Source organism: Somniosus microcephalus, chromosome 1, assembly GCF_052327205.1.
Source record: "Somniosus microcephalus isolate GS21.2 chromosome 1, FLI_Smic_1.0, whole genome shotgun sequence".
Lineage (NCBI taxonomy): Eukaryota > Metazoa > Chordata > Chondrichthyes > Squaliformes > Somniosidae > Somniosus > Somniosus microcephalus.
In genome coordinates, this window is record NC_140987.1 from 265,300,373 (window position 1) to 265,444,551 (window position 144,179).

Below are 144,179 nucleotides of genomic sequence, written 5' to 3' on the forward strand. Positions count from 1 at the left end.
ACAGTTTGTACAAAAATAATAACTTGCAGAAGTATTACAGTTTAACTCTTTATTGAAGCATTAGGTCTGAAATTACTCATAACAGTACAGTGGGGAAAAGATGGCGTTAGGACCCCTAGCCTGGATCTTCAAAACAATAGCAGTCCTTATAGATGCCTGCAGGCCAATGACAACTCAGCAAGTGATCACATGTGAATATAATAGATATTCCTTACAGATGCCTGCGGGCCAATGATAATTCAATATGCAAATGTTACAAGGGGGGCGGGGGGTGCTTCCTGACAGGGGAAGAAAGTATTAGAAAGGTGGAGGGTATTGTTCTCAATAAGGATTTGGGATATGTGACCTTCAGACTGTTTGCCACAAGGTCCTAAGGTAGAGAGGCTCTGCTGGAAATTACATCCCAAAATGAGCACAGAAGCTCAAATTCAAGTAACAAACCCAGCACAAGATGTCAGAAAGACCCACACCCAAAATGAAGAGCTTCACTTGATTATCTACCCGAGACCATCAGCCCTCAAAACCCTTGCCCATAATTAGAGGCAAAATCTCAACTTCAATGTTACAAACACAAACTTTAGCAAGTCTGTTTTATGGAGGGAGCACTTAAAATATGAAGCCGATAGAACTTGAGAGAGAGAGAGAGAGGGGGAAGAGAGAGGGCAGAGAGAGGGAGAGAGAGACAGGGTAACAAAAAGAATTCGACCCAACACAATCGCCGCTAAGCAAAAGGAAAAATATCTGACATATTGGACAGAAACAACAAAAACCCAAAGCAAACTCAATTGCTACTTGGCCCTAAACAGACAATACAACATAGCTGATTACCTGACCATGGTAAAGGATAACAAACTGAGAAGAACCTTGACAAGGTACAGACTTAGCGAACATAGCCTAGCGATCGAAAAAGGCAGACACAGGCAGACCAGGCTGCCAAGAGAGGACAGGATATGCTCTCACTGCAGTCAGGGAGTAGTGGAGACAGAGATGCGCTTCCTCACAGCCTGTGAAAAATATCAGGGCATCAGGGAGAATTTCTACCAAAAATTCTCACAAATATGCCCTGAATTCAGAAATCTGAATGACAACCAAAAACTCCCATACCTACTGGGAGAGGAGAGAAGCTGTGTAACACTGGCGGCACACTATGTTACAGCTTGCCATGAACAGAGGGACAACCAGTAAACTAAGAAAAGAGTATATATAAAAAATGCGAATGTATATTTATACACTCAGGGATATACCTGTTTATACAATGTATGAATAGAACTGCGTTTATGTGTTCAACCATAAATGTATTTTGATGCTTTGGCAACATAAGATGTACCTTATCATGCCAATAAAGCGATTTGAATTTGAATTTGAATTGAGAGAGAGAGTGAGAGAGAGAGGGCAGAGAGAGGGAGAGAGAGAGAGTGAGAGAGAGAGGGCAGAGAGAGGGAGAGAGAGAGGGCAGAGAGAGGGAGAGAGAGAGAGAGCGAGAGGGCAGAGAGAGGGAGAGAGAGGGAAAAGAGAAAGGTAGAGGGAAGAGAGAGACGGGGAAGGGAGAGAGGGGGAGAGAGAGAGATAGGAGAGAGAGATAGGGAAGAGAGAGGGCAGAGAGAGAGAGAGAGGGAAAGAGAGAGAGAGAGGGGAGAGAGAGAGAGAGAGGGGAGAGAGAGAGAGAGGGGAGAGAGCAAGAGACAAGGGAGAGAGAGAGAGATAGGGAGAGAGAGAGTGAGAGGGAACGAGAGATAGAGAGAAAGAGGGGGAGAAAGGTGAGAGAGAGAGAGAAAGGGAGAGGGAGAAGGAAGTGAGAGAGAGAGAGAGCAAGAGAAGTGAGAGGGAGGGCGAGAGAGAGAGAGAGAGACAGGTGTCAACAGAGATCACCACGCTGCCTGTTCATCTCTTCCAATCCACACACAGCATTCCTACCCTGCCATTGACTCAGGCACTGCTCACCTCCTCCAATGCACACACACTGACTCCTACCCAGCGATTGGCACAGAGCCTGCTCACCTCCTCCAATCCAAACATAATGACTCCTGCTTGGCCATTGGCCCATATCCTGCTCTACTACTCCAATCCACTCACACTGACTCCTAGCCTGCCATTGGCCCAGAGCCTACTTACCTCCTCCAATCCACACTCAGCACTCCTACACTGCCATTGGCCCAGAGCCTGCTAACCTCCTCCAATCCACACACACTGGCTCCTACACTGCCATTGGCCCAGAGCCTGCTCACCTCCTCCAATCCACAAACACTAACTACTACCCGGCCATTGGCCCAGAGCCAGCTCACCTCCTCCAATCCACACACACTGACTCCTACCCGGCCATTGGCCCAGAGCCTGCTCTCCTCCTCCAATCTACACTCAGCACTCCTAAACTGCCATTGTCCCAGAGCCTGCTCACCTCCTCCAATCCACACACATCAATCCTACCCTGCTATTGGTACAGGGCCTGCTCACTTCCTCCATTCACACATATTGATTCCTACACTGCCATTGGCCCAGAGCCTGCTCACCATCTCCAATCCACACACACTGACTCCTACCCGACCACTGGAACAGAGCTTGCTCCCCTCCACCAAACCACACACTGACTCCTATCCTGCTATTGGTACAGCGCTTGCTCACTTCTGTAAGATTATAAAACTGCAATAAAACCACTGCTACCTTGTGGAGATTGAAGTTCAGAATGAATTGTGAAATGGTTCAAAATGTAGGAGGTCAGCATGTGTTCTTTGTTTGTGAAGACACAAAATGGCAGAAGTCAGCAGAGCGTCCTTTGCCTGGTGGTCAGCATGGTCCTTTGTTTGTAAGACCGCATGGACAGGAAGGAGACGCTGAGTGAAAAGGAAGTCCCGCCCCCACACACCTCACAGGAACGTGAACGTGTCATGCGGAAGAAACTCCAATCAGGGAAGATTTGGAGTGAAACTGACCTATCAGAAGGAGGCAGACAGTGATATGAGTGGGGCCTGCAGAAAGGCCCTAAAAATGTAGTGACCCAAAGGGGGGAAATTCAGAACACAAAAAGAAAGAAGACAGAACGGAAGAACAGATGAACAACGAAAGCTGGCCAATCTATGTTTCGACTTACGACTTTTCCCGGACCGATCACCAAGAGATAAACGAGTATGTATAAAAGTCGGACATAGTGCTTAGATATTGATAAAGGGTACTTTTATATATGGTTGACTTGGGATATAAATCGCCTGGAGGTAGCATTTAAGTTGCTGGGGAGTACATAGAAACATAGAAACATAGAAGAGAGGAGCAAGAGTAGCCCATTCGGCCCCTCGAGACTGTTTCACCATTTAATAAGATCATGGCTGATCATCCAAATTCAGTACCCTGTCCCTGCTTTCTCCCCATATCCCTTGATCCCTTTAGCCTTAAGAAATATATCTAACTCTTTCTTGAATATATTTAATGAATTGGCCTCAACTGCCTTCTGTGGTAGAAAATTCCACAGGTTCACCAGTCTCTGGGTGAATAAATTCCTCCTCATCTCAGTCCTAAATGGCTTACCCCTTATCTTTAGACTGTGATCCCTGGTTCTGGACTCCCCCGCCATCGGGAACATCCTTCCTGCATCTAGTCTGTCTAGTCCTGTTAGAATTTTATAAGTTTCAATGAGATCCCCTCTCATTCTTCTAAAATCTAGTGAATACAAGCCCAATCAACCCAATCTCTCTTCATACGTCATTCCTGCCATCCCAGGTATCAGTCTGGTGAATCTTCGCTGCACTCCCTCCATGGCAAGAACATCCTTCCTCAGATAAGGCGACCAAAACTGCACACAATACTCAAGGTGTGGTCTCACCAAGGCCCTGTACAACAGCAGCAAGACATCCTTGCTCCTGTACTCGAATCCTCTTACTATGAAGGCCAACATACCATTTGCCTTCTTAACTGCCTGCTGCACCTGCATGCTTACCTTCAGCGACTGGTGCGCAAGTACACCCAGGTCTCGTTGCACTTCCCCTTTTCCCAATCTATTGCTGTTCAGATAATAATCTGCCTTCCTGTTTTTGCCACCAAAGTGGAAAACCTCGCAGTTATCCACATTATACTGCATCTGCCATGCTTCTGCCCAATCAGTCAACCTGTCCAAATCATACTGGAGTTTCTCTGCATCCTCCTCACAGCACACACACCCACCAAGCTTTGTCTTGTCTGCAAACTTGGAGATATTACATCTAGTTCCCTCGTGTAGGTCATTAATATATATTGTGAATAACTGGGGTCCAAGCACTGATCCCTGTGGTACCCTACTAGTCACTGCCTGCCACTCGGAAAAAGACCCATTTATTCCAACTCTTTGCTTCCTGTCTGCCAACCAGTTCTCTATCCAAGTCAGTACCTTACCTCCAATCCCATGTGCTTTGACTTTGCACGCCAGTCTCTTATGCGGGACCTTATCGAAAGCCTTCTGAAAGTCCAAATACACCACATCCACTAGTTCTCCCTTATCTATTCTACCAGTTACATCCTCAAAAAATTCCAGTAGATTAGTGAAGCATGATTTACCTTTTGTAAATCCATGTTGACTTTGTCCGATCCTGTCACTGTTTTCCAAGTGCTCTGCTATTACATCTTTTATAATGGACTCTAGCATTTTCCCCACGACCGATGTCAGGCTTACCGGTCTATATTTTCCTGTTTTCTCTCTACCACCTTTTTTGAATAGTGGGGTAACATTAGCTACCCTCCAATCCATGGCAATTGTTCCAGAGTCTATAGAATTTTGGAAGATGACCAGCAATGCATCTAATATTTCTAGGGCCACTTCCTTAAGTACTCTGGGATGTAGATTATCAGGCCCTGGGGATTTATCGGCCTTCAATCCCATCAATTTCTCTAACACTATTTCCCTACAAATACTGATTTCATTCAGTTCCTCCCTCTCAATAGACCCTATGTTCCCCAACATCTCTGGGAGGTTATTTGTGTTCTCCTTTGTGAAGACAGAACCAAAGTATGCATTTAATTGGTTGGCCATTTCTTTGTTCCCCATTATATATACCCCTGATTCTGACTGCAAGGGGCCTACGCTTGACTTCACCAATCTTTTTCTCTTCACATATCTATGGAAGCTTTTACAGTCAGTTTTTATGTTCCCTGAAAGCTTACTCTCATACTCTATTTTCCCCCTCTTAGTTAATCCCTTTGTCCTCCTTTGCTGAATCCTAAACTGCTCTCAATCCTCAGGTTTGCTGCTTTTTCTGGCCAATTTATATGTCCTCTCCTTAGATCTTATGCTATCCCTAATTTCCCTTGTTAGCCACGGTTGAGTCACCTTTTTTGTTTTATTTTTATGCCAAACAGGGATGAAGAAATTCTGTAGTTCATCCATGCGATCTTTAAATGTTTGCCATTGCCTATCCACCGTCAACCCTTTAAGTAACATTCCCCAATCCATCCTAGCCAACTCGTGCCTCATACCACCGTAGTTTCCTTTATTTAAATTCAGGACCTAGTCTCTGAGTCAAATACTTCACTCTCCATCTTAATGAAGAATTCTTATATGTACGGGTAAATTGGGTGCATATGGATTGCAATGTACTCTTGAATTTTTGAACTGTAGTGTGAATAAAGACCAATTTTATTGATCGCATACTTGTCTGCCATTTTTATGTTTATTCGTAATTCTCAAGGTCCAAACAGTAGTAAGAGAAAGGCTTACATAATTGGTGACCACGAAGGGCCTTTGAGGGGAAAAAGTTTTTTTTAATAACAATGCCAGATAAGAAAGTGAAAAATATAATACAGGAAACTTTCGATTAACCGGCCACTAAATAACCGGAAATGTCGGTTAACCGGCAAAATTCAGGAGTCGGTTCAGATAACTTTTTTTACCTTTAGTTACTTTTTTTACTCATTTCTGGCTGTGCAAGCGTCTAACTGAAGCTGTTGCTAAGCTACAGAGATGCTTGCAAGCTGTGCTGATTGTTTTGAAGCTGTTGCTAAGCAACAGGGTTTGTTGCCAGATACGGAGCTCAGAAGCTCTGTATGTTTTAACTATAGCTCTCGATTCTCCGGCAATGTTGATAGACCGGCACCAGCTCGGTCCCGTCAATGCTGGATACCAGAAAGTTTCCTGTAATGGAATATTCAATAGAGATAAACCATGAGTTAGAGATTTTGTGCAGAATGATGACACTACAATAAGCAAAGGAATGGACGGAAGGCCCATTAGCAAAGAGGCCATGGTATATAGTGATATGGCTGTTAGCCTATCAAAGACAATTAGTTCAAAATAAGAAAGTGATAGATGAACAATCCAGAGAGATTGAGCAACTGAAACGAAGGGCAAGCGAAATGGGAAGTGATCGTGGACCACAAGTCAAGAGAGTTAGAGGAACTAAAAGAACAGCGACAAGCTGAGAAAGTGAAAGGGGAATACTTGCAGTCTCAGGTGACGGAGTGTTCACGAAGAGCTGATAAATGGCAGAAAGAAAGCCATGGTGTGGAGATGCCGGAGTTGGACTGGGGTGGACAAATGTAAGAAATCACACAACACCAGGTTATAGTCCAACAGCTTTATTTGAAATCACAAGCTTTCGGAGCGCTGCTCCTTCTTCAGGTGAAGTGGAGAAATGCATAAAGACACAGCTTATATAGTCAGAGAATCATGTCAGATGTTTACAGGTAACCTTTCCAACTGCCATTTATCGCACCTCGGCAGAGAGATAATCACAGCAGTCAAAGGTGTGAATGGTGTCCAAACAGGTCAGTCAGGGAAACATTACATCAAAGAACAATGAGGTGGGGTCACAAGGGGTCAAATATTGCAGATGCTGGGGTCTGTATGAAAAACATTGCAGATGCTGGGGTCTGTTTTTCATACAGACCCCAGCATCTGCAATATTTGACCCCTTGTGACCCCACCTCATTGTTCTTTGATGTAATGTTTCCCTGACTGACCTATTTGGACACCATTCACACCTTTGACTGCTGTGATTATCTCTCTGCCGAGGTGCGATAAATGGCAGTTGGAAAGGTTACCTGTAAACATCTGACATGATTCTCTGACTATATAAGCTGTGTCTTTATGCATTTCTCCACTTCACCTGAAGAAGGAGCAGCGCTCCGAAAGCTTGTGATTTCAAATAAAGCTGTTGGACTATAACCTGGTGTTGTGTGATTTCTTACAGAAAGAAAGCCATAAGCAACAGCGGCAGGCAGCCTCGGTTGAGGAAGAGTTAAGCAATGGAAAAACAGTATTTAAGGTGTTGCGGCAACAAAAAGAGGGAAAAGCTGATCACACTAAATGCTGAAAGGAAATTGAGTGATTGAAAGCTCAGCTATCAGTAGAGAAGGGGATAATATGCTTAACGACCCCAGAGGAAGAGGATATAGAGGGGGAAGTAGAGGGGGAAGGAAAGTGGTCTGATGAAGGACCACAATACGGGGAATTGAGAATTCTGCCGGAAGTACCGGAACCCCCGGTCCCACCGCCGATGAATCCTATGAGGCAGAAGAAATTTGGTTTCCCTGTCGGAGGACAGAACAGAGGGGTGTTAGAAAGTGATAATACCATACCGTATAACATGACACCATTGAAATAAATGGTGGATGATTTAGGGAAACTAGAAATGGGAAGTGAACCCCAAGGACATTTCATTGCAGTCGAACAAAGGGCAGCTGTAAGTGAAATGGATGAAGATGGAAAAATGAAGTTAACCCCACAAGAAAAGGGACTGAGACAGAATAAGGTGCTGAGGCAATTTAAGAGAAGGAAAAAAAGGGGACAATTAAAGTTTTACCAACACGAAGCTACTAGTTTCTGTCCAAAACAAGTAAAACACAGGCTTTGTTGAGTGAAAAGAACCTTAAAAGAATGCTGGAATCTCAGTTTGTGTAAAAGTGTGGAAGTTTTCTGTTTCTTGAAAGAAAGTGTCTGGTGTGTTTGTTTTAGCTCCACCCACTTTTCTGTACTGAGCGCTAGAAGCTGTTTAACTCTTTGTAGTCTTGTCTTGAATGATGACCAAGCATGTGCTGTTTTAAGTTTGTTAATTGATTTCAATTCAAGTTTGTTAATTCGATAGCAAAATACTGCGGATGCTGAAATCCGAAATAACAACAGAAGACGCTGGAAAAACTCAGCAGGCCAGGCAACATCCGTGGAGAGAGAAACAGAGTCAACGTTTCAGGTCAAAACCCTTCTTCAGAACTGAGAAAAAAAGGCAGGAAATGAAACAGATTAAAAGGCAGTTTGGGGGCTGGGAAATGGGGGAGGGGCTGAAAGAAGAGACATTAAGAGATATTCAAGGTGAGACAAGATGGTAATAGGACAGGTAAAGAAACAAACAATGGCTCTAAATGGAGCTGGCAGAGTGAAAGACAGCTTCCATGTGTGAGAGAGAAAAAAAAGGAAAAGGCACAAAACAAAAGTGTGGATAAAAAATGTGAAAATATAATAGGGGCCGAGGTTATGATCTGAAATTGTTGAACTCGATATTGAGTCCAGAAGGCTGTAAAGTGCCTAATCGGAAGATGAGGTGCTGTTCCTCGAGCTTACACTGAGCTTCCGTGGAACAATGCAAGAGGCCGCAGACGGTGAGGTCTGAGTAGGAATGGAATGGTGAATTGAAATGACAGGCGACCAGAAGCTCGGGGTCACCCTTACGGACGGAACGGAGGTGTTCTGCAAAGCGGTCACCCAATCTACGTTTGGTCTCCCCAGTGTAGAGGAGACCACATCGTGAGCAGTGAATACAGTATACTAGATTGCAAGAAGTACAAGGAAATCGCTGTTTCACCTGGAAGGTGTGTTTGGGGCCCTGGACAGTGGGAAGGGGGGAGGTATATGGGCAGGTGTTCCATCTCCTGCGCTTGCACGGGAAGGTGCCGGGCGAAGGGGAAGGGGTGCTGGGGGCGATAGAGGAGTGGACTTGAGTGTCTCAGAGGGAGCAGACCCTACGGAATGCTGAAAGGGGAGGGGAGGGGAAGATGGGTTTGGTGGTGGGATCACATTGGAGGTGGCGGAAATGGCGGAAATGGCGGAGGATGATCTGTTGAATGTGGAGACTGGTGGGGTGAAAGGTGAGGACAAGGGGAACCCTATCGTGGGGCAGGGGTGAGGGCAGAAGTGCGGGAGATAGAACGGACCCGGTCGAGGGCCGTGTCAACCACGGTAGAGGGGAATCCTTGGTTGAGGAAAAAGGAAGACATGTCGGAAGCACTGGTGTGGAAGGTGGCATCGTCGGAGCAGATGCGGCGGAGACAGAGAATTTGGGAGAGTGGAATAGAATCCTTACAGGAGGCGGGGTGGGAGGAAGTGTAGTCCAGGTAGCTGTGGGAATCAGTGGGCTTGTAGTGAATGTTGGTCAATAACCTATCCCTAGAGATGGAGATGGAGAAGTCGAGGAAGGGAAGGGAAGAGTCGGAGATGGACCATGTGAAGGTGAGGGAAGGGTGGAAATTGGAGGCAAAATGAATGAAATTGTCTAGTTCAGGGCGAGAGCAGGAAACGGCACCGATGCAGTCATCAATGTACCAGAAAAAGAGGTGAGGGAGGGGACCCGAGTAGGACTGGAACAAAGAGTGTTCCACTTATCCCACGAAAAGGCAGGCATAGCTAGGACCCATAGCAACACCTTTAATTTGGAGGAAATGAGTGGAGTCAAAGGAGAAGTTGTTCAATGTGAGAACAAGTTCAGCCAGGCGGAGGAGGGTGGTGGTGGATGGGGACTGGTTGGGCCTCTGTTCAAGGAAGAAGCGGAGCGCCCTCAGGCCATCCTGGTGGCAGATGGAGGTGTAGAGGGATTGTACGTCCATGGTGAAAAGGAGGCGGTTGGGGCCAGGAAACTGGAAACTGTTAAAGTGGCGGAGGGCGGCAGAAGAGTCGCGGATGTAGGTGGGAAGAGACTGGACAAGGGGAGAAAAGATAGAGTCGAGATAGGAAGAGATAAGTTCCGTGGGGCAAGAACAGTTTGTTAATTGTTTTACAAAAGATAAGCTTCAGCATTGAAGTTAATGTGCCTGGAAGAAAATGAATTCGAACGTTTACAAAGCATGTGTGAATGTTTCTTTGTTAGTGTGACTTCTTCCTTTGTTTTTCAAGTGATACTGCTTAGCTTTAAAATATTGGTTTGAATTGAATTGGAGTTATTGAGGTTAATTAACCTGTTAAAACCAGACTTTTATTGTGGCCATGGTGAAATTCTGGTTGGTGTAAATTTGTGTGAAATCCTCTAGTTCCGGATATGAGGCAAACACATCAACAATTTTTGAAATTTTTGACCAATTACAAGTATGGGTGACCAGGAAAAAAAAAGGAAATGCTATTGTGTGGAGTTGCTTCACAGAATGTTTAGGATGTCTGATGTTTTTACGTGCTGAAGTGAATTGGTCAGGATCTTAACAAAGATTTTAAAGGTACAAAGACTTTGCAAAAAGTAAAGATTTACTTGAAAGCTGTGAGAAGTTGTGTGACCAAACCTGACAGTGATTGATGTCTGTGTTTGTCTTCTTTTGAAATGCAAAAGAATGATGTTAACTCTGTTCACAAGCAGCTGTGAACTGTTTTAACTCCACAACCAGCTGTGGGTTTTGTAAACATTTTGGGCATTGTTAAATTTTTAAGTTTTTTAATTTGAGTAGATGTTTCCTCACGTTGAGAGTCGGAAATTGATGAATTAACCCATTTGGCTGTTAGAAAAGCAGCAATGGATTGTCTGTTTTTTCTTTTAAGCAGGGGGCCAGATGAGTGTTAATGGTGCAAGATTACCAGGTGGGTAGAAGTCATCCCGTGCAATTCAGCCACAGCCTCATGGACAGCCAAGACCCTAGTTCGGGGGGTATTCTCCAGATGGGGATGTCCTCCGGCATAGGGCCAGTCTAGGGAAGTCATTCTACAGGTCAGGTAATGCAAGCCACTCTGAAATTGCTAGGAATTGAAGGGAAATGGCATGTGACCCACAACCCACAATCATTGGGGATGGTGGAAAGAATGAACCGTACGTTGAAGTCGGCCCTGCGAAAGGAATTAAACGAACAGCACAGTAAGTGGAATAAGGTACTTTCTCTAATCCTTATGGAGATACGTAGTAACAGATCCAAAGGAGCAGGTCACTCCCCTCATGAATTGATAATGGGGAGACCCATGCGAACCCCCACACACCTGTTGGTCCCCACTCTGACTGATAAACAAATTAAGGAGGTAACTCAGGACAAATTGCTGAGTGACCTGTGGTGAACTTTAAAGGAATTGAACTTGGGGGCCGCCCACAACACTGGGAACAACATCGGCAACCTCAGGGGGAGGTGGGAGCAAACCAAAAAGGAAATGATGTTGAGTATGTGCATATTAACTGTGTTATGTGTTACAGAAGCTCCAGGATGGGAAACTCCTATATGTATTGAGTGCTTTGATGCTTGCAGTGGATGGGATTGAACTATATCAGGAATCACAGCAGCTCGGAAACAGCACCAATGGAACCATAACCATAACTGGATACAGGGTTTTCTGTTGTAAATTAGATGAATGTAAATAATTAAAAATCAAACTATAACATGTTATAATTGGACAGTGAGAGTAACAGAGCAGAGGATGCATGAGGGGCAAAGGATTTGTTTAAAATGCTCAAATAAGACAACTCCAAACGGGATGATCCTAGAACTCCGGTTTGCACCGGGTGAGACCACAAATAACCTGAGATTGAGAAAGGCAAGAGGAATCGTAGCTACCTTGTTAATTGATGGGACAAGTTATTGTTGGACAAATTTCTGGTCAAGTAATCACACAGGAGTATATTTGTGTGTTAGCAGAAATTTCTCGCATGACGATCCTTAAATTGAAAGTCATTATGATGATATTCAATGTTCAGTCCAAAGAAGCCATTCAATTAAAGGCAAAAGAAAAACCAGTGCCAACCGATGAAGGGAGTGAAAAGTGCCCCACCCCATTCCCTGCTCCGATTAATGGATTGCTGTTGGTTCTGAGTGAGTTGTCAATGTTACATGATGTTGTATTAGATCCGAGGGAGGTTATTATCAATGTGTCTAGTCTTGCCTTGCCGACATGGTGCAGTGAACCCACTAGAAACTGGTTAAGAGGTAGAAAAGTGCAGTTAATAAAAAAAATTTGGAAGGAAAATGCGATCAAGTGACCATAGGGGAGGAGCCTCAGGCCCTGAAATCACCAGCACAGAGGAGAAAGTGCAGTGTGCTCAATAATGTAGCAATAATGTGGAATACTGCGTTAGGATGGGTAAATACAGGGGATATTATGAGCTTGAACTATCAATTGGGAAAATTGAGAGAAAAGGTACAGCAGGCATTAAGAAACCAGAATAACATAGGTAAAGTACAATTAGAAGCACAATTGACCTTGACAATTCACATGCAAGGGTTGGTCAAATTGTTGGAAAATCAGGCACAGGCCATAAACAATTTGAAAAGGGAGGATAGAAACGCCTCTGATCAGGCAGCACAAAATGATGCATGCGCGATGATGAGTTCTTAGATTCTACAGGACATAGGAAGGAATTTAAATAGAATAGCTGAGGGAAGGGTTCTGTAACATTTGCATACTGAATTATCATTGGCCCGCAGACATCTGTAAGGAATACCTATTATATTCACATGTGATCACATGCTGAGTTGTCATTGGCCTGCAGGCATGTGTAAGGACTGCTATTGTTTGGAAGACCCAGAGGGTCCTGAATCCATCTTGTCCACACAGTGCTGTACTCTTGATTGAGTTCACAGACCTGATGCTTCATTAAAATAGTTTAAACTGTAATACTCCGTTGTCCTGCAATTTATTATTTTTGTACAAAGTGTGCAAAACAAGACCGGTTCCAATAAGGCAGCAGAAAGTTATCAGTCAAATTTGACAGTGTGTCTGTTGCGAAGTCTTACTGTGGAACATGTCGCGCCACATGAATGTAATCAGATTAGCAATGATAGCTTGATAGGAATCATATTAAAAATGCCCGTAATATCCAAACCTTGGGCACCACTGAGGGTGTATAAGGTAGCCAATATGGGTTTCCTGAAAGACAGTGTTTTATATAAATATACATAATCACCTGAATATGTTGTTAAATATAACCAATCTTTCTATGAGGTAAAATTACATCTATGTAAGTCCCAAGGAAGAACCACCATGTGTATGTATCATGTCTTGGATGATGAAGAGCCGTTAATGCAGATTTAATTTGACAAGAATATCTAACTATCCATGTCAGGTCACTGCCGTAATGTCGAAAGAATATACAACCGTTGTTTGGCGTCTATTGTTGGACCACCACAGAAACAAAGTATAAATATGGGCAAAAGAATGCTACATTTGGGCAGTAATTCCTCCCCAAACGCGTGAGTACAGAAGGGGTACTCACGCGTCTGGCCAGAGGAAATGCCGGTTTTCAGCATGCACAGCGCATGCGCTGAAAACCGGCATTTCCTCTCCTCTCACCCAAGAGGTGAAGAGGCTAGCGCGTGCGCTGTAGGGGGCAGCGCGTGCGTCTTGGATTTCCTCTGTTTTGGGGGATTTGCGCATGTGTAAAGGCCTCCGGTCTTTACGCTTGTAAAAAGCACACGTAAGTATTTATTTTTACAGGTAAGTGGTGTTTTAGTGCAATTTAGAATTTTTTTCCCCACAGGTTTATTATTTTAAAGAATCTACAATAAGGTAAGTTTAGTTTTAGACCCTTTTTATTAAAAATTATTTTTTTCAAAAAAAAAATTATTGTTTAAATTTTTTTTAAAAACTTATTTATACTTAATTTAATGATTGGGATGTTTTTTAAATTTTTATTTAAAGTTTAAATAGTGTTTTGGGCCCCTGTAGTTTTCATGAGTTTGACAGTTCTTACTCTCAAACTCATGAATGACCCTTCCCCTCCCCTGATTGGCTGCACAGTGCTCACCTGATCCCAGCCGGCACTAACTATGCCGCTGGATCAGGTAAGCACTGCGCGCTGACATCTGAACCGGGCCTGTGACAGGAAATGCAAGCAGGCCCGGGCTTCAGATGTCAGTGCGCAGGGTGAGTGCAGATTGGGGGCTTGCACGTGTGGCAAGCCCCCGACACCAAGTTCTGGGCCATTATGTCTGGTATCTAACAGTACTATGTGTATTAAACCTAAAAGGGTGGTAAAAATCGGGAACAGGACTATTCTGCCTTTAATGGATCAGAATCCAATGCATGTTAAGGCATCAACTGGGGTAGAAGATTTGAAGAGATTTTGTCCATTTTAGGATATGGGTTACCTTGGATAAATGAAAATCTTACTGAGTTTGTGAAACGAATTGAAGAAGTGGGAAGAACATTCTCAGTATTGAGAGGGAGGAATGATGCTAATGCCAGAATAATAACTTCATTAATGAATGACTCCCGCTCCCCCACAATCACTCACCTGCCAACAATCTGTACCAAACACGAGGCACACCTACCATTCCTAGCTTCACCTCACCCCTGTGGAGGAGACGGTGCAGGTCATTCTTGGCAGGGGCATGGCTGAGCCCTTGGCCAGAGGTGGAGCTGAAAGAATACAAGATGCTGGAATCCTTATACGTTATCCACCTTCTCGCATGCATCTCTTTCTTTCCCGCCCTCCCCTCACCACAACTCCACCCTTGTGCCTTCCTCATTTCACACATCCAAAAAATGCAGCCTGCAGTGGGTGACCAAGAAAAGGAGAGAGAAAGAAGAGTGAAGAAGAAGATGAAGGAAAAGAAGAAGAAGACGAAGAAGAAGAAACACTATCCCTTAATTTGACACTCCCAGCCACCAGTTCCTCAAGGTAAACCAGCAAGGCCATTTGCAGTGTCCCCCACTGAAAATCAGCAGCCTTCCACCAGCCATGCTGCAACCACTGGGGTATCAGTGACATCAGTAGGATAGGCAAAAGGCACACACAAGACATTCACTAAGGGAATGCATAAGGGTGATGAGTTGATTTCTTGATGTCATATTGGATGGATAGATGTATAAAGTTGGATTGGAAAGTTTGCTTTGTGGTGGCTTTTATTTCAGCATTGTGGCCAAGAGGATGCTGTGATGGTCAGTAACAGAGGGAAGGTGTAAGAATACTGTATTCATTTGCTGTAGCTTTTGCTGTAACTTGACCAAACTTAAAAAGTTGACCACATTTTATGTACTAGCATGCTTCGCGAGGCCAAGAGACTGGTTGCTGAGAGAACTTTTGCAAAAATAAAAATGTTGCGGTTGCAAGCTGTGAAGGCTACCAACTGTCCTTCACAGATAAGTAAAACATACCTTGAGAATTCTGCAGAAACAAGCTATTGAACTGTGGAGCCATTGCAAAAACAGGAACATCCTTAGACAATGAAGTAACCAGCCTTGAGGCCCACTGACTAACTGACAAAACAGATAAGGAAGAGAGAGAGTGAAAACAGCTGCTGACCATTATTCACACAGTTTGGGACATGAATGCTGTGGGCGGGTTGCCAAGTTTTGGGGTATAAAAAGTGCTGCTAAAAGACACTTGGGGCTGCTGCAGTAAGTCAGGCCACTTGGTCAGTTGCCAGTTACAGAGGTACTAGTCACCGCCAAACCGACCACTCGTGTGTGTTAGTACATATGTGTTTTACTTATAATCGCTTGAGTTTAAAGTAATTAAGAAGAATCGTGCATGCTTACCTGTAATAGGTGAATGAACAAATTTATGTGTGCGAAATTGCTTGTAACCTCCTGTTGATTTTTAAGTAAAAGAATAGTTTTCCCTGGAATCCTTGTGTTTTGTGTTGTCTGTTTCACGGGTCTGAACTTTGAAAACTGTTGGACGGGTTAAAGGACCGGGGGAATTAAAACATCTTACAATGGTAAGGATGTGGGATAAATGCTGAAAGGGGAATTGGGGTTGTGGTCACTGGTACTGCAGGTGGATGATTCCATCCCAGATATCCCGGCCAGAAAGGGGCTGTCTGGGTTGCATCCTTCCTTCTGCTTCCTCCTCTTCTGCTCCCTCCTTTTCTGTGTCTTCCTCTTTTGCGCCTTCCTCTTCTGCATCTTCCTCTTCCCTCCGCGAGCAGGTGGTGTAAATCTGAAATTAAAGCAGAAAATGCTGGAAATAATCGACAGGTCAGGCAGCATCTTGACCTCTCTCTACGGATGTTGCCTGACCTGCTGAGTGTTTCCAGCATTTTCTGTCTTCTCAGAGGCCTTCCTTTACCATCCTCGGCCTTGCAAATGTCCAGCAGCTCTCCCTGTACTCCCTGCACACTTATAAAACTTTTAACATGTATTGCAGCAAGTCACTACTTGAATAAAATAAAAAAATCCAGCCCAACAGCTTAAATGTAAACTTACCTGAAAGACATGTGTGTCCCTTTAAGAGGTGCTGACAGCATCTCTGTCAGTTTGCTGAATGCTCTGTTTTCAGAGCGAGCTTAGGACCCAGCACTAAACTCAGCGCTAAGGTCGAAGTTCGCTGAGGTGACGTTAAGTCGCCGACTGACGTCACCCTCTCTTCATTTACAAGTCCAGGGCCAGCGTTGCTATCAGCAGCGATAAGGCCCTCTCTAAAATGGCAGCCGCTGAGTCCCACGCCAGTGAAGGGCACTAGAGTGACGACCGCCATTTTTCGCCAGGACAGCGGTGCAAATGGGTGATGGTAAGTGGACAATTTCTAGGCCATCGAAAAAATTCCTAGACCAATTTAGGTGAAAAAAATCTGGGAAGTTCCTTTCCGACCTCTGAAGTGATCCGGAGTCACATCCCCTAATACTCCACCTAGGGGAGATTGGATAAAGGTGTTCAAAGTTATGAGAGGTTTTGATAGAGTGGATAGGGAGAAACTGTTTCCAGTGTCAGGAAGGTCGGTTACCAGGGGACACAGATTTAAGGTAATTGGTGAAAGAACCAGAGGGGAGACGAGGAGAATTATTTTTAAGCAGAGATTTGTTATGATCTAGAATGCACTGCCTGAAAAGGGTGGTGGAAGCAGATTCAATCGTAACTTTCAAAGGGGAATTGGATAAATACTTGAAAATAAGAAATTTGCAGGGCTATGGGGAAAGAGCAGGGTGGGTGGGACTAATTGGTAGCTCTTTCAAATAGCTGGCACAAGCACGATGGGCCGAATAGCCACCTTCTGTGCTGTATGATTCTATATTTCAATGATTCTACCTTTTGTATGCTGTGGTGCCAAACTCCCTATTGAATATTTGCATTGAACCTGTACCTTGAAAGGTGGTAACTTGTTCCGAAGGTCGACAATTCTCTGTGAAAACAAAGGTTTCCTGACTCCAACCCGATTCAGTGCTTATGTATGTTACGCTCATGTACCCCAGTCCTCCCTAACCTAGCTAATTCAAATAGGTTGTCTACATGGATCGACTCTAATCCTTTCATTAATTTAATAGCCTCAATCAAATCTTCTTGAAGTCTATGAGCCAAGTCTTGCTGGAGTGGGGCGTCTCACAGCATATCCCCTTAGATAGACTTTTTCTCCACCCTTCAGCTCGAAATATTTTTGAGCCATAACTTGCTGGAAGTATGAGCTGATGATGACGCGGGGAGGTCAATGGGGCATTAGTGAATGACGGGACCAATAGTCTATCTCCTTGACCAATGAGATTAAAGGATTGCAAAATAAACAGAAGAATGATGGAAAAGGAAATGGGGTGAATTAGAGTCAAATCAGGTACAGAAACAGAAATAAAGTGCTGAATTTTTACTTTGAAGAGTGTGAGGTTTTGCGAGCGGGCGGGCAGTTAAAAGCTCTGAAATTAACAACGTGTCAGGAAGCCGGCTTCAACCCGCTGGCTTCCGCCTTTAACTTGGGCATGTTAGTCAGCGTGCGAGAGACCCTCTCGGGCGAGGCGGGTGACCTAATTAAAGCAGTTTAGAGATTGTTAAGAGGCTATTAACAGCCTTTTTTACCTGATGTTGCAGCTTTTACTGGCTGTCCATGGAATTCCCGGGCTTGCTGAACCTCTCCAGTGATAGTAAGGCGAGAGAGAGAACAAGGGCAATTGTGGGAGCTGAACAAATGACAGTTAAAAAAATCTCATAAATACTCAGACCTCAAACCTGCTTCCTTGCCTAAGTGGAAATGCTCTTGCTGACACCATTAGTGCTGAGTTTGCTTTCAGGAGTTTGCAGGCGATTTCTACAACTTCGGAAGTCACTCTCACTACATTGGAGGATTGTGCCTCTGATCTCCACTATACTTCTGTCATGTATCAGATCAACATGGGTGCCACTTATGTTGTTTCACCTTGTTGGACCTCAGATGAAGACCAAGGTGAACACCAGCAGCAACACCATCAGCAGGACCAGCAGCAGCCTTCTCACCGACCTGCTGCTCCACAGGTGAAAGGGGATGAGCCAGGGGTGTAGCTCGCAGGAGGCGATGCCCCCAACACAGGGTGTACAGGTAGAGGATCATCTTCCTGGACATGACTGAACGCCAGTGCCTCAGGAGGCTCAGGCTATCGCATCAGGTCGTGGCAGACATTTGTAGACTGCTGGAAGACGACCTGCTGCCAAGTGGACCTGGTGGACATGCGTTACCAGTGGCTGTCAAAGTCACCAGCGCCCTCAACTTCTTTGCCTCAGGCTCCTTCCACCAATCTGCAGCAGATATTGCAGTTGACTGCCCACAGATGCATCACCCAGGAGACCGATGCCATGTTTCACAATTCAGGCACTTATGTGCAATTTGCCACAGATGAAGCCAATGTTACAGAGTGTACGCTCGGCTTTGTGGCTCTGGCTAGCTTTCCACAGATGCAGGACTTCATCGACTGCACACATATGGCCAGCTAATTGTTTTTCAAGATGGCTCCTGTGCTGGCAGCTCCCTAGGGAGCTCCTTTACCATCCTTGGCCATCCGTTGCCATCCTTTGCTCTTTTTCCCCCCAGCCTCCTCTCTTCTGCTGTTTAAGTTCCCCTGGCTCAAATAGTGGGTGCATTTTATACCTAACTGCAAGTTCAAGCTGCAAGGTTAAAGTTACCTGAGCCCACTGCCCATCCCCCGATCATATCTGCTCTTTGTTCTCAGTGAGCTCTGGCTCTTCACTTAAACATAGCTCCCAAATTCCCAGATCTCTCTGCCGTCAAGACTACGCTTCTCCACTAGACTAATGATCTAGTGACTAGTGAATCACGAGTGGAGCTCGGGGCCAGGGATCGCAAGAATATCAGTGCTAATTTGATCCTGAGAGACACAACATCATTCATATCCGAGGCCGGGACCCAGGAACGAGGACGAGCCCAGCAGTGAGGTCAAGGCCCAGGAGTGGCGCAGTGTGGGCCAGCAGCGGGGTTGGGGCCCAGGGAAGGTGTGGCACGGGCCAACAGCGAGGTCGGGAGGACCACAATGCATCCTACGAAACTCAGGCAGAGAGGACCTGCAGGAAGGAGGGAGGAGGGCAGTAGAAGTATGTTTGTGTGTGTGTGCTAGGCCATTGTAGCAGAGCCTGGTCTCCAATCGTCTTGGATCCCCTTGCCATTGGACCAGGACCTTGCTCTGTCAAGCCCGTGTGGTAGCCGGTGTGCAACAGCCACCCCACATTAAAAGAATTCACGCACAGGCATCTTCCACCCTTTAAAATGAAGTTCGGGACCTGGAATATCAGGACCCTCATGAACAACCCCAACAGTGACAGAACGGAATGCCATACTGCTATCGTTGCCCGGGAGCTCCGAAGTTTTGACATTGATATCGCCGCCCTAAGTGAGACCCGCTGGGCAGGGGAAGGCCAGCTCAAGGAACAAGGCGGTGGTTACACCTTCTTCTGGAAAGGCAAACCTGAAGAAGAACACAGCCTCCATGGGGTAGGCTTCGCCATAAAAAATGATCTGGTTGGGCATCTTACAGACTCCCCTCAAACGAGCGCCTCATGACTCTTCGGCTCACCCGAGCCCGGAACCAGTGCGCTACAGTCATCAGTGCGTACACCCCAACATTGGAAGCCACAGACGAGACCAAAGAGGAATTCTACTCCAGCCTCGAACAATCCCTGTCCCGAGTCCCAACTGGCGACAAGCTGATCCTCCTTGGCGACTTTAACGCCAGAGGTGGAAAGGACACAGACCTCTGGGGAGGTGTGATCGGCAGAGAGGGGGTAGGGAAAGCCAACTCCAACGGTACCCTCCTCCTGTCGAAGTGCTTAGAACATGGCATTGTCATAACCAACACCTTGTTCCGTCAGAGAGACAAGTACAAGGCTTCATGGCAGCACCCTCGCTCCAAGAACTGGCATCTGCTGAACTACATCAATTCCGAGTGAGGGACTGCAAGGATGTCCACATCACCCGCGCCATGACAGGAGCTGATGACTGCTGGACAGACCACTGCCTAATCCGCTCTGTCATCTCCATCAATGTAGCCCCAAAACAGCGGCTGCAACAGAAGCAATGCCGCAGGAAAATTAACACTGCAGCACTCAAAGACCACGCTAAGAAAGCCCTATTCAGCCTGCACCTTACAAACAACCTGATGACTTCCAGTGATGCAGAGACACAGAGTGCCCCAACCGCCTGGTCTGCACTCAAGGCCTCCATAATCAGCACCTGTGAAGAGACGCTCGGTCACTCGACCAGTCATCGCAAGAATCCTCCTCAATCGCCTCTCCCAGTGGCCGAAGAGCTCCTCCCAGAGTCGCAATGCGGATTCCGCCCACTAAGGGGCACAATGGACATGATCTTCACCGCACGTCAATTACAAGAGAAATGCAGGGAACAGTACCAGCCGCTGTACATGTCCTTCTTTGATCTCACAAAGGCCTTCGACACTGTCAAACGTGAGGGATTATGGAGTGTCCTCCTCAAATTCGGTTGCCCTCAAAAGTTTGTCACCATCGTCCGCCTGCTTCACCATGACATGCAAGCTGTGATCCTGACCAACGGTTCCACCACAGGCCCAGTTCACGTACGAACCGGGGTCAAGCAAGGCTGTGTCATCGCAACAACGCTCTTCTCGATCTTCCTTGCTACAATGTTCCATCTCACCCTCAGTAAGCTCCCCGCTGGAGTGGAGCTAATTTACAGAACAAACGGGAAACTGTTCAACCTCCGTCACCTCCAAGGTCGTCCCATCCTCTGTCGTCGAATTACAGTACGCAGACGATGCTTGCGTCTGCGCTCACTCGGAGGTCGAACTCCAAACCATCGTCAACACCTTCACCGAATTGTATGAGAGCATGGGTCTTACACTAAACATCCGTAAGACAAAGGTCGTCTACCAACCTGCCCCCGCCACACAGTACTGCCCCCAATTATCAAAATCCACGACAAGGCCTTGGACAACGTGGACCACTTTCCATACCTCGGGAGCCTACTGTCAACAAGGGCAGACATCGACGACAAAGTCCAACACCGCCTTCAGTGTGCCAGTGCAGCCTTCGGTCGCCTGAGGAAGAGAGTGTTTGAAGACCAGGACCTCAAACCCAGCACTAAGCTCATGGTCTGCAGAGCAGCAGTGATACCCGCCCTGCTGTATGCCTCAGAGACATGGACCATATACAGCAGGCACCTCAAAGCACTGGAGAGGTACCACCAACGCTGCCTCCGCAAGATCCTGCAAATCCATTGGCAGGATAGGCGCACCAACGTCAGTGTTCTTGCTCAGGCCAACATCCCCAGCATCGAAGCTTTGACCACGCTCAATCAGCTCCGATGGATGGGTCACATTGTCTGCATGCCCGATACGAGACTCCCAAAACTAGCGCTCTACTTGGAACTCCGACACAGCAAGAGAGCCCCAGGTGGGCAGAGGAAACGCTTCAAGGACACCCTCAAATCCTCCTTGAAAAAGTGTAACATCCCCACCGACACCTGGGAACCTGTAGTGTATGTACCCGTCTACCTTTAAGGGAACGATTGAGTGTAACTGTTCACCTTTAAGAGAACTACTTTAGGTGTGGCACTATTTGATTGGCTTCTGTATACGGTAATACCGACAGTGACCACACCAGTATATAAGTGATGTTACAGGATAACTAGGGCAGATTCGCCCTGACCTCTGAATAGTAAAGACCTGTTTGTTTGTACTTCAAAAGTCTGTGTATTTATTTACTGCACAACCCACAGACTTTACAGTGGCGACGAGTCCGATCGTACCCTGCGGCAAGAATAGCAAAGTAACAAAGAGCGTCGAAGAGAGGCAACCGCCCTCGTCGTGCTACCAAAAGAAAACACGAGGCTACAACAACAGAAAGTGTGGTACTTTACAGAAGCTGGAAGACTAGCAACAAAAGCTTCATCAGCAACAGGCACTGATTACCCTGCTACCACGGTGTGGAGTGAGCCGACCAGCAAGAAACAAGGCGGCCGAAGAGACTGTGAGTAGGGGAAGGGGTAGAAGTATCCGGAGGAGAAGGGCAGAGCACTCGACCTCGGTCGAGGGGGAGCTGTACCGGCCAAAAGTCGGGTCCAACGGCGTCGGGTGACAGCCGGACCGCGATCGGCGGGAAAAATCCGGGCAGCGACCGCAGCCACGAAGCGCTGAACCTGCGAGTAGGCGCGGGAGGAGAAACCCAGCCGCAGCCGGGGAGGGAAACACCGGTCTGCGAGAGGGCTGGGGAGGCGAACGGGAACCGTGCGGGTGAGAGCCGGGTGCGGAGTGAGAGACTGCGAGGAGCCAGTCCAGCGGCTGAGCTGTTCTCCACCAACGGGGTACTCAGAGCCGGCAAAACCGAACGTGCGGGAGTGGGAGAGCGAACAGGAGCCGAGAACGGGGAGAGAGACTGCACGAGAGCCAGTCCAGCGGCTGAACTGTTCTCCACCTACGGATTACCCAGAGCCGGTAGAACCGAACGTGCGGGAGAGGGAGAGACAGAGCCGAGCACGGGGAGAGAGAGACTGCGCGAGAGCCAGTCCAGCGGCTGAACTATCCTCCGTTAACGGGGTGTACCCAGCGCCGGTAGAGCCGTGCGGGCGGGAGGAAAAGACAGAGCCGAGTAAGGGGAGCTGTGCGAGAGCCAGCCCAGCGGCTGAACCTGCCCGCTGTGGGGAAAGCGTACCCCTTACACCAGGGAGAAACGCGGGAAGCCGCCATTAGGCGGAGAAGACGACAGAGGCGGGAAACCGCCATTGAAGTGGGCGGGGAGAGAAAGGAAGAGCGGGAAACCGCCATTTTTGCGGGAAAAGAACCGCCATCTTAACTGCCATTGAAGTGGGCAGAGAGAGAGAGAGAGAGAGAGAAGGGAAGAGCGGGAAACCGCCATTTTCGCAGGAAAACCGCCATTTTAGAAAAAAAAAGATAATAAATAATACTTAAAGAAATACTGTGCTGCTTCAAAGAAAGAAAGATGCCTAAGCGAGGGAATATTAACGATTTTAATTCTGAAATAGAAGACTGGGCCACGTACGTGGAACGCATAGTGATCTATTGCGAAGCCAACAAAATAGAGGAAGATGACAAGGCGATAACATTGCTAAACTCGATGGGGGCAAAAACATATGGGCTCTTGAAGCATCTAATAGCACCAGCTAAACCAGCGGATCAGACCTTCGAAGAAATTGTGGCTGTGCTGAAGGACCACTTGAACCCCACACCGTTGATGCTGGCTGAGCGATTCAAATTCTACGCAAGAACGCAGAGGAAAGACGAAAGCAATGCGGAATACTTGGTTGAACTGCGTAGGCTAGCGAAATACTGCCAGTTCGGAGGGAATCTGGCAGAGGCACTGCGGGACAAGTTCGTATGCGGATTGTCCAAAGAAGGAACGCAGAAGCGACTACTGGAAGAAAACGACCTCACACTGGACAGGGCTGTCCTCATAGCTGCATCACACGAAGCCGCAGCGAAAGGAACGGCCGAAATGCAGCTAAAGGCGGCGGCACTCGGGGTGGACCAAATTACTTCGAGCACAACAAAATGCTACCGTTGTGGGAAGACCACGCACGACCAGAATCACTGCTGGTTTAAGAACCAAGAGTGTCGGAAATGTGGCAAACTGGGTCACATCGTGAAGGTATGCCGGTCCGGGAAAAAGACCAACAATCAACGGAAGCCACCACAAGAAAAGTACAACAAGGTACACAAGGTGGCTGAAAAGAGTTCAGACGAACAGAATTCAGACTCAGACCCAAACAACCAGGAGCTGGGTAGTCTGAAGATCCACAATGTGGGGAAAGAATCTGATCTACAAACGATTTGGGTCGTACTAAAAATAGCTGGAGTCCAAGTACGAATGGAACTGGACACTGGATCAGCTCTATCAGTCATCAACCGAAGGGACTACCATCGGCTGTTCTCTCACATACCTTTGAGAAATACCAAGTTCGTATTACAGACATACACGGGGCATAATGTATACCCCATGGGGAAAATAAGAGTCAAGGTGAGAGATAGAGGGAAAGAACACCCAAGAATGAATTTGTACGTATTACCTGAGGGAGGACCACCACTTCTAGGACGGGAGTGGATTAAGAAAATAGACATGGAATGGCACTACCTAAAAGCCATAATGAAGGAGGATTCGGTGCAAGCTATCAGCTCAGATTCTGAGATGGATGACGATAAGACCAATTCAAATATGCATGACAAGGCTAAAGGGGACTTGCCGACGATGGGGAAGGAAACAAAGACATGCAGAAAGACTTATGTCACCAAGAAGAATAAAGTTACAGAGCAGAACTCCAGGTTGACAGAGAATTCTGAGCCTGTTCAAGCTAAGGATTCATCCACGACGGAAGAACACCGAGCTCGGACTCAAACTTATGTCAAAGTACGACAACAATTAGAACAGTGGAGTGACCGTCTCGTACAAGAGATGAAAAATATGGAAAAGTTCTGGGACACTGAATGGGAGAACCTGGAAAGACAACAGAGACAGCTAGCTCGAGAAAAGAGCGACCATAGAGCCATCGTGGCCAAGTACCGATCACATCTCCCTGAAACTGTTCAGGAACTAGACTATTTACAGAACAACCTAAAGGAAGAGGAATCTTCAGGAAGCCAGGATTTTATCCCAGTTCATCTCTACGACTCGTTGCAAGCAGAGTGTAACAAGTTGAAGGAACAGTATGAATCCCCGATGGAAGGGAAGGTATTGAACTCACAAATGAGGCCAGGCGTGAAGGAATGGCAGACATCCCAGGAAGAGCGGGATGAATATGAATGCTTGAAGAAGTATTTTCAAGAAAGATGGTCAGAGAAGGAACCACCGTCGGCTAACGTCCAGTTGGATAAGAAGGAAGTAGAAGGGCCCCTCACTGGCCTAACTCAGGACGACCCCGAATACTATCATGACCTATTGAGTGACACTGAATATTACGAGGATCTGGTCTGCCCAGTTTGTGATGAAAACTCCCAAAGTACAGAAATCCGCATGAAGCACTTAAGGTCTAATGAACATAGAGAGTTGGTGGCGCTACAGATGGCCGCAGAGAAAGGAGCTCCGAGAGTTTCAAAAAGGCAGAAAAGAAAAAGAAGAAGCAGGAGATAATAACTGTCTAAAATACTATCATCTCAGGCGGGACACCATGAAAGGAGCTAAATTAGTTGAAAACCCGAAAATTATCAAGACAGCCAGTTGGTTGTAAAAGTCCGCACTGCTGGTTCAACAGGACGGAAGGTCAAGCTGTTACGTTAAGAAAAAGGCTATGGAGGAGTCACGCTAGCCATGTGAACCGGCTACACCAAAGAGATGCTGTTCGGAATGAGTCAAGATCAGAGACTGAATCTATGAACTGTTTCCGCAGAGACTGAACCTGTGAACTGTTCCCACCGAAAGTATATCTGTAAACTGTTTTATATGACGTTGACTCCACCGGAATTATCTCTGTAAATTGTTTGTTCTCCACCGAGAGTATATCTGTAAATTGTTATGTGAAGTTGAAGATATGTATGTTTAACGGGGACCCTGTAAGTAATAAGCTAAAAAGGGAGGATTGTAGTGTATGTACCCGTCTACCTTTAAGGGAACGATTGAGTGTAACCGTTCACCTTTAAGAGAACTACTTTAGGTGTGGCACTATTTGATTGGCTTCTGTATACGGTAATACCGACAGTGACCACACCAGTATATAAGTGATGTTACAGGGTAACTAGGGCAGATTCACCCTGACCTCTGAATAGTAAAGACCTGTTTGTTTGTACTTCAAAAGTCTGTGTATTTATTTACTGCACAACCCACAGACTTTACAGAACCCCTGGCCCGAGACCGCACAAAGTGGAGTAGAAGCATCTGGGAAGGCACCGAACACCTCGAGTCTCTTCGCCGGGAGCAAGCGGAAGCCAAACGCAGGCAGCACAAGGAGCGCACGTCAACCTAAGCACCCCACCCACCCGCCCCTTCAACCTCCGTCTGCCCCACCTGTGACAGAGACTGTAGGTCCTGCATTGGACTCATCAGTCATCTGAGAACTCATTTTTAATGTGGAAGCAAGTCACCCTTGGTTCTGAGGGAGTGCCTAAGAAGACATGTGGCCATCAAGGTACCCCCCATATCATTCAGGAGTGTTTGTGAACCATAGGGCTTCCACTCCATTAATGTGCTGCTCCTTTGCAACCAGAAAAAGATCATCATGCATGTATGTGCCAGATTCCCTGGCAGCTGTCATGATTCATTCATCCTGTGCCATTCCACCCTCTGTCAGCTCTTCACACCTCTGACCAGACTTACCGACTGGCTGCTTGGAGACAAAAAGTATTCACTGAAGACATGGCTGATGACAGCCTTCAGGAGGCCAAGCAATGAGGCTCAAGAGCACTACAATCAATACCAAATGACGTTGAGATATGTCATAGAGCAAGCATTCGGGATGCTGAAGATGCGCTTCAGATGCCTGGACAGATCTGGAGGAGCCCTTCAATATGCACCAGCCAGGGTCTCCAGAATGGTATGCATTGTTCTGCACAACATAGCACAGCAGCGTGGATTGGAGCTGCAGGAGGAGTAAGGCGCAGAGTGCACAGCCTCTTCGGAGGAGGAGGAGAATGAGGATGAGGAGGAAGAGCAGGAGGAACAGGAGGAGGAGGAGGAGGAAGAACCTTACATGGACATGGCACCAGCAGCAACACACATTGCTGCCCGGGAGGCCTGGGTTGGTCTCATAATGGCATGATTTAGTTAGGTTGTACCAGTGCACTCATTTGGCACCCAGATGCTGAACCAACTCCACCACCACCCCCACCACCACCACCACAAAGCAGTCCTAAAATGACCAAACCATTCATATCACACACACCCATTGCTTGAGGTTAAGTAATGCTTTGCCATTCACTCAAACTGATAAGGCCACTAGCCAGGCAGCAGGCAAAAATGGACAAGGCGGGAAAGTGGTGCAAAGAAGTAATTTTATGTGGCTCAAAATTTCAACAGAAACTTAACAATCTAGCATTTTATAACACACCCATGTGCATACCCTTGTGCATCTACAATTGTGTCATCTTTCTCTTCCTACAACTACTATGCTATGCAACCCCTGTGGCTTCAGCAGAGGTAGAGGCAGGCTGCTCACTTCCCTGCTCTGACTGTTTAGATATTTTTGGCAGACATCCTCAGGGTTTTGGAGCCTGTGAGGGCCCCACCAAAGATTGCTCCTCTTGCACCTGTGCAGGGGCAAGCTCAGCCCTTGGGACATGAGGCAGTATGTGGGGCTCTGTCTGAGGGGGAGGGGCATCAGGAAAGAAGTGGGAGCACTTTGAGAAGAGCCCCTACTTCCATGTCCCCTCTCACCATCATCCCTCTCATGGGCCACCCACACTTCCCTGCTAGCAAGGAGCTGGAGAGCTCTTTGCTGCACATCAGTGGGGTGATGAATGGACAAGCCGAGGTTTCTATCTGTATTGATTTCTTTGTGGGTTCAATGATGAGACATTTATGAAAGAGAATGAGTTTTAATCTAAAGTCTGTTCAACTCTTTATACAGCATTTTCAGGAGACATTATGCTAGTGATGCATCTAGAACGAAACTGAAACTAAAACTAAACTGCCTTGCTTGTCTAGGTCACATGCCCTCTGCTGGTCAGGCACAAGCAATCAATACATGCAATTATGCTGGTAAGGCATGATAATCAAACAGGCAAATAACATCACTATTTACTGATATCATTACACTATCCATCCTAGCTATGGCTGCAATCAGAGTCTGCAAGCTGTTGTTCACAACAAGCATCCACTCGTTTGACTTGCGCATTTGATGCTCCATGCAGGTGGCCACCCTTTCCATAGACGAAAACATCATAGCCATGGCCTGCAACATCATGCCTGTCATGCTGGAGGTGGACTCCTCCATTCTCCCTACAATCGAGCACATCGCGGCTGGAAAAGCTGCCAGAGCCTCCTGCATTTTCTGTTGCTCCTCAAGAATCATCCTCTTTGTCGACAGCCCCTGAGGTTCAGCATCTGCGTCCAGCTCAGCAGAGCTTGGAGCATCCTGCGCCCTCTGATGATGGCTCTCCACTGCTGTCCCTGTCTCTGCCATCTGCTCTTGCTCTCATGTGATGTGTGAGACATCAGGTGACAACTCTTTTTCACTTACTGAACCCACTGATGTGTGTGTATCTGTGCTGTGCTGGGCCTGCATGGGTCTGGTGACGGTGCACCCTCAGAGTCCGCGACCTCCTCTGAGGAGTTGTCTTCCTCCTCTGGCTGGACAGTGGTGGTGGGCCTGTGGGAGAGTAAAGACATGAATTGGAACTGTTATAATAAGAATGTTTTAAGTTACATGATCATATTTAACTGGCTGCTGACATCAAGTCAACATGAGTGACTGTTGTATGCCAGAGGGCTGTATGATATTTAATTCTGTAACTGGAAGATCCCCCTCTCTCCATCTCCCACCACCAGCAGCTCCGCAACACGGCTCAGCTCTAGCGCCTCCTCCTCTGATGAAGTGAGCAGTGTCACGACTGGAGGGCCACCACCGGTTCTCTGTCTCTCCCGGGTGCTCTGTGCTCTCTTCTCCTGCAAGGAAGGAAACAAGAGACTTTTGAGTGAGAGTCATGGAATGAGTGGAAGGGATGGACGGGCAACATCTGTTGAGAGCGACTATGAGGGAGAGCTGTAACATTGCATTAAGGTGAGGGTGATTGTCAGTGGTGGATGGTCAGAAGGGGAAGTGAGTAAGTGGATAGACAGTGAGGAATGTGTGCACCTGCAAGATAGGTTGGTGTGAGGAGTGGTGTGCAGGATTAAGCTTGGGAAGGCAGAGTGAGGGGGTTGGGGTGACACGCACATCAGGATGAGGGTGGGTGTGGCATTGCACTCACCATTCCTGACGTCATGAGTTTGTTAAAGCGTTTCCAACACTGGATCCAAGTCCTGCGATCAATGCTCCTGCTGCTCACTTCTTCAGCAATCTCCAGCCATGCGTTTCTAGTCTTGTCAGCTGGCCTCTTCCTCCCATCAGCAGGGTAGAAAATGTCCCTGCCTCCTTGGAGTAATATCCCAAAGGAGGCATCACTGAATCTTGGGGCTGCTTTCTGTCTTTGAGCCTGCCTATTTAAGGTTAGAGCTTTATCAAATTTTTACAACACAACCAATTCACTTCTCTCACAACCCGTCTTCCACCTCCACCAGCCTTCAAGTGACATCTGTCCATTGTTCCTTTAAGTAGCTCAGCTGAAGTAGAGTCATCTGTGATGTCATCGGACCTGCTCCAGTTAATTGGTCGGGAAACCTGAATGTCTGATTCAATTGCAGTGGTTTTGATATAAAGCCACTGCAGGACGTGCCTTTCCAACTTCCGGGTTCCCAACGTGATCCGCGACCTCCTTGCTGCCATCCACACTCAAAGGTAAAAATTCAGCCAAAAGAGAGGCAAAGAGAGTTTGGATTAAGAGAGAGAGTAAAAGAGAGCCAGAAAGGAAAAGTAAGAAAAATGTGAAAAATTTAATTAAAAAAAATCTCTACAAAGAATTTACTACATGCAGGAATGAGACTGAACAGTTTAAATTGTTCCCTGTCTGTGCCAGAGGGGTTGATTAGCATTGAATTAAGAATTATCACATCATTATAAGGGTACTTGCGCTCATAATTATCAGCCATAACTTTGTGCAGCAAGTTTAATGGACAATTAATGTACAAATCCAGCAAGTTCTTAAAAATTACTGGGAGACTAAAGGCAAGATGCCATTTGTGCGAAGCAAATGTCGGAATAGCATAAATCGACCAGCAAGTTCTGGAGATTCGCAACTCATGACATATGTCTTAATCCCCTGAATGTGCTGGCTGATTTGCACGTTAATAATAGTGTGCGTCATTAACACGCCATTATTTTTCCAGCAAGATTTGGCCCTGTGCTTGTTTAGAGTAAGAAAATCAACTATATAAGCCTACCATGGTAACTAAGGGTCTTTCAATTCAGTATCAATCTAATGGCCCTCCTCTGAAGCTTTTCAAGAGAAAGAAAGAAAGTCTTGCATTTATACAGCGTCGTTCAGTACCTCAGGATGCCCCAAATATATGGAAGTATCTTCATTGCAGTAATGTAAGAAATACAGAAGCCAATTTGTGCACAGCAAGGTCCCACAATCGGCAATGAGATAATGACCAGTTTTAATTGGTGATGCTCATTGAGGGATAAATATTGGCGCAGTGGGAGGACTCCCCATTTTTTCTTTGAAGTAGTGTCATGGGAGCTTTAATGTCCACCTGAGAGGGAAGACGGGGCCTCAGTTTAAGGTCTCATCTGAAAGACGACACTTCCGACAGTGCGGCACTCCCTCAGTACTCAGACTGTCAGCTTAGGTTTTTGTACTCAAGTTTCTGGAGTAGGACTTGAGCCCACAAACTTCTGACTCAGGTGAGAGAGCACTACCCACTAAGTCATAGCTGATACTTACATCACCTTCTATATATAAGCATCTCTATATCATCCACCATATGAGGTAACCAAAACTAGATGCATCTATTGGACACAGCACTCTAGTTGAGGCCTAACCATGGTCTTATACAAGGACAGTATAGTGATTTTTGTTTTGCACTGGACATGCGAGTACTCCATTTGCTTTTTCTCTAACCTATAGGCACAGGTTGTGAAAGTTCAGGCATTCATGTACTATAACACCTAGGGGGAAAAATTGGGTTGGTTTGCGCCTCCCGGGGGCGCTAATGGGGCGCAAATCCCCTAGTGCCCGGGTGCAGCGCCGCTAACGCCTCCCGTGAAATTTCATCACCGTGCGTAGCGACACGGTAGCACCCCAGCCACAAACTTCCCTTGCGCCCCCTGACCAATCGCTGGACGATATGCCCGACAAGGTCAGGAGGTGTTTTTGCAGCGGCGGCGGTGCTACTTAAAGGGCAGGTGTCGAGCGGCCATTTTTATTTTGGCTGACTGCCAGCATCTGCCCCCTTACCCTTTATTTTTCAGGGTGCTGGCCGCAATCGCTCAGCCCGGCATTCCTTTTGAGTGCCGGGCTGTTTTCACAGCACCCCGGTCCCCAGTGGTCCAGCAGGGCTCCGGTGCGCACAGCACTAGGCCCCTCCACTTTAATCAGGGGAGGAAGCTGCAATGACGCGGCGCTACGTGCCGTTGTGAGCAGCGCAGCTGCACGTAGCGCCGTGATATTCAGTAGCGGCGCCCGAAGCAGGAGGGGGAGCGCTTTCCAGTAGCGCCCCACCTCCTGCTTGGGGCGCTACTACTGAATTAACGGTGGAGGGGCGCTAACTTTTTTGCAGCGTTAGAATTAGCACCCCGGCAACGCTAGCGCCCCAAAATGGGCGCCACCCAATTTTTCCCCCTTAGGTTTTTCTCCCACTCGGCAGCCTTATGTTCGAAACTGTCCATAATGTACATACATTAGCCCTAACCATGTGTATGACACAACATTTATCGATATTAAATTACATCTGTTGGATGCAGGCTTATTCCTCAATTGCATCTAGATCTGCTTTTAATCTATTTTTCTCATTTGAGATCCTAACACATGCACAAACCTTTGTTGCAAAGTATTGTTTCAAAAGGCAGGAGTGTGCTGGACCATGCAACGCATAGTTCTATCTCAGTAACTTTCCCAGTTGACTTGGCTGCTTCCTTTTGTATGTGAACTTGTGCGCTGGCCGTTGAGCTGTGGGCCCGCATGGAATTCCGATCCTGGGCCTCCTCAGACTGCCGGCGTGCAGTGCTTGCGTATCCCAGGGGTGCAGTTAGTTCGAAGCGTCCCCTTGGATCACATGGGCCATGGAGAGCCAATGGTAGCAAGGAATGCTTCATTCATAAATTTGACAGGAAGAGCTGTCAAATCTATAAATACTATAAGCCCCAAAACATAACTAAAACTTCAAATAAAAAAATTTTAAAATCACATTTTAAAAATAATTATAAATTACATTTAATAACTATTTTAAACAATAATTTAAATTTTTGAAAAAATTAATTACATTTTCTAATGGGGCTAAAAATAAACATACCTTTCTTTAAAGTATTTAAAAATAATAAACCTGTGGAAAAAAAGTTTTAATTTTAATTAATTCACCACTTACCTTGTTAAAAGCAGGCCTTGCATCTGCTTTTTAAAAGTGTAACTGCTGAAGACTTACCCTCCAAGAGAAACCTGCAAAAAAATCGTAAGTTCGATGCGCATGCGCTGCCTCTCCGGCGCACGCGTTCCACCTGTCAACTCCTTTTTTCAAGGGAATGGAAATCCCGGTTTCCCGCACATGCGCAGTGCATGCATGAAACCGACACTTTCGTTGGGCCTACGCGTGAGTACCCCGTGTGTACTCACCCGTGGGGTTCCGAATTTCTGGGCCCACGTGTATAAAGCTCTCAGAACCCATTATGCTCCTGATGTCTGAGCTTGAAATTAACTGAAATAGATAAAAATAAAGCAGAACACATCAAACAATCTTAGATTGCTTGTGAAGAAATAAAATAAGGCTAATATGCCATGAAATAGCCCTGATTTTGTACTTCCTGAGGCTCGGGAATGTAATCAGGAACATGAAGGGAAAAATACACCAAAGGTGATATATGTGTGAATTTCAAGCAACTTATCCATGCACCGTATGATATCAATTGCTACAAGCAAATGCCAGTAAAGCAATAAGCCGCAATTAAGTGGAGAAGCAGAGAAAAACTTAAAGAAATAGAAAGGAATTAAAGCTGAAGGTGCAAAACCTTCCTGTGAACTGATAAACCTGACATGATAAAGAAAATATAATTGCACATCGTGATGTTTTAGAAAACGATAATATCACAAGTGGGTGCTATTCTTCGGAATTGTTTTTTCTCCAAAGCAGTTCTGCCAATCATATGATTTAGTGGTGAATGTTTACCGAATGCCCCAGCAAATGACTAAGTAAATTGTCTCTTTCGCCCTCCTCTCCTGACTGCTTGCTGGACGATCTGTCAATAGGCACCAACTACCCTGCTTCAAATACAATTCATTATTTTGAAAATCAGCAACTGTTATGTAAGGAGGCAAAGCAACAATCTGTGCACAGGAAGATCCCACATACATGGTGGCAATGAATAACTAATTATTCTATTTTTAGTAGTGTCGGTTGAGGGAATGTTGGACAGGACACAAGGCAATTGACCTGCTAATATATAAATAGAGGCATGCAATTTTTAACATTCAATTGAACCACAGGAACACGTACACGGGACCTTGGTTTAACATCTCTTTTCCAGGACAGTGCCTCCGACAGTGCAGCACTCCCACCTTGTACTAGAATATAGGGCTAAGTCGTGCAGTGGGATGTTGGCTCGCAATGTTTCAGCTTCAGAGGCGACCAATAGACCTGCACTGTCACAACCGCAAAGGTCTCAGGCTCCTCCTTCACTCTGCACTTAGTTACTCTCTGCCAGGTCAGTGGTTGGTAGACAACAGTGGACCTCAGTGACCCAGAGCTCGGAGGAGGGAGGAATCAGCCAGGTGGTCTCTCTTCATTTGTGATCTCAGATAGTGGGTGTCAGTGTAAGACATAGACAGAGATTTTTGATATACACATGTGGAGCTAGTGAGAACACTTATATCAGTTCGAGTGAAGGGCTTGCTGAAATTAAAGAACAAAGCTTTATAGGACATATAAGCCTTCAATGAAGCTTTCAGAGAAAGCTATTGTCAGAGTGCTATTCTCTCCCAGTGATACAAACAATGGGAAAAAAAAGGAATGACAGCAACAACAACTTGCTTTTATATAGCGCCTTTAACGTAATAATACCTCCCAAGGCACTTCACAGGAGCGTTATCAAACAAAATTTTACACCGAGCCACATAAGGACAGGTGACCAAAAGCTTGGTAAAAGAGGTAGTTTTTAAGGAACATCTTAAAGCAGGAGAGAGAGGTAGACAGGCGGAAAGGTTTAGGAAGGAAATTCCAGAGCTTAGGGCCTGGGCAGCTGAAGGCACGGCTGCCAATGGTGGAGTGATTAAAATTGGGGATGCGCAAGAGGCTAGAATTGGAGGAGCACGGAGATCCTGGAGGGTGGTAGCGCTGGAGAAGGTTACAGAGATAGGGAGGGGTGAGACCACGGAGCGATTTGAAATCAAGGATGAGAATTTTAATATCGAGGTGTTTCTAAACCAGGAGCCAATGTAGGTCAGCAAGCACAGCGGTGATAGGTGAATGGCACCTGCTGCGAGTTAGGATACGGGCAGCAGAATTTTGGATAAGCTCAAGTTAATGGAAGGTGGAAGGTGGGAGGACGGCCAGGAGACCATTGGAATAGTCAAGTCTCGAGGTAACAAAGGCATGGATGAGGGTTTCGCCAGCAGATGAGCTGGGGCAGGGGCGGAGACTGGCGATGTTATGGAGGTGGAAGTTGGTGGTCTTGATGATGGAGCGAATATATGGTCGGAAGCTCATCTCGGGGTCAACTACCACACCAAGGTTGCAAACGGTCTGGTTCAGCCTCAGACAGTTGCCAGGGAAAGGGATGGAGTTGATGGCTAGGGAACGGAGTTTGTAGTGAGGGCCGATGACAATCTATATATATAAAAGGATACTTCTGTCTGTCATCCCGTCTGTCTGTCTGTCTTGAATTAACTTGAAAGTTATAGAGTGTACCTACACGTGCGTTACGTCAAAAGAAAGCTGATGATTCCAGAACCGTCCTAAGTATACTTATATTTCGGCCGGACAAAAATTGTTCGCGCGTTATGCAAAAAACCTTCAAAATTAAACTCATTATCTGCTAAGTAGCATTGATTGACTGACGTCAAGGTCGACCAATCCTGTGCCGGCACGATTGCCCAATCCTACAGTTCAGTCGCCTGATGGTTGGCCAATCACTGCGTCTGTGGGTGGGACTAATGCTTTTCAACTCAGGCATCGGGCAGCCATTGCTTCACTACTTCCAGCTCAAACTCTGCTAATCCAGCTTCGAAAAAGTTAGTATCTCTTTTAAAAATTACATAACATTTACCAAAAACGTTTTATAAGTACTTTCACTTTCATCTTTGAAGCTATTAAAAGGTAGAAATGTTGCCCAGCAGCAGATTCACACAGGGACAGACAGACAGGCCCCAAAGCCTGGGACTCGATTTAAACCGCCCGGCCCAAAACAGCCCTGGCAAAGCCGGGCTCCCCCAGCTAGTGGATTAATAAAGGAAGTGTTTTATGTAAAAATAATTATAATTTGGGAATTATAGGGCAGGAAACCTGTGATAATGGCCCAGAAATTCAGGTCCCAACGCGTGAGTACGCACGGGGTACTCACGCGTAGGCCCAATGAAATGGCCGGTTTCGTGCATGTACTGCGCATGCGCGGAAAACCGGCACTTCCGTTCCCCTGAAAGAAGGGGTTCAGTGGTCGAACGCTTGCGCCGGAGAGGCAGCTCGTGCGCATAGAACTTACGTTTTTTTTGAAGGTTTCTCCGGGAGGGTAAGCCTCCAGCAGTTACACTTTTAAAAAGCAGGTGCAAGGCCGGCTTTTAACAAGGTAAGCGGTGAATTAATTAAAATTAAAACATTTTTTCCACAGGTTTATTATTTTTAAATACTTTAAAGAAAGGTAAGTTTATTTTTAGCCCCATTAGAAAATGTAATTAATTTTTTCAAAAATGTAAATTATTGTTTAAAATAGTTATTTCATGTAATTTATAATTATTTTAAAAATGTGATTTAAAAAAAAAAATATTTGAAGTTTTAGTGATGTTTTGGGGCTTACAGTATTTATAGGTTTGAAACTTATGAATGAAGCATTCGCTGCTACCATTGGCTCTCCATGGCCCACGTGATCCCGGGGACGAATCGAACTAACTGCGCCCCTGGGATATGCAGGCACTGCACACCGGCAGTTGGAGGAGGCCCAGGATCGGAATCCCACGCGGGCCCACAGCTCAACGGCCGGCGCGCTAGGCAAGTGCAGGTCGGGGTCTTGCACCCGCGGGAAGCCCCCGACCCGAATTTCTGGGCCATTGATCCATGTGGCTGAATTGAACGGCATTAGTAGTGATCTCACTTGGGGAGATGTTGATAATGTACTTAAGGTCAAAATTTGTTCACAAAACCAAAAGGTTTTGGGAAGTTTTTAAGAACTTTTGAAGAAGGTTAGAGGTCAAAAGGCTAAAAGGCCTTTGAAAGTTGAGAGGAATTATGAAGATAACATTTAAAAGGTTTAAAAAAGGTTAATTTGTTATATCAAAAGTGAAAGGATAGACGGTTATATGCATCACAAGTTAACTCAACAACAACTTGCATTTTATAGCGCCTTTAACGTAGTAAAATATCCCAAGGCGAGAGCAGACATAATTTGCTCCAAGCCATATAAGGAGATATTACAACAAAAGCAAAATACTGCGGATGCTGGAAATCTGAAATAAAAACAGAAAATGCTGGAAATACTCTGCAGGTCAGCCAGCATCTGCGGAGAGAGAAATGGGAACGGTAGTAGAATGGTTGGGCTAGTAATCCAGAAGCCTGGACTAATGACCCAGAGACGTGAATTCAAATCCCACCATGACAGCTGGGGAATTTAAATTCAGTTAATTAAATAAATCTGGAATAAAAAGCTAGTATCAGTAATGGTGAACATGAAACTATCGGATTGTTGTAAAAACCCATCTGGTTCACTAATGTTAGGGAAGGAAATCTGGCGTCCTTACCTGGTCTGGCCTCTATGTGACTCCAGACCCACAGCAATGTGGTTGACTCTAAATGGCCTAGCAAGCCACTCAGTTGTAACAAACCACTCTAAAAACAATGGGGCAGAAATTAGGATCGGGGGCTTGCCGTGCGTGCAAGCCCCCGATGTGCACTTACCCGACGCGCCGGCCGTTGAGCTTCAGGGACGCCTGGAATTCCTGTTTTAAAATGATGACTCCCGGGCAGCGTTTGACGTCACGCCACCCAGGAGTGCAGCCAGCGCGAAGCCTGGAGCGTGCAGTGCAAGTGAGACACGCCCCTTGAGGTCTCAGTTTAATAGGACATGCCCCCAATATTTCTCACAAGCTGCAAAGCATTTTTACATGCAGAGCAGCATTTTAAATAGGTTTTTGGTATTTTTATGAAGCTTTTGGTAACTTTTATAAACTTTTAAAAATGTTTACATTATTTTGAAGAATCTGAAGTAGTTTTAAACAGAATTAAAGCAATTTAAAGACTTTTAAAAGCCCTGAAAGCATTTTTTTCATTCCATTTATTTAATTAGCAACGTCATCGTCGTACGTGTCTTCACACTGTTCCCTTTGGGGAACTGTATGAAGTGGTGGAAGGGTTTCTGGCCGTGATTAACGCTCATTCCGTGACCGTAACCATCTTTGAACCAGCCATTAGGGTGGTTAGTCCTATGGCGGGAGGGTTTTACGGGCTCCCACAACCTATACGAGGGGGGGGGGCCACCCACACCCACGGACGCAAATATCCCACTGGATGTCAACCCAGAATTTAGAGCTGGAGCTCCGACTCCACTTGCCGGGACTGTCTGGAGCGGGGTTTGAAACCCTACCCTGGCTGGCCCAGCGGCGGGGATGCTACCGCTACGCCAAAGGCCCACTCTGATTAGCAACGTGAAATGGCTGGAATGAGCACAATTCACAGCATTAAAAGAACTCACAATTGAACTGATGATGACCTCAGCAATCTCCTCAACGAGGTGGAGGCGCAGCGCCTGCTCATAATTGATAATGAGAAGTCCAAGGCGCCGCAAAAAGGACAGGTGATAGCTTGGTCTTTCAAGTGGCAGCATAGGGCTCCAGTCACGGGGAGGGAAAAGGCACAGGAAACGTATGGGTGTCACCTTTTGCGCGGAGTGGGCCTTTTGCGTAGCGGTAAGCATCCCCGCCGCTGGGCCAGAAGGAGTAGGGTTTTGAACCCCACTCCAGCCAGTCCCGGCAAGTGGAGTCGGAGCTCCAACTATAAATTCTGGGTGGACATCCAGCGGGATACTTGCGTCCGCGGGTGTGGGTGCCCCCCCCCGCTCAGATGGGTTGTGGGAGCCCGTAAAACCCTCGCGCCATAGGACTAACCACCCTAATGGCTGGTATGAAGTTGGTTATGGTCACGGAAGGAGCGTTAACGTGGCCAGAAATCCTTCCACCACTTCATACAGTTCCCGAAAGGGAACAGTGTGAGGATACGTACGACGATGACCTCTTGTGCAATGCACCTCCTTGGACCCTCAGTCGCAGATGCGAGGGGGCAAATCGTGCAATTGTTAAATTTTTCATTTTATTGACATGTAAAATGTTGTGTTTGCTGTTTTCATTGAAATGTTTATTTGTGACTGAAAGGATATGTAACCTTTTTCTTTAAACAGTGCAGCCTGTAGTCAGTTTGAAAAAAATTAGCAACTTTTATTGGAGCCAAAGTATTTTTACAACAACTATTTGAAAATTAGAACATAGCTAGTTTCCACCTTGAATGTTTTTATTGCACTAAGAAAACAGAAAAAGTCACTTTAAAATGTTAACACATTTTTTTCTGAACTATTCATGTTTACAAATGTTTAAAAAGCAGGAAATAGCTAGTTAACATTTTAAAGTTATAAACTATCTACATCAAAACTGACCCTGAAAGCTGTTTTATGATGCAATAAAAGTTCACTGCTTTACTTTAAATTGTGTCTGCTCCTTTCTTTGCCTTGTGGGGGAGGGGGAGGTACAAGGCGCCACTAGCTCGTGAAGGTTTTGGCTACTAGCAGTTCCCGGGCATTTTTCTCGCTCACAGGCCTCCTGCTTACACAGACGTCCTTGCAAGGAAGAAATGGAAAGAGTTGTTAAAGTAATTTTAATGAAGTGACTGGCTAGAAAATCACCCTGGCCTACGGCAGGAGAAACGCGTTATCGTCTTGGTAATACATCATACCCGCCTGATCAATTTCAAAGCCCGAGATGATTTTCCAATGGCCCAGTAATTTCGTTCCAAACGCGTGAGTACGGTTGGGGTACTCACGCGTCTGGCCGGAGGAAATGCCAGTTTTCAGCATGCACAGCGCATGCGGGGAAAACCGGCATTTCCTGTCCTCTGAACGAAGGGGTTCAGAGGCAGAATGCGTGCGACTGCACAGGCAGCGCGTGCGCAGTAAAATTCGCCGGTTTCATTCATACTTTCAGTGAGATTAAGTCCTTACAACTTACATATGAAAAAAGCATGAGTACAGTTGCTCCAGAGGCTGCGGAGGAAAATATATTTTATCGTGGAGCTTCTGAAAGGCAATATTTTTGTTTGGGAAAGGGAGGAAAGTTATTTTAAGAAATGCTGAGGTAAGTTTTAAAGTTTATTTTTGTTTTTTAAAACGGGTTTTCAGTACTGTAGGTAGAAGGAGCAATTGTGGCTATGTGAATTGAATTTGCTGTGTTTATTAAATGTGAAAATGACTCCAACATTTTTAAGAAAGAAACTTTTCATCAGTAATATATTCTTTTAAGTAATTATGTATGTATGTCTGTATATATTCCTTTGCGTATATGTATGTATGTATATATTCCTTTACTTATGTGTATGAATGTATGTATTTAATTATGACTTTCAGAGAAAGTGACTTATTGGAAAATCATAATTAAATACATACATTCATACACATAAGTAAAGGAATATATACATACATACATATACGTAAAGGAATATATACAGACATACATACATAATTACTTAAAAGAATATATGACTGATGAAAAGTTTCTTTCTTAAAAATGTTGGAAATGTTACATTATTCATTTTAGAACAGTCATTTTCACATTTAATAAACACAGCAAATTCAATTCACACAGCCACAATTGCTCCTTCTACCTACAGTACTGAAAACCCATTTAAAAAAAAAAAATTAAACTTTAAAACTTACCTCAGCATTTCTTAAAATAACTTTCCTCCCTTTCCCAAACAAAAATATTGCCTTTCAGAAGCTCCACGATAAAATATATCTCCCTCCGCAGCCTCTGGAGCAACTGTACGCATGCTTTTTCCATGTGTAAGTTGTAAGGACTTAACCTCACTGAAAGCATGAATGAAACCGGCAAATTTTACTGCGCACGCGCTGCCTGTGCAGTCGCACGCGCTGTGCCTCTGAACCCCTTCGTTCAGAGGAGAGGAAATGCCAGTTTTCCCCGCATGCGCTGTGCATGCTGAAAACCGGCATTTCCTCCGGCCAGACACGTGAGTACCCCAACCGTACTCACACGTTTGGAACGGAATTACTGGGCCAAGAAGAATAAAACTGGACGGACCAGCCGGCAATGGCTATGGACACAATAATGGCACACTCAGCCCAGTTGACCCTGCAAAGTCCTCCTCACCAACATCTGGGGACCTGTGTCAAAATTGAGAGAACTGTCCCATAGACTAGTCATACTCAGAACCATATTTTTCAGCCAATGTCCCAGACTTCTCCATCACCATCCCTGGGTATGTCCTGTACCACCGGCAGGACAGACCCACCAGGGATAGTGGCACAGTGGCATACAGTCAGGAAGGAATGGCGCTGGGAGTCCTCAACATTAAGAACATAAGAAAAAGGAGCAGGAGTAGGTCATTCGGCCCTTCGAGCCTGCTCTGCCATTCAATGAGATCATGGCTGATCTTCTGCCTCAACTCCATTCACCAGCCCTATCGCCATATCCCTTGATGCCCTTACTAGTTAGAAATCTATTGACTTCTGTTTTGAATATATCCAATGACAGAGCCTCCACAGCCCTCTGGGGTAGAGAATTCCAAAGATTCACCACCGCCTGTGTGAAGAAATTTCTTCTCATCTCAGTCCTGGATGGTCTACCCTTTATCCTGAGGCTGTGGGCCGTGGTTCTAGACTCCCCAGCCAAAGGAAACATTCTCCCAGCATCCATCCTATCAAACCCTGTAATAATTTTATATGCTTCAATTAGATCCCCTCTCATTCTTCTGAATTCAAGAGAATTGTAGGATTCGCAAAATTGAACTTTACATTATAAAGGGTCAAATGGCAGACAGAGGCCATGATTTTAAAGACTGTTTTAAAAGAAGCCCAGAAAAAGGGGGCACACAAAATGGCCATCATACCACGTGACCGGCTTATTGGGACATTTTAAAATGGTTCCTGCGAAACCTCAGACAGCTTTGTGGATTCAACCCACAGTAAGTTCTGGAAGCCGTTTCTGAGAGAATGAAACCAGACCCACACATATACATATGGATTAGATGCAGATCCAGTCAAGATCGGCCTGGAGACAGAGGCCATCTAAATGTTGACCCAGACAAAAGGGGACAATTTCATATTCATGAGAACAACACCAAGGACTAGATAACGAGATCAGCAGGACATTAAAAACAATGAAGGTCATTCCAGACCAGAGATGGGCCTTTACCGGCCATTTAAAATATTTTAAAATATAATAACTACCCCGCTGTGCTCCCAGCCCACCAAAAGTTAAACAAAGACTAACCTGATTTTGGGCGGGAAGTGGAGGCTCCTGAAGGAAAAGTATAATTGGAGGAGTTGGAGTTGTACAGTCACACACCGAGTTGCAGTGGAACAAGAGTTGAACAGTTGTCGGACAGTTGAGTCGTTGGAGAGGAATTCAGTCAGTTGGTTGGCTTTCCAGCTTTCCAGCTTGCAGGGCTGCCCAGCTTTTGAGCTGGGTGACGAGGAGTCGCTTTGGGAGAAGATCAGCGGGACTCCCCTCCATCGACGGAGAGGAAGGAGAAGAAGACCAAACCGCCATCAAGAAGACTGTTCGAGCCGGCGTCCCACCCCGGGGTCACACATCAGGAGATCATCGACCAACCCTGGGCCGTTGACGAAGATGAGAGGCCTTCTCCCAACTTGGGAGAAGAGACAAAAACGAACTGAAAAATGATGGGAGCCAGCCCAAGGCTCCTCTGACCGGGGTCGAGCCGACGATCCCCGACCCCACCGACAGCCAAAACCAGCCGGTGTCCAGCCGCCCCCCGACCCCCACCTCAGGAGAGAGGTGTGGCGCAGCTCGCTGGGGCTCCATGATCCACGTGGAGACGAAACGCCTGAAAGGATCAAAAACGCAGACTGGTTCAAAACCTTGCACTTCCTAGTTGGATTGGTGAGCATGTTTCTGGCCCTTCACAATCAGATCTAGATAGGTTTAAGGGGGTGGATTTAGGGGTACAATTAACATGAGTTGTTGTCTCTCGATATTTCGTGTGTTTCCTTATTTCATGATGATTTTTGTAGAGTATAAGATGCCAGTATTTGCCTTAGTTAGTATTGTGTTGTTATGATTTGTTTGTGTTTTTTCCTCCCATGTACTTTCCTATTTGCTTGCATTTGATTTATTTTTCCATTTGCAATAAAATTTCATTTTGTTTCATCAAACTTGGTCTACAAGAGTTTTCTCTACATTGTAGTTCCTGCCCCAAATTCCAGAGTATAGAATCTAAGGGGCGAGTGGGTCGAACCACTCAAGGTTTTACTGTGCAAGAGAGAGAGGCCTCTAGAGAGAGAACCTTCTGCGATCTAAAACCCCTTACAGAAAATGGCGACTGCGGCAGGACTCTGGCAGCAGCATTGCAATGTAGTAGATCCGCGTTTGAATGGTCGAAATGCAATGGATGAGAGGATAGCAGATTATGTCTTTGGCTAGGTAAATCTCACTAAGCAGTGGATTTCCGATCCCTTACTGGATGGGCGTCCGGTGGACGCAGCCATCAGGTGGACAGAGAGCAAAGGGCATAAGAAGTCAGTGGAGAAGGCAGTCTGGCTGATGTGTTACAAGAAGCAGGTCCAGATCTTGGACCGGGTCGTTGCAGCACAGGCAGCCAGGATCACAACCCAGGCAGCAGAGATAGAGGAAAAGGCCATGGGTGGGGAAAAACTCATCACAGCACTTCAGGCGCTGAATCAGGAACGCCAAGTGGTAGCTAGTCAACATCAGGCTAGGATAGAATACCTGGAGTGCCAAGTTACTGAGGCAAAGATCAGTGAAACGAGGATACGGGAGAAACCGCCCGCCTCGCACAACAGCTAAGAGCGCAGGAGGAGAGAGTAGTGGAGGTTAAGGCAGCTTACAAGCTAGCCCTCGAGCACGGGTTTGAGAGCACAGACCACGGCCCCTGCCAAAAGACCATAGAGGACCTAAGAACGGCCCTGGTTAAGGCAAAAGGCATGGTGTGACTCGTCAGCCCGAAAGCCAGTCACATGGACTTCTTAAAGGAATCGAAACAGCCGATTCTAGCTGAGGTAGTTGTGGTACCAGCCACCGAGCCCTCAGCACCACCGAGCTATAGTGAGACTTGGCCGGAAAAACAGGGGGTGGTAAAAGAGGATGTAGCCGAGGTGGAATGTGAGAAAGAACAACCACTGGTAGCAAAGCCGGGACCGGCACCGATATGTCCTGCTCGGCACCAGAGGTTCGGTCCCAACGCCGCAAATGGCGATGCCGGACCCCACCAGAACCAGCTCGTGGTGCCCTATGCTGCCCCGCAATTAATGTCCATGGTGAGCCACCTCACACGACTCACAGTAAAGGGAGATCCCTCGATTCATTTCAGGGAGATAGAGGAAACAGCAGCCATTAATGACTGTGATGAACAGGAACAGGTGAAACTGTTGCTTTTCTCCCTGGATTGCACAATCCTTCAGTGCCTCTCAGATGAGAGTAAGAGGGGACAGAAAGGGTATGCGGATCTCAGGGAGGAAGTTTTAGAAGTAATGGGAGTGGACGATGGTAGTCCGTTCGACCGTGTAGAAGGGACCGTGCAGCTATCTGGAGAACCCCCACGGGTTTTCGCAGAAAGGCTGTGGCCAGTATATCGACGCAGCTGTCCGGGTATGCCCGAATGGGCTCTAATGAGCAACGAACAGTGGGTTCATTGGCTCCGTTGCTTGGCTACCAACAGTTTGCCAGAGATACGGGCCCTAGCCAGGTTGTGGTTTGATCCCCAAGGTCCCGGTGTCACAGAGGAGATGGTGCTCCATCAGCTAAATGTTGTGTACAAGAATTGTAGAGGTCAGGAAACACCTCCCCAGAAGGGAAATTTGCATGAGGCAGCCCCAAGCAAGAAGGAGTGGCGTCAGGAGGGGAATTGCCCTGTCCAAGCCAAGCTCAATTGCTACGGGTGTGGGAAGGATGGACATTGGCGCAAGGACTGTAGAAATACGTGGAAGGATAATAAAGGGAAATTTCCCGCAGCCCAAACCCAAGCCCAGACCGCCGCCCCAGCACCAGCCCAAACCCAAGCCGTAGCTGTAGTGTATGTGCTTTAAGTCAGAACTGCTTTTTACAGCTCCTGTATACTGTAGTACCGGCAGTGACCACACCGGTATATAAGCTGTGCGCATGCCTCTGTACCCCAGTCTAGAGATTACCCTCCTCCAGTAAAGACCTGTTATTTGTTTATGTACAGCATCCGTGTAATTATTTATCCACTGAACCACGGATCTAACAGTGGCGACGAGTGTTGATGCGAATCTACCTGCAACATAATTTTTTTTTTAAAAAAATAGTCGAGTCCAGGAACACGGGCGTCGACCGCGAGCAACCGCCCAGCAGTCAGGCAGCGATTCAACTTCGCTGGGTAGGCTGTGGAGAGCCGGGCTTGGTTCCCTAGCCACAACGAGCAGTAAGAGACAGACGACAGGTCCAGAGCAGACCCGTCCCGAGCAGCGGTGGCTGGAGCCGACCGACGGCAGAGAGAGAGAGCCGGGCAGCGTCGACGGGGTAAGAAAGAGGGTGAAGAGAGCAGGGCGCAGCCGGGGGTTGATCACTGAGCGGCGTCGAGGAAAAATACTGCAAACCGGAGAGAGAGAGGGTAAGAAACATCTGGGATCTAGACTGAGCAGCGTTGACAAATATCAAGAGAAGAACGCGCAGAGCACAGCCAGGGATCACGGGCTGATCAGGGTCCGCAGGGCGAAGCAAGGGGTGACGCCATTGAGCCGCGGAGAAGCAGGGAGAGCGCGGGAGATGCCATTGAGCCGCGGAGAAGCAGGGAGCGCGCGGGAGGCGCCATTGAGCCGCGGAGAAGAAGGAAGAGCGCGGGAGACGCCATTTTGCGAGGCCGCAGTGGAGAAGACGGGCGAGCGCGGGAAGGAAGGAAAGCGCGGGAGACGCCATTTTGTGCCAGCGGAGAAGGAGGGGAAGCACGGGAGGCGCCATTGGTGATAGTTAACGCACAACCAAGGATGCCGAAGAGTGGCAGTATCTCTACGTTCGACAATGAAGTCGAAGATTGGGTGACATATGTGGAACGTATTGAGGTGTACTACAGGGCGAATGAAGTGCCAGATGCTAATAAAGCACTGGTTCTGTTAAATTCCATGGGTGCAAAAACTTATGGGTTACTGCAAAATCTAATAACGCCAGAGAAGCCGGTTAACAAGAATTTTGAAAGCATAGTAGAAATCCTACAGGACCACTTAAACCCCACACCGCTGCTGATAGCAGAACGATTTAAGTTCCATAAAAGGAACCAACACAAAGACGAAAGCAATGCTGAGTACCTAACGGAACTGCGCAAGCTATCGAAATACTGCCAGTTTGGAGCGGGACGAGCAGACACGTTAAGGGACAAGTTTGTGTGTGGGCTACAAAGTGAAGGAACCCAGAAACGGCTTCTATCAGAAAAGGACCTTACGCTGGACAAAGCTTTCAGTATGACAGTATCACATGAAGCAGCCGCAAGGGGCGCTGCAGAGATACAACAGAGAGCGCAAGAATATGGCACCAACGAATTGACCTATGGAATAGGGAAGTGCTATCGCTGCGGCAGAACAACACATGACCAGAAAGATTGTTGGTTCAAGGACCAAGTGTGCAGACAGTGTGGGGAAAGCAGGACACATAGCAAGAGTCTGCAGGTCTGGGAAGAAAACCAACAGTAAGAAATCTCCACAGGAGAAGTACAAAAAGGTGCACCAGGTGATGGACAGTGGTTCAGACGAACAGAAAAGTGACACAGGCTCCAGAAGCAAGGAGCTGGGTTGTCTGAAACTACATAATGTAACCGAAATGGAGGATCACCAGACTATCTGGGTTACACTCAAGATAGACGGAGTCCAAGTGGAAATGGAATTGGACACAGGGTCAGCTCTAACAGTCATAAATCAAAGAGACTACAAGCGACTATTTTCACACATACCCTTGAAAGCAACAGAGATTGTCTTGAAGACGTATACGGGGCAAAAATTCTACCCCAAAGGAAAAATAAGGGTGAATGTGACACATAAATGTCAGGAAATACCTAAAATGGATAAATATGTATTGCCAAATGGAGGGCCACCACTGCTAGGACGTGAATGGATCCGTAAGATACATTTAGATTGGCATTCCATACAGGCACTGAAGGTGGAGGCCAAAAAGGATGACAACGTCACACCAGGACGACTGTCAAAAACCCTGACTGAGGCAAAAGAAGTGTTCCAGGAGGGACTAGGAACACTAAAAGGAATAACAGCAACAATTAAAATAGAGGATAATGCAAGCCCAAAGTTTCTGAAGGCCAGACCAGTGCCTTATGCGATCAGACCAGCGGTTGAAGCAGAGCTGGAAGGGTTGGAACGTTCAGGAGTACTGTCCAAAGTGGACTGGAGCGAGTGGGCTACACCCATTGTTCCTGTAATGAAGAGGTCGTTGAGTAATACGCCTGGGGAACCAAAGAAGGTCCGCATCCGTGGGGATTTTAAGGTGACAGTGAACCCAGTCCTTCACACGGTGCAATATCCGCTTCCACGAATTGAAGATATTTTCGCCTCGCTATCTGGTGGTAAACACTTCACCAAAATTGATCTAGCCCAGGCGTACTTGCAAATGGAGGTAGAAGAAGCTTCGAAACATTACCTTACGATCAACACCCATAAAGGTCTCTATCAATACAACCAGCTGGTGTTTGGAGTAGCCTCGGCTCCGGCTATCTGGCAAAGGGCGATGGATCAGGTCCTGCAAGGGATTCCAGGGACCCAGTGTTATTTGGACGACATCTTGTTCATGGGCGAAAATGATGGTGATCACCTCGCTAACTTGGAGAAGGTGCTCGCCAGATTAAAGGAATATGGGCTACGAGCTAATCGCCACAAGTGCGAGTTTTTCCAGAAACAGTTCTCGTATTGCGGCCACGTCATCGAGGAAGAGGGGTTACATAAGTCCCCTGACAAGATAGAGGCAGTAGTCAAGGCTCCAGCACCGGAAAATGTGTCACAACTGAGGTCGTTCCTCGGGCTGGTAAACTATTACCACAAGTTCTTACCAAATTTGTCTACGGTATTACACCCGCTGAACACCCTACTGCAAACAGGGGTACCATGGAAGTGGGATGACGAACATAGACGAGCTTTCCAGAAGTGTAAAGAATTGATCACATCAAAAGAGGTGTTGGCCCATTTCAACCCAGCACTACAAATTCGTTTGGCATGTGATGCATCACCCTACGGCATTGGAGCGGTGCTGTCGCACAAATTCCCAGATGGGTTGGAGAGGCCAGTAGCCTTTGCGTCTTGGTCACTAAACTCAGCCGAGCGCAACTACGCCCAGATTGACAGGGAGGCCCTCAGCATAATATGGGGAGTAAAAAAATTCAACCACTATCTGCATGGACAGACGTTCACCTTGCTGACTGACCACCAACCACTTGTCTCCATCTTTAATCCTAAGAAGGGCGTGCCAGTAATGACTGCACAGCGGTTACAAAGATGGTCCCTGTTTCTAGGGGCGAATCAATATGAAATAGAATATAAAGGCACGAGACAGCATGGGAACGCTGATGGGCTATCGCGCCTGCCACTGCCTACTGTAGAGGAAGCGCCAGCAGTGGACCCTATCGAGATATTTTATTTGTCGATAATTGAACGATTGCCAGTAACAAACGCGGATATAGAGAAGGAGACCCGCAATGATCCAACGCTGTCACGGGTATATGAATTGACGGTGAGGGGATGGCCAACACATGGCGACTCACTGTTGCCAGCATTCTCATCCAGAAGAGAACAGCTGTCAGTGTGCCAGGGGACAGTGATGTGTGGATCCAGAGTGGTGATTCCACCCAAGTTAAGGGAGAGAGTGCTAAAGGAGCTACATGAAGGTCATCTGGGGGGAGTGAAAATGAACAGCCTAGCTGGGGCTTATGTGTGGTGGCCGGGAATCGATCAGCAAATCGAAGACCTAACTAAGAGCTGCTTAGAATGCCAGAAGGTCCAAAATGCACCACCACATGCCCCTCTACACCCATGTGAGTGGCTCTCCTCTCCATGGCAACGGGTGCACATTGATTTCGCTGGTCCATTCATGGACTCAATATTCTTAATAGCAGTGGATGCTCATTCAAAGTGGCCTGAGGTGATAAAGATGTCTTCAACCACTGCAGAGAAAACGATTGCAGTCCTACGGACCATATTTGCCAGAAACGGGTTGCCAGAGCAGATCTGCTCTGATAATGGACCACAGTTTGTGTCCGATGAGTAACAAAAATTCATGAAAAGGAATGGGGTAAGGCATTACACATCCGCCCCGTATCATCCAGCCACCAATGGATTGGCTGAGAGGTTTGTACAAACCTTTAAGAAGGCGATAAAGGCCATGTGCGACGAGGAAATTCCACTACAGCATAAGATGGGCAATTTCTTATTAGTCTACCGAAACACGACACATGCAGTTACCAACCAGACCCCGGCCATGATGTTCTTTCACCGAAGGGTGAGATCTCGTCTGGACTTGCTCAGACGAAATGTGCGAAGAAATGTTGAGGACAAACAATTCCAGCACATCAACGAGAAGCCGACAAGGAGCTTCAATGTAGGGCAACCAGTCTTGGCCCGGGACTATCGAACAGAGAAATGGCAACCCGGAACGATATGTACAAGGCAGGGGCCATTAATGTACACAGTGAATGTCGGGGAGAACATTGTGAGATGCCACGTCGATCAGATCTTAGCATCACAGGAAATGCGTCAATCCCATGTCTTGAGTACCTGGGGATGAACCCGACATACCGGTAGCCTCTACTTCAGACCCAGTAGCAGTGGAACCCGCTGAACTACCCGATGAAAGGGGGTCAGAATCGCCTCTGCACCAAGAACAAGAACCTTCGGAAAGGCGCTATCCCGAAAGGGTCAGGAGGCCGCCCCAAAGACTGAATCTATAAATGGACTTTTGTTATTGAATGTACATGTAAAAATGTAATTGTTATTTGAATATTAAGGGGGTATTATTAATCTAAAAAGGGAGGAATTGTAGTGTATGTGTTTTAAGTCAGAACTACTTTTTACAGCTCCTGTATACTGTAGTACCGGCAGTGACCACACCGGTATATAAGCTGTGCGCATGCCTCTGTACCCCAGTCTAGAGATTACCCTCCTCCAGTAAAGACCTGTTATTTGTTTATGTACAGCATCCGTGTAATTATTTATCCACTGAACCACGGATCTAACAGTAGCTCCTGCCCCAGCACAAGGAGCTGGTGCAGTTATGGATCCCGCTGCGATTGAATCAATCATAGAGACAATGCGGTCTCTGATGATTTCACAGGGGAAAATAGCTGTCACCACTGGTATTGTCGTGCCCGAAACCCTGACCGTTGTGCCCAAACGACCTGTGTCCTCTAGAAAGACATGCACAGGAAGAGACCTCTTGTAAAATGGAGGAATACCTGCGGTGTCAGGTTGCGGAGGCTAAGTTAGTTGAGCAGGTTTTAAGGGAGGAGAACGCTAGGTTAACAGCGAGGGCTGGCAGTTTAGAGGGTCAGCTAAGGGCTTGTAAATGGTTTCACATCAATCAGTGCAAACTGTTGAAGCTGGGTGCAAGAGCATCAGTAACCGAAGCCAGGTCTGAGGGTAAAGATCCTCAGCCTGAGGCATGCGATGAGTCACAGACCACACAAGCTGGCGTTGTAGCCTGCTTGGAAGGAGAAGCTGTCCCGCCCACCTGGGGGGAGGCTTCCCCTATGGCCTGGGACTCGGACGATGAGGGGCCCGAACAACAAGGTCCCGCCCTCGACACGATTCTGGAGGAGGTGGAGTCGGAGGACGGAGGTCCCGCCCTCGACTCGAGCGTGGGGGAGGTAGAAATTGGTGGCGGAGATCCTCCACCTGTAGTGACAGGTGAGGAGGTGTCGTCTGCCACAGACCCAAATCCCAAAGGGGCGGAGCCGGAGGGGAGGGAGCCGAAGCCCACAGTCGTGGAATTGCCACGGGCTGTGAGAGCTAAAGTCCCACCCAAAGGTCCACTCGCCAAGGGAGCCTGCCCGAATCCCAAAGGGGCGGAGCCTGAGGGGAGGGAGCCGAAGCCCACAGTCGTGGAAGAGCCACGGGCCGTGAGAGCTAAGGTCCCACCTGAAGGTCCACTCGCTAAGGGAGCCACGTGCAAAGTACCTTTTCGCAGGTCGACTCGAACGCCTCAGCCAGTAAAACCTTGGCCCGAGTCCCCCGCTCCCAGTAAACGCCGACTTGAGAAATCCTTGACAAAACGCAGTCCCCGATTGACAGCAAAAGGCTGCAGGGAACCCAAGCCACAGGTCACTGTAGCCCCGCCACAGGGAGCGGCGAGCTGCAGTCCAATCAGGGATTAGGCAAGCCGCCTGGGGACGGGCGGCGCTGTACATAAGTTAAGTTTAAGTTTAAGTTTAAAGGTGTGTAAATATTAAGGGGATTAGAGTTTAAGTAGTTTTGAAATCTGCCCAGTATGTGTGTATTTTTGGATCGAGGTCGAAAGACCCGATCATGCCGTCACATAAGCCAGAATCTCTCGGGAGCCTGGCTATATTGTGTGATCTGTTACAGGAGCCAGAAAAGATGACAGTGATACTCGTCGCGTTCATGATGATCGGATGGAGCTGGGCCTATCGGGGCCACACTAAGGACTCCACCATTTACGGGTGCTCTGGCAACAGAGGCCCCATCGCGACTGATGGAACCGGCCCACGGGACGCTGAAGAGACTGCTGTCTGCTTCCATGAAGGAAGATGGTCAGGCTGGCTGGGGTCAAACTCTACTGAATACTCCAGCCAGACGGGGTTTGCATACAGAGAAACGTCGCTGATGTGCCCCAGGGTGCGGATCATTGCACCCAGGATCAGCGTCATCGTGGGAAAGAAGATTTGTTTGAACTGTCTGGGACATGTACCTTTGGATCGTTGGTGGTGGCTGCGCAAGTTGAGCAGCACCATGAAGAACTCCACTGTGGAGTGGGAGAGACTGGGTAACAACACCCATCGGACTATTACGGGAACTCATGGGGGGTTGAGTGTCTGTTGGGACAAATGGTGGGAACCAGATGAGGGGATCTACATCTGTATGTGGGGTTCAGAATGCGCTTGCCCCACAGGCGTCTCCATCTTTTTCCAAAGACAATGACAGGATGCTGGACAAGGAATGAGGTGGGACGTCAGCACATGGGCGTGTGGAGTCCCATACTCTCAGATCCCAGTAAACGCCACTGAGCTCATCACCCGACCCCGCAAGCCCCTGCCCACAGTTCCGGTAGCAAAAGCCCTCAAGGAAGGGTGCTCCACCACAACAAAGGGACCCGGGAACGGATTGGTATTGGTACCCACAGGTCAGGTGCTGTACCAAGGGGTGCACTACGTGGTGGCCTCGGTGATTATAAACCTCACCGAGGTACGATTGCCAGCATGGTGCCCCAGGGAAACGGGGCAATTATACCAGGTCCTGTTAACAAACATGTTTAAACAGTTTTACGAATTCGACTTTGCCGATGTCGACAGAGCCGAATTGTACACCACACCACATGAGGTCTTGGACAGAGTAGGGAGACAAAGAAGGGGTGCAGTAAATGACATTTTCACAGCTTTTAATACAGGAACTTCCGTTATCAACACACTGGATGATGTGGAGCTGCAAACCCAGATCAATGGTTTGAAAACACAGTTGAGAAAGATACTGACTGACGAGAATAAGGTAGTGGGTTCTGAGTTACATGAGGACCAGGCCATGACACTACACTTAAAAGAGATAATAGCTGAGCTGGAGAAACACGCCAGAATGGTAAATGCTCTCATCAGGGAGGATTGGAACGCGTCCGATCAGATTGTGCAGAACGAAGCTTGTGTGCTATACAGGGCGTGGTTACTGGGTGAGGGCCGCAGTAACCTGGAGGATTTAAAACAAGGTTTAGTCTCCTCCTGGATCAGCAACAAGCACCTCGCAGCCCTCCACCCTTTTGAGAATGCATTGAATCCGTGCCAGCTCAGACTAGCTTCAGAGGCCTACCCAGTCCCAGTGGACTGGTGACGGTCTAATCACACCATTATGGGTATAGTGGTAAGAATGTCAGTGATGGGAAAGACAGCTAAACCCGCCCCGGTATACAGGGTGGAGAACATTGGAGTCATTCAGGGGGGGTGCGCACATTCGCTACACGGGGGTCCCACCTTACGTCATTCGATGGGAGCATGCAATGACGGGTACCGACCTTGCGGGATGCCGGAGCCGGGGAGCACACATCACCCTGTGTCCCCAGCACTTGAATGCCCATTCAAAACCACAGTGCGGGTTCAGAACTGTTGGCGCAAAGCCTATAAATTGCACCATGGAGGCAATGGCACAAGGCCATGTGCCCCCGCAGGTGGCATATATAGGAGGTGGGACATACTGTGTCACCACTGCAGCGCCCCACGACCAGCATGGACAGCACGGTTGGTGTCCGGTTAGTGATAGCAGCTTCTGTTTCAAGCCCAGGGCAGAAGTTCAAGTGGCCCAAGAGCGAATTGTCCCTATCCCTGAACCTTCCGCTGTTCACATCACTGTTAAAGAGAATTTCACTGATCTGCAGTGATTCGGTGCACATTTTGGGTATATCATTCCCCCTCTCCCTGAACACCTCACCAAGATATTAAAAGCCGTTGTTGTTTCACAGAAACACTTCTACACACTGGAGCAGAAGATTTTAGAGATAGGGGCAGACATATTGGACATAGTGACCCCACCGTGGTGGGACCTGTTCACCAATATAGAAGTCCCTTCTTGGATTAGGATAGCCTCCCACATTCTTGTAGTGTGCCAGGTTGTCATTGTAGTATATTTACTGTTTGTACACTGTAAAAAGGTCAAACATTCGCAAAAGTATGAGAATAGAGGGGAATGGAGGGAGCTTTATGTGCGGGTAGAAGAAGAGACACCCGTTTAGATTTTTGCTGCTGTGTATAAAGTTCAAGTTTTCCCTCCCTCCTCTGCATTATTTTGATGTGTATTCATGTGCGTTTTTGATTTTTCGTGTGTGTATTTTCTTTTCTTATTGCATTTGAATTAGATGTGTTTTTATTATTAAAAGGGTGATGTGTATGCATTAGGTGATGTAGGGATATAAGGGCCCCCTCCACGCCTGGAAGTAAGTTGTCAGGTTTTAACTCCAAGGTATTGCCATCTGTAGATGCTCAATGTTCACTAGGTTTTTCTGAAATGGGAAATGCATGTGTCGTGGGGTCATAGATAGGTAAATACTGGGGATGGTTTGATTGTGGAAAGTCAGAAAATTTTGCTCACCCAGAATTATGATACTTCAAGCAAGTTACAGTATCACCAGGGGGGAGTGTAGGATTCGCAAAATTGAACTTTACATTATTTAGGGTCAAATGGCAGAAGAGGCCATAATTTTAAAGACTATTTTAAAAGAAGCCCAGAAAATGGGGGCATACAAAATGGCCACCATACCACGTGACCGGCTTATTGGGACATTTTAAAATGGTTCCTGCGAAACCTCAGACAGCTTTGTGGATTCAACCCACAGTAAGTTCTGGAAGCCGTTTCTGAGAGAACGAAACAAGGCCCACACATATACATATGGATTAGATGCAGATCCAGTCAAGATCGGCCTGGAGACAGAGGCCATCTAAATGTTGACCCAGACAAAAGGGGACAATTTCATATTCATGAGAACAACACCAAGGACTAGATAACGAGATCAGCAGGACATTAAAAACAATGAAGGTCATTCCAGACCAGAGATGGGCCTTTACTGGCCATTTAAAATATTTTAAAATATAATAACTACCCCGCTGTGCTCCCAGCCCGCCAAAAGTTAAACAAAGACTAACCTGATTTTGGGCGGGAATTGGAGGCTCCTGAAGGAAAAGTATAATTGGAGGAGTTGGAGTTGTACAGTCACACACCGAGTTGCAGTGGAACAAGGGTTGAACAGTTATCGGACAGTTGAGTCGTTGGAGAGGAATTCAGTCAGTTGGTTGGCTTTCCAGCTTTCCAGCTTGCAGGGCTGCCCAGCTTTTGAGCTGGGTGAAGAGGAGTCGCTTCGGGAGAATATCAGCGGGACTCCTCTCCATCGACGGAGAGGAAGGAGAAGAACAACAAACCGCCATCAAGAAGACCGTTCGAGCTGGCGTCCCGCCCCGGGGTCACACATCAGGAGATCATCGACCAACCCTGGGCCGTTGACGAAGGCGAAAGGCCTTCTCCCAACTTGGGAGAAGAGACAAAAACGAACTGAAGAAACGATGGGAGCCAGCCCAAGGCTCCTCTGACCGGGGTCGAGCCAACGATCCCCGACCCCGCCGACAGCCAGAACCAGCCGGTGTCCAGCCGCCCCCCGACCCCTGCCTCAGGAGAGAGGTGTGGCGCAACTCGCTGGGGCTCCACGATCCACGTGGAAACGGAATGCCTGAAAGGATCAAAAACGCAGACTGGTTCAAAACCTTGCACTTCCTAGTTGGATTGGTGAGCATGTTTCTGGCCCTTCACAATCAGATCTAGATAGGTTTAAGGGGGTGGATTTAGGGGTACAATTAACATGAGTTGTTGTCTCTCGATATTTCGTGTGTTTCCTTATTTCATGATGATTTTTGTAGAGTATAAAATGCCAGTATTTGCCTTAGTTAGTATTGTGTCATTATGATTTGTTGGTGTTTTTCCCTCCCATGTACTCTCTTATCTGCTTGCATTTGATTTATTTTTCCATTAGCAATAAAATTTCATTTTGTTTCATCAAACTTGGTTTACAAGAGTTTTCTCTACATTGTAGTTCCTGCCCCAAAGTCCAGAGTATAGAATCTAAGGGGCGAGTGGGTCGAACCACTCAAGGTTTTACTGTGCAAGAGAGAGAGGCCTCTAGAGAGAGAAACCCCTGCGATCTAAAACCCCTTACAGAATACAGGCCTAGTTTACTCAATCTCTTCTCATACAACTGTGCCGACATCCCAGGAATCAATCTCGTGAACCTTTGTTGCACTCCCTCTATGGCAAGTATATCCTTCCTTAGGTAAGGAGACCAAAATTGTACACAGTACTCCAGGTGTGGTCTCACCAAGGCCCTATATAATTGGAGTAACACTTCTTTACTCCTGTACTCATATCCTCTTGTAATGAAGGCCAGCATACCACTTGCCTTCCTAATGGCTTGCTGCACCTGCACATTCACTTTCAGTGACTCATGTACAAGAACATCCAGGTCCCTTTCAGTATCTGCATTCCCCAATCTTTCACCATTTAGGAAATACTCTGGCTTTCGGTTTTTTCTACCAAAGTGGATAACTTCACATTTATCCCCATTATATTCCATTTGCCATGTTCTCGCCCACTCACTGAGCCTGTCGAGATCCCCTTGAAGCCTCGTCACATCCTCCTCAGAACTGACACTGCCACCTAGCTTTATATCATCAGCAAATTTGGAAATGTTACATTTAGTCCCCTCATCCAAATCATTGATATAGATTGTGAATAGCTTGGGCCCAAGCACCGATCTTTGCGGTACCCCACTACTCACAGCCTGCCATCCTGAAAAAGACCCGTTTACCTCTCTCTCTCTTAGGCAGTCCCTCGGAACCGAGGATTACTTGCTTCCACATTAAAAATGAGCTCGCAGGTGACTGATTAGTCCAATGCGGGACCTACAGGCTCTGTCACAGGTGGGGCAGACGGTGGTTGAAGGGACGGGTGGGTGGGGTGCTTGGGTTGACGTGCGCTCCTTGCGCTGCCTGCGCTTGGCTTCTGCTTGCTCCCGGCGAAGAGACTCGAGGTGTTCAGCGCCTTCCCGGATGCTTCTCCTCCACTTTGTGCGGTCTTGGGCCAGGGATTCCCAGGTGTCGGTGGGGATGTTACACTTTTTCAAGGAGGCTTTGAGGGTGTCCTTGAAGCATTTCCTCTGCCCACCTGGGGCTCTCTTGCCATGCCGGAGCTCCGAGTAGATCGCTTGTTTTGGGAGTCTCGTATCGGGCACGCGGACAATGTGACCCATCCATCGGAGCTGATTGAGCGTGGTCAGAGCTTCGATGTTGGGGATATTCACCTCAGCAAGAACACTGACGTTGGTGTGCCTATCCTGCTAATGGATTTGCAGGATCTTGCGGAGGCAGCATTGGTGGTACCTCTCCAGTGCTTTGAGGTGCCTGCTGTACATGGTCCATGTGTCTGAGGCATACAGCAGGGCAGGTATCACTGCTGCCCTGTAGACCATGAGCTTAGTGCCGGGTTTGAGGTCCTCGTCTTCAAACACTCTCTTCCTCAGGTGACCGAAGGCTGCACTGGCACACTGAAGGCGGTGTTGGACTTCGTCATCGATGTCTGCCCTTGTTGACAGTAGGCTCCCGAGGTATGGAAAGTGGTCCACGTTGTCCAAGGCCTTGTCATGGATTTTGATAATCGTGGGGGCAGCACTGTGTGGCGGGGGCAGTTTGGTAGAGGACCTTTGTCTTACGGATGTTTAGTGTAAGGCCCATGCTCTCGTATGCTTCGGTAAAGGTGTTTATGATGGTTTGGAGTTCGACCTCTGAGTGAACGCAGACGCAAGCATCGTCTGCATACAGTAATTCAACGACAGAAGATGGGACGACCTTGGATCTGGACTGGAGGCGACGGAGGTTGAACAGTTTCCCGTTTGTTCTGTAAATTAGCTTCACTCCAGTGGGGAGCTTACTGAGGGTGAGATGGAGCATTGCAGCAAGGAAGATTGAGAAGAGCGTTGGTGCGATGTCACAGCCTTGCTTGACCCCGGTTCGTACGTGAATTGGCTCTGTGGTGGAACCGTTGGTCAGGATCATGGCTTGCATGTCATCGTGAAACAGGCGGAGGATAGTGACAAACTTTTGAGGGCAGCCGAATTTGAGGAGGACACTCCATAATCCGTCACGGTTGACAGTGTCGAAGGCCTTTGTGAGATCAAAGAAGGCCATGTACAGTGGTTGGTGCTGTTCCCTGCATTTCCCTTGTAATTGACGTGCGGTGAAGATCATGTCCATTGTGCCCCTTAGTGGGCGGAATCTGCTTTGCGACTCTGGGAGGAGCTCTTCGGCCACTGGGAGAAGGCGATTGAGGAGGATTCTTGCGATGACTTTCCCTGTGGCAGATAGCAGGGAAACTCCTCTGTAATTACCGCAATTGGACTTGTCACCTTTCTTGAAGATGATCACAATTACGGCATCTCTGAGATCCCCTGGCACGCTCTCCTCCTTCCAGATAAGAGAAATGAGTTCATGAATTCGCGCCAGTAGTGCTTCTCCGCCATGCTTTAGTGCCTCGGCGGGGATTCCATCTGCTCCTGAGGCCTTGTTGTTCTTCAGTTGTCGGATGGCCTTTTCAACCTCATGCTGGGCTGGGGTTGTGCTGAGATGGTGGCGGGTAGAATGCTGTGGGATGGAGTTGAGGACACTCTTGTTGAAGACAGAGTCGTGGTTAAGGAGATCTTTGAAGTGCTCCTTCCAGCGGGCACTGACTGCTTCCCTGTCCTTGATGAGTACCCCTACTCTTTGTATTCTGTCTGTTAAACCAATTCTCAATCCATGCTAGTATATTACCACCAATTCCATGTGCCCTAATTATGTTCACTAACCTCTTGTGTGGGACCTTATTGAAGGCCTTCTGTAAATCCAAATATACCACATCTACCGGTTCCCCTTTGTCTACTCCACTAGTTACATCCTCAAAAAACTCCAATAGTTTTGTCAAACAGGATTTCCCTTTCATAAATCCATGTTGACTCTGCCCAATCTTACTATTAGTTTCTAAGTGCCCAGTTATTGCATCCTTTATAATAGATTCCATCATTTTCCCAACTATTGATGTGAGGCTAACAGGTCTGTAGTTCCCCATTTTCTCTCTCCCTCCTTTCTTAAATAGAGGGGTTACATTTGCTATCCTCCAATCTGCAGGAACCATTCCAGGATCTATAGAATTTTGGAAGATGACAACCAATGCATCCATTATCCCAATGGCCACCTCTTTCAAAACCCTATGATGTAGGTCATCTGGTCCTTGGGATTTATCGATGTTTAGTCCCATTAATTTTGCTAGTAATTTTTTTTACTTGTAATAATTTCTTTAAGTTCCTCATTCTCGCCACACCCTTGGTTTTCTCGTATTTCAGGGAGGTTTTTTGTGTCTTCCTCCGTGAAGACAGAAAAAAAGTATTTATTTAATTTCTCTGTCATTTCCTCATTCCACGTTATAAATTCTCCTGTCTCTGACTGTAAAGAACCTACATTTACCTTCACCAGTCTTTTCCTTTTCACATACCTATAGAAGCTTTTACAATCCATTTTTATATTTTTCCCTAGTTTGTGCTCATATTCCATTTTCCCTTTCTTTAGCAATTTCTTGGTCCCCCTTTGCTGATTTCTAAAAAGATCCCAATCCTCAGGCTGACCGCTTTTTCTGGCAACTTTATAAGCTTCGTCCTTTGACTTAATACTAGCTTTAATTTCTTTTGTTAGCCATGGTTGGATCACTTTTCCTTTTGGGTATTTATGCCCTAGAGGAATATATGTTTGTTGCAAATTATGCATTATTTCCTTGAATGTTAGCCATTGTATGTCCACCTTCATAACTTTTAGTGTAGTCTCCCAATCTACCATGGCCAACTTGTCCCTCATACCCTTGTAGTTTACTCTTGACTCCGGCCCCCATGAAGACTCATGGCTTCAGGTCAAGCATGGGCAAGGAAACCTCCTGCTGATTACCATCTACTGCCCTCCCTCAGCTGATGAAGCAATACTCCTCCATGTTGAACACCACTTGGAAGAAGAACTGAGAGTAGCAAGGGCACAGAATGTACTCTGGGTGGGGGACTTCAACGTCTATCACCCAGAGTGGCTTGGTAGCACCACTACTGACCGAGCTGGTCATGTCCTGAAGGACATAGCTGCCAGTCTGGGCCTACGACAGGTGGTGAGAGAACCAACATGAGGGAAAAACTTACTTGACCTCGTCCTCACCAATCTACCTGTCACAGGTGCATCTGTCCATGACAGCATTGGTAGCAGTGACCACTACACAGTCACTGTGGAGACGAAGTCCCATCTTCACACTGAGGACACCCTCCATCATGTTGTGTGGCACTACCACCGTGCTAAATGGGATCGATTCAGAACAGATCTAGCAGCTCAAAACTGGGCATCCATGAGGTGCTGTGGGCCATCAGCAGCAGCAGAATTGTATTCCACCACAATCTGTAACCTCATGGCTCAACATATCCCTCACTCTACCGTTACCATCAAGCCAGGGGACGAACCCTGGTTCAATAAGGAGTGCCAGGAGCAGCACCAGGTGTACCTAAAATGTGTTGCCAACCTGGGGAAGCTGCAACACAGGATGCTAAAAAGCGGAAGCAGCATGCTATAGACAGAGCTAAGCAAACCTACAATTAACGGATCAGATCAAATCTCTGCAGTCCTGCCACATCCAGTCGTGAATGATGGTGGACCATTAAACAACTAATGGGAGGAGGCGGCTCCATGAATATCCCCATCCTCAATGATGGTGGAGTCTAGCGCATGAGTGCAAAAGACAAAGCTGAAGCGTTTGCAACCATCTTCAGCCAGAAGTGCCAAGTGGATGATCCATATTGGCCTCCTCCTGAGGTACCCACCACCACAGAAGCCAATCTTCAGCAATTCGATTCACTCCAAGTGATATAAAGAAATGGCTGAGCGCACTGGATACAGCAAAGGCTGTGGGCCCCGACAACATTCCGGCTGTCATGCTGAAGACTTGTGCTCCAGAACTAGCTGCGTCTCTAGCCAAGCTGTTTCAGTACAGCTACAACACTGGCATCTATCTGACAATGTGGAAAACTGCCCAGGTATGTCCTGTCCACAAAAAGCAGGACAAATCCAATCTGGCCAATTACCGCTCCATCAGTCTACTCTCAATCATCAGCAAAGTGATGGAAGGTGTTGTCAACAGTGTTATCAAGAAGCACTTACTCACCAATAACCTGCTCACTGATGCCTAGTTTGGGTTCCGCCAGGACGACCGGGCTCCAGACCTCATTACAGCCTTAGTCCAAACATGGATAAAAGAGCTGAATTCCAGAGGTGAGGTGAGAGTGACTGCCCATCAAGGCAGCATTTGACCAAGTGTGGCATCAAGGAGCCATAGTATAACTGAAGTCAATGGGAATCAGGGGGAAAACTCTTCACTGGCTGAAGTCATACCTAGCACAAAGGAAGATGGTTATGGTGGTTGGAGGTCAATCATCACAGCCCCAGGACATCGCTGCAGGAGTTCCTCAGGGCAGTGTCCTAGGCCCAACCATCTTCAGCTGCTTCATCAATGACCTTCCCTCCAACATAAGGTCAGAAATGGGGGTGTTCATTGATAACTGCACAGTGTTCAGTGCCATTCGCAACTCCTCAGATAATAAAGCAGTCCATGCCCGCATGCAGCAAGACCTGGACGACGTTCAGGCTTGGGCTGATAAGTGGCAAATAACATTCGCGCCACAGAAGTGCCAGACAATGACTATGTCCAACAAGCGAGTGTATAACCACTGCCCCTTGACATTCAATGACATTACCATCGCCAAATCCCCCACCATCAACATCCTGGGAGTCACCATTGACCAGAAACTTAACTGGACCTACCACATAAATACTGTGGCAACAAGAGCAGGTCAGAGGCCAGGTATTCTGTGGCGAGTGTCTCATCTCCTGGCTCCCCAAAGCCTTTCCACCATCTACAAGGCACAAGTCAGTAGTGTGATGGAATACTCTCCACTTGCAGCTCCATCAACACTCAAGAAGCTCGACACCATCCAAGACAAAACAGCCCGCTGGATTGGCCCCCTATCTACCACCTTAAACATTCACTCACTGTCTAACCTGTCAAAAGTATGAAGGGAGATTCCCTTCTTTCATTGGTTCCCCATGGTCCATGTGATCCCAGGATCGCTTGCGAACCGCATGCACTCCTGGGATACCTGGGCACTGCACATTTCGTAGAGCAGAGGCCCAGGAGCGGAAATGGCCGGACCTCCGGAGCCCTCAGGTAAGGGCGTAGATGTTTTACAGATCGAAGGCCTCCGCACGCAGGAAGCCTCCGATCGGAAAATACGGGCTATTAGGACAGGGTGAACGAGGTAGGTTTTAAGGAGCGCCTTAAAAGCAGAAGAGAGAGGTAGAGAGGCAAACAAAGCAAACAATGTTAGAGTGCATACAAGGTTACCTAATGCTGGGAAGAGAAAACAGCCACAAAGGGGACGACTTGCCACAGGTGTCCCCAAAGGTGAATTCAGAGCATCCCAGAAGAAAGCAGAACTGCCTGATCTGCAGCCAGCTGACTATTAAGGGAACTTCCACCTGAGGCCACCCTGAACCTGAAACATGCAAAACCACTGTGCAAGTATGCACAACTATGCCATCAAATGTGTTTTCCTGTAAATGCTTTGTTCAGAACATGTACTACAGCTAAACCAATGCATAAACCAGTTTATGATCATTTTGAAACATGTTGGCCTAGAAATTCACTTGGGCGCGGGCAGCTCGCTCGCGCCCAAAAGTTAGCGCTGGGCGGGGAGGCATTAGCGCATGCCGTATATTCGTCTTCTGCGCCCCAATTCGGAAGCGGGCGCTATCCCAGGGTGTGCCCGCCTCCGTTTGGGGCGCTGCAACTGAATATCGGCGTGCTAGTTGCCGCAGCGCCACCCGATGTGGTGCGGCAGGCTGCGGTACTGCAGGCCTCCTCCTTCTCTTAAGGGGGAGGTGCCTGCAACGGCCGGAGCCCCGAGCGCGAGTGCCGGCAAAAGAGCCCAGCACAACGGAGAAGTGCCGGGCTCCACGGAAACCAGCCGGCAATGCCGCGGGGGGGGGGGGTGGAGGAGGCCGGGGAAGGAGGTGCGGGCAGGCGGCTGTCGAAAAAGCGGCCGGCCGCACCTTCCGCTTTAAAGCGCCCCACTATGGTAGCAGGACGGCCCCGTTTTCTGGTCGCTGTTTGCGCCCGCTTCGGAGGAGGCGGCCGCAAATAAATATGGGGATCGGCGCGGTTTCGGGGCGTTACGGGCCACCGCGCACACCGATGACGTCATCGGTCCCGGCGCAGCGCTAACGGCTACCGCCGCCAATACCGCTGCACTCAATTTCCGTGCTACCACCCCGCCGGCGCAAAAGACCTCTTTAGGCGCTAAGTGGGCACAAGGCCCACTGAATTTCTAGGCCGTTATGCCTTAACTATTAATTATTAAGTGTCTGACTACATAGGAACAGTAGGAGGTTATTCAGCCTCTCGAGCCTGTTCTGCCATTCAATTAGATCATCGCTGATCTGCAGCTTAACTCCACTACCTGCCTTGGTTCATTATCCCTTAATACCCTTGCCTAACAAAAATCTCTCAATCTCAGTTTTGAAATTTTCCTCTTTGAATTTGCAATGTAAACAATGGAGAAAAGACAAAAAAAAGTGTGACATAGTGTGATGGGATATGTTTCCCATAAAGTTTGCAGTGTTGAATAGAACTTCTTTGTTCATGGGTCATCAGATCAGTCCACTTGTGAGATGTGAATCATGCTTTAGCACTTGCTTATGCGATTCATAAAAAATTATGGAGGGTCTGATTTAACTTCAAGCTTCAGATGAAGTAGGTGTTCTGTGTACTACATGTAATAAAATCATAAACCTACTTATAAGGAACAGGTTTACAATTTAGCCATGGTGCACAGAGGAAATCTTCCCATTATATTTAATTTAAAGGAAAGTAAGACTTGCATTTATATAGCCCCTTTCACGACCACCGGACGTCTCAAAGCGCTTTACAGCCAATGAAGTATGAACAACATTGGTTTATGAATGATCTGTGGGTGTGTTTGTACTCACGAAAGGGTAATAATATCTTTTCAATGATTAGGTACCTGTAACTACAGAAGGTACTCCAGATGGGTTCTAACCAATGCCATGTTCTAGAGAGCAAATAATGAAAATGACAACAGAGAAGGTCATAGACTTAGGTAGCAGTGGGGAAATTAAAAACCAGAGCATGCCAGGAAGGGGCAGAAGGTATGGAGTAAAAGGTAAAGTAATAAAAAGGGCAAAAGCAGGAACTAAGTGTCACAAAACATCTTTGAAAGTTCTCTATCTGAATGCACGTAGCATTCGTAACAAAATAGATGAGTTAATGGCACAAATAACTACATATGGGTATGATCTTGTGACCATTACAGAAACATGGCTGCAGGGTGACAATGCCTGGGAATTAAACATACCAGGTTATTTAACGATCAGGAAGGACAGGCAGGAAGGAAGGGGAGGTGGGGTGGCTATGTTAATAAAGGAAGGAATCACTGTAATACAGAGAAATGATATTGGGTCAAAAGATCAGGACAATGAAACAGTTTGGGTGGAGGTAAGGAATAATAAGGGGAAAAAAACACTAGTGGGCATAGTCTATAGGCCTCCAAACTGTGGCAACTCTGTTGGACGGAGTATCAATCAGGAAATAGTTGAGGCTTGTAATAAGGGAACATCTATAATTATGGGGGATTTTAACTATCATATTAATTGGACAAATCAAATTGGGCAGGGCTGCCTTGAGGATGAGTTCATTGAGTGTATTAGGGATGGGTTTCTTGAGCAGTATGTAACTGAACCGACCAGGGGGCAAGCAACCTTAGATGTGGTCCTGTGTAACGAGACAGGATTAATTAAAAATGTCCTAGTAAAGGATCCCCTTGGAATGAGTGACCATAACATGGTTGAAATCCATATTCAATTAGAGGGTGAGAAGGTTGGATCTCAAACAAGCGTGCTAAGCTTGAATAAAGGAGACTATGAAGGTATGAGAGCGGAATTGAGTAGAGAGGATTGGGAAAATAGATTAAAGGGTAAGACGATACATGATCAGTGGTGTACATTTAAGGGGTTATTTTACAACTTCCAAAAAAAATATATTCCACTGAGAAGAAAAGGGTGTAAAAGAAAAGACAGCCATCCGTGGCTAAGTAAAGAAATTAAGGATAGTATTCAACTAAAAACAAGGGCATATAAGGTAGCCAAGTCTAGTGGGAGGATAGAGGATTGGGAAAACTTTAAAAGACAGCAAAAAATAACAAAAAGATTGATTAAGAAAGGGAAGATAGATTATGAAAGTAAATTAGCAAAAAATATAAAAACAGATAGTAAGAGTTTTTATAGTTATATAAAAAGAAAAAGGGTGGCTAAAGTAAATGTTGGTCCCTTAGAGGATGAGACTGGGAAATTAATGGTGGGAAATATGGAGATGGCAAAAACACTGAATGAATATTTTACATCAGTCTTTACAGTAGAAGACACTAAGAATATCCCAACACTGGACAAACAGGGGGCTAAAGGGGGGGAGGAGCTAAACACGATCAAAATCACTAAGGAAGTGGTACTCGGTAAAATAATGGGACTCAAGGCGAATAAATCACCTGGACCTGATGGCTTACATCCTAGGGTCTTGAGGGAAGTGGCGGTAGGGATTGTGGATGAATTGGTAATAATTTTCCAAAACTCCCTGGACTTGGCAATGGTCCCGGCAGACTGGAAAACTGCTAATGTAACACCCGTATTTAAAAAGGGCAGTAGACAGAAGGCTGGAAACTATAGACCGGTTAGCCTAACATCTGTAGTAGGTAAAATTTTGGAGTCCATTATTAAGGAGACAGTAGCAGGACATTTGGATAATAATTTATTAGGACAAAGTCAGCATGGTTTTATGAAGGGGAAGTCATGTTTGACAAATTTGCTGGAGTTCTTTGAGGAAGTAACGTATAGGGTGGATAAAGGGGAACCAGTGGACGTAGTGTATTTAGACTTCCAAAAGGCATTTGACAAGGTGCCACACAAAAGATTATTGCTTAAGATAAAAAATCACGGGATTGGAGGTAATATTCTGGCATGGATAGAGGATTGGCTATCTAACAGAAGGCAGAGAGTTGGGATAAATGGTTCATTCTCAGACTGGCAATCAGTAACTAGTGGTGTTCTGCAGGGGTCAGTGCTGGGTCCCCAACTCTTTACAATCTATATTAACGATTTGGAGGAGGGAACCGAGTGTAACATATCAAAGTTTGCAGATGATACTAAGATGGGGGGGAAAGTAGTGAGTGAGGAGGACATAAAAAACCTTCAAGGGGACATAGACAGGCTAAGTAAGTGGGCAGAGATTTGGCAGATGGAATACAATACTGGAAAGTGTGAGGTTATGCACTTTGGCAGGAAAAATCGTAGAGCAAGTTATTATCTTAATGGCAAGAAACTGGAAAGTACTGAAGTACAAAGGGATCTGGGGGTTCTGGTGCATGAAACTCAAAAGGTTATTATGCAGGTGCAGCAAGTGATTAAGAAGGCCAATGGAATGTTGGCTTTCATTGCTAGGGGGATAGAATATAAAAATAGGGAGGTATTGCTTCAGTTGTACAAGGTATTGGTGAGACCGCACCTGGAATACTGCGTACAGTTTTGGTGTCCATACTTAAGAAAGGACATACTTGCTCTTGAGTCAGTACAAAGAAGGTTCACTCGGTTAATCCCGGGGATGGGGGGATGGACATATGAGGAGAGGTTGAGTAGATTGGGACTCTACTCATTGGAGTTCAGAAGAATGAGAGGCAATCTTATTGAAACATATAAGATTGTGAAGGGGTTGGATCGGGTGGATGCAGGGAAGATGTTCCCGATGATGGGTGAAACTAGAACTAGGGGACATAGTCTTAGAATAAGGGGCTGCTCTTTCAAAACTGAGATGAGGAGGAACTACTTCACTCAGAGGGTGGTAGGTCCATGGAATATGCTGCCCCAAAAAGCTGTAGAAGCTACATCATTACATAAATTTAAAACAGAAATAGACAGTTTCCTAGAAGTAAAGGGAATTAAGGGTTACGGGGAGCGGGCAGGAATTTGGACATGAGTCTAGGTTCGGATCGGTCATGGCCCTGTGGCTAACGGAACGGTCCCAGGGGCCATGTAGCCTGATCCTGCTCCTATTTCGTGTGTCTAATTCTGTTAGATTCAGGAGATGGTTCTGTGATAGTGGATTGGCGGTTAGGATCAGATCAGCCATGATCTTATTGAATGGCGGAGCAGGGTCGAGGGGCCGATTGGCCTACCCCTGCTCCTATTTCTTATGTTCTTATGTTCTTATGTACATACCATAGCTTGCTTTGATTTATAATCTACTCCCTGCTAATGCATCCCAGTACCATAGTCGCTTACTGGAACTAAACACTGTTAAATTCGTGAATCTTGATGTATGGTGTCCTTCTAGAAATAGACAGAGACTGCAGAGGAACAATCAACAGGTGTTTACTGGATGAGGGTTACTCTAAAACTAACAGTACAGATCCCAACTCAGGGTTTATATACAGGTGTGGTCACTGCTGGTACTACAGTATACAGGAGCTGTAAAAAGTAGTTCTCCCTTAAAGGTACATACACTACAATTCCTCCCCTTTTAGATTAACAGTACCATAACATTCATTTAACAATTAACACTTTTAACATGCAAGATTAACTGAAAATAGTCCATTTATAAATTCAGTCTTTTGGGCGGCTTCCTGATCCATTCTGGATAGCGCCTTTCCTGAGTCTCTTGCTCTTGGTGCGGAGGCGATTCTGGCCCCCTGTCGTCGGTTGGTTCATCAGCTTCCGATGCTGCTGTTTCTGGGGTAGATGCTACCTGTATATTGGGTTCATCACCAGGTACGCGAGACATGGGGTTGACTCGTTCCTGTGACTCTAGGATCTGGTCGACATGGCGTCTCACAATGTTCTGCCCGACATCCACTGTGTACAGTAGTGGCTCCTGCCATGTGCATATCGTTCCTGGTTGCCATTTCTCTGTTCGGTAGTCGCGGGCCAAGACTGGTTGCCCTACATTGAAGCTCCTTGTCGGCTTCTCATTGATGTGCTGGAATTGCTTATTCTCAACATCTCTTCGTACATTTGGTCTGAGCAAATCCAGACATAAGATATAGGAGCAGGAGTAGGCCAATCGGCCCCTTGAGCCTGTTCCGCCATTCAATAAGATCATGGCTGATCTGATCCTAACCGCCAATCCACTATCACAGAACCATCTCCTGAATCTAACAGAATTAGACACACGCAGTATCAGGCTACACGGCCCCTGGGCCCGCTCCGCTACCCACAGGGCCATGACCGATCCGAACCTAGACTCATGTCCAAATTCCTGCCCGCTCCCCGTAACCCTTAATTCCCTTTACTTCTAGGAAACTGTCTATTTCTGTTTTAAATTTATGTAATGATGTAGCTTCTACAGCTTTTTGGGGCAGCACATTCCATGGACCTACCACCCTCTGAGTGAAGTAGTTCCTCCTCATCTCAGTTTTGAAAGAGCAGCCCCTTATTCTAAGACTATGCCCCCTAGTTCTAGTTTCACCCATCATCGGGAACATCCTCCCCGCATCCACCTGATCCAACCCCTTCACAATCTTATATGTTTCAATAAGATCGCCTCTCATTCTTCTGAACTCCAATGAGTAGAGTCCCAATCTACTCAACCTCTCCTCATATGTCCATCCCCTCATCCCCGGGATTAACCGAGTGAACCTTCTTTGTACTGACGCGAGAGCAAGTATGTCCTTTCTTAAGTATGGACACCAAAATTGTACGCAGTATTCCAGGTGCGGTCTCACCAATACCTTATACAACTGAAGCAATACCTCCCTATTTTTATATTCTATCCCCCTAGCAATGAAAGCCAACATTCCATTGGCCTTCTTAATCACTTGCTGCACCTGCATACTAACCTTTTGAGTTTCGTGCACCAGGACCTCCAGATCCCTTTGTACTTCAGTACTTTCCAGTTTCTTGCCATTAAGAAAATAACTTGCTCTACGATTTTTCCTGCCAAAGTGCATAACCTCACACTTTCCAGTATTGTATTCCATCTGCCAAATCTCTGCCCACTTACTTAGCCTGTCTATGTCCCCTTGCAGGTTTTTTATGTCCTCCTCACTCACTACTTTCCCTCCCATCTTAGTATCATCTGCAAACTTTGATATGTTACACTCGGTCCCCTCCTCCAAATCGTTAATATAGATTGTAAAGAGTTGGGGACCCAGCACTGACCCCTGCGGAACACCACTAGTTACTGATTGCCAGTCTGAGAATGAACCATTTATCCCAACTCTCTGCCTTCTGTTAGATAGCCAATCCTCTATCCATGCCAGAATATTACCTCCAATCCCGTGATTTTTTATCTTAAGCAATAATCTTTTGTGTGGCACCTTGTCAAATGCCTTTTGGAAGTCTAAATACACTACGTCCACTGGTTCCCCTTTATCCACCCTATACGTTACTTCCTCAAAGAACTCCAGCAAATTTGTCAAACATGACTTCCCCTTCATAAAACCATGCTGACTTTGTCCTAATAAATTATTATCCAAATGTCCTGCTACCATCTCCATATTTCCCACCATTAATTTCCCGGTCTCATCCTCTAAGGGACCAACATTTACTTTAGCCACCCTTTTTCTTTTTATATAACTATAAAAACTCTTACTATCTGTTTTTATATTTTTTGCTAATTTACTTTCATAATCTATCTTGCCTTTCTTAATCAATCTTTTTGTTATTTTTTGCTGTCTTTTAAAGTTTTCCCAATCCTCTATCCTCCCACTAGACTTGGCTACCTTATATGCCCTTGTTTTTAGTTGAATACTATCCTTAATTTCTTTACTTAGACATGGATGGCTGTCTTTTCTTTTACACCCTTTTCTTCTCAGTGGAACATATATTTTTTGGAAGTTGTAAAATAACTCCTTAAATGAACACCACTGATCATGTATCGTCTTACCCTTAAATCTATTTTCCCAATCCACTCTACTCAATTCCGCTCTCATACCTTCATAGTCTCCTTTATTCAAGCTTAGCATGCTTGTTTGAGATCCAACCTTCTCACCCTCTAATTGAATATGGAATTCAACCATGTTATGGTCACTCATTCCAAGGGGATCCTTTACTAGGACGTTTTTAATTAATCCTGTCTCGTTACACAGGACCAGATCTAAGGTTGCTTGCCCCCTGGTCGGTTCAGTTACATACTGCTCAAAAAACCCATCCCTAATACACTCAATGAACTCATCCTCAAGGCAGCCCTGCCCAATTTGATTTGTCCAATTAATATGATAGTTAAAATCCCCCATAATTATAGATGTTCCCTTATTACAAGCCTCAACTATTTCTTGATTGATACTCTGTCCAACAGAGTTGCCACTGTTCGGAGGCCTATAGACTACGCCCACTAGTGTTTTTTTCCCCTTATTAGTCCTTACCTCCACCCAAACTGTTTCATTATCCTGATCTTTTGACCCAATATCATTTCTCTATATTACTGTGATTCCTTCCTCTATTAACATAGCCACCCCACCTCCCCTTCCTTCCTGCCTGTCCTTCCTGATCGTTAAATAACCTGGTATATTTAATTCCCAGGCATTGTCACCCTGCAGCCATGTTTCTGTAATGGCCACAAGATCATACCCATATGTAGTTATTTGTGCCATTAACTCATCTATTTTGTTACGAATGCTACGTGCATTCAGATAGAGAACTTTCAAAGATGTTTTGTGACACTTAGTTCCTGCTTTTGCCCTTTTTATTACTTTACATTTTACTCCATACCTTCTGCCCCTTCCTGACACGCTCTGGTTTTTAATTTCCCCACTGCTCCCTAAGTCTATGACCTTCTCTGTTGTCATTTTTATTATTTGCTCTCTAGGAACCTCCCCCCCACTCGTAAGTTTAAAGCCCTCTCTACAGCCCTAGTTATATGATCCGCCAGGACTCTAGTCCCAGCACTGGCCAAGTGAAGCCCGTTCCAACGGAACAGCTCCCTCCTGCCCCAGTACTGGTGCCAGTGTCCCAGGAAGCAAAACCCATTTCTCCCACACCAATCTTTGAGCCATGCATTTAACTCTCTAATTTTATTTGTCCTAGCCAAATTCGCTCGTGGCTCAGGTAATAATCCAGAGATTATTACCCTTGTGATTCTGCTTTTTAGTTTGGCCCCTAGCTGCTCAAACTCGCTCAGCAGACCCTCCTTCCTTGTCCTATCTATGTCGTTGGTACCAACATGGAACACGACAACTGGATCCTCCCCCTCCCACTCCAAGTTTCTCTCCAGTCCATAAGAACATAAGAACATAAGAAATAGGAGCAGGAGTAGGCCAATCGGCCCCTCGAGCCTGCTCCGCCATTCAATAAGATCATGGCTGATCTGATCCTAACCGCCAATCCACTATCACAGAAGGACATTCCACTGCAGCATAAGGTGGACAATTTCCTGTTAGCCTACAGAATGTGACACATGCAGTCACCAACCAGACCCCGGCCATGATGTTCTTTAACCGAAGGTTGAGATCTCGTGAGGCAGGTACGGGGATCCAGGAGGTAGTGTTGGAGGAGATGTCCTTAACCCTGGCACCGGGCAGGCAACACAGCCTTCGGGACTCTCGCTCTCAGCTGCAAAGAACTCTATCTATCCCCCTAAAGATACTATCCCCTACCACTACAACATTTCTTTTAACTCCCCCCACTTGAATGGCCCCCCGCTCCACGGTGCTGTGGCCAGGTTGCTCATCCTCCCCGCAGTCCCTGTTCCCACCCTCACAGCAAGTAAGAGGCTCAAACCTGTTGGACAAGTGCAAGGGCTGCGGCTCCTCCAACACTACCTCCTGGATCCCCGTACCTGCCTCACGAGATCTCAACCTTCGGTTAAAGAACATCATGGCCGGGGTCTGGTTGGTGACTGCATGTGTCACATTCTGTAGGCTAACAGGAAATTGTCCACCTTATGCTGCAGTGGAATGTCGTCATTGCACATGGCCCTTACTGCCTTTTTAAAAGTTTGAACGAACCTCTCAGCCAATCCATTTGTGGCTGGATGATACGGGGCGGATGTGTAATGCCTTACCCCATTCCTTTTCATAAATTTCCGAAACTCTTCGGATACAAACTGTGGTCCGTTATCAGAGCAAATCTGCTTTGGCAAGCCGTTCCTGGCAAATATGGTCCGTAGGACTGCAATCGTTTTTTCCGTGGTGGTGGAGGACATTTTGATCACCTCAGGCTATTTCGAGTGCGCATCCATGGCGATTAAAAACATTGAGTCCATGAATGGACCAGCAAAATCAATATGCACCCGTTGCCATGGAGAGGAGGGCCAGTCCCATGGGTGTAGAGGGGCATGTGGTGGTGCATTTTGGACCTTCTGGCATCATGAGCAGCTCTTTGTCAGGTCCTCGATTTGCTGATCGATCCCCGGCCACCACACATAAGACCTAGCAAGGCTTTTCATTTTCACCCCTCCCAGATGGCCTTCGTGAAGCTCATTGAGCACTCTCTCCCTTAACTTGGGTGGAATTACCACTCGGGATCCACACATCAAGATCCCCTGGCATACCGACAGCTGTTCTCTTCTGGATGAGAATGCTGGCAACAGTGAGTCGCCATGTGTTGGCCATCCCTTCACCGTCAAGTCATATACCCGAGACAGCGTCGGGTCATTTCGGGTCTCCTTCTCTATATCTGCGTTAGTTACTGGCAAGTGTTCAATTATAGTCAAATAAAATATTTCGACAGGGTCCACTGCTGGTGCTTCCTCCGCAGTAGGCAGTGGCATGCGTGATAGCCCATCAGCATTTCCATGCTGTTTCGTGCCCTTATACTCAATTTCATATTGGTTCGCCCCTAGAAAAAGGGACCATCTTTGTAGCCATTGCGCAGTCATCACCGGAACGCCCTTCTTTGAATTAAAGATGGAGACAAGTGGTTGGTGGTCAGTCAGCAAGGTGAACTTCTGCCCGTGCAGATAGTTGTTGAACTTTTACACTCCCCACACTAGGCTGAGGGCCTCCCTGTCAATCTGGGTGTAGTTACGCTCGGCTGAGGTTAGTGACCGAGACGCAAAGGCTACTGGCCTCTCCGAGCCGTCCGGGAATTTGTGCGACAGCACCGCTCCAATACCATAGGGTGAAGCATCACACGCCAACCGAATTGGTAGTGCTGGGTTGAAATGAGCCAACACCTCTTTTCATGTGATCAATTCTTTGCACTTCTGGAAAGCTAGTTTACATTCGTCATTCCACTTCCATGGTACCCCCGTTTGCAGTAAGTTGTTCAGTGGGTGTAGTACTGTAGACAAATTCGGCAAGAACTTATGGTAGTAGTTCACCAGCCCGAGGAACGACCTCAGTTGTGAAACATTTTCCGGTGCTGGAGCCTTGACTACTGCCTCAATCTTTTCAGGGGACTTATGTATACCCTCTTCATCAATAACGTGGCCACAATATGAGATCTGCTTCTGGAAAAACTCGCATATGTGGCGATTAGCTCGGAGCCCATATTCCTTCAATCTAGTGAGCACCTGCTCCAGGTTGGCGAGGTGATCACTGTCATTTTTGCCCGTGACCAGGATGTCGTCCAAATAACACTGGGTCCCTGGAATCCCTTGCAGGACTTGATCCATTGCCATTTGCCAAATAGCTGGAGCTGATGCTACCCCGAACACCAGCCGGTTGTATTGGTAGAGACCTTTATGAGTGTTGATTGTGAGGTACTGTTTCGAGGCTTCTTCTTCCTCCATTTGCAGGTACGCCTGGGCCAGATCAATCTTAGTGAAGCGTTTTCCTCCAGATAGTGAGGCAAAAATATCTTCAATCCGCGGAAGCGGATATTGTACCGTTTGAAGGACTGGGTTCACTGTCACCTTAAAGTCCCCAAAGATGCAAACCTTCTTTGGTTCCCCAGGCGTATTACTCAACAACCTCTTCATTACAGGAACGATGGGTGTAGCCTAGTCGCTCCAGTCCACTTTGGACAGTACTCCAGAACGTTCCAAACCTTCCAGCTCTGCTTCGACGGCTGGGCGGATCGCATAAGGCACCGGTCTGGCCTTAAAACTTTGGGCTTGCATTTTCCTCTATTTTGATCATTGCTGTTATGCCTTTTAGTGTTCCGAGTCCCTCCTGGAACAATTCTTGTGCATCAGTTAGCATTTTTGACAGTCGTCCAGGTGTGACGTCGTCATCCTTTTTGGCATCTACAGTCAGTGATTGTATGGAATGCCAATCTAGCTGTATCTTCCGGATCCATTCACGTCCTAGTAGTGGTGGTCCTCCATCTGGCAATACATATAGGTCCATTTTTGGTGTTTCCTTGCCGTTATATATAACGTTCACCCTTATTTTTCCTTTGGGGTAGAATTTTTGCCCCGTGTACGTCTTCAAGACAATCTCTGTATCTCTCAAGGGTATATGTGAGAATAGCCGCTAGTAGTCCCTTCGGTTTATGACTGTTAGGGCTGATCCTGTGTCCAATTCCATTTTCACTTGGACTCCGTCTATCTTGAGCGTGACCCAGATAGTTTGGTGATCCTCCATTTTGATTACATTATGTAGTTTCAGACAACCCAGCTGCTTGATTCCGGAGTCTGTATCACTTTTCTATTCGTCTGAACTACTCTCCGTCACCTTATGTACCTTTTTGTACTTCTCCTGTGGAGATTTCTTGCTGCTGGTTTCCTTTCCCAACCTGCAGACTCTTGCTATGTGTCCTACTTTTCCACAGTGTCTGCACACTTGGTCCTTGAACCAACAATCCTTATGGTCGTGTGTTGTTCTGCCGCAGCGATAACACTTCACTGCTCCATATGACATTTCATTTGTGCCATATTCTTGCAGTCTCCGTTGTATCTCTGCAGCGCCCCGTGCGGCTGCTTCATGTGATACTGCCATGCTGAAAGCCTTGTCCAGCGTATGATCCTTTTCTGATAGGAGCCGTTTCTGGGTTCCTTCACTTTGAAGCCCACACAGAAACTTGTCACTTAAAGTATCTGCTAGTCCCGTTCCAAACTGGCAGTGTTTCGATAGCTTGCGCAGTTCCGTTAAATACTCAGCATTACTTTCGTCTTTATGCTGGTTCCTTTTGTGAAACTTAAATCTTTCTGCTATCAGCAGCAGTGTGGGGTTTAAGTGGTCCTGTAGGATTACCACTATGCTTTCAAAATCCTTTTCCACTGGCTTCTCTGTGGTTACTAGGTTTCGCAGTAAGCCATACATTTTTGCACCCATGGAATTGAACAATACCAGTGCTTTCCTGGCATCTGTCACTTCATTCGCCTTGCAGTACACTTCTATGCATTCTACATATGTCGCCCATCTTCGACTTCATTGTCGAACGCTGTGACACTGCCACTCTTTGGCATCCCTGGGTGTGGTTAGACTGGCTAAAAATGGCATCTCCCGCGCTCTCCCTTCTTCTCTGCTGCGGCTCAAAAATGGCGTCTCCCGCGCTCTCTCTTCTTCTCCGCTGCGGCTCAAATGGCATCTCCCGCACTTTCCTTTCTTCCCCCGCGGACCCTGCTCAGCCCTTGAACACCGGCCGCGCTCTGTGCATTTTCCTGCGCGCCACTCTCGTTGACGCCGCTCGGTCCTGATCCCCGGCTGCACCCTGTGCGCTTTACCCTCTCTCTCTGCTCCCGTTGACGCTGCTCGGCCTTTTCCTGTGCCGTCGGTCGGCTCTAGCCGCCGCTGTGCGGGAATGGTCTGTGCCGTACCTGTTTCCAGCCCGCCTCGCTGGAGTCTCCGCTGGATGGTCGACGCCCGTGTCTCTGGAATTAGCCTTCCTCTGCAGAGTTGCAGGTAGGTTCGAATCGCCTCGTCGCCAATGTTAAATCCGTGAATCTTGACGTATGGTGTCCTTCTAGAAATAGACAGAGACTGCAGAGGAACAATCAACAGGTGTTTACTGGATGAGGGTTACTCTAAAACTAACAGTACAGATCCCTATTCAGGGTTTATATACAGGTGTGGTCACTGCCGGTTCTACAGTATACAGGAGCTGTAAAAAGTAGTTCTCCACTTAAAGGTACATACACTACAAACACCATGCGCTCTCATTGATTTATCTATTATAATCTCTAGATCTCTTTGCTGATCAGCACATTGTATCACTATTCTGATTAACAAATGTTGGGCTGATTATTTACTCCCAAAGATCACTTACACCCTGGGGGCAAAGTACAGGAAATAGGAACAGAAACCTATGCTGGTGGGTCTTTGCCCTGTATGTTGCCTGGGGGAAGTTTCTGGGGTCTGCCCCAAAGGTGGCTACAGGAGAAAGTGGGATGGCCCGTTTGCCTCATTTTCCACAAGTATTTCCAAAGGCCTGGTGTATCCGAGGGGATGGGGAACAAGGCAAGAAAGGTCTGAAAAGATAAGCCATTGCATCCTGGATGTTTGGACCTGGAGGCTTTCTCGCTGATGAAAGAAGAACTTGCATTTATATAGCACCTTTAATTACGTCAAGACATCCCAAAGCGCTTTACAGCCAATGAAGTACTTTTGAAGTGTAGTCACTGTTGTAATGTAGGAAATGCAGCAGCTAATTTGCGCACAGCAAGGTTCCACAAACAGCAATGTGATGATGACCAGATAATCTGTTTTTAGCAATGTTGGTTGGAGGATAAATATTGGCCAAAACACTGGGTAGAACTCCCTTGCTCTTCTTCAAAATAATGCAATGACAGACAGGCGCTCAGGTAAACACTTCATCTGAAAGATGGCACTCTCCAACAGTGCAGTACTCCCTCAGTACTGCATTGTGTGCGTCAGCCTAGATTAAGTGCTTTAAGTCTCTGGAGTGGGGCTTGAACCCACAGCCATCTGATTCAGAGGTGAGAGGGCTACCAACTGAGCTATGTCTGACATCTGTGCCACATAAGGCTGTGAAGGGCTTGTATTGTTACCCCCATTTCTAATCGCCTGTACTGGGGGTGCGACCAAGCCATTGAAATTACAAGACCCACAAAAATACAGGCATAGTCAGGACAGGCACAGTGCATTTCAAGTCTGTCCAGCATTCATCAAGAGAGGGCTGAAGAGAGAGAAGACATATTGTGGTTACTTGTTCTTTGTTCCTTGCCCCCATACTTTAGTTATCAACATTGAATTGTAGCTGCCACCTACTGACACGTTGTCACGTACTATCCTATTGCTTTTGACCTTGGTGTCCTGCATTATGAGCCTTGGCCTAATGAGGTCATACTGTCTCCCTTACAGCTACAGTGACACAACCTAGTCATGTCATGACTACCTTTAAAAAAGCACACACACCTATGCGACCGTAACTTCAGTTGAAAATCAGCGGAACCCCCATTTACGCAGTCTATCGGGGTTTCCGCCAATCTTATGCCAAAGTTACATTGGCTGGTCAGGAGAACCCCTGAGTAAATTCCCTGTGCTATTGAAGTGTCTACTAGTGTTGTTAATCTCTGTAGACCACAGAGGTCTGTAGGTCTACAGAGCAGCAGTGATACCCGCCCTGCTCTATGCCTCAGAGACATGGACCATGTACAGCAGGCACCTCAAAGCACTGGAGAGATACCACCAACGCTGCCTCTGCAAGATCCTGCAAATCCAATGGCAGGATAGGCACACCAACGTCAGTGTTCTTGCTCAGGCCAACATCCCCAGCATTGAAGCTTTGACCACGCTCGATCAGCTCCGATGGACGGGTCACATTGTCCGCATGCCAGATACGAGACTCCCAAAACAAGCACTCTACTCGGAGCTCCGGCACGGCAAGAGAGCCCCAGGTGGGCAGAGGAAATGCTTCATGGACACCCTCAAAGCCTCCTCAAAAAACTGTAACATCCCCACCGACACCTGGGAATCCCTGGCCCAAGACCGCGCAAAGTGGAGGAGAAGCATCTGGGTGTAAAGTCTGCGCCTCAATAATGCACGGACTTCGGGAGAACAGTTTAACAGGTACTTTACTGAACAAGAGGCAGCTTGAAACTGAAACTACAGAAGTCTGCTAGGGCCTTTTATACAGGGGTGGTCACTGCCGGTACTGCAGTCTAAGACCAGTTATTCCCTTAAAGGGACATACACAACAATTCCTCCCCTTTTAGATAAACAGTACATAACATTCATTTAACAACTAAATAATAACTAATTACAATTACAATTTTCTCAGTAATATATACATCAACTGAAATAGTCATTTATAAGTTCAGTCTTTGAAGAGGCTTCCTGATCTGGACTGGATAGCGCCTTTCTCGAGTATCCTGTTCTGGCGGTGGAGTGAATTTTGGCTCATTGTCATTGGTTGGTTCGTCAGCTTCCAATACCCCTGCTTCTGAGGTGGACGCAATCTGTACTTCGGGCTCATTACCAGGTGCACATGCTTGTGGTACAGGTTTGGCTTGTTCCTGTGACTCTAGAATCTGGTCTGCATGGCATCTCACGATGCTCTCTCCTACGTCCACTGTGTACATTAGTGGTCCCTGCTGTGTGCATATCGTGCCTGGCTGCCATTTTTCTGTCCGGTAGTCGCGGGCCAAGACTGGTTGCCCTATCTTGAAGCTCCTGGTTGGCTTTTCATTTATGTGCTGGAACTGCTTATCCTCAACATCTCGTCTTATGTTTGGTTTGAGCAAATCCAAGCGACATCTTAGTCTCCGGTTGAAAAACAGTACGGCTGGAGTTTGGTTGGTTACTGCATGTATTGCATTCTGGTAAGCAAACAGGAAGTTATCCATCTTGTGTTGTCATCATTATACATTGCCTTTATGGCCTTTTTAAAGGTCTGAACAAACCTCTCAGCCAATCCATTTGTGGCTGGATGATATGGGGCAGATGTGTAATGTTTCACTCCATTATTCTTCAGGAACTTCCGGAAATCCTCAGACACAAACTGTGGGCCATTGTCGGAACAGATCTGTTCTGGCAACCCATTCCTGGCGAAGATGGTCCTTAGGACTGCAATAGTTTTCTCCGTGGTGGTGGAGGATATTTTAATGACCTCTGGCCATTTCGAATGGGCGTCCACAGCGATTAGAAACATTGAGTCCATAAATGGACCAGCGAAATCAATGTGTACCCGTTGCCATGGAGATGAGGGCCACTCCCATGGATGTAGCGGGGCCTGTGGTGGAGCGTTTTGGACCTTCTGGCATCCTGTGCATCTCTTGGTCATATCCTCAATTTCTTTATCAATTCCCGGCCACCACACAAACGCCCTGGCTAGGCTCTTCATTTTTAGCCCTCCCAGATGACCCTCGTGAAGCTCATTGAGTACTCTATCTCTAAATTTGGGTGGAATTACCACTCGGGATCCACACATCAAGGTTCCCCGGCACACTGACAGCTGTTCCCTCCTTGGCGAGAATGCTGGCAACAGTGAGTAACCATATGCTGGCCATCCCTTCACCGTCAAATCATAGACCCGAGAGAGTGTTGGGTCATTTCAGGTTTCCTTCTCAATACTTGCGTTTGTAACAGGCAAACATTCGACTATGGTCGCATGGAATATCTCCACCGGGTCCACTGCAGGTGCTTCTTCCGCCGTAGGCAACGGTAGGCGCGACAGCCCATCAGCGTTTCCATGTTGTTTCGTACCTTTGTACTCTATGTCATACTGATGTGCCCCTAGAAAAAGTGACCATCTTTGCAGCCGTTGCGCCGTCATCACCGGAACGCCCTTCTTTGGGTTAAAAATTGAGACCAGGTGTTGATGATCAGTCAGTAGGGTGAATTTCTGCCCGTGCAGATAGTGATTGAACTTCTTCACCCACCACACCAGGCTGAGGGCCTCCCTGTCAATCTGGGCATAGTTACGCTCGGCTGAGGTTAGCGAGCGCGATGCAAAGGCTATTGGCCTCTCTGAACGGTCACGGAATTTGTGTGACAGCACCGCTCCAACGCCATAAGGTGACGCATCACATGCCAACCAAATCGGTAGTGTTGGTTTGTAGTGGGCCAATACTTCTTTTGAAGTGATTTGGCATTTACATTCCTGAAAGGCACGCTTACACTCATCACTCCATTTCCATGTTACACCAGTTTGAAGGAGGGCGTTCAGTGGGTGCAGAATTGTAGATAAATTCGGCAAGAACTTATGGTAGTAGTTCACCAACCCGAGGAACGACCTCAGTTGCAACATATTTTCTGGTGCTGGAGCCTTGACTACAGCCTCAATCTTGCCCGGCGACTTATGCAACCCTTCCTCATCAATCATGTGACCACAATATGAGATTTGTCTCCTGAAGAACTCGCATTTGGGATGGTTGGCTCGTAGCCCATATTCCTGCAATCTCGTGAGCACCTGTTCCAGGTTGGCAAGGTGTTCATTGTCATTTTCGCCCGTAACCAGGATGTCGTCCAACTAACACTGGGTCCCCGGGATCCCTTGCAGGACTTGTTTCATTGCCCTCTGCCACATAGCCAGGGCCGATGCTACCCCAAATACCAGTCAATTGTACTGGTAAAGGCCTTTGTGAGTGTTTATCGTGAGGTATTTCCTAGATGCTTCTTCCACCTCCATTTGTAGATACGCTTGAGCCAGGTCAATCTTTGTAAAACGTTTCCCTCCAGATAGTGAGGCGAAAATATCTTCTATCCGCGGAAGCAGATACTGTACTGTGTTAGTCACCTTGAAGTCCCCACAGATGCGAACCTTCCTTGGCTCCCCAGGCGTGCTGCTCAATGCTTTCTTCATTACAGGAACGATGGGTGTGTCCCACTCGCTCCTGTCCACCTTAGACAGCACCCCCGAACGCTCCAGACTCTCCAGTTCAGCTTCCACAGCTGGGCGTATAGCGTATGGCACCGGTCTGGCCTTGAAAAATTTTGGGGTTGCGTTATCCTCAATCTTTATGGTTGCCTTTACTCCTTTTAGAGTCCCAAGTCCTTGTTGGAACACCTCTTCCGCGTCAGATAGAATTTGTGACAGACGTCCAGGTGCGACGTCATCATCTTTTTTGTCAGTCACAGTTAGTGCCAGAATGGAATGCCAATCCAATTGTAGTCTTCGGATCCATTCACGTCCCAATAATGGTGGTCCTCCATCTCGTAGTATATACATGTATAGTTTCTGTGTTTCCTTTCCGTTATATTCAACTGGCACCCTTATTTTTCCTCTGGGGTAGACCTTTTGCCCCGTGTATGTCTTCAATACAATGGATGTGTCCTTTAAGGGTATGTGTGAGAATAGCCGCTCATAGTCTCATCGATTCATGACAGTTAGGGCTGATCCTGTGTCCAATTCCATCTTCACTGGGGTCCCTGCTATCATGAGGGTGACCCAAATGGTTCGGTGATCTTCTTTTGCGATCACCTTGTGTAATTTTAAACAACTTAGTCGCCTGCTCCCGGAGTCCTTATCACTCTCCTGATCTTCTGAACTGCTATCTGTCAGTTTCTTTACTTTCCTGTACTGTTCCTTAGTAGTTCTTGTCGTGTTGGTCTTCTTTCCCGACCTGCAGACTCTTGCTATATGTCCCATTTTCCCGCATTGCCTGCATATTTTGTCTTTAAACCAGCAGTCCTTCTGCTCATGGGTTGTTCTGCCGCAGCGATAACACTTTTCGGCTCCATACGCCATTTCGTTAGCGCTGTATTCTTGTGGTTTCTGTTGTATTTCCGTAGCTCCCCGTGCTGCTGCTTCGTAGGATACTGCCACGCTGAAAGCCTGTTCTAGCGTCAGGTCCTTTTTTGAAAGTAGTCGTTTCTGGGTTCCTTCACTCTGGAGCCCGCAGACAAACTTATCCCGTAAGGTGTCTGCCAGTCCTGCTCCGAACTGGCAGTGCTTCGATAACTTGCGTAGTTCCGTAAGATAGTCAGCATTGCTCTCATCTTTGTGCTGGTTTCTTTTATGGAACTTGAATCTTTCTGCTATCAGCAGTTGTGTACGGCTTAGATGTTCCTGTAAGATATGAACAATCACCTCAAAACCTTTCTCCATTGGTTTAGCTGGGGTAATTAAATTCCGCAATAGGCCGTACGTACTCGCACCCATCAGATTTAATAATACCGACGCCCTCTTTCCATCAGCCACCTCATTTGCCTTGCAGTACACTTCCATTCTTTCCACATACGTGGTCCAGTCTTCTACCTTGTTGTCAAAAGCAGTGATACTGTCACTTTTCGGCATCTTGGGCGATTTAAAATGGCGCCTCCCGCGCTTTTGCTTCTTCCCCAATGGAATAAAATGGCGCCTCCCACGTTTTTGCTTCTTCCCCTTACTGCCACGCTGCTCCTAGCATTCTACGGGGTAATGGCGGCGACCCGCAGTTTCGGCGCGTCTCGCTTTCCTTCCCCCCCGTTTAGTTTCTCTCTGCTGTCCTGTTCTCGAGCACCGACCGCGCCCTGTGCGCTCCACCCTCTCTCTCTTGTTTTCTTTTCCCGGCGACGCTGTGCGGCCTGATTTGTAGAGCCGTTCGATCGAGCTTGAGCCCGCCGCAGTCCGGAAGGGTCAGCGCGCTACCTGCTACCAGCACGATTCGTTGGAACCACAGTCTCTCCCACAATTCTCCAAACACCGATGGATTCTTTGGGCGGTTGCCCTCGGTCGACGCCCGTTGCTCAGACTACGACCTTCCAGGACCTTCCTTTCAGGTGAGATCCCCGTGAGATGATGCCACACTGCAGGTGAGTTCGAACTTACTCGTCGCCACTGTAAAGTCCGCGCCTCAATAATACACGGACTTCGGGAGAACAGTTTAACAGGTACTTTACTGAACAAGAGGCAGCTTGAAACTGAAACTACAGAAGCCTGATAGGGCCTTTTATACAGGTGTGGTCACTGCCGGTACTGCAGTCTAAGACCAGTTATTCCCTTAAAGGTACATACACAACACCTGGAAGGCGGCGAACGCCTCGAGTCTCTTCGCCGGGAGCAAGCGGAAGCCAAGCGCAGGCAGCGCAAGGAGCGCACGTCAACCCAAGCACCCCACCCACCCGCCCCTTCAACCACCGTCTGCCCCACTTGTGACAGAGACTGTAGGTCCCGCATCGGACTAATCAGTCATCTGCGAACTCATTTTTAATGTGGAAGCAAGTCATCCTCGGTTCCGAGGGACTGCCTAAGAAGAAGTTTTGTTACACAATTTAGTGATGTTATGTCTCCATTAAAAAAATCTAGTGATGTTCTACAGTATAACATTATTACAAATATAGATACTGTCTGAGCTTCACTAGAATCTGCCATTCTGTTAATTGGCCTGGGCATCTGTTATGGGAGTTGATTCTCACTGCCCTACATTTACTTTGTATGATAGCATGACTCAAGAATGTAACAATATCCCCTTGTGACCTGGACCAGATATTCATGTGTACTTCTTCAGTCTCTCCAAAGTGAACTGTGTTACCACTATGGAGATGAGGCTCAATGCAAATCATTAATCTGCTTTATTTCACCGTAAGGTAAGCTTACAGAGCAGCAGTTATGATCAGATTAACTTAGTTCCATTAGTACAGCTTATCTTTCAGTAATGATACAAAGTAAAGAATATACCATGCTACCCCACATCAGTGGATTGCCCTACCTGACTTAAGAGGGAGAGGAGAGTGAAGAAGAAAAATAAACACCATCACTCGATTTAACACTCCCAGCCACCAGCTCCTCGAGATCATCCTGCAAGGTGATTTGCAGTGTCCCCCATGACATCAGGAAAAACTTTCTTTATGCAGCAAGTGGTTAGCATCTGGAATGCACTGCCTGAAAGGGTGGTGGAGTCAGATTCAACTGTAGCTTTCAACAGAATTGGATAATTACCTGAAGGAAAAAGATTTGCAGGGCCAAGGGGAAAGGGCGGGGGAGTGGAACTAGCTGAAGTGCTCTTGCAGGTGGCCAGCACGGGCTCGACGGGCCGAATGGCCTCCTTCTGTGCTGTAACCATTCTATGATTCTATGATTCTAAATAAGAGGTCTTCTAATTGCTCTTTCTGTATCTGTGACTTTGAGTTTGCTTTAGCAAAGACAGCTTTCCCTTTTACCAAAGACTGACTGCCCACATGCAGGGTTTTGGTCAACGCTTTCTGACCCCCACAGAAAGTTGTGGGTTGGTCCTGACTCCTCCCCCTGCTTGGAGGGTTGGCGGGGGGTTGATGGAATGGTTGGAAGAGCTGCTGATGCACCCCCTCCATCTGAATTTACTTCATACTAAGCTCAACGAACAGTGTGAATGTTAGGAGCCCCTCAGATGAGATAATGACTCCCTTGTTTCCGATCATTCTGGGTAACTATTAATATATGGCTTTAATATACATTTGGTAAATGCCCACAGCTCATGGCTTTTCTTTTTTAAACCTCTGCAAATCCATTTTGTTTTAGAACCTAACACTTAATTAACTGTTTTCCAAATCCTATCTGTGAGGGGAAAAGGATCAAAATGCCATGGAACATGACAACCATTGTTATCCACTCTACTGCGTTTTGTACTGTCTCAATGCTCTGACTCCTCGGACAGTCTTTATGCTCAGCAACTACCTATACAGTCTGACTGAATGTGCTATTAGAATGAAGTAATGATATCCACTTGGATTATGTAGCTCATGGGGCAGGAATGATTAATAGGACCATTAAATTGCACACTCAATTCTCCTCTTCCCCTTGAAAATAGAATAGAATAACTAACCAAGGATAGAGAGGAGAGCAGTGAAAGAATGGGCCAGGGTAAGATAAACGCAAAGCCACATTATGAAGACCTTTCTGTTAGTGCTGTAGTGGTGATTTTTTTTATGTATGGAAGGAGTTTGCTATACATGTATGGGACTTATTTTGTAGGAATGTTCTGGAGCCATGCACCCCTGAAAATTTGACACTTCATTGGTTAATTTTTCCCAGCTTTTTGGAGCATAATCTTTACATTTTGTGAGTGTGTGCGCATTAATTATCATATGAGAAAATATAACACACTATGCTGGCTGAACACAACTATTATGATAAGCCATGTACTAGTAAAATATGAGAAACAGAGTTAACGTTTCAGGTCAATGACCCTTCGTCAGTTCTGACGAAGGGTAATCGACCTGAAACATTGGGCTCAATTTTCCAAGCCCCGAGGAAGTGGGTTTGGAGGTGGGAGTGATGGAAAAATTGCAGAATGGGGGGGCAGGAACCCATCCAGCCCCCAACCCGCCTCCGTGCCAATGTCCCAGGTGGCGGGTACCCGACCTGTGCTGAGAGCCGCCTCCCCGAGGTGGGAAGGGGATTCATGCCAATTAACTGCCTGTTAACAGGTAATTAACAGGCAAATTTTGCCTAATTCCTATTTTTAGCCCTGAAGTGTGGGCTGTCCGACGGCTCCGAACCACGGCAAGTTAGCGAGACAGACCGTTGGTCTGCAGGGGTTGGAGGGGTCGAGATGTCCATTGTGCAGGTGAGTGGTGGGTGCATGTGTGCAGAGGTGAGTGTGTGAAGTAAGTGTAAAGTGTTTCAATAAATTTTACTTACCTTTACTTTCTCCTGCAGGCTTCCTTCCTTCAGTTCTCGGGAGTCCCTCAGCTCACCGGCACAGAAAGCAGAATGGCCGCTGAACTGTCAAAAGCTGCAGCCTCTGCTTTCTGGTCTGGAGAGCTCTCTAACTGAGTCTGTGTAGAAGGACTCAAGTTAGAAGACAGATTGTCAGTGTTTGACAGCTTCACAGAGCGGTCAAATGTTGATTTTTCATCTGTCAAAAGCTCTTGACAGATGAAATGTCAATCGCTGACGTCACCAGTAACCAGGTGTCCCTTAATTGGCCTGCTGAGCCCACTGGGTGGGCTCAACAAGGTCAATCAAGGGAAAATAGAGTGGGTTGGCCACAAGTCGATGGAGGCGGGACTACAACCCAAAAAGTGGGAGTCCCGCCTCCAAAAGCTCCCCATTGACAAAATCGAGCCCGTTAACTCTGTTTCTCTCTCCACAGATGCTGCCTGACCTGCTGAGTATTTCCAGCATTTTCTGTTTTTATTTCAGATTTCCAGCATCTGCAGTATTTTGCTTTTGTACTATTAAAATATGCTTGTTCTTATACCATTAAACTTTTCCAACCATTTGAAATCTCTTGCCCATTCTAATCTGTGAACATCTATCACCTTTTTCTTGTAATTTGGCAGTCATTTTCACCTTCACTGTGATGGTGGTAATCTAGTGGGATACACAGTCCACCTATTGTGGAACCCGCCTGGTTTCATTCCATTGAAATCAATAGGATGAATAATGGGCAGGTTCTACAACATGCAAGCCTTGCACTTTGCCAAATTACTGCTCAGACAAATGATATACAGCACATGATGGTTTGTGCACCTGCTATCAACTCATTCAGTGAAAAAAAAAATCGTATAAAAGTAGTAATAATTAGCTCTTCATTACAGTAACTGTCACGGGTATTATGATCCACATCAGAAGATGGCTACCTGTCTCACTTTGACTGAGAGACTTGCAGTGTTTGAGATGAGGGGTTGGTCTGAGGTCTGAAGCAATAATGCACATAAGACTGAAGCATCTTTTGGATGTAGCTATCCCACAGAAGATGGTTTAGAAATGTATCGGTATTCCACACGGCCCCCCATGATGCATGTGTTGGGAAAAGGTGCCACTTCCTTTTGACTGTGGCAGATGCATGGGAAGGATGATCATTTGCTGGGGCTCAAGACATTGAGATCTGCTAGTCCCCAAATGTGGGCAGTGTTAGAGCCAGAAGACAGTTGTTTCTCTATAAAAGGCTTCCAAACTATGCCTCCAGTTCAGGTCAAGCCCATGAGCTTCAGTTAAGTGGTCTGCTAAGTTCTGGGTCCCCAGTTACTCAAAAGTTTTTTGTTGCTCAGATTTCGCTAGATGTTCGAAAGATCGAACAAATAAGTTCGCAATTTTCCTTTTAGGGTTCAAATGTAAGTTTGGTCTGAACAAACACACAGGCAACAGATTTTGCGTACAAAGATTTATCTTTAATACATGCTTAACAAACACCGTTCACAGTTTAAGGTACAATTCCAAAATATAAGACTCACAACTTATATTGATATTACCCGATTTTTGTCCGAGGTGATCAATCTCTGTCCAAACCTCTAGATAGGGTTTCTGTCCCCAGGTCCCTGCAGTCGAGTGTTGCTCCTAAGTTCTCGCTCCCAGGTTCTCGCTCCCTATCTGAGGTTTTCCCTCCTGGTTTATACTATCCTATAATCTGTCCCATCTCTTCGGTTACACATTTGTTACTGTCCCTGCCTCCTGATGATTAGATAACCTATTTCATATCCTGTCTCATCTCCTTGATTAGTTTATGTCTTACTTCATCCATTTTCTCTAATTGACCCATTGTTTGTTAACTGGCATCTGTAGTGGCCTCACTCATGTCTGACAAGGTTACCTATGAGCCCTCTGTTCAGAACATTACTGAACCTCTGCATTATTTATCCATTATCCCTTACACATGGTGACTCCTTCATTTTATTTCAGTTTTCTTACTTAGCTTCCATTTCCACATTCCTCCCTTTGATCATTATCATTTGACCAAATGATTTGATCACCATAAAGCTGTTTACCATCGTCGGGGAGTGTCCTTTGTCCTTTGTAAAGCCTGATATGCTTCCATTGATTCCACTCGAACCTTCAGCCTTTTCTCTAGTCTTTTCATGCTTACCCAGGTGAAGCATAGGCATATGAACACCAGCATGATCATAATTACAGTCAGTTGGGACACGAGTCTCACCCAGGGGTGTATGTTCACATTTTCACCCCAATTCCAAAGGTCGTCCCACCAAGTATTGATTTTGATTTGTTTAATCTTTTGGTCAATGTCCTGGGTATTCATTTCCAACCTTTCGTAGATTTCGTGAACAAGATCAAGCTTATGTCTAATTTCTGTTATATGTTCTTCCTCTAGCTGGATGTTGCTGTCGATTTTTGCGAAATATTTTGTCAAGTGATTCTTCAGGTCTATTGACACGTTAAGATTAACAGTTGCATGCCTCTGGATGTTGATAATTTCCTCATTTCCTATTCTCATCGGTATCAGGGAGTGCGTGCAGAAGGTTGGGTTTTAGATAGGGCAGTCCTTATTCCCATAATGGTAACTAGCTTCGGTGGTGCTAAAACAATATGTTCCGTCACCCATATAAGCGCTTCGAGTGATAGGTTTGTGAATCACGTTCTCCATGATCAAGGAGCAATTTATGACTGTATTTCCCTTAAATCTGCATCGCGCGGTGCGGGTCGGATAAATTTTGTATGGGCATATTACTGTTCTTTCCGTAGTGGCACATTGTCCCAATGCAGTTCCCACTAGAGTGCCATTCTGCTTCACAGCATATGGCCTCATTCCTGCCACGGCCACCCATACTCATTTTTGTATAGCGCCTATGGTTTGGACCTCAAATAATGGCATCCCTTCCTGGTGCCCTATCATGGGGACTTCTATCACCATCCCTACAGCAGTACTTCCACTGGGGCCCGTACATTCCTCGTTGAACCATACCCTGCTGAGATTCCGTAGTTCACAGCCACTGATAGCAGCAGGAACATTCTGCTTTATCAGACCCCGGATTTGAGTATTGTTGATCCAAGTGGGTACTTCTTCAGGTTTTGCCAGCATTAAGTTTTCTCTCAGCTGGTCCAGCATCCAATTGCTATATGTCATGCACAGTGTTTGTTGTTGGGTTCCGTTCGCCGCCTTTTTGGCCATGTTAATAAGTTGATTAATAGTCCGTGCATGTCCTTCTAAGACCTTCACCTGTTGTGTTTGGATCCCTATACTTTCCTGTCCTGCCTGTGACTCTTGTCTTTGATTATTATTCAGTTCCTCGAATAACGTTTTGACTTGCTGGGTTAAGGTTTTAACCTTGGAGTTCAAATTAGTTATATCTAGAGTATTTACAGTGGCCATTCCTGCTCCATAGACTGTCCCTGAATCATTCAGTAACCCTCTCTTCCTCCTTTTCCTAGCTGTCTTTGTTTCATTTCCCTGCTTCCCTCCTATCTTGAGCAACATCGAAGTCAAGTCCTGATACAACCTTTTGGTTCCTCCGGGCACCAATCGGGCAATTGTACATCGATTATATTCAGTACTATAGGTATTAATTCATATTGTATATTATCATAAAAAATTTTGGTCATGTTTCTTAATATTACTCCTCCCTTGGGTCCCAGCTCGTGTTCGGGGCAGTCCCAAACTGGAACCGGGGTACTGATTAGATTTCTTACAGTTGAATTAGTGCTACATCCCACCATAATCTGTAAGGAGGTGCTTGTCTTGCTTATGTTGCAACACAGTTGTTTATCTATCTTTAGTACAATTCATCTCATACTCTGAACCAGCAGGATTTGCCCCGATAGAACCCTATGGGTGCCCCCTGTGTTCTGCATAGCTACCCATACTATAGCCTTAACATCTTTTCCCGTACAAGCAATACACACAAAGTTCAGTTGAGTTTCCGTTGCCGTTTCATAGCAGGTTTTTCCTTGGCTGCTACACCTGCACTCGTTGTTGCCATTGGTAGGTGCATGAAAACCTGCATTGTTGTCTTGAGCACAGTTCTGACTGTTCCGTCCGTCTGCGGTAATAGTTACATCCGAGTTCTCAGCGAGGATGATACAGCCAAACACCAGAGTAAAAGCAAATTTGTACTGGCATTCTTTTGTTAAGTGTATGGGCCAAAATCCATTACTGATATCCAGGACAGTAAAGGTTTTCGCAGTTGGGGAAAGTTTTGAAGCGGTCTCTGGGGCAGTGGCAACAGTGGGTGCCACAGAAGGCGTAACCTTATTCAAGTCTCGATAATCTATAGTCATTCTCCAGGACTTATCGGGTTTTTGAACGGGCCAAATGGGTGAGTTATTGGTAGAAGCAATGGGTCGGAGCATGCCTTGATTCAAGAGACTGTGAATAATATTGTCTAAGTCCTTTTCTGCCTCTGCGGGAATTTTATACTGCTTCTGGGGCGGGGGATCGGGTCCCATGATTGAGACCGTTCCTGCCATCCAGCTACACTAGTGTTTGTGGGTGGCGAAAACATTTGAATTTTGGGTTAAAGTATCCTGTATTTCCGGGTCGTCTGTTACGGTAGAAGGAACAAAAGTAAAAGTTTTCATGCAGCATACGCGCGCGTCATACGTCCCCGTGGGTATTAACCCGTCAACACAAGTTTCGCACTTTCTCCAAATTGCAGGGTCATAAGCCAAATTATATATTCTCATGAAGTCAAGACCAATTATTGCTGATTCCCCCTGCACCTGTGGCACCGACAGGCAGGCATGATTAAATTTGAAACTTCTCAATTGAATCTCCAATGGCTTAGTGATTGTAGTGGTCTGCCCATGACTGGCAAAGCCGCTAAGGAGAATCGTAAACACCTTCACCGAAGCGTATGAGAGCATAGGCCTTACACTAAATATCCGTAAGACAAAGGTCCTCTACCAACCTGCCCCCGCCACACAGTACTGCCCCCGATTGTCAAAATCCACGACAAGGCCTTGGACAACATGGACCATTTTCCATACCTCGGGAGCCTACTGTCAACAAGGGCAGACGTCGACGACGAAGTCCAACACCGCCTTCAGTGTGCCAGTGCAGCCTTCGGTCGCTTGAGGAAGAGAGTGTTTGAAGACCAGGACCTCAAACCTGGCACTAAGCTCATGGTCTACAGAGCAGCAGTGATACCCGCCCTGCTGTATGCCTCAGAGACATGGACCATGTACAGCAGGCACCTCAAAGCACTGGAGAGGTACCACCAACGCTGCCTCCGCAAGATCCTGCAAATCCATTAGCAGGATAGGCGCACCAACGTCAGTATTCTTGCTCAGGCCAACATCCCCAGCATCGAAGCTTTGACCACGCTCAATCAGCTCCGATGGACAGGTCACATTGTCCGCATGCCCGATACGAGACTCCCAAAACAAGCGCTCTACTCGGAACTCCGACACGGCAAGAGAGCCCCAGGTGGGCAGAGGAAATGCTTCAAGGTCACCCTCAAAGCCGCCTTGAAAAAGTGTAACATCCCCTCCGACACCTGGGAATCCCTGGCCCAACATCGCACAAAGTGGAGGAGAAGCATCCGGGAAGGCGCTGAACACCTCGAGTCTCTTCGCCGGGAGCAAGTGGAAGCCAAGCGCAGGCAGTGCAAGGAGCGCACGTCAACCCAAGCACCCCACCCTCCCGCCCCTTCAACCACCGTCTGCCCCACCTGTGACAGAGACTGTAGGTCCCGAATTGGACTCATCAGTCACCTGAGAACTCATTTTTAATGTGGAAGCAAGGCATCCTCAGTTCCGAGGGACTGCCTAAGAAGAAGAATCCTTCAGAGCCTTGATCAGACCCCTTCTGGAGTACCATGCTCAGTTTTGGGCCATGCACCTCATAGAGGATATATTGGCTTTGGAGAGGGCACACTGCAGATTCACTAGAATTATACCAGCGCTTACAGGGTTAAATTATGAGGACAGACTCCATAAACTTGGTTTGCATTCCTTTCATATCCGACGTTGAGGGGAGATCTAAGCGAGGGCGTTATAATTATAAAGGGATTCGATAGTGTAGATACAGAAAAACTATTTCCTCAGGTGGGGGAATCCAGAACAAGAGGGCGTAATCTTAGAATTAGAGACAGGCCATTCAGCAGTTAAATCAGGAAGCACTTTCTCACATAAAGGGCAGAGGAATCTGGAGGTTTCAGCCAAAAAAGGCTGTGGATGCGAGGTCAATTTAAATCTGCAAGTGTGAGATCGCTGAACTTTTGTTGGGTAAGGGATATGGAGCTATGGTGGGTAAATTGAGTTAAGGTACAGCTCAGCCATGATTTAACTGAATGGAGGAACTGGCTTGAGGGGCTGAATGGCACACTCCTGTTCCCATGTTCCTATAAAAGGTTGGTTCTCCAAAAACAATTGGTTTCTGTTTGTTTTTGGGAGACCAGCCCAATGGGGAAAACCGCAGCAATTAAAAGTTTTCACCTGCAGCATCAGGACTGTGGACCCACATTTGCTTCCACAAGGCACTGCAGTCACATATCTTGCTTTGTCTTTCTTTCCCCACCCCGCCCCACATTCCAAGGTGGGCTTCTTAAACATCTTAAAGCAGTTGCGTTTTACTCAGATCACTTCAGAAATGGTACCTTTTTTTGGATGTGACTTAAAATCCAGAGTGAAGTATTTTTAGGGTATTTAGTAAAGGGACACTCTAATAACCCTTTTTATATCTTCTTTATGTCGAACTGTAATCTGTGAAGACCATAAGAACATCAGAAATAGCAGCAGGAGTAGGCCGTACGGCCCCCTCGAGCCAGTTCTGGATGAGCAGAAATTTTCTCCAATTAAATATTGGGAAGACCGAAACCATTGTTTTCGGTCCCCACCACAAACTCCGTTCCCTAGCCACTGACTCCATCCCTCTCCCTAACATCTCTGAACAACACTGTTTGCAACCCTGATGTCATATTTGACCCTGAAATGAGCTTCCGACCACATATCCACAACATAACTAAGAATGCCTATTTCCACCTCCGTAACATCGCCCGTCTCTGCCCTTGCCTCAGCTCATCTGCTGCTGAACCCCTCATCCATGCCTTTGTTACCTCTAGACTTGACTATTCCAATGCACTCCTGGCTGGCTTCCCACATTCTACCCTACATAAACTTGAGGTGATCTAAAACTCGGCTGTCCGTGTCCTAACTCGCACCAAGTCTCGTTCACCAATCACTCCTGTGCTCGCTGACCTACATTGGCTCCTGGTTAAGCAATGCCTCGATTTCAAAGTTTTCATCCGTGTTTTCAAATCCCTCCATGGCCTGGCCCCTCCCTATCTCTGTAATCTCCTTCAGCCCCACAATCCCCTGAGATATCTGCGCTCTTCCAATTCTGGCCTCTTGTGCATCACTGATTAAAATCGCTTAACCATTGGTGGCCGTGCCTTCTGTTGCCTAGGCCCTAAGCTATGGAATTCCCTGCCTAAACCTCTCTGCCCCTCTGCCTCTCTTTCCTCCTTTAAGACGCTCCTTAAAATCTACCTCTTTGTCCAAGTTTTTGGTCACCTGCCCTAATTTCTCCTTATGTGGCTCGGTGTCAAATTTTTTTCGTTTAATATTCCTGTGAAGCACCTTGGGACATTTTACTATGTTAAAGGCGCTACATAAATGAAAGTTGTTGTTGTTGTTGCTCTGCCATTCATTAAGATCATGGCTGATCTTCGACCTCAATTCCACTTTCCCGCCCTATTCCCATAGAACTATGTCTTCCCCACTTAGAGTGACATAAATTCTTGGCAGATGGGTTAGCTGAAACAATGGCCCAGAAATTCAGGTCGGGGGCTTCCCGTGGGTGCAAGGCCCCGGCTTGCACTTGCCTAGCGCGCCGGGTGTTGAGCTGTGGGCCCGCGTGGGATTCCAATCCTGGGCCTCCTCCAACTGCCGGCGCGCAGTGCTTGCGTATCCCAGGGGCGCAGTTAGTTCGATGCGTCCCCTGGGATCACGTGGGCCATGGAGAGCCAATGGTAGCAGGGAATGCTTCATTCATAAGTTTGACTGGAAGAGCTGTCAAACCTATAAATACTATAAGCCCCAAAACATCACTAAAACTTCAAATGAATTTTTTAAAAAATCGCATTTTTAAAATAACTATAAATTACATGAAATAACTATTTTAAACAATAATTTAAATTTTTGAAAAAATTAATTACATTTTCTAACAGGTCTAAAAATAAACTTACCTTTCTTTAAAGTATTTAAAAATAATAAACCTGTGGAAAAAATGTTTTAATTTTAATTAATTCACCACTTACCTTGCAAAAAGCAGGCCTTGCGCCTGCTTTTTAAAAGTGTAACTGCTGGAGACTTACCCTCCCGGAGAAACTCGCAAAAAAAACATAAGTTCGATGCACATGCGCTGCCTCTCCGGCACATGCGTTCCACCTGTCAACCCTTTCTTTCAGGGGAACGGAAGTGCCGGTTTCCCGCGCATGCGCAGTGCATGCACGAAACCGGCACTTTCGTTGGGCCTACGCGTGAGTACCCCATGCGTATTCACGCGTTGGGACCCGAATTTCTGGGCCAATAAGAATCTTGAGACCTGATAACATAGAGTGGTGCAACGCTTCCAAAATACTACCTGTTGCCTTGGGAAAAGGAGTAGAAGAAAGATGGTGGCCTGAGTTTGTTCCAAATAGACCCTGTTAAATGGCAGCTGTCAATCATTCTGCCATTGCCATTTACACTTCATCTAGACTCATCTTTTGTTTCTTAACTTATCCCATTACCATCTCCTTTTGTCTTGCACCATCATCCCTTTTGTCTCTTAATCTCTCCTGCCTTCCATCCAATCACAGACCTTCCCTTTTGTTCTTTCCTCTCCTCCCCCCTTTCCCTGCCCCTACACTTGCTTAAAAGCCTTTTACATCTCCAACTTTTTCCAGTTCTGACAAAGGATCATCGACCTGAAACGTTAACTCTGTTTCTCTCTCCACAGATGCTGCCTGACCTGCTGAGTATTTCCAGCATGTTCTGTTTTCATTTCAGATTTCCAACATCCGCAGTATTTTGCTTTTGGCCTGTTAAATGGTATCTGCTTGTAGAAATGCAATTGAGCATTAATTAGATTCTTTCTAATAAGTAATATATCCCTAATGATTCTCCCTACTGCTTGGTGCAATGTTCCGTTGCTGCATTGCATCCAAAGTTTTTAAATGATAACAAAGCAGCAATAAGTCCTTTTCAGATAAATTGCCTACAAAGAGGCTCTAGAAAGCCACTCACGGCTGAATCAAAAGGTTCACGCACCACAACAGGGATGCAATTTAAGCAAAGTATGAGCATTCATTCCAAAACAGATGGAACCTGCCAGTGTTCCTTTACTAGATTATAGGGGCTAGAAAACACAAGCAGCAGGGCTCACTTTCTGGAAACACAGCGTGAATTGAGATCACCTGGAGTGCAGCAGCAGCTCAATGAGCTCAGAATGTAACTCTGTAAGTTTTCCATATGATGCATAAATTTGCTGATGCACAGTGCCTGCTGGCAAAATAATCCTTCTGTTCTTCCAGAATGCATCTTAAAGGGTGATCTTCAAAACCCATGCTTCCGACACAGCAGACTAAAAGAATTAAGCCTCATTTTGGAACAACACAAACACACAAGAATTATTCTTATTTATACAGTAACTAGTTGGGGGGAGCCTGGCTTTGCCAGGGCTGTTTTGGGCCGGGCAGTTTAAATCGAGTGCCAGGCTTTGGACCCTGTCTGTGTCCCTCTGTGAATCTGCTGCCGGGCAACATTTCTACCTTTTAATACCTTGAAAGATGAAAGTGAAAGTACTTATAAAACGTTTTTGGTAAATCTTATGTTATTTTTAAAAGAGATACTAACTTTTTCAAAGCTGGATGATCAAAATAGTTTGAGCTGGAAGCTGAGGCAATGGCAGTGAAACAATGGCTGCCAGATCCCCGAGATGAAAACGATTAGTCCTGCCCACACACACACACACACCGATTGGCCAACCATCAGGGGACCGTACTGTAGGATTGGTCAATCGTGACGGCACAGGATTGGTGGAACCTTGACGTCAGTCAATCAATGCTAAGTAGCAGATAATGAGTTTAATTTTGAATGTTTTTTGCATAAGGCACGAATAATTTTCGTCCGAGCGAAAAGTAAATATGCTTACCAGCGCCCCGGAAGCGTAAGCTTTCTTCGGGGGTAACGCGTGCGTAGGTACACCATATAACTTTCGAGCGCATAGCCGGACAGACGCACACCCGAGGACAAACAGAAGGACAGACAGATCGACCGCTTTATATATATAGACTAGCTGAAGTGCCCGGCGGTGCCGAGGCTTTTTCGAGGGCATGTTGTTGTTGGAAGAGAGAGAGAGAGTGCGACTGGGGGGAAGAGAGAGCGACTGGGGGGAAGAGAGAGAGCGACTGGGGGGGAAGAGAGAGAGCGACTGGGGGGGAAGAGAGAGAGCGACTGGGGGGGAAGAGAGAGAGCGACTGGGGGAAGAGAGAGAGCGACTGGGGGAAGAGAGGGCGGGGAGGGCAGGGAGGGGGAGGGCGGGGAGGGCAGGGAGGGGGAGGGCAGGGAGGGGGAGGGGGAGGGAGAGGAGGGGGAGGGAGGGGGGGAGGGAGGGGAGGGGGAGGGAGGGGAGGGAGGGGGAGGGAGGGGAGGGGGAGGGAGGGGAGGGAGGGGGAGGGAGGGCAGGGAGGGAGGGCAGGGGGAGGGGGAGGGGGGTGAGGAGGGGGTGAGGGGGGAGGGAGGGGGAGGGGAAGGGAGGGGGGAGGGGAGGGGGGGAGGGGGAGAGGGGAGGGGGAAGGGGGGGAGGGGAGGGGAGGGGGGAGGGAGAGGGGAGGAGGGAGGGGGAGGGGAGGGGGGAGAGGGGGGGTGAGGGAGGGGGAGGAGGGGGGAGAGGGAGGGGGAGGAGGGGGGGAGAGGGAGGGGGAGGAGGGGGTAGAGGGAGGGGGGAGAGGGGTGGAGGGGGGAGGGGGAAAGGGAGGGGGGAGGGGGAGGGGAGGGAGGGGGGAGGGGGGAGGGAGAGGGGGGAGGTGGGGGGGAGGGAGAGGGGGGGGAGGGAGAGGGGGGGAGAGAGGAAGAGGAGGGGGGGAGAGAGACAGAGGGAAGGAGAGAGAGAGGGCGAGTGGCCCGCGGACGCAAATGGAGCCAAGCCCCGAGAACAGGCGTGAGCCGGCTTGAGGCTGAGAGACGGCCATGCCCGGTTGCCGGGGTAACCCTTGTCCCCCTTCCGAGCCCCCGTCCTCCCGAGCACCGGCCGCGCCGCCCCGCCCCGCACTCCCGAGAGCCCCGCTCTCCGAGCCCCGGCCGCCCTGCTGTCTGAGCCCCAGCCGCCCCACCCCACACTCCCGAGAGCCCCGCTCTCCGAGCCCCGCCTGCCCCGCCGAGAGTCCCGCTCTCCAAGCCCCGGCCGCCCCGCCCCGCACTCCCGAGAGCCCCGCTCTCCGAGCCCCGCCCCCCGGCCGAGCCGGCTTGAAGTCCGCCGATTGCGGCTGTGAGAGACGGCCGGCGGGCCCGGTTGCCGGGGTAACCCTTCCCGCTCACCAAGCCCCGCTCCCCCGCCCGAGCCGAGTGGGGAACAGAGAGAGACGCCGCGTCTCAGCTGCTCCTGCTGTGCGCGCACCCTAACCCTCGTGACCCTCGTGGCTGACGCCGTTGCCCCGGGTAACGTGACACCAGGGGGGGGGTGGTGACGAGCTTAGCAGAAGCCGTGGGACAATTACCTAGCTCGGGCCTGGCTGGGCAAGAAAGGCCCAGGCTTTGAGGCCTAACTAAAACGGGGAAAGGTAGGAAAAAGAATCTTCAGGTTAGAGGAAATATTTACAAATGAATGAAGTTTTTTTTAAACAATGTAATAAAAGCAATTTTATTTTGCTGGAAATGTATATTTGAAAAGAAAGACGCAGAAAGCAGGAATAAGAATGGAAGCAAGATGGCGGCTACTCACCTCGGTTCAGAACGATAAGGCCCGCCCACACACGCACCGATTGGTCGACCGTCAGGTCACCAAAGCGTAGGATTGGTCAATTGTCCCGTCACTCGACCGTAGGAGGGCCTGGCCGCACGCGCCAGCAACCCGGCGTACGATTGGTCGACCTCGAGGTCACTCTGTCGCTAATGAGCGGATAATGAGATGCTAATGAGCGGAATGTTGAAGGTTTTTCGGATACCGCGGGTGCAATTTTTGTCCGGCCGAAACGTAAATACGCTTACCATCGTTTTGGAACGGTGAGCTTTCTTTCGACGTAACGCACGCGTAGGTGCGCTCTGTAACTTTTGAGCGCATAGCCGGACAGACGCACACCCGAGGACAGACAGAAGGACAGACAGAAGGACAGACAGAAGGACAGACAGAAGGACAGACAGACAGAAAGAACGATCCGTTTATATATATAGATTATTGTGCCCCTTTTAATGATGCAGCTACCCACACACATTTCAAAAAACAAGTATTTCACGTTAAGTCATGATTTTACAGACAATACTGTGGAAAGATTTCAGATATATAGGACTAGGCAGATGTGCTGCAATGGTTTTCTTTCTAGTCCTGTACATTCCTATGTCCCTACATAAGGTACTGTCCATCCCCCTGGTCACAAGATCATAGGATAAATACAGATCAGGATGACCATTCGGTTCATGATGGCTTTTCCATTTGGAAAAACCTACAATCTGCCTCCAATCCTCCATTACTGCATCCAACACTTTCACACGACTCCAAGGTTCCTGCTCTATTACTATTATCCAAAAGTTCATTTCAAGTTCTTAGGGAGTAATTTTAACTTTTAGCGATAATGTAAAATGGGCGATATCGGATTTGTTGACAGTGAAAACCAGGCGCTATCGGGCCTCTTCTATTACTCTCCTTGTCTACCTTGAAACAGTGCTCCAGATTGACGTTTTTAATAGCATTTAATAAATTGTACCTCTAAGATCTCTGCCAAGTTGCCTACTTTCAAGATGAAAGAGCCCGATTTTGTCTCGTCCTTCATTGTAACTCAATGCTCTGATAGCAGGGATAAGCCTTGTGGCTCCTCTCTGCACTTGCTCCAAGACTTGAATGTTTCAACTGTCAGCTGTGGCTCAGTTGGTAGCACTCTTGCCTTTGAGTCAGAAGGTTGTGGGTTCATCGTTCCCCTCCAAAGACTTGAGCACAAAAATTTAGGCTGACACCCCAGTGCAATCTTTTGGATGAGATGTTAAACTGAGGTCCTCTCTGCCCTCCCAGGTCAATGGAAAAGATCCCAGGGCATCATTTTGAAGACGATCAGGGGAGTTATTCCCGGTGTCCTGGCCAATATTTATCCCTCAAGCAACATCATTAAAACAGATTATCTGGTCATTATCACATTGCTGTTTGTGGGAGCTTGTTGTGCGCAAATTGGCTGCCGCATTTCCTACAGTACAACGGTGACCATACTTCAAAAGTACTTTATTGGCATTGGGATGGCCTGAGATCGTGAAAAGCATTATAGAAATGCAAGTCTTTCAATCTTTTCTTTCTTTCCCTTGTCTTTGACTGCCAGTGGACACAATAGTCAGATTTTGGTCAGACCAGAGCATTGTAGTTTGAGTGAAATCTTTCACTTTATACTCTACTAATTTAGTAATACAATTCAGATACTTCCTGTAATTGCTGCTTCAGTGATTAGACATGTTAAGTGCTGAATTGTCAAATCAACTACCACCCCATTATCACACTATAGTAATCTGGGATGTAATGTTTAAGTTATCCACCAGATGGAGCCAAAGAGTAAGGTTTCACATTCACCAGTATTGAAGGTAGTGGGTCATGTAGTCAATGTCCTGGGTACACCAGTTATTAAGGTAATGTGGCATTGCATGATGGGTATGACTCAGAGGTGAATCCTCCATCTTGCCATCATGCAGTAAGAAGTGTGTGTTTTGCTTGCAGCCTGTAAGAGAGGTTCCTCTGCTACTCCGTGTAATAAACAGTTGGGTTTTGTTCCTTATCTCTCGCTTCTCTCAGTTTGGACCTTACTACTCGGATGTCACATATTGGCGACGAGGATCAACAGATCACATCTTGACGAAGATAAAAAAAATAAAAGAGCTCTGATTAGAGGATCATGGCTGCTACGGTAGGAAAGATCTCTGCTTTTGATGTTCAGACGCAGGCCTGGGATGAGTACTGCGAGGTGCTGATGCATTTCTTTGAAGCAAATGATATAGATGATGTCGGAAAAAGGAGAGCTATTTTGCTCACTTCCATGGGAAGTCAGATGTATAGTTTAATGAGAAACTTATGCAGTCCTGAAAAGCCTGGAGACATAACATTTGCTAACTTAGTGGCCTTGCTGAAGAACCATTTCAATCCCAGACTGAGTGAGATTGTACAGCGTTTCAAATTTAATTCATGGAACAGAAAACCGGGAGAGACTGTATTGGATTATGTAGCGGTGTTGTGAAAAATGGCACACGATTGCAATTACGGGAACAACCTGAAAGGCATGCTGAGAGATAGGCTAGTTTGCAGGATAATGGATGATCGAATGCCGTGGAGATTATTGTCCGAGACTGGGCTTACGTATGAAAAAGCGTTGGAACTTGCTCAAGCCATAGAGACAGCGAACTGAGATGTAAAAGAAATACAAGGTTCCGGCTGGGCTACTACAAAGCAAGTTGCAAGTCAGGTTGCTGTGCACGAGTTAAATATGCGTCAGAAACCACAACGTGAGCATGTAAAGGCATGTTATAGATGCAATGGCGGTCACCTGGCGAGGGAATGCAGGTTTCTGGAGGAAAAGTGCCACATGTGTGGGAAAAAAGGACATATAAAATGTGCTTGCAGGGCAAAAGCAATTGTGGAGGAATATAAACCAAAAGGGGGAGGAAAGCAAAACCTAGGAAGAGAAGTGAAAAAACAGGGAGCACATCACATCAGCAGAGAAGCTGAGAAAGATGACGATATATTCATAATGCATAGTATGGTAGACAACATTACAAAAGTGGATCCTATCACTTTGCAAATGACAATAAATTACTCTAAGGTCAACTTTGAAGTGGATACAGGATGCGGCGTAACCATAATGAACAGGGCGGAGTGCTCAAAATTGTGGAACCGTGCAAAAGTTCCAGAGTTAAAGTCTTGCTCTATGCAGCTTAAAACATATACCGGTGAATGAGTGGCGACATTGGGTACAGCTACTGTAACTGTGCAACACAGGGACACCGTGGAACAGCTACCTGTAGTTGTAGTATCGGGTTCTGGACCAAACTTGTTAGGTCAGGGCTGGATACAAGAACTTAAATTAGATTGGGGAGCAATAAATCAAATAGAGGGAGGCAAACAGTTGTCTTTGTAAGAAGTCTTGATTGAACATGAGAACGTGTTCAAGGAAGAACTTGGCACATTTAATGGCCCCCCAGCTAAGATTTATGTCGACAAGGAGGCACTGCCAAGGTTTTTTAAACAACGACCTGTGCCGTATGCCATGAAACCGAAGGTAGAGGCTGAGCTTGACCATCTTTTGAGAGAGAACATTCTGGAACCCGTGAAATGTTCAGAATGGGCAGCTCCCATTGTACCTGTTTTAAAACCGGACAATTCGGTAAGACTCTGTGGAGATTATAAATTGACAGTAAATAGGGTGTCTAAACTAGAACAGTATCCTATTCCCAAAACAGAGGATCTCTTTGCGAACCTGGCTGGAGGGAAGAAATTCACGAAGCTGGATATGAGTCATGCATACTTGCAGATTACACTCGATGAGGAATCCAAGAAGTATGTAACCATAAATACACACAAGGGTTTGTTTACCTATAACCGCTTACCATTCGGTGTCTCATCTAGTCCAGCTATTTTCCAGAGGACTATCGAGGGTGTACTGCAAGGCACCCACACGTTTCAATCTATCTGGATGACATTCTGGTGATGGGAAGAACCGACCAGGAGCATCTGAGCACTCTGAGAGAGGTACTATAAAGATTGGATAAGGCTGGGTTATGGCTCAAGAGGAGTAAGTGCACTATCCTGGGGAATGAGGCCGTGTTCCTGGGACACAGAGTGAACGCCACCAAGCTCCATCCAATCAAGGAGAAGGTACAAGCACTGCAGGAGGCCCCAGCTCCTACCAATGTGACTGAGTTAAAAGCTTACCTGGGACTGCTAAACTATTATAACAGGTTTTTACCAAACTTGGCAACAGTGTTAGCACCTCTTCACAAACTTCTGTGCAAGGAGACACAGTGGCAGTGGGAAGAGGAACAGAGGGTTTCATTTGAACAGTCCAAGAAACTGATGCTGTCCTCGGATGTGCTGGTTCATTACAAGGCAGGGAAAGACATCATTCTCTCTTGTGATGCTTCACCTTACGGGGTGGGGGCAGTTCTTTCACACAGCTTGGAAGATGGAATGGAAAGATCAATAGGGCTTATGTCTCGAACTCTGACACCAGCGGAAAAAAACTATTCCCAGTTAGATAAAGAGGGGTTAGCAGTAATGTTTGGGTTACAGAGGTTTCACAAGTACATATATGGCAGGAAATTCACCATATGCACCGATCATAAACCTCTTCTATCTCTTTTTAATGAAATAAAAGCAGTACCACAGATGGTGTTACCCCGGATCCAGAGGTGGGCAGTGACGTTGAGGGCATATGAGTATGTCATCGTTTACAAGGCGGGCAAATACCATGGGAATGCAGATGCTTTGAGCCATCTTCCACTGCCAGGTACACATATCCGTGCAGCTCCAGAGGACAGAGTTTTGATGTTGGAGGACACGGACACAACAATTGTGACCGCAGAACAAGTAAGAACATGGACCGGTAAAGACCCAGTACTGTCTAGTGTCCGAGAATATGTGATGAGGGGTTGGCCACAGCATCCGGAAGGGACTGATTTCACACCTTACAGTGTCAGGAACACAGAGCTAAGTGTGCAGGATGGTTGCGTGTTGTGGGGAGCACGAGTGATTATTCCACAGCCAGCACGACAGTCTATCCTAGGGCAACTACATCAGTGTCATCCTGGAGTTTCACATATGAAAGCCTTGGCAAGGAGTTACTTGTGGTGGCCAAAGCTAGATGAGGAGATAGAAAATCTAGTCAAGACATGCAGCACTTGTCAAGTACACAGGAAGGCACCAGCAGCGGCTCCTCTCCACCCCTGGGAGTGGCCGGATAAACCATGGAGAAGATTACATGCAGATTATGTGGGTCCATTCATGGGAAAGATGTTCCTCATAATCATTGATGCACATTCCAAATGGATGGATGTGTTTCCTGAAAATTCTGCTTCATCTACTGTTACTATAGACTGCCTGCGTAGGAGTTTTAGTAATCAAGGGCTACCGGAGATCATAGTAAGTGGCAATGCCACGTGTTTTGTGAGTACAGAAACAAAAGAGTTCATGAGAAACAATGGCATAGTGCACGTGATCTCAGCTCCATATCATCTGTCTTCAAATGGACTTGCGGAGAGAGCCGTACAAACATTTAAGGAGATGATGAAAGAAAGTGCGGAAGGGAGTTTGTCAACCAAGGTGTCACGAGTTCTGTTCAGCTACAGAATAACACCTCAATCTACCACAGGACTCTCTCCTGCTGAGCTGTTGTTAGGACATCGACTACACTCCACTCTTGACCTGGTTCACCCAGATCTAAAAAGGAAGGTGTAAAACCGACAAATCAAACAAAAGGAGAACCATGACAGAAGGACAAAGAGCCACAGTTTTGGAGAAGGAGATGTGGTCCTTACCAGGAATTTCAGTTATGGTCCAAAATGGATTCCTGGCGTTATAGACTCAATGACCAGTCCAGTATCATATACGGTCATGGTGGGAACTGGTCAGGTATTACGCAGACATGTAGATCAGATACTGACCAGACAAGGGGAAATCGAACTGGGGGTTCCAGAGGAGATGTCGGAGGACATGTTGGCCCCCAGTTATCCAAATGCATCGGTGGTACCACCTGGACCCCTTCGTCAAGAGGAAATCATCATAGCAGAGTCAGATACTCTGAGTACTGCTCAGGAGCAGCAGGTGGCTCTACCACAACCAAGCAGGGACTTGACAGTAAGACGTTCACCAAGGACTCACAAGCCGCCAGAGAGATTGATAACGACCCGCTAGATTCGTTCAGTATGGACTATCATTAAAGGAGTTTCCTTATGGGACTTTTTAAGAATGTTGTTAAGAAATTAATGTTCAACTTAAGAGGGGAGGGATATAGTAATCTGGGATGTAATGTTTAAGTTATCCACCAGATGGAGCCAAAGAGTAAGGCTTCACATTCATCAGTATTTAAGGTAATGGGTCATGTAGTCAATGTCCTGGTACACCAGTTATTAAGGTAATATGGCATTGCATTATGGGTATGACTCAGAGGTGAATCCTCCATCTTGCCATTGTGCAGTAAAAAGTGTGTGTTTTGCTTGCAGCCTGTAAGAGAGGTTCCTCTGCTACACCGTGTAATAAACAGTTGGGTTTTGTTCCTTATCTCTCGCTTCTCTCAGTTTAGACCTTACTACTCGGATATCACACACACTCAGCTTCACCTTTAGCTATTCCTTCACCCTTCATAGAGCATCTATGTCCTCCATTTTTTGTTCTTACGACTGTTATTTACACTTATCTTATTGAATCTCAGCTGCCACTCTTCTGCCACAGATTTTATCAAGCTCCTTTGGCAGGTCGTTCACTGTGAGATTTAATTATGGTTTTTACCATTTCACTTGTAATGTTTCTATTTACCACAAAGATGAAACTGTTGAACTAGACTCAGGGGCCTCGGGGCGGTGGTGGGGGAAGGGGGGGAGTGTGTGTGTGTGTGGTGGGGGGAGTGGAGGGGGTAATGGGGTGGATGGGAAGAGTGCATGGGAACTCGGTAGCAGCCGGTGACCCTGGCAAGGTCGGGGATGTAGAGGCCCTGTCGATCTCAACAGCAGGGCTTTATTTGAATAATTCTATGCAGAGTCCAGCCCGATATCTGGCCAGATTTGATACCTGGCTGGCGGGTGAGAGTGGGCATCTGGCAGCAGGAGGCCACAGCTGGAGATCCAAGTGAATGGTACCTGGCAGTCAGTAGGGGAGGTGGGGGCTCTGGCCGCGACTGGGAAAGGAGTAGCCCGGCATAAGGGAGGCCCAAGGCTGCGACCGGGAGGGGAGTAGCCCGGTGTAAGGGAGGCCCAAGGCTTCCTTGTGAGGCCCGGAGGGGCACTCCTGCCCCATCTGGCCAACAAGGAAACATAAAACATAAAACACTTTAAATCTTAGCTTCTGGGCCTCTTCTGGCCCACCATCTGGCTCCTGTCAGGTCTGGCCTGATGGGAAAGCTGTCACTGCTTCCCCCACTCGGGCCTTCAACTAAAATTACAGATCGGGTCCTGATGACATTATTGGACCCGCTCTGCATATTTAAAGAAGGACCCTGCTTCCTTCCTGCACGGCGGGACAGCAGTGGGATCAGGGCTGGTATGTGACTGGCCTTATTTTAGCTGCCCCTTCCCCGCACGGTTTCCGTCAGTTAAAATCAGGGCCTGGATATCTGTATGTGAACAAGCCATATAACTCTGTCCTCACACAGCATGAGTTGTGAAATGGCTAGTTCTGACTGTGCGGACACTAAATGTAAAGCTGAGTTCGAGGTTAATGAGTGATGAAATGCATGATAACTCACTCAGGTATTATCCTTTCAGTGAGTGAACAGGAAGCATATGCATTCAATTTATGTGCTGTGGTCATTTCTGTTTATCCTTCATCTCAGAATTACTTTTCCCCTTCATTGATATTTAACTCTTCAAAGTTGTTCTACCTTAATTCAGTAATTTATTTTGATGAAATGAATGTTGAGGGGACTTTGATCAAATTTAAAAGGGGCACTGCTCTTACTGAGCAATGCTGTCTAGCTTCATCTAAAAAAAATCTTAACTAACGAGAGTCTTGGCTCTAAGGAGCCAGTTATGATCAAGATGAGGGATAATCAAGTCATCAATCATATGCCAAGTGCAGATAGGAATAAATCAATTTATATGCCACAAACTATTCACTTATTCACCCATTTAAAAGCAGTATGGTGATTTTTTTTATCAGCTCCCATTAATTATGATGGGGAAAAATGTTGTGAAATATCAAATGCATATAAATGAGCACCAAGTATAATACATGGTAATGGGATCTGTGAATGTGGATTATGCATTGAATATATAATTCTAGGATAAAGTATTGTAGAATTCACAAAATTAATATTGTACTATAAGGGTCCTCTGGCAGAAGAGGCCTTGATTTTTTTAAGACTGTTTTAAAAGAAGCCCAGAAAAGGGACACACAAAATGGCCGCCAGACCCTGTGACTGGCTTATTGGGACACTTTAAAATGGTTCCTGCAGTCCCCAGACAGCCTTTGTGGATTCAACCCATAGTAAGTTCTGGAAGCCGTTTCTGAGAGAACGAAACCAGACACATACACATACATAAAGATTGGATGCAGATCCAGTCAGATCGGCCTGTAGATGAAGGCCATCTAAATGTTTACCCAGACAAAGGGGAACAGTTCCATATTCATAAAGAACGCATCAAGGACCCGTTAAAGACATCAAGAAGACATTAAAACATTACCAGGTCATTCCAGACCAGAGATGGCCATCACCGGCCATCCCGAAAACAGTTTAAATACAATAACTACCCCGCTGTGCCATAAGCCCGCCAAAACTTAAACAAAGACTAACCTTGATTTGGTGGGAGATAGAGGCTTCTTCTGAGAAGTATAATTGGAGACACCCGGGGTAGTGAAAGGAGAAGCTCCATCTTAGATATTGGGAAGAGAGAGGTTATTTTTCTTCATCATCTTCGTGGGACCTTCGGTAATAGCCGTTACCTTCGATAGCAGCTGGAGTTCAGAGAAGAAGTTGGTTCGAGTCGGCGTCCCGCCCCGGGGTAAAACATCGGGAGATCATCGACCAACCCCGGGCCGTTGACGAAACGGGAGGGTAGAGAAACTACCAAAGAAACCTATATGAAAGCCGGCTAGGGGCTTCCAATCGTGGTCAAGCAGATGATCTCCGCTGACATCCAGGCCCGTCAGTGTCCAGCCTGTCCGTGACCTTCACCTCGAGAGAGAGAGAGAGAGAGAGAGAGGTGTGGCGCAGCCCGCTGTGGCTCCACTGACCACGAGGAAACAGGATGCCTGAGGGGATCAAAACAGAGACCTGTTTCAAAACTCTATACTTTTCCAACTGGATTGGTGAGCATGTTTCTGGCCCTTCATAATCAGATCTAGATAGTGTAAAGGGGGTGGTCATTTTGGGTATAATTAACATGAGTTGTTGCCCCTCGATGTTCCATGTGTTTCCCCATTTCATAATGACTGTTGTAAGGTATAATATGCCTGTATCTATTTCAGCTAGTACTGTATTGTTATGATTTGTTTTTCCCGCCCATGTACCCTCTTATTTGCTTGCATTTGATTTGTTTATCCATATGCAATAAAATTCCATTTTGATTCATTAAACTTGGTCTATAAGAGTCTTCTCTGCATTGTAGTTCCTGCACCTAAGTCCAGTGTCTAGAATCTAAGGGGCGAGTGGGCCGAACCACTCAAGGTTTTACTGTGCAAAAGAGAGAGAGATGCCTCTGGCGAGAGAAACCTCTGCGATCTCAGAGAGAAGACCCTTTACTGTATGAATGAAGATTAACTACAGTAGAATATATTTTCCAAATGACTTTGTTCCACACACTGATACTAAACCCCTCTACTTTTTTGACTTTGGAACAGTGAGATAGTGTTAAGGACTCTGGTGATCATTAAGTGAGGTCAAGTTGACCCCTCAATTGGGCAGGCAATGCCTTTTGATGGACTAACAGATGACCAGTTTGAATCAAATATTTCCCCAATATCTTTGAGGTAACAGATGAAGTTGAACCATGTCCTGCCACAAGTGGAGCAGCATTACACTGCTACAGGGGTTCCTGTTACCCAGGTTAAGTTGATCCTGAGCACTGCTTCATTTGCTGGTGGAGAAAGCAAATCGGCTACAGCAAAGCCAGAAGCTCATTTTGAAGTGAGTTTTGCTCTGGCTCCTCTTGAGGGACAGGTGAGTTGGGGTTCATGGTTCTGAATATCCCTGCTGAAGGTCACAGAGAGCTTGGTTGGGGGGAAATTAAATTAAGTTCACTTTACACAAACAGAAGCAAACGTTCCTGAACTTTGAATATTCTCTCCATCACCAAGACTGTCTCCTTCCACCTCCGCAGCATTGCTCGTCTCCACCTGTCTCAGCTCATCTGCTGCTGAAACTGTCATCCATGCTTTTGCTACATCCAGACTCGACTATGCCAATGCTCTCCTGGCCGGCCTCCCACCTTGCACCCTCTGTAATCTTGAGCTCATCCCAAAACTCTGCTGCCCGTAGGCTAACTCGCACCAAGTCCCATTCACACATCTCCCCTGTGCTCGCTGAACTACATTGGTTCCCGGTCCAGCAACACCTGTATTTTAAAATTCTCATTCTTGTTTTCAAATCCCTCCATGGCCTCGCTCCCCCCTATCTCTGTGACCTCCTCCAGCCCAACATCCCTCTGAGACCTCTGCGCTCCTCCAATTCTGGCATTTTGCACATCCCCAATTTTCTTAACTCCATCATTGGCAGCCGTGCCTTTTAGCTGCCTCGGCCCTAAGCTCTTTAATTCCCTCTCTAAACCTCTCTGTTCCATAAGACGCTCCTTAAAACCTACCTCTCTGACCAAGCTCTTGGTTGTTTTTTTTATTACTTGTTCCCGGGATGTAGCTGTCACTGGCAAGGCCAGCATTTATTCCCATCCCTAATTGCCCATGAAAAGGTTGTGGTGAGCCATCTTCTTGAACCGCTGCAGTCCCTGTGGTGAAGGTACTCCCATAGTGCTGTTAGGGAGGGGGTTTCAGTATTTTGGCCCAGTGACGATGAAGGAACGGCGATATATAGGATGGTGTGTAACTTGGAGGGGAACTTGCAGGTGATGGGGCTTCCATGCGCCTGCTGCCTTTGTCCTTATAAAGCAAAGAAAGACTTGCATTTATATAGCGCCTTTCACAACCACTGGATGTCTCAAAGCACTTTACAGCCAATGAAGTATTTTTGAAGTGCAGTCACTGTTGTAATGTGGGAAATGCAGCAGCCAATTTGCGCACAGCAAGCTCCCACAAGCAGCAATATGATAATGGCCAGGTAATCTGTTTTCGTTATGTTGGTTGAGGGATAAATATTGGTCCGGACACCAGGGATAACTCCCCTGCTCTTCTTCGAAATAGTGCCATGGGATCTTTTATGTCCAACTGCGAGAGCAGACGGGATCTCCGACACTGCAGCACTCCCTCAGTACTGCAGTGTCAGCCTAGCTTTCTGTGCTCAAGCCCTTGGAGTGGGACTTGAACCCACAACCTTCTGACTCAGAGGCGAGGCTGTTACTAACTAAGCCACAGCTGACTCTGTGGTGAAAGGTGGTAGAGGTCGTGGGTTTGGGAGGTGCTGTCAAAGAAGCCTTTGCGAGTTGCTGCAGTGTATCTTGTAGATGGTACACACTGCAGCCATGGTACGCCAGTGGCGAAGGGAGTGAATGTTTAAGGTGGTGGATGGGGTGCCAATCAAATGGGCTGCTTTGTCCTGGATGGTGTTGAGCTTCTTGAGTGTTGTTGGAGCTGCACTCATCCAGGCAAGTGGAGAGTATTCCATCACACACCTGACATTTGCCATAATATGCCCTTATGTGGCTCGGTATCAAATTTTGTTTGATAATCGCTCCTGTGAAGCACCTTGGGACATTTTAATCTGTTGAAGGTGCTATATAAATGCAAATTGTTGTTGTTGTTGTCGAGGCACTGAAGAGATCTATACAAGAATTCCTGAAATTCTTTCTGGAAGAGTGAAACAATGTGAGATATTTAAAAAGACTCCAGAAATTATTCAGAGTAGAATGATGTTAAAGAGTGGAATACTGTCTGGATACACAATTAGAATTCTAGTTTTTTTTAAATGTTTCACAAAGATGCTGGATGAAGTGGAGCCACACCCAAAAGTTCCAGTAACTCTTGGTCTGGGAGTGCAGTGCTAGGAAACTGCCATGAGCACTTTTGCTATCCACATTAAGACAAATGAGGTTGGCTACTTGAGCCATGTAGTTGTTGGTGGAGAAAGGAAATAATACTACAGCAAAGCCAGAAGCCCAATTTGAAGAGTTTGTAGGGGGGCATCTTTTACCTGGTTTATGGTAATTTACCTTCCTTTACCTGGTTTATGGTAATTTACCTGCTCAAGCAGCCTTTTTTCCCACTGCACTGAGACCAATACCAAACAGCGGTTTCGAATCGCTAAACCCACCCTTCCAGTTCTGACTGGAGGAACTTATAATTAATGATATATTAAAATGGACAAAATGGTCTGGATGCGAGAAAATCAAACTTTATTAATTAAAGAAAACTACACCACACGGTCAAAGCAATAAAGAAACTACACCACACAATCAATGTAAAATTGCTTAACAGGGGAAGGCAGACGGCAAAAATGAGGGATAAATGGCTACAATGTAAGTCTTACAATCTTAGCAATTTCCCTTAAATTACCACCCCTCTAAATCCTTACTAGATTGCCTTGCTGAGGAGTCAGAAACCTGCTCACCTGTGGTCCAAAGAGAGAGAAGAGCTCACCTGCAGTCCAAGGAAATAAGAGAGAGATGCTTCTGAGAAGCTATCTTTATATCCTGTGAGCTCCTGCTGTTTTGGAGCTGAAAAGGTCTGTGTGCAAATTCGCGCCGAAAAGTTCAAATACACAAGAGAAAGGCCATGATTGGCTGATTCAAACAGGCTATGTCCCAGTGGCCAAACTGCTCCCATTGTCTGAATGGGTTTCAAATAAAGCTTGGGGTGGTTTGAATGTGTCTTCATTCTGGGGCCGAAATGTTCCCGCCCACATCCGGAGTTCATCTGGCTAAAACAAAAGGGACCCAACTGCCCTATTGTCTGAGTAATGGGTGATTCAAACCCATTCATTCCTTTTCTTAGTCTAAAAAAAAATCTCTTCCATAGTTTAGGTGTGTCTCAATTGTGTGCTGGGCTTTGAATGGAGTTGGATTACTATGTAAATAGAAGCCCCTTTGTCCTGCGGTCACCGAAACTGCAGTCTCAAGTGGACAATCCCTTATGTCAACATCCTGAACAAACATTGCCTCTGTAGGGAAGGGAAACTCCCTTTTTTTGATTGGCAGAATCTGACTGCCACTGCTTGATCCTCCCACTTTTCACAGACATCCTCGAGCTGCTTTCTTTTGTCCTTGGCCATGCTTTTCTGACGGCCATTTTTAAACCCCTTTGCAATTTACACAGTTCAAAACTCAAGAGTCCTTTTTATAAAAATAAAATGTACTGTCTTAAAGAGTGCGAATTTTTCCATGAAGTCCCTCGATTCCGGTGTTGCCCACGTGCTGCCCAACTCAACGCAGCCTTTTGCGGTTCTGGGCACGTTTTAAAACATTGTCCAACCCAGAGACAATTTAAAATCACGCAGAGTCTCCATCCACGATGTGGATTAATATCTCCAGTATCTTCGGGGCTGAGGGATTTTGCGAACCCCTACAAGTTTTGTTCTGGGCCCTTTTGAGGAGGATAAACAGTCACAGATGAACTAGAGCCTACTTCAAATATTCTGGATTTCCCTGCTGAAGTGCAAAGGGGAAAAGTACATTGAATGACTGTTGTAGCCAATGATGAGCCACACTATGATTTGTCAAGCATTGTGGATTTTACCAATGGAGCAGACACCTCTTTCTGTTAAGATGCACGTCAAGTCTGAAGCTGAAGAAACTGAGTAAGATGTTGAAATTATAGATGGAAGTAAGGAGGGCTGAAGAATATTCTAATGTTAGCTGGTGTGGAGAATGAGCAGGGTAAATACTGAGCACTAGTGGTGGCTGATTTGCTCCTTACTGGAAACCTTGAGAAACATCTGGAGCAGGAGGATATGTTGATGAAAGCAGATCCTGCAGTTGTGGAACTCAAGTTTACCTTGGAAACAGCAATGAGAGAATCTTCCAGTATCCATCTCAATGCCATTGCTGTCATGTCAACTAAAGGACAAGAATCCATTGGTCACATGCTCTGCTAGAGGCTGTCTTTCAGTAGTTCTGTTCATCAGCAATGCTCATGACAGGGTGTCAGACTACCATCAGTCCCATTGGAAGGAGGAGATGAGCACAAGTTGATGGTCCTCCAGTCCATCGGGGTGGCGGGGGGGGGAGGAAGGGCAGGTCTGGAGGAACTACCAATCACTGATAGTCCTCCAGCCAACAGGGAGTGGGATGGACGGGTCTGGAGGACTTACTGAACATTGTGCACAAGCTCGGCAGGTTTCTTTCAATGCTCTGCTGTATGATACAGAGCCCAGCGAGGAGAGTGCACAGATGACTGGACAAACTGTGGTAGATGCATCCATCTATTGACTTGGTTTGGTGAGGTCATTGCCACCCAATGGGATGTTTTTAAAAATCACAAGAATAATCCCTTCTAAAGCTTTTAAAAAATATATAAGCAAGATAGGGGAGGCAGCAATGTGTACAACATTTACAGTGCAAACATTGACCTAAGCTAGCTTTGGCAAGTTACTTCTGCAGGTTAATCAAAAATTAAACACCCTATTGACTTTTGAGGAGATGTCTGATTTAGCACTGAGCCCGCAACGTTTGTCGTTATTTGACACAAGCTCCAATTTGGGGGATAGGCAACCTATTTAAATGTAGCAGTTTGTTGTTTAAGATGAGAGAATTCATTGTCTAAAAAAAAGTGATGTTACTGAAGTGGAGGAGTTTCTGGAGGATGTGCGGTGGCAGCAGGAACGGAAAGTAGATGGTCCCTTGTCTAAAAAGACAGATGACAGCCTGTTCTTCATTGACACAGGAGATGGAAGGAAAGGTCTGCTCTACAATAAAGGAAAATTGCAGTCTCTGCAGAACGACTCAATAATAAAGAAAAAGACCTGTTTTAAGAAATCATACTGAGGCATGCAGCCTCACCCACCAGGAGTGGGATTTGTGAATTCCTCATATCTGCAGGTCATTTCACTCATTAATTTCCTCTGATTCAGAGCATCTTTTTCACCTTCCTTTTTTTCTTTCTCTTTTATTCCAACCCCACAATAATGGTTGATTGTTTCAGTTCAGACAGAGGGATCTACCTAAAACATTAACTTGTCCTTCTCTCCTAACCTGCTGTTTATTTCTAGTATTTGTCTTTTATTTTCATTCTGTACTGTTTGATTTACTTCTACAGTTCTAACAGGAATGCCAACCTTGTAGTTCTGTTGCCCTTCACCATAATGATTTTAATTTGCCTTTTTCATTCTGTTCATCATCGCTGTCCCTCCCCCTTCTTTTTTGTGACTAGCTTGTGTATGGTAAGACCTGCTTTTACAAAAAGGAAAAAAAACTACATTTACATAGCACCTTTCACGACCTCAGGACATCCCAAAGCGCTTTACAGCCAACAAAGTACTACTGAAGTGTAATCACTGTTGCAATGTAGGAAATGCAGCAGCCAGTTTGCACACAGCAAGCTCCCACTGGATAATGACCAGATAATCTGTTTTAGAGATGTTGGTTGAGGGATAAATATTGGCTAGGACACCGAGGAAAACTGCCCTGTTCTTCTTTGAAATAGTGCAATGGGATCTTTTACATCCACCTAAGAGAGCAGATGGGGCCCCAGTTTAACGTCTCATCCAAAAGACGGCACTCCCTCAGTACTGCACTGGGAATGTCAGCCTAGATTTTGTGCTCAAGTCTCTGGAGTGAGACTTGAACCCACAATCTTCTGACTCAGAGGCGAGAGTGCTGCCCACTGAGTCATGGCTGACACTCATATCATTACAGTTGTATAATTTTTTTTCTCAGCCCCCGCCTTCAGCTCTAACTCATTCCAGCTAAAGTTTCACCCTTCCTCTTGTGAGTCCACTCATGATCATGAATACTTTTGATATTCAGTGCCCTTCTGACAACTGTTCTCGACACTTCATGCAATCGAACCTTTCTACCGAGGAGCACTGCATACATGCTTTAGACAAGTAGGTTTCCAAGGAAGGGGGAGAGACTTTCCCGGAGGGGTCCTAAAACAGGTGCTAGGTCCCTCATTTGCATATCCAAGGGGCCTAATGCTTGCTTTACGTGGCTGCTTTGGACGCCCAAAAATGGGTGAGATCCAGTTTCAGGTCTGACATTTTTCAGGTGTCCTTGTGGCAAAGAACATTGGTCCTTGAAACTGAGCCTCATTACTACCATTTTATACTGGTAAATTGGATGCAGTAAGGTCCAATTTCTAGCCCCATAATCTTTAATAACATCTTGCTATTGAGCAGTTTGCAGATCATTTCCATTAACATCCTCTGTGTGGGCACACTGACATGAGAAGTTTGGAGGGCGATTTTGCCAGTCCTGGGGAGGTGGGCTTGGAGGCGGGACTGCCGGGAAAATGGCAGAAATTGGGGCGGGTACCCATCCCGCCCCAACCCGCCTCTGTGCCATCTTCCCGGGAGGCGGGTCCCCGACTCGCGCTGGGAGCCGCCTCCTTGAGGCGGGAAGGGGATTACAGCCACTTAACTGCCCGTTAACAGGTAGTTAACAGGCAGTAAAGAGGATTATCCCCATTTTTCCAACAGAAGTGCGGGCTTCCCGATGTCGGGAAACCCCGCCAGGGTCAGCGAGGTGAACAGTGGGTCTGCGGGGGTGAGAGGGGTCGAAAAGTGTGCTGTGGAGGTAAGTGATGGGTGCAAGTGTGGAGAGGTATGTGAGGTGAGTGAAAAGTGATTGAAAATGTTTACTTACCTTTGTTTCTTCCTGCAGGCTTCAGCAGTTGGGGATCTGGAGGCTCCGGCATCTCCACGGCAGAGATGACAGAATGGATGCTGCATTCTCTGATGCAACAGCCATCTGATTTCTGCTCAGGAAATAGGTTTGGTGAGTCTTGAATACAAGAACTCACCAAACAATAGAGAATATCAGTGTTTGACAGCTTCTCAAAGCTGTCAAACGATGACAATTCATCTTCAAAACTTTTTGACAGATGAAACGTCATACGCTGACATTCTCTGTCACCGGCTTTCCCTTAATTGGTCCGCTGGGTGGGCCTAACAAGGCCAATCAAGGGAAAATAGCGTGGGTTGGCCGGATGTCGCTGGAGGCAGGACTAAAACCTGACAAGCAGCAGTCCCGCCTCCAATGCGCCCCCATTGGCAAAATCACCCCCCTGGTGTCCATGTGAAACTGTTTGGCCTTGCTAAATGTATATCGTGTGAATTGGCTGCTAAAGCCTGAAATTACACTGAAACAAAGTGGAAAGAAAAAGAAAAAGAAAGGCTTACATTTATACAGCACCTTTCACGACCTCAGGACGTCCCAAAGCGCTTTACAGCCAATGAAGTACTTTTGAAGTGTAGTCACTGTTGTAATGTAGGAAACGCGGCAGCCAATTTGCGCACAGCAAGCTCCCACAAACAGCAATGTGATAATGACCAGTTAATCTGTTTTTTTAGTGATGTTGATTGAGGGATAAATATTGGCCAGAACACCGGGGCGGAGCGCGAGTCAGCGGGAATCTCTGGAGCGGTGGCAGTACAAAAGGCTCCCAGAGACCAGGTAGGCCTCAGTGCGGAGCGCGAGTCGGCGGGAATCTCGGAGTGGTGGCAGTACAAAAGGCTCCCAGAGACCAGGTAGGCCTCAGTGCGGAGCGCGAGTCGGCGGGAATCTCGGAGCGGCGGCTGTATAAAAGGCCCCAAAGACCAGGTAGGCCTCAGTGCGGAGCGCGAGTCGGCGGGAATCTCGGAGCGGCGGCTGTATAAAAGGCCCCAAAGACCAGGTAGGCCTCAGTGTGGAGCGCGAGTCGGTGGGAATCTCGGAGCGGTGGCTGTATAAAAGGCCCCAAAGACCAGGTAGGCCTCAGTGCGGAGCGCGAGTCGGTGGGAATCTCGGAGCGGTGGCTGTATAAAAGGCCCCAAAGACCAGGTAGGCCTCAGTGTGGAGCGCGAGTCGGCGGGAATCTCGGAGCGGCGGCTGTATAAAAGGCCCCAAAGACCAGGTAGGCCTCAGTGTGGAGCGCGAGTCGGCGGGAATCTTGGAGCGGCGGCTGTACAAAAGGCCCCAGAGACCAGGTAGACCTCAGTGCGGAGCACGAGTCGGCGGGAATCTCGGTGCGGCGGCTGTATAAAAGGCCCCAGAGACCAGGTAGGCCTCAGTGCGGAGCGCGAGTCGGCGGGAATCTCGGAGCGGCGGCTGTATAAAAGGCCCCAGAGACCAGGTAGGCCTCAGTGTGGAGCACGAGTCGGCGGGAATCTCGGAGCGGCGGCTGTATAAAAGGCCCCAGAGACCAGGTAGGCCTCAGTGTGGAGCACGAGTCGGCGGGAATCTCGGAGCGGCGGCTGTATAAAAGGCCCCAGAGACCAGGTAGGCCTCAGTGTGGAGCACGAGTCGGCGGGAATCTCGGAGTGGCGGCTGTATAAAAGGCCCCAGAGACCAGGTAGACCTCAGTGCGGAGAGCGAGTCGGCGGGAATCTCGGAGCGGCGGCTGTATAAAAGGCCCCAGAGACCAGGTAGGCCTCAGTGCGGAGCGCGAGTCGGCGGGAATCTCGGAGCGGCGGCTGTATAAAAGGCCCCAGAGACCAGGTAGGCCTCAGTGCGGAGCGCGAGTCGGCGGGAATCTCGGAGCGGCGGCTGTATAAAAGGCCCCAGAGACCAGGTAGGCCTCAGTGTGGAGCGCGAGTCGGCGGGAATCTCGGAGCGGCGGCTGTATAAAAGGCCCCAGAGACCAGGTAGGCCTCAGTGTGGAGCACGAGTCGGCGGGAATCTCGGAGCGGCGGCTGTATAAAAGGCCCCAGAGACCAGGTAGGCCTCAGTGCGGAGCGCGAGTCGGCGGGAATCTCGGAGCGGCGGCTGTATAAAAGGCCCCAGAGACCAGGTAGGCCTCAGTGTGGAGCACGAGTCGGCGGGAATCTCGGAGCGGCGGCTGTATAAAAGGCCCCAGAGACCAGGTAGGCCTCAGTGCGGAGAGCGAGTCGGCGGGAATCTCGGAGCGGCGGCTGTATAAAAGGCCCCAGAGACCAGGTAGGCCTCAGTGTGGAGCGCGAGTCGGCGGGAATCTCGGAGCGGCGGCTGTATAAAAGGCCCCAGAGACCAGGTAGGCCTCAGTGTGGAGCACGAGTCGGCGGGAATCTCGGAGCGGCGGCTGTATAAAAGGCCCCAGAGACCAGGTAGGCCTCAGTGTGGAGCACGAGTCGGCGGGAATCTCGGAGCGGCGGCTGTATAAAAGGCCCCAGAGACCAGGTAGGCCTCAGTGCGGAGCGCGAGTCGGCGGGAATCTCGGAGCGGCGGCTGTATAAAAGGCCCCAGAGACCAGGTAGGCCTCAGTGTGGAGCGCGAGTCGGCGGGAATCTCGGAGCGGCGGCTGTATAAAAGGCCCCAGAGACCAGGTAGGCCTCAGTGCGGAGCGCGAGTCGGCGGGAATCTCGGAGCGGTGGCTGTATAAAAGGCCCCAGAGACCAGGTAGGCCTCAGTGTGGAGCGCGAGTCGGCGGGAATCTCGGAGCGGCGGCTGTATAAAAGGCCCCAGAGACCAGGTAGGCCTCAGTGTGGAGCACGAGTCGGCGGGAATCTCGGAGCGGCGGCTGTATAAAAGGCCCCAGAGACCAGGTAGGCCTCAGTGTGGAGCACGAGTCGGCGGGAATCTCGGAGCGGCGGCTGTATAAAAGGCCCCAGAGACCAGGTAGGCCTCAGTGTGGAGCACGAGTCGGCGGGAATCTCGGAGCGGCGGCTGTATAAAAGGCCCCAGAGACCAGGTAGGCCTCAGTGTGGAGCGCGAGTCGGCGGGAATCTCGGAGCGGCGGCTGTATAAAAGGCCCCAGAGACCAGGTAGGCCTCAGTGTGGAGCGCGAGTCGGCGGGAATCTCGGAGCGGCGGCTGTATAAAAGGCCCCAGAGACCAGGTAGGCCTCAGTGTGGAGCACGAGTCGGCGGGAATCTCGGAGCGGCGGCTGTATAAAAGGCCCCAGAGACCAGGTAGGCCTCAGTGTGGAGCGCGAGTCGGCGGGAATCTCGGAGCGGCGGCTGTATAAAAGGCCCCAGAGACCAGGTAGGCCTCAGTGTGGAGCGCGAGTCGGCGGGAATCTCGGAGCGGCGGCTGTATAAAAGGCCCCAGAGACCAGGTAGGCCTCAGTGCGGAGCGCGAGTCGGCGGGAATCTCGGAGCGGCGGCTGTATAAAAGGCCCCAGAGACCAGGTAGGCCTCAGTGCGGAGCGCGAGTCGGCGGGAATCTCGGAGCGGCGGCTGTATAAAAGGCCCCAGAGACCAGGTAGGCCTCAGTGTGGAGCGCGAGTCGGCGGGAATCTCGGAGCGGCGGCTGTATAAAAGGCCCCAGAGACCAGGTAGGCCTCAGTGTGGAGCGCGAGTCGGCGGGAATCTTGGAGCGGCGGCTGTACAAAAGGCCCCAGAGACCAGGTAGGCCTCAGTGCGGAGCGCGAGTCGGTGGGAATCTCGGAGCGGCGGCTGTATAAAAGGCCCCAGAGACCAGGTAGGCCTCAGTGCGGAGCACGAGTCGGCGGGAATCTCGGAGCGGCGGCTGTATAAAAGGCCCCAGAGACCAGGTAGGCCTCAGTGTGGAGCACGAGTCGGCGGGAATCTCGGAGCGGCGGCTGTATAAAAGGCCCCAGAGACCAGGTAGGCCTCAGTGTGGAGCACGAGTCGGCGGGAATCTCGGAGCGGCGGCTGTACAAAAGGCCCCAGAGACCAGGTAGGCCTCAGTGTGGAGCACGAGTCGGCGGGAATCTCGGAGCGGCGGCTGTACAAAAGGCCCCAGAGACCAGGTAGGCCTCAGTGTGGAGCACGAGTCGGCGGGAATCTCGGAGCGGCGGCTGTATAAAAGGCCCCAGAGACCAGGTAGGCCTCAGTGTGGAGCGCGAGTCGGCGGGAATCTTGGAGCGGCGGCTGTACAAAAGGCCCCAGAGACCAGGTAGGCCTCAGTGCGGAGCGCGAGTCGGTGGGAATCTCGGAGCGGCGGCTGTATAAAAGGCCCCAGAGACCAGGTAGGCCTCAGTGCGGAGCACGAGTCGGCGGGAATCTCGGAGCGGCGGCTGTATAAAAGGCCCCAGAGACCAGGTAGGCCTCAGTGTGGAGCACGAGTCGGCGGGAATCTCGGAGCGGCGGCTGTACAAAAGGCCCCAGAGACCAGGTAGGCCTCAGTGTGGAGCACGAGTCGGCGGGAATCTCGGAGCGGCGGCTGTATAAAAGGCCCCAGAGACCAGGTAGGTTTACCAGTCTCCAATCTCGGAACTCAGAGGGAAGGAGAGAAGTAAAAAGTAATCGAAGTGTGACATCACCAGAAAGCAGGTAAGTGATTGGTTGGTGAGTATTTCTCTCTTTTTAAACCTTAACTCTGTGGCTTATAGTTTCTAAAGTCTCTGTGGTGTAGCGGGGACTGTTTGTAAACCAGGGCCCTTAAGTATATCATTTAACTGTAGTGTAATTGGTGGGATTGATTTGATTTAATTTAAATTAATTAAAGGGGAAATCATGGCAGGACAGCCCGGTGCCATGGTATGCTCCTCCTGTGCTATGTGGGAACTCAGGGACACTTCCTGTGTCCCTGACAACCATGTGTGCAGGAAGTGTGTCCAGTTGCAGCTACTGGCAGACCGCATTGCGGTGCTGGAGCAGCGAGTGGATACATACTGGACCATTCGCGATGCTGAGGACGTCGTGAATAGCACATTTAATCAGTTGGTCACACCGCAGGTAAAGGTGGCACAGGCAGAAAGGGAATCGGTGACCAACAGGCAGAGTAGTAGGCGCAGGCAGGTAGTGCAGGGGTCCCCTGTGGCCATCCCCCTCTCAAACAGATATACCGCTTTGGATACTGATGGGGGGATGGCTTACCAGGGGAAGGCAGCAGCAGCCAACTTCCTGGCACCAGGGGTGGCTCTGCTGCACAGGACGGGAGGAAAAAGAGGGGTAGAGCTATAGTAATATGGGATTCTATTGTAAGGGGAATAGATAGGCATTTCTGCGGCCGCAAACGAGACTCCAAGATGGTGTGTTGCCTCCCTGGTGCAAGGGTCAAGGATGTCTCAGAGTGGCTGCTGAACATCTTGGAAGGGGAAGGTGAACAGCCAGTTGTCGTGGTGCATATAGGTACCAACGATATAGGTAAAAAATGGGATGAGGTCCTAAAAGCTGAGTATAGGGGGTCAGGATGTAAATTAAAAAATAGGACCCAAAGGTAGTAATCTCAGGATTGCTACCAGTGCCACGTGCTAGTCAGTGTAGAAATAGAAGAATATTTCAGAAGAATATGTGGCTAGAGGAATGGTGCAACGTGGAGGGATTCAAATTCCTGGGACATTGGAACCGGTTCTGGGGGAGGTGGGACCAGTTCAAACCGGACGGTTTGCACCTGGGCAGGGCTGGGACCGATGTCCTAGGGGGAGTGTTTGCTAGTGCTCTGGGGGAGGGTTTAAACTAAAATGGCAGGGGGTTGGGAACCTGAGCAGGTGGACAGAGGAAAGGGAAATGAGGATAAAAGCAATAGATAGGAAGGAGAAAAACAAAAGTGGCAGTCAGAGAAATCAACGGTTTAAATCAAACATGGCCACAGTAAATAATAATTCTAATAGGTCTAAGAGTGTTAAAAAAACCAAGCCTGAAGGCTTTATGTCTTAATGCGAGGAGCATTCGTAATAAGGTGGATGAATTAGCTGCGCAAATAGAGGTAAACGAATATGATTTGATTGGGATTACGGAAACATGGCTCCAGGGTGGCGAAGGCTGGGAACTCAACATCCAGGGGTATTCAATATTCAGGAAAGATAGGCAAAAAGGAAACGGAGGTGGGGTAGCATTACTGGTTAAAGAAGGGATTAACACAATTGTAAGGAAGGATATTACCTCTGATGATGTGGAATCTGTATGGGTAGAATTGAGAAATACCAAGGGGCAGAAAACGTTAGTGGGAGTGGTATATAGGCCTCCAAACAGTAATGCGGAGTTTGGGGATGGCATTAAAAGGGAAATTAGAGAAGCGTGCAAAAAGGGCACAGCAGTCATCATGGGTGACTTTAATCTACATATAGATTGGGCTAACCGAATTAGTAACAATACTGTGGAGGAGGAATTCCTGGAGTGTTTATGGGATAGTTTCCTGGACCAATATGTCGAGGAACCAACCAGAGATCAGGCCATCTTAGACTGGGTATTATGTAACGAGAAAGGATTAATTAGCAATCTTGTTGTACGAGACCCCTTGGGTCAGAGCGATCATAATATGATTGACTTCTGCATTAAGATGGAGAATGAAGTAGTTGATTCAGAGACTAGGGTCCTGAATTTAAATAAAGGAAACTACGATGGTCTGAGGCGCAAATTAGGTAGGATTGATTGGGGAATGCCACTCAAAGGGTTAATGGTGGATAGGCAATGGCAAACATTCAAAGACTGCGTGGATGAACTACAGAATTTGTTCATCCCTGTTTGGCATAAAAATAAAACAAAAAAGGTGACTCAACCGTGGCTAATGAGGGAAATTAGGGACAGCATAAGATCCAAGGAGAGGACATATAAATTGGCCAGAAAAAGCAGTAATCCAGAGGATTGGGAGCAGTTTAGGATTCAACAAAGGAGGACAAAGGGATTAATTAAGAAAGGGAAAATAGAAAATGAGAGTAAGCTTGCCGGGAACATAAAAACTGACTGTAAAAGCTTTTATAGATATGTGAAGAGAAAAAGATTGGTGAAGTCAAGTATAGGTCCCTTGCAGTCAGAATCAGGGGAATTTATAATGGGGAACAAAGAAATGGCAGAACAATTAAATACATATTTTGGTTCTGCTTTAACAAAGGAGGACACAAATAACCTCCCAGAAATGTCGGGGAACATAGGGTCTGATGAAAGGGAGCAACTGAAAGAAATCAGTATTTGTAGGGAAATAGTGTTAGGGAAATTGATGGGATTGAAGGCCGATAAATCCCCAGGGCCTGATAATCTACATCCTAGGGTACTTAAGGAAGTGGCACTAGAAATAGTGGATGCATTGCTGATCATCTTCCAACATTCGATGGAATCTGGAACAGTACCCATGGATTGGAGGGTAGCTAATGTTACCCCACTATTCAAAAAAGGTGGTAGAGAGAAAACGGGGAATTACAGACTGGTAAGCCTGACATCGGCAGTGGGGAAAATGTTAGAGTCCATTATAAAAGATGTAATAGCAGAACACTTGGTAAGCAGTGACAGGATCGGACAAAGTCAACATGGATTTACAGAAGGTAAATCATGCTTGACTAATCTACTGGAATTTTTTGAGGATGTAACTAGTAAAATAGATAAGGGAGAACCAGTGGATGTGGTGTATTTGGACTTTCAGAAGGCTTTCGATAAGGTCCCACATAAGAGATTAGCATGTAAAGTTAAGGCACATGAGATTGGGGGCAAGGTATTGAATAGAGAACTGGTTGGCAGATAGAAAGCAAAGTGTTGGAATAAACGAGTCTTTTTCCGAGTGGCAGGCAGTGACTAGTGGGGTACCTAGGGATCGGTCCTTGGACCCCAGCTATTTACGATATATATTAACTAGCTGGAGTGCCCGGCGGTGCCGAGGCTTTTTTGAGGGCATGTTGTTGTTGGAAGAGAGAGAGAGAGCGACTGGGGGGAAGAGAGAGAGTGACTGGGGGGAAGAGAGAGAGCGACTGGGGGGAAGAGAGAGAGCAACTGGGGGGAAGAGAGAGAGCGACTGGGGGGAAGAGAGAGAGCGAGTGGGGGGCAGAGAGAAAGCGTCTGGGGGGAAGAGAGAGAGTGACTGGGGGGAAGAGAGAGAGCGACTGGAGGGAGAGAGAGAGTGACTGGGGGGAAGAGAGAGAGCGACTGGGGGGCAGAGAGAGAGCGACTGGGGTGAAGAGAGAGAGCAACTGGGGGGAAGAGAGAGAGCGACTGGGGGGAAGAGAGAGAGCGACGGGGGAAGAGAGAGAGCGACGGGGGAAGAGAGAGAGCGACTGGGGGAATAGAGAGAGCGACTGGGGGGAAGAGAGAGAGCGACGGGGGGAAGAGGGAGAGCGACTGGGGGGAAGAGTGAGAGCGACTAGGGGGAAGAGAGAGAGCGACTGGGGGGAAGAGAGAGCGCGACTGGGGGGAAGAGAGAGAGCGACTGGGGGGAAGAGAGAGAGCGACTGGGGGGAAGAGAGAGAGCGACTGGGGGGAAGAAAGAGAGAGACTGGGGGAGAGAGAGAGGGGGAGAGAGAGAGGGGGGAGAGAGAGAGGGGAGAGAGAGAGGGGGAGGGAGGGGGCAGAGAGAGAGAGGGGGAAGGAGGGGGCAGAGAGAGAGAGGGGGAAGGAGGGGGCAGAGAGAGAGGGGGGAGAGAGAGAGGGGGAGGGAGGGGGCAGAGAAAGAGTGGGAGGGGGCAGAGAAAGAGGTGGAGGGAGGGGGCAGAGAAAGAGGTGGAGGGAGGGGGCAGAGAAAGAGGGGAAGGGAGGGGGCAGTGAAAGAGGGGGAGGGAGGGGGCAGAGAAAGAGGGGGAGGGAGGGGGCAGAGAAAGAGGAGGAGAGAGAGAGGGGGAGGGAGGGGGAGAGAGAGAGGGGGAGGGAGGGGGAGAGAGAGAGGGGGAGGGAGGGGGGAGAGAGAAAGGGGGAGGGAGGGGGCAGAGAGAGAGAGGGGGAGAGAGAGAGGGTGAGGCAGGGGAGAGAGAGGGTGAGGCAGGGGGGAGAGAGGGGGGGAGAGAGAGGGGGGGAGAGAGAGGGGGAGAGTGGAAAGGGGAGAGGGGAGGGGGGAGAGGAGGGGGAGAGGAGGGGGAGAGGGGGAGAGGGAGGGGGAGAGTAGGGGGAGAGGAGGGGGGAGTGGGGAGAGAGGGAGGGCAGGAGGGAGAGGGGGAGGGGGAGGAGGGGGAGGGGGAGGGGGAGAGGGGGGGAGGGGGTGGGGGAGAGGGGGGGAGGGGGAGGGGGAGAGGGAAGGGGGGAGGAGAGAGAGACAGAGGAAAGGAGAGAGGGAGGGCGAGTGGCCCACGGCCACAAATGGAGCCAAGCCCCGGGAACAGGCGTGAGCCGGCTTGAGGATGTGATAGATAGCCGGGCCCGGTTGCCGGGGTAACCCTTCCCCCCCTTCCTGCCCTCCCGAGCCCCGCCCCCGCCCTCCCGAGCCCCGCCCTCGCGTGCCCCGCCCCAAGCCCTGCCCCCCGCCCTTCCGAGCCCCGCCCCCCACCCGAGCCGGCTTCAAGACCAGAGAGAGACGCCGCTGCTCATCAGCGCCGGCCGGTGCGTGACCTAGCGCGTGAGGCCCGGCCGGACTCAAGTCGCGCTCTGGGCCGACGTTGACGCGCGCACTGACTCCCACCCCACCCGCCTTTACTAAGATGGCGGTGGTGGCGACGATCGGCTCAGGCCCGCCCCTCCAGCCTTCACAACGATGGCGGCGATCTCGTGCTGTTTGTTGAGCGGGACAGGAGGTGCCTAGCTCGGGCATGGCTGGGCAACAGAGGCCCAGGCTTCGAGTCCTGGAAAAACGGTGAAAGGTAGGAAAATTATAGAGGTTAGAGAAAAGATTTACAAATTAATTAACTTTTTTTAAGAACAATTTGTGTTTTAAAAGCAACTTTTTTTTTGCTGGAAATGTAGATTTGAAAAGAAACACACAGAAAGTGGGAAAAAGAAATGAAGAGTTTGGAATCAAGATGGCGGCCACTCACCTCAACTCAGAAGCATTAGGCCCGCCCACACATGCACCGATTGGTCAACCATCAGGTCACTGAACTGTAGGATTGTTCAATTTTCACATCACTCGACTCTAGGATGGCCCGCCCGCACACGCAATGAACCCGCCCCCGTGATGCAGCGATTGGTCGACCGTCGGGTCGCTCGACTGTACGATTGGTCAACCTTCACATCACTCGATGCTAATGAGCGGATAATGAGCGGAGTTTTGAACATTTTTTGGATACTGTCGGCACAATTTTTGTCCGACCAAAAAGTAAATATGCCTATGAGAGTCCCCTAATGATAAGCTTTCTTTTGATATAACATATGTGTAGGTACACTCTATAAATTTTGATTGTATAGCCGGATAGACAGAGAGACAGAGAGACAGACAGAGAGACAGAGAGACAGAGAGACATGCCGCTTTATTATATATATACTAGCTGGAGTGCCCGGCGGTGCTGAGGCTTTTTTGAGGGCATGTTGTTGTTGGAAGAGAGAGAGAGAGCAACTGGGAGGAAGAGAGAGAGCGACTGGGGGGAAGACAGAGAGCAACTGGGGGGAAGAGAGAGAGCGACTGGGGGGAAGAGAGAGAGCGACTGGGGGGAAGAGAGAGAGCAACTGGGGGGAAGAGAGAGAGCGACTGGGGGGAAGAGAGAGAGCAACTGGGGGAAGAGAGAGATGACTGGCAGGAAGAGAGAGAGTGACTGGGGAGAAGAGAGAGAGCGACTGGGGGGAAGAGAGAGAGCGATTGGGGGAAGAGAGAGAGCGACTGGGGGGAAGAGATAGAGTGACTGGGGGAAGAGAGAGAGCGACTGGGGGGAAGAGAGAGAGGAACTGGGGGAAGGGGGGTAGGGGAGGGGGCGAGGGGTGGAGCGGGGGGAGGTGGGAGGGAGGGATGGGGGAGGGGGAGGGGAGGGGGAGGGGAAGGGGAGGAGGGGGAAGGGGGAGTGGTGTAAGGGGAAGGGGGGATGGGGAGGGGGAGGGGAGGGGGGAGGGGAAGGGGGGAGGGGGGAGTGGAAGGGGGGAGGAGGGAGGTGAAGGGGGAGGGGGTGGAGGGGGGAAGGGGTGGTGGAGGATGAGGGGGGTGGGGGGTGGAGGGGGGGTGGGGGGGAGTGGGTGTGTGGGGGGAGAAAGTGGGGGTGGGAAGGGTGTGGGGGGGAAGGGTGGGGGAAGGAGGGGGGGAAGGGAGAAAGGGATGGGGGGGAGCCAGCAGATGCTCTCCCCTCTGCCGGCGATGGCTCCGCGGAGTTCCGTACCGCCCTACGCACTGACATGGCCCAGCCGAGCACAGCGCCCCGGTCAGCCCGAGCCCCACCTCCCGCCCTCCCGAGCCCCACCACCCACCCTCCCGAGCCCCGCCCCATGCCCTCCCAAGCCCCGTCTTCAAGACCGCCGATTGCGGCTGGGCCTGAGATGGAGCCAAGCCCCGGGAACGGTCGTGAGCCGGCTTGAGGCTGTGAGAGAGGGCCGGGCCCAGTTGCCGGGTTAACCCTTCCCCCCCTTCCTGCTCTCCCGAGCACCGGCCTCCCGAGCCCCGCGCTCCCAAGCCCCGCCGTCCCGAGCACCGGCACCCCGTCCGAGCCGCAGGGGGGAAGGAGAGAGAGAGCCACCGCTCCTCCGGTCGATGTGTTGCGGGCCGACCCCTGCTGAGCGCCCGATCAGCTGAGCCCGAGCCCCGCGGTGACCGCAACTCACCTCCCGCTAGGCTCCCTCCCGCCCCGCCAGCCTTTACCAAAATGGCGGCGAAGATTACGCTCGGCCCAGTCCCGCGCCGCCAGCCTTTACAAAGATGGCGGTGATCGCGGGGCGGGCCCAGCGGGAGGGGCGGTGCCTAGATCGGGCCTGGCTGGGCAACAGAGGTCCAGGCTTCCAGGCCTGCAAAAACGGTGAAAGGTAGGAAAATTATAGAGGTTAGAGAAAAGATTTACAAATTAATTAACTTTTTAAAAAAAAAATTTGCGTTTTAAAAGCAACTTTTTTTTTTGCTGGAAATCTAGATTCGAAAAGAAACACGCAGAAAGTGGGAAAAAAAAATAAACTTACAAATCAAGATGGCTGACACCTCAGTTCAGAATGATAAGGCCCGCCCACACACGCACCGATTGGTCAACCGTCATGTTAAGTCTGTGTGTTCTAGTTATTGTTAATAAGAATCACTGCACACTGACCACAAGAGTAAATTCAACAGGTCTTTACTAGTCGGAGGTAAGGCTGAACTGCCCAATAAATCATTACACAGCACTTATATACCGGTGTGGTCATCACCGGTATTACAGTATACAGCAGCCAAGATAAAGTAGTGCATCTCTTAAAATAGCTCTCTTAAAGGTGGAACGGTTACATACACCACAATCCTCCCTTTTTAGCTTAACAGCATATATTCCCCATTAAACATAACATAATAACATATATACACAACTTCATGTAAAAACAGTTCACAGGTTCAGTCTCTGAGGAGGCCTCCTGATCCGAGACGGATAACGCCTTTCAGGGGTCTCTGGTTCTCGTTGCTGGGGTGACTCATCTAGTTGATCCCCTATGGATAGGACATCATCATCAGGTATATTCACTTCTGAGGTAGATGCTTCAGGTTCACTAACTTCCTCCACGGTTGTCTCTGTCGTAACCATGGGCTCGACCCTTGTTCTCGATCCCACCAGTTGGTCAGCATGACGTCGCATTACATTTTCACCAACATCTACCGTGTACATCAGGGGTCCTTGTCTGGCCCGAATTGTTCCAGATTGCCATTTCTCGTTTTTATAGTCCCTGGCTAACACCGGTTGTCCTATTTCAAAACTCCGAGTGGGCTTGTTATTGATATGCTGGAACTGTTTGTTTTCGACTTCCCTCCGCACATTTGGTTTTAACAAGTCCAACCTGGACCGCAACCTCCTGTTATAGAACATCATAGCAGGACTTTGGTTTGTTGTTGCATGGGTGGCGTTTCGATATGCCAGTAGGAAATTGTCCACCTTGTGTTGCAGTGGAATCTGATCTTCGCTCATGGCCTTTATTGCCTTTTTGAACGTCTGTACAAACCTCTCGGCCAGCCCATTCATAGCTGGATGATATGGGGCAGAGGTATAATGTTTCACCCCATTCTTCTTCAGGAATTTCTGGAATTCCTCTGACACGAACTGTGGTCCGTTGTCTGAACATATTTGCTCTGGCAATCCATTTCTTGCAAATATCGTTCTTAGCACCGCGATCGTCTTCTCCGAGGTAGTGGTAGTCATTTTAATCACTTCTGGCCATTTAGAATGTGCGTCCACCGCAATTAAAAACATGGAATCCATGAATGGACCAGCAAAGTCAATATGTACATGTTGCCATGGGGTTGAAGGCCATTCCCATGGATGCAGCGGTGCAATTGGAGGTGCATTTTGGGCTTTTTGGCACCCTGAGCAGCTTTTCGTCAGATCCTCTATCTGTTGGTCGATACCCGGCCACCACACATAAGCCCTAGCAAGGCTTTTCATCTTGACTCCCCCCAGATGACCTTCATGTAGTTCTTTTAGAAATCTCTCTCTTAACTTAGGAGGGATAATCACCCTTGTTCCATACATCAATGTTCCCTGACAGATGGACAGCTGTTCTCGTCTTGCTGAGAATGCCGGTAACAGTGGATCACCATGGGCTGGCCATCCCTTTACTGTCAATTCGTAGACCCGGGACAGTGTCGGGTCATTCCTAGTCTCCCTTTCAATATTTGCATTGGTGACAGGTAAACATTCGATGATGGTCGAGTGAAATAACTCCACCGGGTCAACCGTCGGTGCCTCCTCCTCAGTAGGTAGTGGCAGGCGCGACAGCCCATCAGCATTACCATGCTGCTTTGTACCTTTGAATTCTATCTGATATTGATGTGCCCCTAGGAAAAGGGACCATCTCTGGAGCCTCTGTGCTGTCATCACCGAAACACCCTTCTTAGGGTTAAAAATGGATACCAACGGCTGGTGGTCTGTCAGCAGTGTAAACTTCTGGCCCTGCAGGTAATGATTAAACTTCTTTACGCCCCACACAAGGCTAAGAGCCTCCCTATCTATCTGAGCATAGTTGCGCTCAGCGGAGGTCAATGATCTGGATGCAAATGCGACTGGCCTTTCCAAGCCATTTGGCAACTTGTGTGAGAGTACTCCTCCAATACCATAAGGAGAAGCATCACAAGCTAAATGAATAGGTAGCGTTGGGTTGAAGTGAGCCAACACTTCCTCTGAGGTGATCAATGCCTTGCTTTTGCGAAAGGCCTTCTTACAGTCCTCGCTCCACTTCCATGGTACTTCTTTCTGCAAAAGAGCGTTCAGCGGGTGCAGCACCATGGATAGATTTGGCAGAAACTTATGGTAATAGTTAATCAACCCTAGGAACGACCTCAACTGGGATACATTTTCCGGAGCGGGAGCCTTCACAACAGCTTCGATCTTGTCAGGTGACTTGTGCAGCCCCTCCTGGTCAATGACATGACCACAGTACGAGATCCGTTTCTGAAAGAACTCACATTTCTGGCGATTAACTTGAAGTCCATATTCCTTCAATCTGGTGAGCACCAGTTTCAAATTTGCAAGGTGTTCCTCATCGTCATCTCCTGTAATCAGGATATCGTCCAAGTAACATTGAGTGCTTGGAATTCCCTGTAATACCTGCTCCATGGCCCTCTGCCAAATTGCTGGAGCCGAAGCCACTCCAAAAACCAGTCTATTATATCGATACAAGCCTCTGTGCGTGTTGATTGTGAGATACTGGCGCGACTCTTCCTCAACTTCCATCTGTAAGTACGCTTGCGCCAGGTCTATCTTGGTGAAGTGTTTCCCGCCAGACAATGAAGCAAAGATATCCTCAATCCGCGGAAGCGGATATTGCACCGTGTGAAGCACCGGATTAACCGTGATCTTGAAGTCTCCACAGATGCAGACCTTCCCCGGTTCCCCTGGCTTGTTACTCGATGAACACTTCATGACGGGAACAATGGGCATGGCCCACTCACTCCAGTCCACCTTAGACAGTACTCCTGAACGTTCTAGCCCTTCCAGCTCAGCTTCCACAGCAGGTCGTATCGCATAAGGTACCGGTCTGGCTTTGAAAAATTTTGGGTTTGCATGTTCTGCAATCTTGATTTTTGCCGTAATTCCTCTCAGTTTTCCCAGTCCCTGTTGGAACACGTCTTTAGCCTTATCCAATATTCCGGACAATCGTTCAGGTTTGACATCTTTTTTTCCGGAATCTACCGTTATTGCTTTTAGGGAGTGCCAGTCCATATTTATTTTCCTGATCCACTCCCGTCCCAGAAGTGGTGGACCTCCCTCAGGTAGTACATATATGTCCATTCCTTGGTGTTCTTTGCCCTTGTGTACCACCTTGACTTTTATCTTTCCGATGGGGTATACTCTTTGCCCCGTGTATGTCTGCAATACTATCTCCGTATCCCGTAGGGGAATATGTGTGAATAACCTTTTGTAATCTTGCTTATTCATGACCGTCAACGCTGATCCGGTGTCCAATTCCATCTTCACTTGGACTCCTGCTATCTGAAGTGTGACCCAGATAGTTTGTAGGTCAGCTTCCTTACTCACATTGTGAATTCTCAGACTACCCAGTTCCTTGCTGTTGGAGTCTGAATCCGAATTCTGTTCATCCGAACTCTTCTCAGCCATCTTATGTACCTTTCTGCACTTTTCGTGCGGTGACTTTTTGTTGCTGGTCTTCTTTCCTGACTGGCATACTTTAGCTATGTGACCAAGCTTGCCACATTTTCTACATTCCTGTTTTTTAAATCAGCATTGGTTCTGATCGTGTGTTGTCTTTCCACAACGATAACATTTCGCTGTACCCAAAGCCATTTGATCTATGCTGAGTACCGCTGCCTTCAGCTGCATTTCCGCAGTGCCTCTCGCTGCGGCTTCGTGCAATGCTGCAATAGTGACAGCCTTAGCAAGTGTAAGATCATTCTCTTCAAGCAGCCGCTTTTGTGTTCCTTCTTTCAACAATCCACACACGAATTTGTCTCTCAGTGCCTCTGTCAGTCTTTCCCCAAACTGATAGTATTTCGCTAGCTTACGCAGTTCAATTAAATACTCCGCGTTGCTTTCCTCTTTCAGTTGCGTTCTCGCATAAAATTTAAATCGTTCCGCTAACATCAGCGGTGTGGGGTTCAAATGATTCCTCAGGACAGCAACAATATTAGCGAAAGCCTGATCCGCCGGTTTAGCTGGTGACAGAAGATGCTTCAATAGCCCGTATGTCTTCGCACCCATTGAGTTTAGTAAGGTTAATGCTTTATCTTCATCTGATATTTTATTTGCCTTACAATAAATCTCTATGCGTTCTACATACGTGGCCCAATCTTCAACATCGGGATCGAAATCGTTGATGTTACCACGCTTAGGCATCCTCGCAATCTTCTTGAGAAACAAAAATAAATTTTTCTTTTATTTATTTATTTATTTATTTTTCAAAATGGCAGTTTCCCGCGCTTGTCTTCTTCCCCCGCCTACGGAAATGGCGGCTTCCCGCGTTTGCCTTTCTCCCCCGCTGGCTGTAATGGTGATTGCCGTATTGCTGCGTTCGCCCTCCCCAGCGGTTCTCAAATCATGCCTCCCAGCCCCTCTTGCAGTCCGGTCCTTTCCCCCGGCTGCGGCTGAGTTTTCCGCGTTTTAAAAAAAAAAAATTATCCCGCGCCTCGCGGCCTCGGTAGCTGCCCGGCCTTTTTCCCCGGTCGCGGTCGAGCTCTCTCTCGACGCTGTTGCGTCTCCCAGCCTGCTTGCAGCCTGGTCTTTTACACCGGCTGCGTTTGCATTCACCGTGGCTCCCATGCCTTACGCTGCCCCAGTCTCAGCGCCTCTGGCCCCGACTTCTGTCCGGCTCTTTTCCCCGGCCGTGGTCGAGTTCTCCGCCCTTATATCCTCCGTTTTTCCCTCCCCTACTTCACAGCCAACGTGGCCGACTTGCTGCTTGTCGCTGATCGGCTTACCCACCACCGTGATAGAAGGGATGATCACTGCCTGTTGCTGATGGAAGGCTTCGTGTCAGGATTCTTCCTTGCTCTTCAGACCCGAGTCTTTTCTCAGCAGGATGATGAGGGCGGAAGCCTCTTCTCGACGCCCGTTAAACTGCCTTGGATATATCTCTGCCGCAGGGTAAGATCGTCATCGTTGCCACTGTTAAGTCTGTGTGTTCTAGTTATTGTTAATAAGAATCACTGCACACAGACCACAAGAGTAAATTCAACAGGTCTTTACTAGTCGGAGGTCAGGCTGAACTGCCCAATAAATCATTACACAGCACTTATATACCGGTGTGGTCACCACCGGTATTACAGTATACAGCAGCCAAGATAAAGTAGTGCATCTCTTAAAATAGTTCTCTTAAAGGTGGAACGGTTACATACACCACCGTCAGGTCACTGCTTCTGCCCAATGCAATATAACGTGGATAAATGTGAGGTTATCCACTTTGGTTTCAAAAACAGGAAGGCAGATTATTATCTGAATGGCAATAGATTGGGAGAAGGGGAAGTGCAACAAAACCTGGGTGTCCTTGTGCACCAGTCGCTGAAGTTAAGCATGCTGGTGCAGCAGGCGGTTAAGAAGGCAAATGGTATGTTGGCCTTCATAGCGAGAGGGTTTGAGTAGAGGAACAAGGATGTCTTGCTACATTTGTACAGGGTCTTGGTGAGACCACATCTTGAGTATTGTGTGCAGTTTTGGTCGCCTTATCTGAGGAAGGATATTATTGCCATGGAAGGAGTTCAGCGAAAATTCACCAGACTGATACCTGGGATGGCAGGAATGACGTATGAGGAGAGATTGGGTCGATTGGGCTTGTACTCACTGGAGTTTAGAAGAATGAGGGGGGATCTCATTGAAACTTATAAAATTCTGGCAGGACTGGACAGACTAGATGCAGGAAGGATGTTCCCGGTGGTTGGGCAATCCAGAACCAGGGGTCACAGTCTAAGGATAAGGGGTAGGCCTTTTAGGACAGAAATGAGGAGGAATTTCTTCACCCAGAGAGTGGTGAACCTGTGGAATTCTCTACCACAGAAGGCAGTAGAGGCCAATCCATTAAATATATTCAAGAAGGAGTTGGATATATTTCTTACGGCTAAAGGGATCAAGGGGTATGGGGAGAAAGCAGGTACCGCGTACTGAACTTGGATGATCAGCCATGATCACATTGAATGGCGGAGCAGGCTCGAGGGGCCGAATGGCCTACTCCTGCTCCTATCCTCTATGTTTCTATAACTCCCCTGCTCTTTTTTAAAATAGTGCCATGGGATCTTTTACGTCCACCTGAGAGGACAGACGGGGCCTCGGTTTAACGTCTTACCCAAAAGACGGCACCTCCGCCAGTGCAGCACTCCCTCAGCACCACACTGGAGTGTCAGCCTAGATTTTTGTGCTCAAGTCTCTGGAGTGGGACTTGAACCCACAACCTTCTGACTCAGAGGTGAGGATGCTACCAAAAGTGGAGTGAGTCTCTCTTGCAAAACTGGATGTATTGGGTCTTGGATGCATGATGTCCATTTCTAGATTTTTGCAGATATCATTGGCTGTGTGCAATGCCCCATTGCAACCTGGGGACTCACCAAATCGTGTTTTAATGGCCTAGAAATCTGATCCCTCCCAAAAATGGGTGCGCACTGCACACGTCTGTTAGTGTTGTTGCAGGCAGCATATAATATTTGCGCTGCAAACTCATTTTCAGGAGCCAGGCATGTAGCCATCGCTTCTCCTGATATTCATTTGATGCATGACTATGGCAGGGGGGTGCGGGGGTTTGCAGGGGGCAGATATCAGGTGTCTCTGATGCCACTTAACGGCAACCAGCAACTCTCAAATGGGAGATACAATCAGGCTGCAGACAGAGCAGGGGGATAGGACAACACAGATGCTAGCTCGCTGCACACTACCTCTGCTGCAGAGGACAAATATGTTGTTTATGAGGGCCCAGGCTACTGACAAAGACTGATGAGCTTATACCAGGAAATGTTAGGCACACTGGGCAGCCTGCCAGCGAGCTTATGCACAATGTTGCGGAGCATGGAAAAGTTCAGCTCCAACTTGTGTCAAGGCTTCAGGCAGAGCACAGAGACCACTGTGCCCAACATGGACCAGGTGGTCACACCACTGCCATGGAATCTCAGACAGCTGCCATCTTGGTTATAGGGGCAGTGTTGACAGAGGCTTCCAGGTGTCACATCACTCCTGCCGTAAGGGCGCTGAAGCGCAGTCCCAGGAGGTCGCCTTTGCTCCATGAGACTGGCACCTGCTGTCCTCTCTCAGGATAACAACACGCCAGCTCCCCCCACCACCCACTCTGCCAGTGTCCTTGTTGGTGCCACACAGCCAGCTAAGTCAGCCTGAGATACCGCAGTCTGTAGCCGGGCCCTCAAGATCCAGAGTTGCTTGAGGTCGCCCATTACAGCCATCTGAACTGTCCATCAACTAAGCTCAGCAGCCTTCCACTTCCCAAGCTGTAGCCACTGGGGAAACTCTTAGTAGGAACACTAAGATAGGTAAACAAGCACAGAAGACAGACATTAAGTGCTGGATTTTGCCGGCACTCAGAGGGCGTGTTTGGAGGCGGGTCCTCTTGTCAAAATAGCAAAAATTGACAGAGGGTATGGAAGTTGTGTTTCAACATTCACTGCAACTCAGTAAGACACTTCTCAAGGTGTGCACAGATCTATCCAATAAGGTGAAATGTTGCAAATATAGATTTCACTGTATGACAACACATTACCAGAAACTTCACATGGACATTGACTAAACCTCTCAAGTGCCTACCCTTCTGTGTTGTAAGTTGGTATGCTTGCAGTAGGATGAGGGTCAGTTTGAGGGTTGGCTAGTGAGATGGGGAACTGATAATGTTGTAAGGGGTTTTCTCCGATACTGGCCCCCGTTACACACAGTTCTTGAACATCAGGATTGTAGGATAGGGTGTATATGTATGATTTAGTAAAACATTTTTGTATAACTATAATATGTGAAATTGTATGTTAAAAGCTTAAAAGCCTGTATAAAATGACGAATGGCTGAGAGGAAAGTAGGATGGGAAATTATGCCAACCTGACTGAAACTTGCTCTGTTTTCAATTACTGTACTGAAGTAATGGAATGTAATGCTAAGTTTATGGAGACTATCAGGAACGTGGTATTCAGTAATATGATAGAAAAGGGATAAGAGTTGGAGAAGAGAGAAACATAGAAGATAGGAGCAGGAGTAGGCCATTCGGCCCCTCGAGCCTGCTCCGCCATTTAATGAGATCATGGCTAATCATCCAAATTCAGTACCCTGTCCCTGCTTTCTCCCCATATCCCTTGATCCCTTTAACCTTAAGAAATATATCTAACTCCTTCTTGAATATATTTAATGAATTGGCCTCAACTACCTTTTGTGGTAGAGAATTCCACAGCTTCATCACTCTCTGGGTGAAGAAATTCCTCCTCATCTCTGTCCAAAATGGCTTACCACTTATCTTTAGAATGTGACCCCTGGTTCTGGACTCCCCCGCCATCAGGAACGTCCTTCCTGCATCTAGTCTGTCTAGTCCTGTTAGAATTTTATAAGTTTCAATGAGATCCCCTCTCATTCTTCTAAACTCCAGCGAATATAATCATAATCAACTTTATTGTCATTGTTAGTGCACAAGTGCAGTACAACGGAATGTAAGCTTGCGGCTCCCGAGAGTGTACATTTAGAATAAGACATTTAAACATTCAACATTCATTTGGCTTGTAATATATTAACATAAACATAATAAAGTGCATTGGCAGATGTGCAGGCTTTAGAGTTTATTTGTGGAGTTCAGTAGGATGACAGCCCTGGGAAAGAAGCTGTTCCTAAATCTGGTCGTTCGGGTGCGAATGCATCTGTAGCGTCTCCCAGATGGCAGGGGGGCGAACAGACTGTGGCTGGGGTGGGTAGGGTCTTTGATGATGGTCAGTGACCTCTGTAAACAGCGTTTCTGGCATATGTGCTCTACGGCCGGTAATGCGTTGGGCAGTTTTGACTACCCGCTGCAGGGCTTTCCGGTCATAGGAGCTACAGCTGCCATACCATACTGTGATACAGTTCGTCAGGATGCTCTCTATTGTGCAGCGGTAAAAGTTAGAGAGGATCAGGGGTGACAGGTTACATCCCTTCAGCCTCCTTAGGAAATATAGGCGCTGCTGGGCCTTCTTCACCAAAGAGGAGGTATTGAGGGACCAGGAGAGGTCTTCCGTGATGTGGACTCTGAGGAACTTAAAGCTGTCCACCCTTTCCACCACAGCCCCATGGATGTGGATGGGGGTGTGACTTCCGCCTTTAGACTTCCTGAAGTTCACAATGATTTCCTTGGTTTTCTTGATGTTAAGGGCCAGGTTGTTGTCGGCGCACCACTTCACGAGATGCTGGACCTCCTCCCTGTAGGCTGACTCATCGTTGTTGGTGATCTGGCCTACCACCGTGGTATCATCCGCAAACTTGATGATGGTGTTGGAACCATGAACAGCCACACAGTCGTGGGTGAAGAGGGAGTAGAGGAGGGGGCTCAGCACACATCCTTGTGGGGCCCCCGTGTTCAGGGTCAGGGGGGGGAGGTGTGGTTACCTAATTTGACAGACTGGGGTCTGTTTGTTAGGAAGTCCAGGGTCCAGTTGCAGAGGGAAGTGTTCAGTCCAAGAGTGTGGAGTTTGGTGGCCAGCTTGTTGGGGACAATAGTGTTGAATGCTGAGCTGTAGTCTATGAACAGCATTCTGATGTAGGTCTCTTTACCGTCTAAGTGATTCAGTGCAGAGTGTAGAGCAGTTGTGATTGCATCCTCCGTTGATCTGTTTGCACGATAGGCAAACTGGTGTTGGTCAAGAGAGGCGGGAACGCTGGCTTGGATGTGAGCCAGGACCAGTCTCTCGAAACACTTCATTATGATGGGTGTGAGTGCGACAGGTCGATAGTCATTCAGACACGTCACAGCCGTTTGCTTTGGCACAAGAATAATGGTAGCGGTCTTGAAGCATGTAGGGACTACTGCCTGGGCCAATGACAGATTGAAGATGGCGCTAAGACATCAGCCAGCTGATCAGCACATTCCTTGAGTACAAGCCCAATCGACCCAATCTCTCCTCATACGTCATTCCTGTAAGGGGTTTTCGTCCTCGAGGGGTTTCCCAGAGGTTTCTCTCTCTAGAGGCCTCTCTCTCTTGCACAGTAAACCTTGAGTGGTTCGACCCACTCGACCCTTAGATTCTATACTCTGGGCTTAGGCGCAGGAACTACAATGTAGAGAAAACTCGTGTAGACCAAGTTTGATGAATCAAAATGAAATTTTATTACAAATGGAAAAATATATCGAATCAAATGCAACACAGATAAGAGTACGGTACATGGGAGGGAAAAACAAACACTAACAAATCATAACGACATTATACTAACTAAGGCAAATACAGGCATCTTATATTCTACAAAGATCATCATGAAATAAGGAAACACACGGAACATCGAGGGACAACAACTCATGTTAATTGCACCCTTAAATCCACCCCCTTATTAAACCTATCTAGATCTGATTGTGAAGGGCCAGAAACATGCTCACCAATCCCACTAGGAAGTGCAAGGTTTTGAAAACGAGTCTGTGTTTGGTCCTTTCAGGCATCTCGTCTCCACGTGAATCATGGAGCCCCTGCGAGCTGCGCCACACCTCTCTCCTGAGGTGGGGGTCGGGGGCGGCTGGACACCGGCAGGCCTGGATGTCGGCGAGGTCGAGGATCGTCGGCTCGACCCTGGTCAGAGGAGCCTTGGGCTGGCTCTCATCGCTTCTTCAGGTTCCTTTCCTCTCTTCTACCGAGCCGTGGTGGCTGGATGGTTTCTTCGCTTGGGACCTTTATTTTTTTGTTTCTTCTCCCAAGCTGGGTCTATGGCCTCTCATTCCGGCAACGGCCCGGGGATGGTCGATGATCTCCCGATGTGCTTCCCCGGGGCGGAACGCCTGCGATTGACTGCTCCTTCTTCTGGGTGTCCGGATTCAAGCAGCATGTTTCCAGCTCTCCAACCCGGCGTGTCTGTGTTCAAGCTGCAGGCTTGCAACCGTCTGCCTTCCAACTCGCTCTGGCCTGCCTGTCCCGACACTGCTTCCGAGTGCTTGCTTGTGTCTTTAACTGCCGAAAAGTCTCTCCAGATATACCTTTCTTCCCGAGGCCTCACTTCCCGCCCAAAATCAGGTTAGTCATTGTTTTAACTTTGGCGGGCTTTGAGCACAGCGGGGCAGTTATTATGTTTAAAATCATTTGAAGCGGCTGGTAACAGGCCATCTCTGGTTGGAAATGGCTTTCATTGTTTTGAATGTCCTGCTGATCTCGTTATCTAGTCCTGGGTGCTGTTCTCATGAATATGAAATTGTCCCCTTTTGTCTGGGGCAGCATCTTGATGGCCTCTATCTCCAAGCCGATCTTGAGTGGATCTGCATCTAATCCATATGCATGCCTGTGGGTCTGGTTTCGTTCTCTCATAAAACGGCTTCCAGAACTTACTAAGGGTTCAATCCACATAGCTGTCTGAGGTTGCGCAGGAACCATTTTAAAGTGTCCCAATGAGCTGATCACATGGTATGGTGGCCATTTTGTATGCCCCTTTTTCTGGGCTTCTTTTAAAAACTGTCTTTAAAATCACGGCCTTCTTATGTTCATTAATGAATAGACATTCTTATTATGAACACAGCTAGCTTTTGCTAGTTACTTTATTGAGCACATGTGGACTAGGTACAGTACCTGTAGAGGCTTCCATCTTGACTGCTGCCTTGTGGGTAGCCTAGTGCCTTATGGGTAATGTAGTCTTAATATATATACAGCTGGGTAGTGTAGTCTTATATACAGCTCTTCACAGCTCTACGGCTCCACCTAGTGTCCACTATAGAATGACATGTTATTGATCATTATAGGCCTCTTCTGCCATTTAACCCTTATTAATATGAAATCCAATTTTGCAAATCCTACATTCCTGCTATCCCAGGTATCAGTCTGGTGAATCTTCGCTGCACTCCCTCCAATGCAAGAACATCCTTCCTCAGATAAGGCAACCAAAACTGCACACAATACTCAAGGTGTGGTCTCACCAAGGCCCTGTACAACTGCAGCAAGACATCCTTGCTCCTGTACTCGTATCCTCTCGCTATGAAGGCCAACATACCATTTGCCTTCTTAACCGCCTACTGCACCTACATGCTTACCTTCAGCGACTGGTGCACAAGGACACCTAGGTCTCGTTGCACTTCCCCTTCTCCCAATCTATTGCCGTTCAGATAATAATCTGCCTTCCTGTTTTTATCTCTATCTTAGGCAGGAAGACTTGCATATATATCTTAGGCAGACCCTCGGAACCGAGGATGACTTGCTTCCACATTAAAAATGAGTTCGCAGGTGACTGATGAGACCAATGCGGGACCTAAAGTCTCTTTCACAGGTGGGGCAGACGGTGGTTGAAGGGACGGGTGGGTGGGGTGCTTGGGTTGATGTGCGCTCCTTGTGCTGCCTGCGCTTGGCTTCCACTTGCTCCCGGCGAAGAGACTCGAGGTGTTCGGCGCCTTCCCAGATGCTTCTCCACCACTTTGTGCGGCCTTGGGCCAGGGATTCCCAGGTGTCAGTGGGGATATTACACTTTTTCAAGGCGGCTTTGAGGGTGTCCTTGAATCATTTCCTCTGCCCACCTGGGGCTCTCTTGCCGTGTCGGAGTTCCGAGTAGAGCGCTTATTTTGGGAACCTCGTATCGGGCATGCGGACAATGGGACCCATCCATCAGAGCTGATTGAGCGTGGTCAAAGCTTTGATGCTGGGGATGTTTGCCTGAGCAAGAACACTGACGTTGGTGTGCCTATCCTGCCAATGGATTTGCAGGACCTTGCGGAGGCTGCGTTGGTGGTACCTCTCCCGTGCTTTGAGGTGCCTGCTGTACATGGTCCATGTCTCTGAGGCATACAGCAGGGCGGGTATCACTGCTGCTCTGTAGACCATGAGCTTAGTGCCGGTTTTGAGGTCCTGGTCTTCAAACACTCTCTTCCTCAGGCGACCGAAGGCTGCACTGGCACACTGAAGGCGGTGTTGGACTTTGTCGTCGATGTCTGCCCTTGTTGACAGTAGGCTCCCGAGGTATGGAATGTGGTGCACGTTGTCCAAGGCCTTGTCGTGGATTTTGATAATCGGGGGGCAGTACTGTGTGGTGGGGGCAGGTTGTTAGAGGACCTTTGTCTTACGGATGTTTAGTATAAGGCCCATGCTTTCATATGCTTCAGTGAAGGTGTTGACGATGGTTTGGAGTTCGACCTCCGAGTGAGCGCAGACGCAAGCATCGTCTGCATACTGTAATTTGACGACAGAGGATGGGATGACCTTGGATCTGGACTGGAGGCGACGGAGGTTGAACAGTTTCCCGTTTGATCAGTAAATTAGCTCCACTCCAGCGGGGAGCTTACTGAGGGCGAGACGGAGCCGTTTTGCCACCAAAGTGGATAACCTCGCATTTATCCACATCATACTGCATCTGCCATACATCTGCCCAATCACCCAACCTGTCCAAATCATACTGGAGTTGCTCGGCATCCTCCTCAAAGCACACTTGCCCACCCAGCTTTGTATTGTCTGCAAACTTGGAGATATTACATCTAGTTCCCGCGTCTAGATCATTAATATATATTGTGAATAGCTGGGGTCCTTGCACCGATCCCTGCAGTACCCCACTAGTCACTGCCTGCCACTCGGAAAAAGACCCATTTATTCCAACTCTGTGCTTCCTGTCTGCCAACCAGTTCTCCATCCAAGTCAGAACCTTACCCCCAATCCCATGTGCTTTAACTTTACACGCTAATCTCTTATGCTGGACCTTATCGAAAGCCTTCTGAAAGTCCAAATACACCACATCCACTGGTTCTCCCTTATCTATTCTACCAGTTACATCCTGAAAAAATTCCAGTAGGTTAGTCAAGCATGATTTACCTTTTGTAAATCCATGTTGACTTTGTCTGATGCTGTCACTGTTTTCCAAGTGCTCTGCTAATACATCTTTTATATTGGTCTCTAGCATTTTCCCCACTACCGATGTCAGGCTTACCGGTCTATAATTCCCCATTTTCTCTTTACCATCTTTTTTGAATAGTGGGGTTACATTAGCTACCCTCCAATCCATGGGAACTGTTCCGGAGTCTATAGAATTTTGGAAGATGTCCGGCAATGCAGAGAGAAATGGTAAGGCACCCCTCAGTGACAACACTATAAAATGGACAGATTGTTTAGAGAACATTTTGGGAAATGGTTTTGGAAAGAGAATATCTAAAGTTAAAAGGCACTTTGATATGCACAAAGCTAGACCAGTGGGATCAACAAGGTCATAAAATATGTACTAGGTGTCAGATAGCTGTTTGCTGTCACGTAGGCAAAAGAATGAAAAGTGTATAAAGATACAGATTTTGAAACACTGAAGGCAGCATGAACCAGAGTTGAAGGAGCTTCAGTCAACAGAGCACAGCAAGAGGATAAAGAGACCGCGCCACAGTCGCTCGGAAGGAACGTCGAGGCTCAAACGAACAAGACTTTGACTATCTCCTTGTTAAGTATTACTTCTTTGTACTGGATGTTTAATGCTTAATAACCTGTTTTACTGATACACAATGTACCTGTACCCAGAGTGGTTTGTGTAGTCACGGACTGTTTTACTGATACACAATGTACCTGTACCCAGAGTTGTAATGTATGTACCTTTAAGGGGGGAACTACTTTTTACAGCTCATGTATACTGTGGTACCGACAGTGACCACACCTGTATGTAATGCTGAGTACAAATCTGTTGTTTCAGTTGCAGTTTGAACCACGTTGAGTAAACACCTTCACTGCAGCCCTTTTCTTATTATTACACGGACGTAACAGTGGCGACGAGCAAGTTCGAACCTACCTGCAACACTGCATCACCTCCCAGGGATTCGCTCCTGGAGAACAGTGGAAGAAGGTCGAGTCCAGAAGCACGGGCGTCGACCATGGGCAACCGCCCAGTCATCCAGCGGAGATTTGAGCATCGCAGGGGAGGCTGTCGAGAGCCAGGCTTGGCTTTCCAGTCACGGTGGTCCAGCGAAACGGGCTGGCAACAGGTACTGCGCAGACCCTTCCCGGACAGCGATGGGCTAGAGCCCGACTGAGCGGCACAGAAAAAGGCAGAGCAGCGTTGACGGGGGAGAGAGAGAGGGCAGAGTGCACAGGACACAGCTGGTGTTCAGGACCAAGCGGCATCAATGGGGGAGAGAGGCGAGAGAGAGCAGAGCGCAGCCGGTGTTCAAGGGCCGAGCAGCGTCAACGGGGGAGGGAGGCGCACAGGAAAACGTGAGGCGCTGCCATTGCCATGAGGACCGCAGAGAGCGGCATTGGCAACAGCACAGGAGCAGCGCACGAAACCCACAGGGCATTGCCATTTGCCACGAGGACCGCCGAGAGCGGCGTTGGCAGCAGCGCGGGAGACGCCATTTTAAGCCGCAGCGGGGAAGAAAGGAAAGCGCGGGAGACGCCATTTTAAGCCAGTCTAACCACACCCAAAAATGCCGAAGAGTGGCAGTATCACAGCGTTCGACAATGAAGTCGAAGATTGGACGACATATGTCGAACGCATAGAAGTATACTGCAAGGCGAATGAAGTGCCAGATGACAAGAAAGCGCTGATATTGTTGAATTCAATGGGTGCAAAAACGTATGGCTTACTACAAAACCTAGTAACACCAGAGAAGCCAGTAGAAAAGGATTTTGAAAACATAGTGTCAATCCTACAGGACCATTAAACCCCACACCGCTGCTGATAGCAGAAAGATTCAAGTTTCGCAAACAGAACCAGCATAAGGATGAAAGCAATGCTGATTATTTAACAGAACTGTGCAAACTATCAAAACACTGCCAGTTTGGAGCAGCAGATACCTTAAGGGACAAGTTTGTGTGTGGGCTTCAAAGTGAAGGAACCCAGAAACGGCTTTTATCTGAAAAGGACCTTACGCTGGAAAAGGCTTTCAGCATTGCGGTATCATATGAAGCAGCAGCACGGGGCGCTGCAGAGATACAAAAGAGACCGCAAGAAATTGCACAAACAAAATGTCATGTGGAACAGAGAAGTGCTATCGCTGCGGCAGAACAACACACGACCAGAATGATTGCTGGTTCAAAGACAAAGTGTGCAGACAGTGTGGAAAAGTAGGACACATAGCACGAGTCTGCAGGTCGGGAAAGAAAACCAGCAATAAGAAACCGACCAAAGGGAAGTACAAGAAGGTACATAAGATAACGGAGAATAGTTCAGACGAACAAAAGAGTGATAACGACTCCGAAAGCAGGGAACTGAGTTGTCTGAAACTACATAATGTGATCACAACGGAGGATCACCGAACCATTTGGGTCACTCTCAAGTTAGCGGAAGTCCAGGTAAAGATGGAATTGGACACAGGATCAGCTCTATCAGTCATAAACCGACGGGACTACGAGCGGCTATTCTCACACATACCCTTGAGAGACACAAAAATTATTTTGAAGACGTACATGGGGCAAAAAGTCTACCCCAAAGGAAAAATAAGGGTGACCGTTATATATAATGGTAAGGAAACACCAAAACTAGACCTGTATGTATTGCAAGATGGAGGACCACCATTACTGGGATGTGAATGGATCCGGAAAATACAATTGGATTGGCATTCCATACAGGCACTGACTGTGGCTGACAAAAAGGATGACGACGTCACACCTGGGCGACTGTCAAAGATCCTAACTGATGCGAAAGAAGTGTTCCAGCAAGGACTCGGAACACTAAAAGGCATGACAGCGACGATTAAAAATAAAGAAAACACAAGCCGAAATTGTGGTAAACCACTGTTTGTATTCCACTGTGTACATGCCTGTACATGCCTCGGCTGACTCCTCCCACGAATCCAGGTATAAAGGTGACTGCTCCACAGCCCCTTTGTATTCTGGACCGGTCGACCACTCGAGGCACACCTTCATTCTCTTGTTAATAAAAGCCTGTTAATTACTCGCTTAATCTCAGTCTTTTGAGTTATTGATAGCGCATCAATTTTATTAACAAGATTTTTATCATGGAGAAGATCCTCACACCAGCATGCCTGGACTTAAATCATCGGGAGGCGGACTCATCCACCAAGTTTACTCACTGGCTTAGGTGTTTCGAAAAATTCCTGACCGCCTCCGCTGCAATCAAATCGGACGAGGACAAACTGGATGTCCTGACCTCCAAAGTGAACCACCGAGTGTACTCGGTCATCCAAGACGTGACCTCGTACGTGGATGCTATCAAGCTCCTCAAGGACCAGTACACGCGCCCAGTGAACGAAGTGTACGCCAGGCACCTTCTGGGGAGTCGTAAACAACAACCTGGGGAATCGACCGAGGAATACCTTCAGGCACTGTCTGTGCTTGGCCGGGCCTGTGGTTGTAAGGATGTAAAGGCCGCCGTGTACACAGAGGAACTTATCCGGGACGCTTTTGTAGCGGGCCACAGGTCCAATTACACCCGACAGCGACTGATGGAGCAAAGTGACCTCGACCTCAACAAGGCCTCTGAACTCGCACTATCATTGGACGCAGCCTACCGGGGCATGGATGCCTACTCCTCTGCACCGTGGACGCCGCGGGGAACGACAGCCTGGGACACGGTAGGACCGTCTCATAGCACCGTGCCACCCCAGCCACATCCCAGCAACAGCCCAACTACCGCAGCAGTGTCCCAAGGCCAGACAGCAGTGCCCCAAGGCCAGAAATGCTACTTCTGTGGCCAGGCCAAACACCCCAGAGCGCGCTGCCCGGTGAAAAATGCGATCTGCTCGGGCTGCGGGAAGAAGGGACACTACGCCAGCATCTGCAGGGCCAAAGCCACCCCGAACCCCAGCAGCGCCGCGTGTGGGCCGTGCGGGCCGCCATCTTGGGCCTCCCCAGCCATGTGCGAACCACCGGAACAGCAGCCATTTTGGACGCCTCCAGCCACATGGGGATCATGGACGCCGCCATCTTGGACGACAGCCGGGACGCAGCAGGCCCCCAACACCGCCTCATCTGATACCCGCAGCGACACACCGACCCCTACGCTGGCCTCCGTTACACTGGACCAAGCGAGACCGCACCAGCTGGCCAGTTCCACAATGGACATTAAGGTAAATGGTCACGAAACAATCTACCTTTTTGACTCTGGGAGCACGGAGAGCTTCATCCATCCCAACACGGTGCGGCGTTGCTCTCTCCCAGTCCTGCCTGCACACCAGCGGATTTCTATGGCCTCCGAGTCCCAGTCGGCGGACATTGGCGGCTACTGCATGGTGACACTCGTAGTAGATGGGACTGTGTACGATAATTTTAAACTTCTGGTCCTGCCCGACCTCTGCGCTGCTGTTCTACTGGGGTTAGATTTTCAGTGCCACCTTAAAAGTGTTACGATGGCGTACGGTGGACCCCTCCCCCCACTCACAGTCCGCAGCCAGCAGCTTCCAAATTGTCCGCCGCGCACCAGCTGCAACCTCTCCACACTCAGAGTCACCCCCCCCCACTGTTTGCTAACCTCACCCCCGACTGTAAGCCCATCGCCACAAAGAGCAGGCGATACAGTGCCGGGGACAGGGTTGTCATTAAAACCGAAGTGGAGCGGCTCCTGAAGGAAGGGATTATTGAGGGCAGCACCAATCCCTGGCGAGCCCAGGTTGTGGTTGTTAAGACCGGCGAGAAGCAGCGCCTGGTCATAGACTACAGCCAGACAATAAATCGCTACACCCTGCTGGACGCTTACCTACTCCCCCGCATAGCTGATATGGTCAACCAGATCGCGCAGTACCGCGTGTTCTCGACCATTG